Below are 144179 nucleotides of genomic sequence, written 5' to 3'. Positions count from 1 at the left end.
GTGATCGCTCACCTTGAGCCAGATGTCCTGGAATGCTAAGTCAAGTGGGCCTTAGGAAACATCACTACAAACAAAGCTAGTGGAGGTGATGGAATTCCAGTTGAACTATTTCAAATCCTAAAAGAGGATGCTGTGAAAGTCCTGCAGTCAATATGCCAGCAAATTTTGGAAAACTCAGCAGTGGCCACAGGACAGGAAAAGGTCCATTTTCATTCCAATCCCAAAGAAAGGCAATGCCAAAGGATGCTCAAACTACTGCACAATTGCACTCATCAAACATAGTAGTAAAGTAATGCTCAAAATTCTCCAAGCCAGACTTCAACAGTACATGAACTGTGAAGTTCCAGATGTTCAAGCTGGATTTAGAAAAGGCAGAGGAACCAGAGATCAAATTGCCAACATCCGTTGGATTGTCGAAAAAGCAAGAGAGTTCCAGAAAAACATCTACTTCTGCTTTATTGACTATGCCAAAGCCTTTGACTGTGTGGATCCCAACAAACTGTAAAATACTTAAAGAGATGGGAATTCCAGACCACCTGATGTGCCTCTTGAGAATGCTGAATGTAGGTCAGGAAGCGACAGTTAGAACTGGACATGGAACAACACACTGTTGCCAAACTGGGAAAGGAGTACATCCAGGCTGTATATTGTCATCCTGCCTGTTTAATCTATATGCAGAGTACATCATGAGAAATGCTGGGCTGGATGAAGCACAAACTGGAATCAAGATTGTTGGGAGGAATATCAATAACGTAATTATGCAGATGACACCAACCTTATGGCAGAAAGTGAAGACGAACTAAAGAGCCTCTTGATGAAAGTGAAAGAGGAGAGTGAAAACGTTGCCTTAAAACTCAACATTCAGAAAACTAAGATCATGGCATCTGGTCCCATCACTTCTTGGCAAATAGATAGGGAAACAGGGGAAACAGTGGCTGACTTTACTTTTCTGGGCTCCAAAATCACTGCAGATAGTGGCTGCAGCCATGAAATTAAAAGATGCTTACTCCTTGGAAGGAAAGCTATGACCAACCTAGACAGCATATTAAAAAGCAGAGACATTACTTTGCCAACAAAGGTTCATCTAGTAAAGGCTATGGTTTTTCCAGTAGTTATGCATGGATGTGAGAGTTGGACCATAAAGAAAACTGAGTGCCAAAGAATTGATGCTTTTGACCTGTGGTGTTGGAGAAGACTCTTGAGAGTCCCTTGGGCTACAAGGAGATCCAACCAGTCCATCCTAAAGGAGATCAGTCCTGGGTGTTCATTGGAAGGACTGATGCTGAAGCTGAAACTCCAATACTTTGGCCACCTGATGCAAAGAACTGACTCATTTTGAAAAGACCCTGATTCTGGGAAAGATTGAGGGCAGGAGGAGAAGGGGACGACAGAGGATGAGATGGTTGGATGGCATCACCGATCAATGGACAAGAGTTTGGGTAAACTCTGGGAGTTGGTGATGGACAGGGAGGCCTGATGTGCTGCTGTCCATGGGATCGCAAAGAATCAGACATGACTGAGCGACTGAACTGACTGAATTGAAGGGAACATCATGCAAAGATGGGCACAATAAAGGACAGAAATGGTGTGGACCTATCAGAAGCAGACATTATTAAGAAGAGGTGGCAAGAATACACTGTAGAACTATACAAAAAAGATCTTCATTACCCAGATAACCACGATAGTGTCATCATGAACCAGACGTGGAACACCCTGCTGCTGCTGCTGCTGCTAAGTCTCTTCAGTCATGTCCAACTCTGTGCAACCCCGTAGATGGCAGCCCACCAGGCTCCCCCGTTCCTCAGATTCTCCAGGCAAGAACACTGGAGTGGGTTGCCATTTCCTTCTCCAGTGCATGAAAGTGAAAAGTGAAAGTGAAGTCGCTCAGTCGTGTCTGACTCTTAGCGACCCCATGGACTGCAGCCCACCAGGCTCCTCCGTCCATAGGATTTTCCAGGCAAGAGCACTGGAGTGGGGTGCCATTGCCTCCTCCGTGGAACACCCTACTGGCTCCCAGTTGGGAAAGGAGTACGTCAAGGCTGTATATTGTCACCTTGCTTATTTAACTTATATGCATAGTACTTCATGCGAAATGCCAAACTGGATGAAGTGTAGGCTGTAATCAAGATTGCCAGGAGAAGTATCATTAATCTCGGATATGCACATGACCCCACCCTATGGCAGAAAGCAAAGAGGAACTAGAGTGTCTTGATAAAGTAAAAGACAGTGAAAAGGTGGCTTAAAATGTAACATTCAAAAACTAAGATCGTGGCATCTGGTCCTGTCACTTCATGGCAAGTAGATGGGGAAACGATGGAAACAGTGACAGACTTTATTTTCTTGAGCTCCAGAATCGCTCCAGATGGTGCCTGCAGCCATGAAATTAAAATATGCTTGCTCCTTGGAAGAAAAGCTATGACACACCTAGACAGCATATTGAAAAGCAGAGACATTACTTTGCTAGTAAATTTCTGTCTAATCAAAGCTATAAATTTTCCAGTAGTCATGTATAGATGTGAGAGTTGGACTATAAAGAAAGCTGAGTGCTGATGAATTGATTCTTTTGACCTGTGGTGTTGAAGACTCTTGAGAGTCTCTTGGACATCAAGGAGATCAAACCAATCAATCCTAAAGGAAATCAGTCCTGAATATTCTTTGGAAGGACTGATACTGAAGCTGAGGCTCCAATACTTTGGCCACCTGGTGTGAATAGCTGAGTCATTTGAAAAGACCCTGATGATGGGAAAGGTTGAAGGCAGGAAGAGAAGGGAATGACAGAGGATGAGAATATTGGATGGCATCATTGACTCAATGCACATGACTTTGAGCAAGCTCTGGGTGTTGGTGATGGATAGGGAAGCCTGGTGTGCTGCAGTCCATGAGGTCCAAGAGTCAGACATGACTGAGAGACTGAACTGTACTGTATTTGAAAGTACAGTGGTAAAAAAAATGGCATCTTCTTTACCCTAATGGAGCTTATACCTTGGCAGGAAAATATCATTAAACAAATAATCACTCCTGGAAAGCAAGCTTGAAGAAGAAAATTTAATATCTGAGGTTCCTGAATTTTGTAACATTCCAGTAATAATCATGGAGGCTCAGACGGTAAAGCGTCTGCCTACAATATGGAAGACCTGGGTTCGATCCATGGGTTGGGAAGATCTCCTGGCAAAGGAAATGGCAACCCACTCCAGTATTCTTACCTGGAAAATCCCATGGACAGAGGAGCCTCTTAGGCTGCAATCTATGGGGTCCCAAAGAGTCGGACATGACTGAGCGACTTCACTTTCTCAGATTCTCATCCATATCAGCACTGATAAATCAACATTGAATTCCACAGTAACACAACATTGTAAGCCATTATACTCCAGTTAAAAAAATAAATCCCACAAGTCTAATACATTGACTAGGTAAAAGTGAAGCAAACTTTCCTAGTGAAAGTGAAAGTTGCTCAGTCATGTCCAGCTCTTTAAGACCCCATGGACTATACAGTCCATGGAATTCTCCAGGCCAGAATATTGGAATGGGTAGCTGTTCTCTTCTGCAGGGTATCCTCCCACCCCAGGGATAGACCCCAGTCTCCTGCATTGCAGGTGGATTCTTTACCAGCTGAGCTATATCAGACTGAGAAATCAAACATTAAATTCCACACTAACACAATATTGGGAGCTAATTATAGTCCAACTAAAAAATAAATAAATCCCACAAGTCTAATACATTGATTAAGTAAAAGTGAAGCAAACTTTCCTAGTGAAAGTGAAAGTTACTCTGTCGTGTCCAACTCTTTAAGACCCCGTGGACTATACAGTTAAATAAAAGGAACTGGGGTCACAATGATATTCTCCTGCCAAGGTATAAGCTCCATTAGGGTAAAGAAGATGCCATTTTTTTTCACTGCTGACTTTCAATGCTGATATATTACAGTTCAGTCACTCAGTCATATCTGACTCTTTGCAACCCCATGTTAAATAAAAGGAAGTGCATGCTATCACCATGTGACTCTGTTTAATAGATGCAGAAATAAGATAACATAGAAAGATCTACAAACAGTATTTAAACCTAAAGCTCATAGAAGAAAAAGTAAAACATAGGAAAGAAATCAGACTGAAATATTTTTAGCTTTTTCAATGACCGCCAAATTCCAGTTGAACTAATATTACGAGTGGATAGTAGGTAAGACTGAGGGATCAGTGGTCATGTATGGATGTGAGAGTTGGACTGTGAAGAAAGCTGAGTGCCAAAAAATTGATGCTTTTGAATTGTGGTGTTGGAGAAGACTCTTGAGAGTCCCTTGGACTGCAAGGAGAACAGTCCTGGGTATTCATTGGAAGGACTGATGCTGAAGCTGAAACTCCAATACTTTGGCCACCTCATGCGAAGAGCTGACTCATTGGAAAAGACCCTGATGCTGGGAGGGATTGGGGGCAGGAGGAGAAGGGGACGACAGAGGATGAGATGGCTGGATGGCATCACTGACTCAATGGACATGAGTTTGAGTAAACTCCAGGAGTTGGTGATGGACAGGGAGGCCTGGCGTGCTGTGATTCATGGGGTTGCAAAGAGTCAGACACGACTGAACGACTGAACTAAACTGAATTGAACTGAGGGATCAAAGAATCCTTAGTCTGTGACTTCTTCACCATCTGTCATACCCATGGTTTACTTTCCAGAAGCCATAATTTGGGGCTTTGTCCCTGGATGTCAGGCCCCTATTCCTAGCTAGGAAATGATTCAATTTGTTTGTTCCAATATCACCTCAAATGAATACTTTAAAAAACTAACTCCTCACTCTGTAGTCCAAGGCAGATTCTTTTTCTTTTTAATTTTTTTTTTCACTGACCTATAGTTGATTTACAATGTTGTGTTAGTTTCAGGTATACAGCAAAGTGATTCAGTCATATGTGTGTGTGTGTATCTATATAATATAATACATGGAATATATATATTCTTTTTCAGATTCTTTTCCATTATAGGTTATTACACGATATTGAATGTATTTCCCCATGCTATGCAACAGATCCCATTGTTTATCTCATATATAGTGGTGTGTATCTGTTAGTCTGAATCTCATATTTTATCCCTCCCTCCTCCTCCTGCTTTGGTCACAGTAACTTTGTTTTCTACATCTGTCTGGTTGTTTTTTTTTTTTTTAAATAAGTTCATTTGTATACTTTTTAAAGATTTCACATATAAGTGATATCTTATTATATTGATCTGATATTTATCTTTCACTATCTGACTTGCTTCTTTTAGTATGATAACTCTAAGTACATCAATGTGGCTATAAGTGGTATTATTTCATTACTTTTTATTTTAACATAATGACTGCATAGTATTCCTTTGTATACATGAACCACACCTTCTTTATTCATTCATCTGTCAGTGGACATTTAGCTTGCGTCTATGTTTGGGCTACTGTGACTAGTACTGCTGTGAACATAGAGGTGCATATGTCTTTTTGAATTATAGTTTTTTCCAGATGGATGTTCAAAAGTGGGATTGCTAGATCATATGATCGATCTATTTTTAGTTTTTTAAAGAGTCTCCATATTGTTCTCTATAGTGACTCATCAGTTTGTATCCCCACCAACAGTGTAAGTGTGTTGTTGTTTTTTCCACTCCATCTCCAGAGTTTTTAATGATGGCCATTCTGTCTGGTGTGTGGTGTAGAGTTTTTAACAATGACCATTCTGACTGATGTGAGGTGATAGTTCATTGTAGTTCCTATCAATTTGTATTTTTCTAATGATGAGCAGTGTTGAGCATCTTTTTATGTGCCTGTTGGCCATCTATATGTCGTCTTTGGAGAAATGTCTATTTATGTCTTCTGCCCATATTTTGATTTAGTTTTTGGGTTTTTTAAATTATTATTAAGCTGTATGAACAGTGTGTATTTTAGAAATTAATCCATTGTCAGTTGCATCATTTGCAAATATTTTCCTCCATTCTGCAGGTTGTCTTTTCATTTTGTTTATGTGTTCTTTGCTCTGCAAAAACTTTTAAGTTTAATTAGGTCCCACTTGTTTATTTTTGCTTTTAATTCTGTAAATCTAGAAGAAGGGTCCAAGAAAATATTGCTAAGGTTTATGTCAAAGAGTGTTCTGCCTATGTTTTCCTCTATGAGTTTTATAGTATCCAGTCTTACATTTAGGTCTATTAGGTTTATTTTTGTACATGATGTTACAGAATGTTCTAATTTCATAATTTTACACATGGCTGTCCACTTTTCCCACTTAATGAAGCTTTTGTCTTTTTCCATTGTACATTCTTGCCTCCTTTGTTAAAGATTAATTGACCATATGTGTGTGGCCAAAGCAGATTCTTACTACCTTTAGGGATGTAAAAATCCTTCATAGGATTTAACCTAAGATTCCATGTTCTCCAGTAGAAAGGAAAGACTCAGTTTCCTCTGTCTAAACCATAGAACTGTCACAATCTAGCCCATTCTCTACTCAGTTATAACACCACTGCAATACTTGGCTGCCTTTCTTTAGATCCCCAGAGGTTTTCCTCCCATCAGAGAAAAGGCACCATACAAGTGATCAGTCTCACTCTGGGCTGTAAAGTCTTTCCCTTCTCAAGTGTTTTATGGAAGCCACAGGACAGCATTGTGCAGACTTGCATATCTGCCTAGGAAAATTTTGTATGGACAAAAACAGAGTTTATGTAAGTAAACTCACTTTTTCAACTTATAGGTTAAAAAAAGAAAATTATGTAACTGTTTTATATTTATTGTTTTAAAACATAAGTAATGTACTCTATAGTCTATCTACTATATACTACATTCTACAATATGTTGTTGTTGTTCAGTTACCAAGTCATGTCTGACTCTCTGTGACCCCATGAGCGGCAGCACGCCAGGCTTCCCTGTCCTTCACCATCTCCCTGAGTTTGCTCAAATTCATGTAAATTGACTCAGTAATGCCATCCAGCTGTCTTATGCTCTGTCGCCCCCTCTCTTCTTGCCTTCAGTCTTTCCCAGCATCAGGGTCTTTTCAGTGAGTTGGCTCTTTGCATCAGGTGGCCAAAGTATTGAAGTTTCAGCTTTAGCATCAGTCCTCACAATGAACATTTAGGGTTGATCTCCTTTAGGATTGACTGGTTTGATCTCCTTGCTGTCCAAGGGACTCTCAAGAGTCCTCCAGCACCACAGTTCAAAAGCATCAATTCTTTGGCGCTCAGCCTTTTTTATTGTCCAGCTCTCACATCCATACATGACTACTGGAAAAACCATAATTTTGACTTTACGGACCTTTGTTGGCAAAGGGATGTCTCTGATTTTTAATATGCTGTCTAGGCTTGGTCATAGCTTTTCTTTCAAGGAGCAAGTGTCTTTTAATTTTATTTCGTGTCTGTAATCACTGTCTGCAGTGATTTTGGAGTCCCCCCCCCCCCCGCAAAAATAACCTGTCACTGTTTCCACTTTCTTCCCATCTGTTTGCCATGAAGTGATGGGACCAGATGCCATGATCTTAGTTTTTGAATGTTGAGTTTTAAGCAAGCTTTTTCACTCTTCTTTTTCACCTTCATCAAGAAGTTCTTTAGTTCTTCACTTTCTGCCATTAAAGTGGTATCATCTACATATCTGAGGTTGTTGATATATTTGCTGGCAATCTTGATCCCAGCTTGTGATTCATTCAGCTTAGTATTTCACATGATGTACTCTGCATATAAATTAAATAAACAGGGTGACAATATACAGCCTTGACATACTCCTTTCCCAGTTTTGAACAAGTCTGTTGTTCCATGTCCAGTTCTGACTATTGCTTCCTGTTCTGCATGCAGGTTTCTCAGAAGGCAGGTAATATGGTCTGGTATTCCCATCTCTTTTTTAGAATATTCCAGAGTTTGTTGTGATCCACACAGTCAAAGGCTTTAGCATAGTCAATGAAGCAGATTTTTTTTTGGAATTCCCATGTTTGTTCTATGATCCAACTTATGTTAGTAATTTGATCTTTGGATCCCCTGCCTTTTCTAAATCCAATCTGGAAGTTCTCAGTTCATGTACTGGTGAAGCCTAGCTTGGAGAATTTTGAGCATGTGAAATGAGTGCAATTGTGCATAGTTTGAACATTCTTTGGTATTGCCTTTCTTTGGGATTGGAATGGGAACTGACCTTTTCCAGTCCTGTGGCCACTGCTGAGTTTTCCAGATTTGCTGGCATATTGAGTACAGCACTTTCACAGAATCATCTTTTAGAATTTGAAATAGTTCAACTGGAATTCCATCATCTCTTCTAGCTTTGTGCATAGTGATGCTTCCTAAGGCCCACTTGACTTCACGCTCCAGAATGTCTGGCTCTAGGTGAGTGACCACACCATCGTGGTTACCTGGGTCATTAAGTAGAAAGGAAAGTTTTGTATGTGTTTGTTGTTGTTGTTGTTGTTTTAGTTTGTTAAGAACTTTTTGTACAGTCCTGTGTATTCTTGCCACCTCTTCTTAATCTCTTCTGCTTCTATTAGCTCCTTCCCATTTCTGTCTTTATTGTGCCCAACTGCCAAGTGGAAGTCACTCTGTCGTGTCTGACTCTTTGACACCCCATGGACTATATGGACTATACAGTCCTGAAATTCTCCAGGACAGAATACTAGGATGGGTAGCCTTTCCCTTCTCCAGGGAATCTTCCCAACCCAGGGATTGGACCCAGGTCTCCCACATTGCATCGGATTCTTTACCAACTGAGTCACAAAGGAACCCCTTATTGTCCCCATCTTTGCATGAAATGTCCCCTTCGTGTCTCTTAATTTCCTTGAAGAGATCTCTAGTCTTTCCCATCCTATTGTTTTTCTCTATTTCTTTGCATTGTTCACTTAAGAAGACTTTCTTATCTCCCCTCGCTCTAGTTTGGAACATTGCATTCAGTTGGGTATGTCTTTCCCTTTCTCCTTTGTCTTTTGCTTCTCTTCTCAGCTATTTGTCAGGCCTCCTCAGACAACCACTTCACCTTCTTGCATTTCTTTTTCTTGGGGATGGTTTTGTTCATCACCTCTTGTACAGTGTTACAAACCTCTGTCCATAGTTCTTCAGGGACTCTATCAGATCTAATCCCTTGAATCTATTCATCACCTCCACTGTATAATCATAAGGGGTTTGATGCTGGGAAAGATTGAAGGTGGGAGGAGAAAGGGACAACAGAGGATGAGATGGTTGGATGGCATCACTGACTCAATGGACATGAATTTGAGTAAGCTCTGGGACTTGGTGATGGACAGGGAAGCCTGATGTGCTGTAGTCCATGGGGTCACAAAGAGTCTGACATGACTGAGTGACTGAACTGAACTGATACCTGAATGGCCTAGTGGTTTTCCCTACTTTCATCAATTTGAGCCTGAATTTTGCAATAAGAAGCTGATGGTCTGAGCCACAGTCAGCTCAAGGCCTTGTTTTTGCTGACTGAATAGAGCTTCTGCAGCTTGGGCAGCAAAGAGTATAATTGATCTGATTTCAGTATGACCATCTGGTAATGTCTATGTGTAGAGTCATCTCTTCTGTTGTTGGAAGAAGATGTTTGTTATGACCAGTGCTTTCTCTTGGCAAAACTCTATTAACCTTTTCCTGCTCCGTTGTGTACTCCAAGGCCAAACTTACCTGTTACTCCAGGTATGTCTTGCCCTTGCATTCCAGTCCCCTGTGGGAACTTTTGCATTCCAGTCTCTGTGATGAAAAGGACATCATTTTTTGGTATTAGTACTAGAAGGTCTTGTAGGTCTTCATAGAACCGTTCAGCTTCAGCTTCTTTGGCATTAGTGGTTGGGGCATAGACTTGGATTACTGTGGTGTTGAATGGTTTGCCTTTGAAACAAACGGATATCATTCTGTGGTTTTTGAGACTGCACCCATTTCTTCTAAAGGATTCTTGCCCACAGTAGTAGATATAATGGTCATCTGAATTACATTCACCCATTCCCATCCATTTTAGTTCACTGTTTCCTAAAATGTTGATGTTCACTCTTGCCATCTCCTATTTGATCACATCCAATTTACCTTGATTCATGGACCTAACATTCCAGGTTCTTATGCAATATTGTTCTTTACAGCATCGGACTTTACTTTCACCACCTGATCCATCCACACCTGGGTGTCCTTTCTGCTTTGGCTCAGCCTCTTCATTGCTTCTGGAGCTATCTTTACTCTCTTCCCCAGTAGCATGTTGGACACCTACTGACCTGGGAGACTCATCTTTCAGTGTCCTATCTTTTTGCCTTTTCATACTCTTCATGGGGTTCTCAAGGCAAGAACACTGAAGTGGTTTGCCTTTCCCTTCTCTAGTGGACCACGTTTCGTCAGGACCTGACTACCAGGGACATGCCCTTCAGCTGTTTCACTGAGGTGGAATACATGGCCCAGTGCCCTGTTTCTCCCACTGCAGGTCCTCTTGAGTCTGTAATGCTTCACCAGCCACCAGGTGTTAGTCAATGTGCGGCCCAGGGTCCAGGGCAAAGGCCCTGCTGGTATTGTTGGCTGAAGCCGATTGATGTTGGAGGATGCCCAGGAACAGAGGGTTCCCTGGCCTGACCATTGCTGCTGGCTTCCCTGGGGCTGATCCGCCACCCAGGAGCCTACAATATGTAGACTTTGTCTTATTGCTGTTTTCAGATAGGTCAATTACTTATTATTATAGGGTCAACCCCCATGTACTCAGCATTCCAGTCATGAGCTAGAATGGCCATCAACCTTTAAGTCTCCCATGTGTTACTGCCTGAATGTGTCTGCCCCTGCCCCCCTCGCCAGCTCCAAATTCATATGTTGAAGCCTATCCTTAGTGTGATGGTGTTAGGAAGTAGAACTGTTGGGGGGTGATTAGGTCATGAAGGCACAGCCCTCATGAATGGAATTAGAGGCCTGATGAAACAGAGTCTAAAGAACACACCCTTACCCCTTCCACCATGAGAGGACACAGCAAGAAGACAGTAGCCTGTGGACCTGGAAGTGGGCTCTTACCTGACACCAAATCTTCTGTGCCTTAACCTTGGACTTCCCCGTTTCTAGAACTGTGAGAATATAAATTCCTATTGTGTAAGCCACCCAATCTCTGCTATAGACAGTTTCTTAACAATTTTTTGACTTTATGGTGATGTGAAAGCAATACACATTTAGTAGAAGCTTTACTTTGAACTTTTATATTTTCCTGAGCTAGTGATAAGTAGTATAGTATTCTCTTGTGATGCTGGGCATGAGCTACATTGCCTATTCAGCCAGCCAGCCAATCACCAGGGTAAACAGCCCACATGCTGACAACCATTTTGTACCTACACAACCATTCTGTTTTTCACTTTTCCAGTATTCAGTAAAATACATAAGATATTCAGTGCTGTTGTTTAGTCACTAAGTCATGTCTGACTCTGCAATCCCATGGAGTGTAGCCCAGCAGGCCTCTATGTCCATGGGATTTCCCAGGCAAGAATACTAGAGTAGGTTGTCATTTCCTTCTCAAAGGGATCTTCCCGACCCAGGGATCGAACCTGCGTCTCTTGCATTGGCATGTGGATTCTTAATTTCTGAGCCACCAGGAGAAGGATATTCAATACCTTATTATAAAATAAGCTTTGTGTTATATGACTTTCCCCAACTGTTAGCTAATATAAGTATTCTGAGCACATTTAAGGTAGGTGAGGCTGGTAGATAAGGTATATTTTCAGTGTATGACATTTCCAATTTATGATGGGTTTATCAGGATGTAACCCCATCCTAAGTGAAGGGAGATCTGTATTTTGTTATGGCAGCCTGGGCATACTAATATACAAGCTCACTGTGTGACTAAGACTGTCCCCCACCCCTTTAGTTCTTACTGGAATTTTATTAATTCTGAAGTATACTGTTTTTATATTTAGTAATCAGCTCTTTACAAAGTCTGTCTCTTTGACTAGCCTACGAATTCCTTAATGCCATGCATGCTTCCCTTTGCCTCATTGTATTCCCTCTCCCCACAAAATGCATCGCTTGACCTCTAGTGACCTTTCTATCTGTGTTGTTAGAAAAGTCACACAAATATTTACAGCATAGCTGGAAAGCGTTTAACCACTCTTTGCTAAAAATACATTGTGCTTTGGAAACATGAATTTATGGGGCATCACTGTGTGACTATTTGCAGACTTGCTATTAGACAGTTCTTTACCAAATCAACTATTTATCTCTGCACACTGTATTCAGCTGAGTACTCTCTGTGGAGACACAGCCATGAGAAAGTTCTCACATCTCTACTTCCTGAGAGTCCAGCACATAGCCTCATATTTCTCAGGCTTTGTTAGGGACTTCACCATTTATATATATATATTAAATCTCTTCCCCAACATGAACTGTAAGATACCTTCCTTTGCAGATGCCCACATGTGACTGAATTCTGTTTAAATGGTGATACCTAACAAACTTAAAAAACTTTGGTGCTCAGTCGTCTCCGACTCTGCGACCCCATGGACTGTAGCCTACCAGGCTCCTCTGTCCATGGTGTTTTCCAGGCAAGAGTACTGGAGTGGGGTGCCATTTCCTGTTATGTTATTCCTAGCATGTTCTGATTCATTTATAGTGTTAAGGATTCTCACTCTATCTTTCTCCAAATCTGGATTTTCCACTTTTGATTGGTGTAGCTAAAGGTAATGTAATAGTAATGGTCAGAGGCACACTTTGATCCGTGTTTATTTAAAAAAATTTTTTTAAATGGAATGCTGAGAGCAGATTCTTTTTTCACCATTGTGTGTATAATTTTTCTAGCTTTCAACTTGAGTAGAAATAGAGGAAATATTTCTGTATGACTTATAGTTTAGGGAAAGGACCATAGATACGAGAATATCTATGTATTCTACCACAGAGATAAGCCTGACAATTTTTCTGCTGAGAATCTTTTATTGAAGAATCAAGTTCCATATACTTGTCCCCATAGCCATCCTAGAGAAACTGGTTCGCTGCCAAAGGAAACTTGGTGCCCTCGAACATCAGGGAGACTCAGAGCATGGTCCATATTTTACAAAATAAAGTGTGCCACGGCTCATCCTACAAGAGAAATCATACTTTTAAAAGGGGGCTTTGGAAATCTCAAATTGAAAGTTGCATCATCTTAGATCAAGCCAGCCAGATGAATATGAAACATGAAACTGAGCAGTTAATTACCAAGCTTCAGCATGGTGAAAAAAAGGGAATTCAATGTACCAGTAAAAGCCAGTGTTAGGAGCCAAACACTGTAAGTTTCTCTTTTATCTGCCACTGAATAATATGATGATGATGATCAAGTGTCTCTTTCCCTAACTTCAATTCTTATTCTTAAGCATGTTCTTTTTCTCTCATTTTCTCTCTGTTTCCTTCTTTTTGTAAAAGACTATGATTTTCAGCCAGCCATCTCTTAGGCTTCATAGCAGCATCTGGCTTATGTAGCTAAGACGGTTTCTGGTTCTGTGTAAGGGGCTCTTTCTACAAATAAAATACTGAATGAACACTTACACAACAGCATTGCAAAATGAACACCTGTTGCCGTATACTGTCCCATCAGATCCACAGTGAGGCATGTATTCCATGGTGCATATTTCTGAATATGTGGTGCACTCAACCTCCCTCTGTTCAAAAAAAAAAAAAAATCAAAACATTAAATCCTAGAAAAGAAACTTTTTTAAAGCCTTGAGGGGATCATTAGTTCAGAATCCCACATGGAGAAAGGTGTATTTTCTGCAGTTTACATAACCTGACCCAACAGTAGTGAGAATACCATCACAGCAGGGGATTGTTCAGCCCAAGTTCAAGGCTGCCCTCTCGTTCTTCAGTGTAGCTGATGAACAGAACCCATCCTGTGGATCCTATCTGGTTCTTAATTGCTGAACTGTGCTGGCATCCACTTAATTCAGGCCCTCACTGCATCTTGCTATCACAGTTACTACCTGCCAGTTTATCATGCTAACCCTAGGCTTACCTGATGTTCCACATTGATGTGAATTTTTTTTTTTTTTTTGAGAAACCAAATCTGATCTTGTTCAAATATTCAACGGACTCTGTCAACAGAAAGCCCCCTCATGACCCATGCCTATCTTTCTAGCCTCATCTACCCTGCCTTTTTTCCCGGCTGAATTAAGGATTGCATTCCCAGAGTTGCCGCCTCTGTACAGCCCTGTGCCTTTGCTTCTTGTATTTATCTTACTTTGCATTTCCTTACCCACTTGATCCATCAGACCGACTCCTCCTCCTCATTTAAGTGTCTGGTTACTTTTGTAAAGGTTCTGTGGCGACATTTCTTTCCCTCACTAGTCACAATGGGTTAGGTGCCCCTTCTTAAAATGAGAGCTTCTCTGAACTGTCTTTACTACCACAACCTCATGTTTGCATTCCTCTTATATCACATTTCAAGCTCTATTAAAATGATTGACTTTCCACTCACATAGCTCTTTGCCCCTAAATTATCTCTACATTTGTGTTCTTGAATTTTTTCATGCTTCCCCTCCTCTTTTTTCTTAATTGGAGTATGATTGCTTTACAGTATTGTGTTGGCCTCTGCTTGTTTAAATAACTGTTTTTTTTTAACTGTTTTTTTTAAACCGTTACGAGAGTGTTCTTAAGTCCCTAATGTTCTCTTCTTAACCTGCTAATTAGTTGCAGCATTAGAAAATAACCACATGTATGTCAGTCTGCCTCAGTTAAGGAGTATGAATAAAGTTTCTGGAGTCTTCCTCTGGGTAAATAAATTATATTTCAGATTTTCTGTTTAGGCTGACCAAGTGTGTTATCTGTGACTACTCATCGTCATAGATAATTTCTAGAATAAATATCTTAAAATAGTTGTTCTCGATGAAAGGGAGGAATTGTTGAAACATTTTATATTAAGGATATGTAAAATTTTTGTGTATACTTACACATTCATTATTATGAAGTTTCCTGAGTTGAGATCCTTTCTTTCTGAAAAAGAAGATTTTACTGAATGGGTAATTCAGTAATTTGATATTTCTTAATCTACAGAGTAAAACATGGTCATATGTCATTCTCCATTGTCTGACCTGAACTAACTAGTTCTGGTTAATATTCTTCCCTAGTTAGTTAATATTTGCCATTAATATCTTTGATAAATGATCATTTTGAATGATCACAAGTAAATGATCATTTGTTTAATCAAAGAAGTTAAAATATAAAAAAATTAGATCAACACTAAAAGGAGAGTAGATTGGGCATTTTTAAAATAGTCCATGAATACTCAGATGGAAATCAAAGGTATAATAAAGTGTGTGGATATTTTTGCAGTTTTAAAAGAAAATATTCACATATCCATAACTGGCACTTATAGTCTGTGTAATTTTGCTATAGTCATTTCTCCTTTCTGAGTATTAGATTTCTTCCTTCTAAAAAGATATGAGATAATATAATCAATCCCATCTCAGTGTTTAGTATCTGGTATTGTATATTCTGAGGGGTTTTATTTGAATAACACTTGCTATTATATTTGACTATGAATTTTCAGAAAGGCTAGAAAAGGAGGAGGAAAACGATTAAAAGGAAGAAGAGCTCATTTCTTTGAGTATTCACTCTGTGTTAGCTGCTTAGTTAAGATTTGATGTGTTTTCTCACAATGAATCCTAAACACTATTATTAATTTCTGCTTTACTGAACACAGAAGTACACAGCAGAATGGGTATTTGCCTAATGTCACAGATCTACCAAGTATATCCTGGATTCTAATCCAGATGTCTGACACAAAAGTCCATGATTTTAACTGCTAGTAGGAAAGCAGTGAGTTCAAGTCACTGGAGTGGCTGGTAACAATCATTATTATAAAATCTCCTAGAAGATGTTGTTTATAGTGAGGACTTAATATTTAATGTGTGGGGATGGTGGTGGTGAGGATTCCAACTAATTCCAACTATCTGTTTATACTTCCATTCTCTTCCCTAGACTTTTCCAGACAATCAGAGAAGCAACATGATTTTCCTCTGGGGTGTGAAGGGTAGATCAAAGTGTTATAATAGTGTCCATGGCTTACAGCCCAAATAGCAACAGCTCTCTTCTGAGTTTCCATTAACTGATAAGAAATATATAACACAAGAGATTTATGAAAGTTTGACCAAGAACATGTTTCCTGCCTGAGACCCAGGTTTCCTTAAATGTAATATGGCAATAAAAATGTCTATATGTGATAGCTAATGCTGGAGGGATATTGTGTAATATAGTATACATGAGAATTTTGCTGGATAACAAAGAAATATACACAATATATATTCCTAATATAGCTAGTTTGTTTTTTTTTAAACAAAGCAATGTCTACAGAGTAGTAGAGGAACATGACAAAAAGTAAGATGTCAAACCATGTTTTCAAAAGCCAAGCAGATTTTGGCCAATGTTACTTTTGTGATTGTAAAGCAAAACAAAACTGGGCTCCAAATTGAGTATTATACTTACCTATTTAGGAAACAAAACATGCATTCATTCCCGTAAGTTTTCAGATCCATGCCACATATTGGTGCCCATTCCTTTGTGCACGCAATCCCATCACTTGTTATGTTGTATTTGGTGCAGTCCACCTGTAATTGGAACAAAAATAATACTCTGCATTCTGTTCCTTCAATTCTGCCATCATTCTTGTATCTAGATATATCTTATATCTAAGAGAAGAGAGTAGGAAGATTCCTAACCTCTTCAGCTTTTCAGCAAACATGTCTAGAAGACCTTTTATGGACCAGGTGCTATGCTGCAAAAATAAATCAGATCTAGAACAGTCTTTAAATGAGAATTAGCAGTTTAAGCAGGAAATATTAGTCTCTCTCTCTCTTTTTTTTTTTAAGGTTGTAATGAGAGTCCAGTATAATAATGAATGTGAAAAATACTTTCAACCTAGATGTCCATCAACAGATGAATGGATAAGAAAGCTGTGGTACATATACACAGTGGAATATTACTCAGCCATTAAAAAGAACACATTTGAATCAGTTCTAATGAGGTGGATGAAACTGGAGCCTATTATACAGAGTGAAGTAAGCCAGAAAGAAAAACACCAATACAGTATACTAACACATATATATGGAATTTAGAAAGATAGTAATGATAACCCTATGTGCAAGACAGAAAAAGAGACACAGATGTATAAAACAGTCTTTGGGATTCTGTAGGAGAAGGCGAGGGTGGGATGATCTGAGAGAATAGCATTGAAACATGTATCTTATCATATGTGAAGCAGATCACCAGTCCAGGTTTAATGCATGAGACAGGGTGCTCAGGGCTGGTGCACTGGGATGACCCAGAGGGATGGGATGGGGAGGGAGGTGGGAAGGGGGTTCAGGATGGGGAACACATGTATACCCATGGCTGATTCATGTCAATGTATGGCAAAAGCCACTACAATATTGTAAAGTAATTAGCCTCCAACTAAAATAAATAAATTTAAAGAAAAAATAATAAAAAAATTTTTTAAAAGTAAAATAAAATACTACCTAAAGGTAAGAGCTTCCTTTATCTCCTGTTCTCCTTTTGCACAGAGATTCCTTTAAAGAAACACCACCAGAAAAGTAGAGTAGAAACAGTTTTTACCTCCCACGGAATTATTTCAGCCCACTGTGAGTCAATTTAGGTACCTTCACTACTCATTTACACATTCACCCTGATTTCATTTTTACAAAGAGCATGCCAAAAAGGTACTCACCTCTATCCCTATTTCTCGATCACCAGAAGTGACTAGGATGAGATGCATTTTGAGAGAAGGAATTAGAGAAATAGTAAATTATACAGTTAGAAATGCAAAGCTGAATTCATTGTTCACAGTAACTAAAACCCATTTCCCAACTTCTCTTGCCCAGACCAGACCAAAAAGAGGTCACTTCTTTACTCAGGGCCAGCTAAGCGTGAAGTCAGAGAAATATGATCCTGACCCCCTGCCTCCACCAAAAAAAGAGATGAGATTGGGGGCAGGAATCTCTGATCACTGGAGAAGGAACTGTAGAGGAATCCAGGAGATCCTGTGGGCATGCCCAGGAAGAGTTGGACTTATGGTCTCAGAGTTACATAGGTGGTTTCTAAAAGGGCAATCAGAAACCTGAGAGATCTGATGAGGAACTGAGCAGGAAGTTCTCAGTCCTTTTCTTCTCAGCCTCTCCTCGTCTTCCTGAAGGTCTGATTTACCCCTACTCTGTTGATCAGACCAATCTAAATAGATGCCTTCTAAATTTTCTTTTGACTTTAACATTGTATGGGGTTCCCTTGTGGCTCAGCTGGTAAAGAATCCGCCTGCAATGCGGAAGACCTGGGTTTGATCCCTGGGTTGGGAAGATCCCCTGGAGAAGGGAAAGGCTACCCACTCCAGTATTTCACTTTCACTTAATATTCTATAATTACTGAAGGCCAGATATATTGCAGTTAACATAAGAGCATGAGTATTGAAAAGGAATCCTAACTCACCAGATGGAGTGGCAGCCCATGTCATGGCTGCCAGAGCAAGGATGGCAAAAGTAGTGATGCAGTTCATAGTGATGATGAATGAGGATATTTGAGAGCCGTTGCCCTGAGTCAAGAAGTTCAGAGAGAAACAGACAAAAAGCAGTCTGACAGATGCATGTATATATATACTCAGAGCAGGGTCCAACCCTCATTAAAATTGCAATGACTAATGGCTGTTAATCCAAGCAAGGTTGTTTCTTTTCATTTTTCAAAGAAAGCTTCCTTATTATCTTGAGTAACAGACAGTTGAAATAGTTACATCCTGGTACCAACTACCAGATATTTTCCATAATAATCCTTTGATCTCTCAGCAGGTATAATGGCATGGCTATATTTGAGGACAAATAAAGTCATAGGTGAAGTGAATAGCAAACAGACTTTTAAATGGCATGTAAAATGTTTTTAAGGTTATTGTGAAGCAAGAATGTTGAAATAGTTCAGAGAAGCGATGAGGACATTTCTTTAAAATGTACTGTAGTAGACACCATTAACAGCACCATAAACCTTGCTCTTCTAGAGTATGAACACACTTTACAGCATTCTGTGAAGGCTTGTTAAATGATTAACCTTATGAAATGTGGAGGCGAGTATTATTGCTATTTTGCAGATAAAACAACAAAATCAGAAAGATTAAGTATATTCTTTTTAGTCACATTCTTAATAGGAGCGCTGGTCCCTTCCAATTCTAGGACTATACTTCAAAAAAACAAAAACAAAAAACTAGGATATACTACTTCGGTCACTAAAGTGGATATTTATAATAAAAACCCATACTTCGACATGTTATCTCATGCCTTTTAAGATCATATCATGATATTGTGTGTAACCCATTCTCCTGCACCCATACCTATAAATATTCTGTTTATCTACATGACCAGTATTTTTTCAATAATACAGGCCCAGTGATTTTCAATTATTTAGCATTTTCACCTCCATTATCTCTTGTGGTCTTCACATCAGCTCTCCAGAAAACAGAGTTAATATAAAGGAAAAATAAATTCACAAAGGACAGATTCAGAGATTGGAGGAGATAAGCAAATTCCCCAAAATAGATAGCTATTGTGATCTTCACTGAAACCAGATCTTCCAGTTTCAGATCTTACTATCTTCCAGTAATGACTGTATTTGTTTCTAATTATTTAAGATATGTTTCTCTCATTCATACTTTTCATTTTCCAATACCACCTCTTTTCTCTCTGAATTCTACAGTTTTAGTTTATTGTAAAAATTTGAATACTTACATTTCACATATATTTCAAGGCTTTATCAACATTTGAAATATGTATACCACAATGAAGTGCAATCCAGAAGGTTTTCTGAATGGAGTAAATGGTCATCTTTCCAGGTTATAGTGAAACATCTGTTTAGAGGTACCATGTTCTAAGTAGGTAACAGAAATGAGAACAATGACTCACAGGATATGAGAACTGGTGAGTCCCAGAACAAACATCTGGATCTGTGGTCTTCAGGCTTTCTGTTGTTGTTGTTTAGTTGCTAAGTTGTGTCCGAGTCTTTGTGACCCATGGACTGCAGCACACCAGTCTTCCCAGTCCTTCATATCTCCCAGAGTTTGCTCAAGCTCATGTGCATTGAGGCAGTGATACCCTCCAGCCATCTCATCCTCTATCACCCCCTTCTCCTCCTGCCCTCCATCTTTTTCAGCCTCAGAGTCTTTTCCAGTGAGTTGGCTCTTTGCATCAAGTGGCCAAAATATTGGCATTTCAGCTTCAGCATCAGCCCTTCCAATGAATATTCAGAACTGATTTCCTTTGGGATTGACTGGTTTGATCTCCTTGCTGTCCTAGGGACTGTCAAGAGTCTTTTCCATTACCACAATTCAAAAGTGTCAATTCTTTGGCACTCAGTCTTCTTTATGGTCCAATTCTCACATCTATACATGACTACTGGAAAAACCATAGCTTCAACTGTATGGACCTTTGTTGGCAAAGTGATGTCTCTGCTTTTTAATACACTGTCTAGGTTTGTCATTTTTGTTATTGTTGTCAGATTTAAAAAGGGAACTTTTTCCACACTCAAATGTACTTTTATGAGGCAAATGATAAATAAGCAGATTTTTTTTTAAAAAAGGTAACTTAAATGGAAGATATATAAGGCCCAAGAGTATTAACATTTCTACCATGTACTTCAAGTTTCCATGGAAATCAATTTGGAAAAGAAAAAAAGGAAGTGAGGCCCTGAGAGGAAGAGTACCATGATGAGGCCATTGAGTGGATCAGATCTCCTGATTTGAGTACAGGATTCTTCCTGCTACTCCATATCTTCTCGTGAGCACACAGCTCTAAGTCAACATGTCTGGCCTGACTTACTTTCCCAAGTAAGGTGAGGGAAGATTTGCTACCTGGGTCCTAGACTCAGCTCTCTACTGTTTACTGGGGAGTGCCTTCTGAGAATCCTGTAGGATCTTCCAGGTCAACTTGTTCCCCCAAAACCTTGCTGCTTAATCTCATTTTTAGGCTTCTCTCCAGTTTCACTGTGCTAATAGCTGTCAATAGTAACCCAATCCAGGAAAATTTAGGAGTCTTCATATCCTGTATAATTTTCACACCATCTAATCTCTCAACAATTAGGTTTTAATTTGTGTGTGTGCTTTCCTCTCCATGAAGTTTTTTTTTTTTAACTTTGTTTCATTGATTCATTCCTTTAAATCCAGAGTTTAAGAAGAATGACTTATCTACCTCCCCTGTTCTTCTCTTTCTAGAAATCCTCATAGGAAAAATGAATCTGCTCAACAAACTAATAAGATTCCATTTCTCTTTCTTCCTTTATCTACTCAGTAACTAAGGATTTAAAAATAGTATGTAGAATTACATTAAACTCAACATCATCATAATACATTGCCCATATCAAAAAACCCATCAGTAAATCCACAACTATTTCTATTGCCAGTTCCTTAACAAGCACAAGGTTTTCATTTTAAAACTGCTGGGTTGGCTGTGATTTTGGGGTATCCAGGCCTTGGTGCAGACATGCACTGAATGTGGATTCCTAGCAACCCCCAACATGGTTCCACAGAGTAGGTGTCAGTCTTGATCAGTAAATGTAGATATGCCATACTATCTATCTTTTTCTCTAAATAAAATTACAGGATCCTGAGCTGTTCATTCTGCTTGGATTCTCATTCATTATTGGAGTTTGTGAGGATCTGAAATGCGTAAGCAGTGCCTGGGAAATGAGAGCAGGCCCTTTAACTCTGGACAGGCATGGTTGCCACCTGCATCTCAGCCATGCATGCCAGCCTTAAATGGCCCCCTTCATTCAGCCAGCTCCCTGCTCCATGCCACACAGGAGACAGGGTGATTTTTGACTGAGATTGAGAAACGCCTGAGTCTAGGGTTCAGCAGATACTTTGTACAGGCATGCACTCAACAGTCTCTTCAGGAAGTGGCCAGCAGCGGTCTCGGTCAGTGTTAGAACTCAGTCCTTTTGATTTCTCTTGAAAATTTAATTTCTTCTGTTTTTGCATTCTTTTCTAAAGTACTCAAGCCGCTAATGTTACCACCCAAATCTCGACTCTCTCTGCCCTCTGGTGCCAAATAAATAACACAAAGTCCGGAGGAAGTAGAAAGGCCCTTTTGATCCTCAGCCAGCCAAGCCGAGAGAGAGCGCAGCAGGCTTCTGCCTCAAGAACCGTGGTTCTCCCCCAATCCTACCCCCACCTCCCCACAGGGGGAATCTGAGGGGACCCTATAGATGGGGCTCCAAGTCTGGGGTAAGTGATAAAGAACAAAGTAGGGAGTCTTGCATGCGCATCCTACTGGGCCTACTTTCTGAAATGCAGGAAGCTATAAGGTCTGCTTGTATTCATTAATTTCATTACATTCATTGGAGCGACTGAACTGCCTGACAAGGTCTGCAAAAGGAGTGCCAGGAAGGAAAGCCCCAGGTACAGGATGTAATTTGCATACAGTTAAGGGGTGGTAGGTGTGGGATGTAATTTACATAGTGTCAGGTTCAGTCAGTCAGTTCAGTCGCTCAGTCATGTCCGACTCTTTGTGACCCCATGAATCGCAGCACGCCAGGCCTCCCTGTCCATCACCAACTCCCGGAGTTTACTCAAACTCATGCCCATTGAGTCGGTGATGCCATCCAACCATCTCATCCTCTGTCGTCCCCTTCTCCTCCTGCCCCCAATCCCTCCCAGCATCAGGGTCTTTTCCAATGGGTTAGCTCTTCACATGAGGTGGCCAAAGTATTGGAGTTTCAGCTTCAGCATCAGTCCTTCCAATGAACACCCAGGACTTATCTCCTTCAAGATGGACTGGTTGGATCTCCTTGCAGTCCAAGGGACTCCCAAGAGTCTTCTCCAACACCACAGTTCAAAAGCATCAATTCTTTGGCACTCAGCTTTCTTCACAGTCCAACTCTCACATCCATACATGACCACTGGCAAAACCATAGCCTCGACTAGATGGACCTTTGTTGGCAAAGTAATGTCTCTGCTTTTTAATATGCTGTCTAGGTTGGTCATAGCTTTCCTTCCAAGGAGTAAGCATCTTTTAATTTCATGGCAGCAGTCACCATCTGCAGTGATTTTGGAGCCCCCAAAAATAAAGTCTGACACTATTTCCATTGTCTCCCCATCTATTTCCTATGAGGTAATGGGACCAGATGCCATGATCTTAGTTTTCTGAATGTTAAGCTTTAAGCCAACTTTTTCACTCTCCTCTTTCACTTTCATCAAGAGGCTGTTTAGTTCCTCTTCACTTTCTGCGTAAGGGTGGTGTCATCTGCATATCTGAGGTTATTGATATTTCTCCCAGCAATCTTGATTCCAGCTTGTGCTTCTTCCAGCCCATAGTTTCTCATGATGTACTCTGCTTATAAGTTAAATAAGTAGAGTGACAATATACAGGCTTAACATACTCCTTTTCCTATTTGGAACCAGTCTGTTGTTCCATGTCCAGTTCTAACTATTGCTTCAGGTTAGTAACAGTTAAAGTAAAACTTAAAAAAAAATTTTCTTTCGATAGGGCAGTCAAGAAAAAAGCATTCTTAGTGAAATTTTCATACTTTGTGTTGGCATTTCCTACTGTGCTTATAATATCTTGTCTTTGTTATATAATATCAATTTTTCAATATTTTTACCTCATCCTATGATTTTTCTTCAAGGTTGATAATGAATATTTAGTGAGAATACACAGTGAAAACAAAGCAGCATTTTACTAAATAATTTTTTTCTTTTAAATAAAATAACTAAAATAAAAAAAAAAAACTAGGTGTTATTAACTCTTTCATGCCCATTTATTTTTCTTCTTTAGTCTGTTCTTTGTTCCCCTTACTTTCCTTGTTCTCAGGAGAGGAAAAACTCTATTTCTATTTTTGCTGCAACACTAGGAGTAATATTTTACCTATTTTATGTTTTGCCCAGTTTATTTTCAAACACCCTCTAAGGCAAAAATTCATATCATTTTTTGCAAGCTTTGTGCTAGATGGTGAAGGAAAGATAAAAAAAAGTAGTTAATAGCTTTTAACTACTGCTTGAGTTGTTGATGCTATTACTATTTCTTGTTTGACATACTGACATTAAAATGACTGTATCAAGATTCCATTCTTCTTTAGAGTCTTATCTTGTGCTTCTAAGTAAGTGCTAATATGGGGGGGAAAGAGCTCTACCGGAAATTCTTCAGTGGGCAATTATAACTGGAGGTTATCTAAGTGCCTACACATCTTCTGAGCGCCTGGCACAGCGTCTGGGCAGAGCTGGATGTGGCATTTCCTGCTTGATTCATCAATGGCTGTCTTGTGAACAGAGGCTGGGTCCTAAACAAATATCCTTTGTAAGCACAATTGTCAACGGCTCATTTTACAGACTTGTGCAATGGAGTTTTGGCAACTTTTCTCACTCAAAATTTTAGGAGCAAAAAAAATCAAGATGAGAATATACTGGCTGGCAGTTTTGTTTCATTACTATTCCCAGGCCTTCTTTTGTGTTAAGTCATTAGAATTTACTTTTCATTGTTAATTCTGTTACTCTTTGCCAACAAATCTGCATGTGTACTTTCTCCTGCCACATACCCCATAGATTTGGAATTGAAGTATTCCACAAATGAACAGAAGTGACATTTCTGTAGGTAATGAACAGTTTTCTAGGATCACTGGATATAAACGCCACCCTTTTTTCTGAAAACATAATCAGATGGATAGTTGCATGAAAAGTGTAGAACTGTGGTTCATGAGGCCAGAGGGAGTGATGTAAGGGACATGAAATTAAAAACCATTTACTTGAATTTATATCTCATTTACTGCCATCTGGGTAAGCTCAGAAAATCACTTCCTCTCTTTTGGCTTTAGGATTCCTATATATTAAACATGCTGGATAAATCATGGGTAGTTTTATTCTAGCTCTGTCAATCTAGGAGTTTATCAACCTGAAATAAAATAATTGAGATTTTCTTTATTACTATGTATCATATATTTAGCTGATTAAGAGCAGTTAATTAGTTGAAAGTAAGGTTAATTATAACAATATACCTCATAGCTTACTTTTTTTTCTGGGCTCCTACTGCTTTTGCATTCCTCTTTAGCTACAGCCTTTTCTAATATTTCTGAGAAATACCTCCTGAATCTAGCCTTTGTCTGGGGCGGAGATACATTTTATAAGTTCATATTTTCATTTAACTAGCTTGTTTCCAACCATCATTGTCAGCAGTTTTTGAAAAGAAAAATCCTTGTAGGCTTTATATCATTGACAGTAACTAAGAGGCCTGTTCTAAATTTCCTTTTAAAGCTCTAAACGAGTATAGCTTTACCCAACAACTTTAATAAGTAATAGCTCCAAGTTAAGTATTACAGTATGTATGAACTAGAAAGAAAAGCAAGAATATTAAACCATCTCTTCTTCTCTTAAAGCAGTCACAGTCTAGTGAGAGAGACAGACTTGGAAATAAGCACCTAGGAAACAGAGACAGCTGGTAATCTGGGTGTAGGGAGAAGAGGTTATGGGGCCATAAGAGAGGAATAATTAATTCACATTCAGAGGGGAAAGAAGTTGTGGAAGGTTTCTAGAAAAAAAGCCACAGCTTTAATGAGGTGAGAATAAATTTATCCTAGAGTTTGAAGGAAAGAACCTTATGAGATGGAAGGAAAAAATGGGACAAGGACAAGAGGTGAATAAAGAGGATGTGTTAGGAGGAGAGGACATATATAAATAAATTCCAGGAAATTATTCAAGGGTAGAAGGAAAAGAGGATAATATAAGAGCTGAGACTAAAGAGGTAGACAGAGGCCTTGCATGTCAGGGGGAGTTTAGGGGCTAGAGAAACCACTTAAAGTTTTTATGCATAATACTACCAAATTTGGATTTCAGATCAATACTCTGCAGGGAAATCATGTATAAAGTTGTTACAGTCAGTCATAAAAGGATGATGGCTTAAACCAAAGAGTTAATAAATTTAGTGACAACTGAATAGAGGAAAAAAGGGAGTGGGGAAGACAATGCCTTGGTTCCAGGTTTGTCTTGTTTTACTGTGTTTTAGTGCACCCTGGTTGCTTAGTAGAAATTTTCCAAAAAATAAAAAAAATTTTTAAACTGGGGAATTAAGCAGATCTGTATTTCAAAGAGGTCATTGGAAGATTTTTTAAAAAAAGACAGGGCTGAAAATGATGGCGACAAGCATGTCTGTTAGGCCATTGAAAAAGTCCACTGAAAAGATAGAATGTCTAAGATCCATTAAAGAAAAGAGGTTAAAAAGTAAACCGTCTTTAGGCTTGAAAGATATTTACAAGGACTGTAATAGGACAGAGTGTATAGAATAGCCTGGAGGAAGACAGCACATCATCCCTCAAAATAATCCACAAGGAACTACCATCGTGTGAAAAGTCCCTCAAGGATGACTAGTGTTTTATTATATTTTTTTCCCTATGACTGATTTTCAGATGACCAAGTCTTTCTCTCTGTTCTGCCTTCATGCTTGAAGAGTGACTTATGGTCACATATTATTTATATTGAACTTTAATTACAATATTGGAAAGAAAAAGGTATTTCTGTGCCAGGATGGTATCAGGGAAAGAATAAGATGTCTTGTTATGCTCTTTACTATGAGGGAAACAAGTATTATCCATTACTGGTAAAGGTCACAGGGAGTGTTTTTGAGGGGACATTCTCTTCATTTACCATAATCTGTGCTATATATGAGCCTGGCCTTGATCAAAGCCAGCCAGCAAGGCCACAAAGAGTGTTGGATTGGGGTACAAATGTGAGTCTGACTATGTGCTTGTCTCAGTTTTAGGTACATGTTAAATGTTTAAATGTCAACATTTGTTACTTTTTATTATTATTTTGATAGGATAAGAAGTGTGGTTTAAATGTATACATTTAAATGTATAGAAAGGAGCAAAGAGAAGACAACTACTAATAACTTACAAAGAAAGACAAGAGATTCTTTTTAAAAAAAAAACAGAAATGTAGTTAATTTACAGTATCGTGTTAGTTTTGGGTATATAGCAAAGTGGTTTAGTTATCTATCTATATATATAGTTTTTTTTCAGGTTATTTTTCATTATAAGTTACTGTAAGGCATTGAATATAGTGCCCTGAGCTACAGTAAATCCTTGTTGCTGGTTTTTTTTTATTTTATGTAAAGTGTGTGTGTGTGTCTGTGTGTTCAGTTGCTCAGTCGTGTCTGACTCTTTGAGGTAGACTGTAACCAGACTCCTCTTGTCCATGGAATTTTTTAGGCAAGAATACTGGAGTGGGTTGCCATTTTCCTCCTCCAGGGGATCTTCCCAACCCAGGGACTGAAACCCTGTTTCTTTTTTTTTTTTTTTTTAATTTTTTTTTCATTTATTTTTATTAGTTGGAGGCTAATTACTTTACAATATTGTAGTGGTTTTTGTCATACATTGACATGAATCAGCCATGGATTTACATGTGTTCCCCATCCCGATCCCCCCTCCCACCTCCCTCTCCACCCGATCCCTCTGGGTCTTCCCAGTGCACCAGGCCCGATCACTTGTCTCATGCATCCAACCCGGGCTGGTGATCTGTTTCACCCTTGATAATATACATGTTTCGATGCTGTTCTCTTGAAACATCCCACCCTCGCCTTCTCCCACAGAGTCCAAAATTCTGTTCTATACATCTATGTCTCTTTTTCTGTTTTGCATATAGGGTTATCGCTACCATCTTTCAAATTCCATATTATATGCGTTAGTATGCTGTATTGGTCTTTATCTTTCTAGCTTACTTCACTCTGTATAATGGGCTCCAGTTTCATCCATCTCATTAGAACTGATTCAAATGAATTCTTTTTAATGGCTGAGTAATATTCCATGGTGTATATGTACCACAGCTTCCTCATCCATTCGTCTGCTGATGGGCATCTAGGTTGCTTCCATGTCCTGGCTATGATAAACAGTGCTGTGATGAACATTGGGGTGCACGTGTCTCTTTCAGATCTGGTTTCCTCAGTGTGTGTGCCCAGAAGTGATATTGCTGGGTCATATGGCAGTTCTAATTCCAGTTTTTTAAGAAATCTCCACACTGTTCTCCATAGTGGCTGTACTAGTTTGCATTCCCACCAACAGTGTAAGAGGGTTCCCTTTTCTCCACACCCTCTCCACCATTTATTGCTTGTAGACTTTTGGATAGCAGCCATTCTGACTGGCGTGTAATGGTACCTCATTGTGGTTTTGATTTGCATTTCTCTGATAATGAGTGATGTTGAGCATCTTTTCTTGTGTTTGTTGGCCATCCGTATGTCTTCCTTGGAGAAATGTGTGTTTAGTTCTTTGGCCCATTTTTTGATTGGGTCATTTATTTTTCTGGAATTGAGCTGCAGGAGTTGCTTGTATATTTTTGAGATTAATCCTTTGTCTGTTGCTTCGCGTTTGCTATTATTTTCTCCCAATCTGAGGGCTGTCTTTTCACCTTGCTAACAGTTTCCTTTGTTGTGCAAAAGCTTTTAAGTTTAATTAGGTCCTGTTTGTTTATTTTTGCTTTTATTTCCAATATTCTTGGAGGTGGGTCATAGAGGATCCTGCTATGATTTATGTTGGAAAGGGTTTTGCCTATGTTCTCCTCTAGGAGTTTGATAGTTTCTGGTCTTAGATTTAGATCTTTAATCCATTTTGAGTTTATTTTTGTGTATGGTGTTAGAAAGTGTTCTAGTTTCATTCTTTTACAAGTGGTTGACCAGTTTTCCCAGCACCACTTGTTAAAGAGGAAACCCTCTTTCTTGCATCTCCTGCATTGGCAGGCAGATTCTTTACCACTGTGCCACCTGAGAAAGCCTTTATGTACAGTAGTCTATATCTGTTAATCTTGTATTCCTCATTTATCCCTCCACCCCTTCCTTTCACCTTTGGTAATTATAATTTTATTTTCTATGTCTGTGAGTCTGTTTCTGTTTTGTATGTAGATTTACTTACATTCTTTTTTAGACCTCACATATAAGTGATATCATATAATACTTCTTTTTGTCTGACTTTACTTAGTATGATATTCTCTAGGTCCATTCATGTTGCTGAAAATGGCAGTATTTCATTCTTTTTGTGGCTGAGTAATACTCGTGTGTGTGTGTGTGTGTGTGTGTGTGAGCCACGTCTTAAACCAATCATCTATTGATGTATACTTAGGTTGCTTCTATGTCTTGGCAATTGTAAATAGTGCAGCTGTGAACATTGGGGGTGCATGTATCTTTTGAATTAGCATTTTTGTCTTTTCTGGCCATGTACCAAGGAGTGAAATTGCTGAATCATATGGTAGTTCTATTTTTAGTGTTTAAGGAACCTGCATACTCTTCTCCATAGTGGTTGAGCCAGTTTACATCCCCACCAACAGTGTACAGGTGTTCCCTTTTCTCCATATCCTTGCCAACATTTTTTATTTGTATGCTTTTTGATATAGCCATTCTGGTCAGTGTGAAGTGATAATTCATCCTGATTTTGATTTGCATTTCCCTAGTAAGCTCCAGGAGTTGGTGATGGACAGGGAGGCCTAGCGTGCTGAGATTCACAGGGTCGCAAAGAGTCGGACATGACTGCGGAACTGAACTGAACTGAATGATTAGTGATGTTGAACATCTTTCCTTGTGCCTGTTGACCATCTGTGTGTCTTCTTTGAAAAAATGTCTGCTTAGATCTTCTACCCATCTTTTGATTGGGTTTGTTTTTTTAATGAGATGTTTGTATATTTTGGAAATTCCTTGTCAGTGACAATGTATCTAAATATATTCTCTTGTTCCCTAGGTGGTCTTTTTATTTTGTTGATACTACCTTCGCTGTGCAAAAATGTTTTAAACTTGGTTAGGTTCCATTTGTTTATTTTTTCTTTCTTTTCCTTGGGAGACTGATATAAGAAAATATTTCTATGGTTTATGTCAGAAAATGTTTTGCCTATGTTCTCCTCTAGGAACTTTATGGTGTTATATTTGTGTCTTTAAACCATTGTGAGTTTATTTTTGTGTATGTGTGAGGGAGCCTGCTAATGTCATTGATTTACGTGTAGCTAAAGGGACAGATTCTTAACCATTACTGAGCTACAGCCCACAGGTCAAACTTGGCCCACCACCTGTTTTTGTAAATACAGTTTTATTGGAACACAGCTGTGCATATGACCTTACATAATGTAAATTCATATATTTCAACAACAGCAGCATTGAGTGGCTGTGACAGAGATTGTATGTCTCACAAGACCTACCTGGCACTTCAGTGGAAAAGTTTGTTGGCCTGTACTCTACACAAGTGCTCTCTGTACTTCTTTGTGAAGCCTTGAGAGAGAGAGAGGGAACTTCAGGTGAGTTCCTTACAGGAAATATAAGGAGTCTGACAGTGGTAGTTTCTGAAAACCCACATTCTGCAAATGAAATCTGAAATATCAGTTACAGAGAAGTGCGTCAGTCTGTGGTAGTGGGAGGAGGAGATAATAGAAATAGTTCGGCTTTCTTTAGTTCCATTTCAGGATCATTTGTCACTTCCTGGTTTAGAATTATAGGGCTGGTTTGGGAAACCTCAGTGAGATGGGTCTGGTTTTCATTTACCTCCCATATGGATATCAAGATATAATTCAAGAAGCAACCCAGAAATTAGTTTACTTAATACTTAAGGTAGCTATTTTCTTGTGACCATTTGGACACAGGCGACATTTTATGTTTGCCTCCAGGTTGTGTCTCCAAAATAAACAGCTTTCACACATTCACATCCTTAACCCCAATTCCTGAGCCTCCTTGGTCCCCATTCCATTCCTGACCTCTGTATCCCCGCTTCACCCTTGACTTTCACTGGGTCCTTAGGTGTTTCTCCATTCCTGTGTCTCATCCAGTTCCAGACTACCCTATCCTTCACTTCACAGCATCTCTGAGCCACACTCTTTCCCTGATGCTCAATATGGTTGTCAAAGGTTGCTTAAGTCTTGAGTATGCAATAATATAGTCTTTTGTGCATGTAACCTTATGACCATAATCACAATAATGATCAAAGCAGTACAAGGAATTTGCTATTTTTATCTTAATAAAATATTCATAGTGATATAATAAAGTAACTGTTTCTCAAACAATTGTATATCTTGGTCAGGAAAATAATGTTTCTGGATTTCCCAGAAATAACCAGGAAAGAGATACAATCTCATATGTTCTAGAATCTTGAAACCCATTCTGTATGTCCTGGAATTACCAAAGAAAATAGCAGTGTTGTTTTCTCCCTTTTTCCCCCCTAAAATGGCTCTGTGTTTTCATGCTTGATAAATGATATGTAAGCTGCCTTTCTTTTTTCTTAAATGATATCATAGGAAAAAAAAAAAACCTAGGGAATGATTTATCTTCACTTTAGTTAAAAAGGACAAAGATCACAAAATTTTGCTATAATTGGCTTAGTGGCAATTTATCTAAAAGAAAAAGGACAGCATAATAAATACAGAATTAACTTTCCAAATCCAGGTAAGCCAATGATTCCTGGCACAGCTCTAGAGCTAAGAACAGTTTGAAGCACAGTGGGTTCCCCATAGCTTCCTCCATCTGAGCCACCAGGGAAGCCCAAGTCTTTGCATCAGGAAGATCCCCTGGAGAAGGGAATGGCAACCCACTCCAATATTTTTGCCTGGAGAATCCGATGGATGGAGGAGCCTGGCAGGCTACAGTTCATGGGGTTGCATAGAGTCAGACACGACTGAGTGACACACACTTTTACTTTCCTCCATCTGTGTTCAGCTGTGTTCCTCCTTCTGATGCTGTGTGTTCAGCATCAGCACAGAATCTGCACATGAGCAATAACTAGGTACAAGCTGTAGCAAGAGTCTGAGCTTGACAGTGTTTCAGCACTGAGGCAGGAGCTTACACATTGTTCTGTCCCACTCCTGTCTAGTGCTTACTTTCTCTAGTGGTTTTCTTATGTGTAATAGGTCACTAGTAGCTTCTGGCTACATGTAGCTCTTGAGCACTTGAAATGTGTCTGATCCAAATTGCAATGTGCTGTAAGTCTAAAACACATACCAATATCAAAGACTTAGTAACAAAAAGTTTATATTGGTTATGATTATAATATTATGTATGTATTTTAAATGATAATAGTTTTGATATATTGGGCTACATATTCCTAAAATTTATTTTACCCATTTCTTTTGTAGCTACTAGAAAATTTGACATTTTCTACTACATAACTACGATTATACTTCTACTAGTCAGTGCTACTCAGACTTGCATACATTGGGTACTCTTGTTGCATGGTCTTCCCCCAGACTACATATGGGTTCAAGGCCCTGATACAGGAAATTATCGAGGTAACATGATTACTATGAGAGATTACTAATTTGTGTCATTGGATGAGACCTAAGTAACTGAGATAGTTATGCTCTCCATGGAAATACAGAAGCTAGATAGAGGAGCTGGTAAGGTAACAGTGAAGGTGAGGTTGAGTCATAGCTGGTTGTTTGACTTTGGATAGCTGTTGGCTGCCTAGGAGCCCTTACCTCCTCACCTCTCTTCTAGACATTTCTTCCAAACTCTGAGAGCAACTAGAACTTGAGAAAAAGATTAAAGAAAAAAAGGGTATAGTTAATTTTCTTAAAAAAAAAAAAATCCTATTATCCAGACTGTGACAAAAAAAATCCCAGAAATGGCATTCTGCTGGGTTTACTTTTATTGAACAAGCAGTTGAACAGACAGCATTGTGATCAGGAGGCTTCCACAGCACAAACTGGTTAAGATGTCTCTGTGCCCTTAGATCACAGAATCTAGGAGGAAAGAGATGGAATAGACTGAAAGTCAGTGAGTCCATTCTCCCAACAGTTCTATATTGCTTTCTATAGTAAATAAGATGAGCTCTGAAGAATTCTTTGTATATACAGATGGTGACGGTAGGTAATTCAGAACTGGGGTATACTTTTCCCTCATGGCTTTTATCAACTTTTGCATCATTTGACCTAGACAAGAAGATGAAGAGGTTAGATGTTAGAAACTCAAAGACATTGTAGAAATGCTGGCTATACATTTATGATTGTAACATAGTCAAAGAAATCCGTTGATTCCTGCATTCTGCCAAGAATACAGGATTTCAAATCACTTTGACATTTTATTTAATTGATTCAATGAGTATTTATGGAGTATCTAATACATTTTACCTATTGAGGTGGATGCAAAACTGACCTCTGCTCTTGATTTGTGACCCTCATGATAATGAAAGAAGGAAGGTGTCATTCATATCTTTTCAAAAAGGAAGAAATTGAGCTTCAGAGAAGTTCACTGACTTGCCAAGGTCTTATATTTGATCAGGACTTAAGTCTAATTCCTCTAACAATTAATGCTTTACTATTATAGTTTTAGGCCATAAGCATTTAATTAGCTGTCTTTGTGCCTGACTCATCTATGTATATTCTTAAAATCAACATTTAAAACATTAAGTCAACATTTAGAGTTTTTAAAACGGTAACTGCATCTTGTTTGCTGGTACTACCTGGAACACTAGCAGCATTATTATTACAAACTCAAACCTCTGTTTTAGTTCTCACATTGAACCCATAAGGGTTCCTTTGATTTGACTTGGCAACTTATGGTCTTGTTGAATCCTTGAAAGTCTTTGTCATGGAATTAAGAATAGTCATTTCTTAACCTCAAAATAGTATTGATATTTTTCTTAATATAGGAATTTCCTTCCAGTGTAGGTAATCTTTATTTAGTTCAGATAATGCCTTTTCTAGAGCCCTTGGTTTTCAGAATGTCCTGACAACTAAAGGATGGTGGCAGAGCACAAGAAATGAAATCAGGTCTACAGCGGACCCAGAACTTAATTCTAATGAACTTGTAAATGGCAGGATTTCTCCCAGGCTGATTTTCTTTAAAATGGGAAAGATAACGATCCCTGCTCTAAATACAGATCTACCACGAGGATGCAAAAGGAAAGAGCACAGGGAACTCTCTAAACAGTTATATAAATCTTAGAAGTTACCATATAATGAAAAGTACTTCTTAGAATAGGAAGTAAAAGTTGGGTTTTCAGTCTATTTTTCCAGGAAAGTTGTGACTGTCAGGTCTTTCATTCATTCTTGGGGTTCTAGACTCTCTCAGAGAATCATCTACTCATGAACTAGGTTCAGGCAATAAGTTTCAGCCTCTAGGATTTACACCCATAATAGTTATCAGAGCAATGCTGGGCCATGACCCACCCATACCACTTTGGCATATCCAGGATCACGTAACAATCATACAGCCGGAACTGAATAAATGCCCAGGACACCTCTTGCTCTAAAGATTTGTTCCATCAGATAAAACCATAAGTAATATCCATTATATAACTCTAGTGGAAAGAAAACAGCCTCAAATGAAAGGAAGGAACTTACAAAATGTTTTGTTCTTATCTCTGGCAAGATACTTCATTATTTGAATAAAAACATCTTAGTATTATTTTATGGCAAATTCCTCATAAAGTAGTTTTCATCAAGTTGTCTACATGAGATTATAGCAAGGCATGGTCTAAGGTGTGGTCTGTAGGACATGCATAAAGATTATTTTTACCTTCCTGTTTTGAGATATACGTGACCAGATGTGTTTGTAAGGTGGGGAGATAGTATATTCTGGCAATAAAATGAGAAGCAAACCACTAACAGTTTATATGTAGTAAGATAGCAAACATCATATAGGGACTAGGGCAAAAGTTTAAAACCTCTCTTTATACATGTGTAAAGACCCAGAGTAGATAAATGATTTTTTAACCCAGAAGAAGAAACAGCAAAGGTCTCCTCATTTCATTTCAGTCCCCTGCCTTCCAGCTGCCAGTGTAAAAGCAGAAACACCTAGCTTATAGCTCTTTTGTTTTTCCACTTTCCCATATCAGTGCTTACTGAGTAGTTCTTTTGAATATGGTCTCATCTAGTGTTGCTTGAGATCCTCAAATGTGGTAGAATCATTTTTAATTCCATTATTGCAAAAGCGTTATTGCCAAATGCTTAAAAGTATTTACTAAAAATTTTCAGTAACTCGGTGAGAACTTTGGTTTACGTTATTTATGTGATTTGCCAAAGGTCTCATACATGAAAAACACCAAAACTCTGAATTTATACTTATCTGGTAACAAAATTTTTCTCTTATTTGAAACTTCCTAATATTTTTACCCAAGTCAAATGTCCTCTTGCTTGAGGAGATTACTCAAATGCCATCACCAGGGACAATGTTAAACTCAATACAGTAGTTATCTTTACCCCCGAGGTATACATTCCAAGACCCCCAGTGGATGCCTGAGACCATAGATATATTCATTGTAAACTGAATCTCATGTATATTGTTTTTTCCTTCACCTACACACCTATGATAGAGTTTAATTTATAAGTTAGGCATAGTAAGAGATTAACAACAATAAATCTAAAACAGGACATTATGTCAATGTAGTCCCCCCCTCTAAATATCTTATTTCATTGTACCCACCCCTTTTGTGATGATACAATATAATGCTTGTGTAATTGAGATGATATGAAAGAGGGAGGTTTTGTGACATAGCATTAGGCTATCATTGACTTTCTGAATACATCAGCCAGAGGATCATCTGCTTCAAGCGATCCTGTATCATCAAACTGTGATGGTGTGCATGGCTGGATGTCAGAAGCTGATATCCATGGTCAGGAATCTTTGATAGCAAAAGGTTTTTTTGAGGAAAACTTTTGAAAGGATATTGTAGTTAGAAGTTATTGCTCTTTCTAATTCAAAGTGTTGCTGCAAAAGTTGCAATCCTTTGGTGATCATATGGGTAGCTTTAATGCTGGCTTCCATTCAAGGATTATACTCCATAATTTTGCCTTAATATTTGTGCAGCTTGAAACAGTGGCAAATTTTGCTAATGTTTACAATGCTGGTTCTGCTTCAGTTTCCCCTCTGTCTTCCTCTCCTTCTGTTGATGACTCAGTAAGTTCTTCTAGGTCCTCATTCTTGGATACTTATCAATGGCCTTCAATATGTTCTTCCACTTCATCAAGCACGTCAGAATATTCTTCTCATTAACTTGTCTTGTCCTGTGAATGAATTTCCTAACTTCTCCATCAATCCCCAGGAAGCCTTTAAAATCATTCACAACTTCACTCCATTAATTTTTTCAGCAAGCATTTAAACTTTCTGGTTCTAATTTATCCATTGTAGCTTTGAGGAATGTTTCCTACTGTGTCAGCAGTAGTGAATGATTTCCAGGGTTTTTTGTCCAAGTGAGGGTCTGTATCAATTGCTGATCAAATGTAATTAAACACCAGGCAGGTGTATGTGACTTTGACACATTGAACGATGCTCTGATCAAGGGGCTGAAGCAATGAGATTGTATTTAGAGGCAAAAATACAACCTCAATGTTTTTATTTTCATAGCAGATAGATTCAGGATGTCCAGGTGCATTGTCTTTTATTAGCAGTACTTTAAATTCCAACCCTTCCTCTTCCAAGTATTGTTTCACTTCTGGGATGGAGCATTGGTGGTACTATTCCATAAATAAGATGACTGTCCCCCATGCTCTCTGATTTTGTTACCAGAACATAGGCAGTTAATATTTGTTCTGCAGAGCAGGTGGGTTATTTGCTCTTCACACTTTGCCTGGCTTAATCCCCTATGGCATTACTACATAGTAGCAGAGTTAGTCTGTCCTCCCCTGCTTTTCTGACTTGATGCCTCCTTTGTGCTTCTGCAAATGCAGGTTCTATTGCATATCTTCTTTCAGAGGAGCCTGGTCTCATTGTAATTCAAGACGTGCTTTGAATGATAGTCTTCCTCTTTAATCAACCTTTCAACTCTGCTAGAAATGTGGCAGCAGCTTCTTCATGGCAGATGTATCCACTCCACTCATTTTATATTTTTCAGTCCAGACCTATTCCTGACTCTGTGTAACCATACTTTACTTATAGTAAATGGCTTGGCTAATTTCAGGAGATTCCTTGCTGAAGTCTCATTGTATAGTCTTAATGCTTTTTGGCCAAGCACCTTGTCACCAGTCAGAACTCATTTGCTGTTCATGTCTTCCATCCAGCAAATATAATGCCTTTTCCATCTTAACTAAGCACTTATCACATAATGTGTCTTTAACCTTTGCCATTTGAGATGGAGCAGCAAAACTAAAGTAAATTTCTTTCTCCTTCTTCACAATTTCATGGATAGAAGATTCATTTTTACAAAAGACCTGAGCAACCTCAGCACATGATTTTTTTTCTTTCCTTATTAAGTTGAGAACTTCCACTTTGCACATAAAGGAAATTTTGGCTTCTCTTTGGCATATATGAATTGCCAGTGTCACTACCCTTGCACTCTAAGGGGCATTATTTAGCAAAATAAGGGTCTCTGGAACAAAAGATGGTGATATCACAAGAGTTGATCTGATAACCTAGATAGCTACTAAGTGACAACGATGTGACAGGGATGTGCTAGACAAAGGATGATTTACCTCCTGGGTGAGATGGAGCAGGACGGTGCAGAATTTCATCATGCTACTCAGAAGCGCAAATGATTTAAAACTTATGAATTATTTATTTTTTGAGTTTCCCATTTAGTATTTGTGAACTTTGGGTAACTAAAACCACAGAAAACAAAACCTCGAATAAGGTGAGATTACTGTAACATATGTCAAAACATCCTTCAGTTCAGTCGCTTAGTCATGTCCAACTCTTCGTGACCCCATGGACTGCAGCACGCCAGGCTCCCCTGTCCATCACCAACTCCTGGAGCTTGCTCAAACTCATTTCCATTGAGTCGGTGGTGCCATCCAACCATCTCATCCTCTGTCATCCTCTTCTCCTTCTGCCTTCAATCTTTCCCAGCATCAGAGTCTTTTCAAATGAGTCAGTTCTTCACATCAGGTGGCCAAAGTATTGGAGTTTCAGCTTTAGCATCAGTCCTTCCAATGAATATTCAGGACTGATTTCCTTTACGATGGACTGGTTGGATCTCCTTGCAATCCAAGTGACTCTCAAGCATCTTCTCCAACACCACAGTTCGAAAGTATCAATTCTTCTGCGCTCAGTTTTCTTTATGGTCCAAATCTGACATGTATACATGACTACTGGAAAAACCATAGCTTTGACTAGATGGACCTTTGTTGGAAAAGTAATGTCTCTACTTTTAAATATACTATCTAGGTTGGTCATAGCTTTTCTTCCAAGGAGCAAGCGTCTTTTAATTTCATGACTGCAGTCACCATCTGCAGTGATTTTGGAGCCCAAGAAAATAAAGTTTGTCACTGTTTCCATCGTTTCCTCACCTATTTGCCATGAAGTGATGGGACCAGATGTCATGATCTTAATTTTCTGAATGTTGAGTTTCAAACCAGCTTTTTCACTTTACTCTTTCAATTTCATCAAGAGGCTCTTCAGTTCCTCCTGGCTTTCTGCCGTAGGGGTGGAGTCATCTGCATATCTGAGGTTATTGATATTTCTCCCAGCAATCTTGATTCCAGAAACATCCTTATAGGGACTTAAATGAAAAGGTCAATTTTTCATGTTGGAGAACAGTTTAATGCAAAGTAGAAAGATAGAAGCTTTGTCTGCTTCTACCCCTGTCTGACCTCTCTTGGCCTCTGTATCATAGATTACAGAAAATAAAAGCTACTCTAAAGAAGTGTTGGTGACATTATGTACATTGCTCATAAACAGTCTGTTATTAACCCCAGTAAACTGTAAACATTTAGATGTGTTAACTACTATATTTTTATTCCCACACATTTCAGTAATTAATTATCTTCACAATGAAGATAATTCTGGGGTTACCTGACCTACTATCATTTCCCTGGCCAGAGAAACATCCGTCACTGAATACAAGGGAACAGCAGCCGAACCACCTGGTTCTAAGACTGAGATTCTGAACGCCAGAGTACTTACGCCAAGAGGTGTTGTTTCTTTGACGCTATTCTCCTCACACCTTCCTTTACTGCGTATGTATATATTTGTTTGGCGTATTCTAAAACAGAATAGGAAGTTTCAAAGCTGGGAAAACTCACAGTTATAATGAAAACAAAACAAAACACAACCAAGCATCAATATGAATGACATTTGGGCATCAAATCAGAACTGAAATCAGGGGTAGGAACTGGTATCCGTTTTCTAGCAGGCGTCATTCAGATTTATTCTCCCTCTTCTGATTTAGCTCCAGATTTATGCCCCAGGCCTGAATCTGTTTCATTATATTTCATTCTCCTATATGCTATATATTCATGGAATTGTTGAATGTTAGAAATAAACATCTAACACAAAAGCCATTATTTTATAGATAATAAAACTGGATCCCAGAGAGGAGTTTGACTTTATTTGATATCTATAATGTGACTTGGGGGTTATAAAATAGGATACATTTTACAAAATAAGTTTTACATAAACATATATAAATTATGTATATATGTTGTAAAACAGAACTATATGGTCATTGTGAATTTTATTCTTGGAAAGACTCTTAAGATATATAAATTTTAATGCCTTTCTCATAAGAAATATTATATAGCAAACATCTACTTGTTTGCTTTGATGATAGGAGACTAACTGTCTATCAGGATACTTCATCTGGTCTTTGAACATTGCAAGAGTTGAAATTTCTTCCCTCTAGCTTCTTCTAAGACCTCAGAAACCAGTAATGTTCAATCTTGCCTGTGACAGCCTAAATCTTCTCTTTGTAACATGTACTCTCAGTTCTTTAGCTAAACAATCCATCTTGAGGCATCCTTTATCAGTATTTTTATCATGGGCGTTTCTGTAATTTCTAAAGTTTCTTTGATTAGAGTATAACTTATTATAGGTTTAAACAGTTAATGGAATGCTTGCAGAGCATTGGTTGGACAATTTAGGGCCTGGCATTTACAGTAAAGAGAAATTGAAGGATTTCTGGGAGGAAATAAGACACATATAGTAACATTCATGAATGGTTTTACTCATTCCTTAAATGTTTAAGACATTTAAGAATTAAGATTCCTTAGTTATTAAAACTGTGTAATATCCATGGATGGACTTGAAGAGATTTATGTGCCCACAGATATTATGCATACAGATTTTTAATGTTTCATCATTTTTTTCTTTTATAGAAAGAGGTAACATTCTCCATATTATTAAGGGAATCTTTGATCCCCTTTTGTTTACCTTTGATATAACAGTAGTGTAGTAGACAGAAAAGCAAACTGTATTTAAACCCAAATCAACAAGGTTACAATCTGGTCCATTCTACTTCCAAAGCGTTGTCATTTTAAACAGATTACCTGAACTCTCTGAGCCTCAGATTAACCTTCTATACAATGAAAATAATACCACTCTATAGTAAGTAGTGAGGATTCAGTGAAACTGAGAACGTTAAAGTGTCTTACTTACAGATATAACACATAAAGCACTCATATTCAAATTTTAGTCCACATATATGAACTGTAGAATGTTTTTTTCTTTCATGAGTTAGCTGATTTTAAAGAAATAAATGTAAATTCAAATATCTTTCCAGAATTGAAAAGGAGGATATCTGGCCCATCTTCATATTTTGGGCCTTGTTTTTAGTGTTCTAAGAAGGACGGGATGAACATACAGGGACTGAATGTTCCTGAGGTGGGATGTGGTAGAAAAGGCAAGATTTGCCACCATGCCCTTATTTAAAGCTGGTGAAATGAAGGCTGGAAACAGGTGGAGAATGGAGGGAAATCTGTGACTAGAAGCTAAACATAAGTTACTAGAGCTTAGAGCCTGGGCTGACTCTGTACAGCAATGATTCTCAACTTTTTTCTCTTTACACAAAGTATAGATGATGTTCACACTCCCATGAGTGAACATGGGCTTAGAGAGATTTTCTCTAATTATGTTGTAACCTCACCACTTTTTCCTTTATCTTCTACTCAGTAAAGTATATGAACAATTTTATTAAAGGGATACCCATAGATATTCTGTTTTATGCATGAACAAGATCATTCACAACATCTGAATTTTAGACTTCTATGATTAGTTGCAGAACCTTGCATTCATGTCAATACTCTACTGTGGGTCAACACTATCATCAAGAACCTCTACACTAGAAGATGGACTTGGTGGACTTGTGTACTTACAGATTTTCATGGCAGAGCATGCAGGGATTGTTGTATGTCTGGCCGTCATCACCACAGACAGGCTGTAAATTCTTTGGACAAAGGTAACCCATCCTGGGTAATATTCGGTAGTGTTTGCACATCTCAGAATTCTGAACAAACAAAACATAGTAGACTTGCTCAATGGCACTTAAGAGATATGGACTTGGTGAAAACCTCTTGCTTTCCTCAATCATGTGTGACTAGATAGTTAGTAAAGGAACTGTAACATAGGTTATACAAACTCATATATTCATTTCACATCACTGTTAGGTAACCTCCTGGGTTTAGCTCCATTTTTACTAAGGAAGTAGCCAAACCAAGATACAAGGAAGAACAAAGCAATTAGAAAGCAGAAATCCTACAAGATAGTGCTGTGCTTTGGAGAAGGCGATTGCACCCCACTCCAGTACTCTTGCCTGGAAAACCCCATGGACGGAGGAGCCTGGTGGGCTGCCATCTAAGGGGTCGCACAGAGTCGGACACGACTGAAGCGACTTAGCAGCAGCAGCAGTGCTGTGCTTAGTTGCTCAATCATGTCTGAGTCTTTGGGACTTCCTGGACTGTAGCTTGCCAGGCTCTTCTGTCCATGGGGATTCTCCAGGCAAGAATATTGGAGTGGGTTGCCATGCCCTCCTCCAGGGGACCTTCCCAACCCAGGGGTAGAACCCAGGTCTCCAGGTTTCCCACATTGCAGGTGGATTCTTTACCAGCCGAGCTACCTAGGCACAGATAAACTGAGGTATGCCCATAGGGAGAAAACGCCCATGCATAAAATAATACTTTTTTTTTTTGTCCTTTTAAATGAAGACATTGGTTATATACAATCTAGAAAGGAAACACTCAAAATAAATGCTAGGTAATCACATGGATTTTTGAGTTCCAGCTCTGCCACTAACTAAAGAAGTGATTTACCTGACTTCTTTGAGCCTTAGTTTCTCATCTGAAAAACATGAATAGTAAATGCCTCATATTGTTGTTTTAGGGAATCAAATCAGATAATGTACTTATATGTATACATAATACAGTGTTTGGCACATACTGAGTGCTCAGTATATGATAGTTGTTAGTTTCCTAAGGTAAAAAAATATATAAATTTTTCATGTAGAAAAAGGAACATATTTGTTCTTAGTAGTTTTTTAGAAGTGTGAGTTTCACAATGATGATGATGATAATAAATTTATTCATCTTAAAAGAAGCAGGAAAAAGGAAAAAACACAGAAATTTTAAAAATAGGATTATGGAAGACAAATTCAGTGGTGTCAATAATTACATTAAGTATTAGTAGGACTAACTACTCCAGATAAAGAACAGAGACTCTTAGTCTGGGGAAACAAAATGACTCAACTTATAATATTTAAAAGAAGTATACTTTATATCTTTCTATTTCAACTAATAGGGTGAACATAAAAGGACGGAAAATAGATATGTGCAAACACTCATCACACAAAAGGTGATAAATCTATATTAATATCACACAAAATAGAATTTAGGACAAGAACTAATGGCAGAGATAAAGAAAAGAAGAGGATTTCTAATTATAAAATAATAGATTCCATAATTAACAATCTCAAACATTTATGTACCTACAGTATAGTCTCAAGATAATCAGGCAAAAATTAACTGAAAGGAGAAAAAGGCAAATTTATCAAACTTTATGTTTATATTTAACATACTTCTTTTTGTAATAATACATATTTTGATATTTGTGTCTGTGGTATTTGAAAAATAATATAATAAGCTTGACCTCAGTGATATTTGTAGATCTCTATAGCCAACAATTGCAGACTACACATTCTTCTTAAGTAGACATGAAATTGTTGCCCAAATAGACCACATTCTGGGCCTTTAAGCCAGTATTGATAAATTCAAAAATTGAAGTCATAAAATGCAAGTTTTAGGGTCACAGTGAAATAATATTAGTAATATATATGCTAGTTATGAAACTCCTAGGTATTTAGAAGTTATGCAACACACTTCTAAATAAAAAAAATCTTAAAATCAATTTAAACCTCCATCTCAAGAAGCTAGCAAATAATAGGCAAAATAAGCTCAAAGAATATAGAAGAAAATGAATAAATTTATGAAATAGAAAACAGAAGGACAAATGGTTGTTTGAAAAGATTGATAAACTGATAAACTATTTGCAAAATTGACAAAAGTCAAGAAACACACATTACCAATATTAAAAAGTGGTGCCTTATATATAGATATTAAAAAGATAATGTGAAAATGTTATGAATAACAACTGTATGTCAATAAATTTGACAACTTAAGAAATTCCTTGAAAACTACTTTCTGAAACAGACACTGAGTAGATCATTTACTAGTAGTATATCTGTTGATACTCATTTCAGAGGTGTAAAGAAGTACTTGCTGATTTGTGTTCTAAAATAATTCAAACATCTAAATGTTGGGGTCCTTTAATGGACCGGAAGCTGGTGGTACGGAGTCGACGATAAAAAAGTGAAAGAGAGAGAGAGAGAGAGAAAAAAAAGCCCCGGGGACCTAAGCGCTGATGGAGCAAAGGTGCTTTAATGATTTCTCTATGAGTATATATAGGCTGTGGTACAAGAAACTTCTTTCGGGAATGATAGAGATCAGAAAACCAAACGTACAGCAACCATTACCAAGGGAACAAGGGGTGATGTTAGTCACAAGGTCAGGAGACAATCCATATCTCAAGAAAGGGGAACGAGACTAAGCAGTTTTGTCCTAAAGAGAATGTTTGCTAAAGGAGACCCAAGCCTGCCTCACACAATGAGCTCAGTCCCTGGGAGCAGCGTGCTGTTCCGCTTGAAGAGGGGCAAAGGGCTCATGGGAGACAGCACGTAGGAGTCCTCCCGTCAGACATTCCCTGACATCTAAAAGGACTGCTTTAGCTTGAGGTGAGTTCCATATCAATAGAGATACTCAGGGAGAGTTTAAACAAGCACCTTCTCTAAGTCACTGGCAAAGGTAGAACTGAACCAAGTATATCCTTAATAGTTTTCAGGTATCTGCCATCCAAGGTTGAAAACTACCAAAATAAAGGGTGATAAAGAAGCAAAAAGCAGAATTATGCCTCTCTTTTCTTACATAGTACATCAACTCTGAATAAATTATCCACCTTCAAAATAGACCTAGGATTCAGCTACCTTTTATGACCTCCACTCCTAGCACCATAAACCAGCCTCTCTGGTTACTGCTGTGGCTAACTAGCTGTCCAGCTTTTGCTCTTGCCTTCCTGCAATGTATCTTCAATACAGCAGGCGCAATATCCTTTTAAAACATAGATCATGTTACTCCTCTTTTCAAAACCTTCATTCAGACTAATAGACAACATCCTTAAAATGGTCTACACAGCCTTACATGACAGGGCCTCCTGTTACTTTAGTGACGTCTTCCTGTATAACTCACTGAGGTCATTCTGTCAGCTGTTCTGGGCTCCTTGCTGTCCTGTAAGCCCCGTCTCAGGGCTTTGCCGTTCCTCTTCCTGGAATGTTCCTCCCTCACTTACATGTATGGAATTCATCTCCCTAGGAGGTGCAAATGGCACCTTCTCAGGGAGCTCTTTTCTGTACAAGATACTTAAAATTGTATCTCAGCATTTACTATGTCATTTTTCTACTGACTCACATCATCTGTGATCTATGTTTTTTCAATATAAACTCCCTAAGTGGAGAGAGTTTTGTCTGTTTTGTTTACGGCTGCTGTTCTCATAAGGCTTCTCTGGTGGCTCAGTGGTGAAGAATCCGCCTGCCAGTGCAGGAGCCTCAGGTTCAATCCCTGGGTCAGGAAGATCCCCTGGAGAAGGAAATGGCTACCCCCTCTAGTATTCTTGCCTGGGAAATCCCACAGACAGAAGAGCCTGGTGGGCTACAGTCCATGGGTTGCAAAAGAGTCGGACACAACTTTGTGACTACACCACCAGCACCACCATTTAATCATACACATAGTAATGCTTGAAAAATAGCAAGTGCTCAATAATTATTTGTAGCATGCATAAATGATGGCTAAATGACAAGCTGAATAAAGAATGTTGTTCTCTTCTGCAAGAGAAAGCTCAGCTCAAAACCAGGTTACACAGGAATAAGCATGATAGGATTTCTGGTCTGCTGGTGATACATTATTTCTTGACCTAGGTGTCAATATCACAGATGTGATCACTGTAATATTTAGTTGTATATTTATGATAGGTACACTTTTCCTTTATGAGTATGATACTGCAAAGAAATGTAAAATAACAGATTTTATTATAATAGTCAAGATACATACACACAAACACACATAGAAACAATAGGATATTATTCAGACATGAGAAAGAAGAAAATTCTTCCTTTAACGACAACTTGGAAGAACCCTAAGGATGCTATGCTAAGTTAAATAAGACAGACAAAGAAAGACAAATACTGTACAATAAAGCCAATCACAGAGACAGAGAATAGAATGGTGATTACTAGGGGATTGGAGAAAATGAGACATTGGTCAAAGGGTATAAATTTTTAGCTACAATTTATGGCGCTCTAATATATGGTGTGGTGATTATAGGGAATCAGTTCAGTTCAGTGGCTCAGTCATTTCCAACTCTTTGTGACCTTATGGACTGCAGCACACAGGGCCTTGCTGTCCATCACCAACTCCCGGAATCCACCAAAACTCATGGCCGTTGAGTCGGTGAGCCATCCAACCATCTCATCCATCCTCTGTTGTCCCCTTCTCCTCCTGCCTTCAATCTTTCCCAGCATCAGGGTCTTTTCAAATGAGTCAGCTCTTCGCATCAGGTGGCCAAAGTATTGCAGTTTCAGCTTCAATATCAGTCCTTCCAACGAACATTCAGGACTGATTTCCTTTAGGATGGACCGGTTGGATCTCCTTGTAGTCCAAGGAACTCTCAAGAGTCTTCTCCAACACCACAGTTTAAAAGCATTAATTCTTCAGCACTCACCCTTCTTTATAGTCCAACTCTCACATTCACACATGAACTGGAAAAACGATAGCCTTGACTAGATGGACCTTTGTTGGCAAAGTCACGTCTCTGCTTTTTAATATGCTGTTTAGGTTGGTCATAACTTTTCTTCCAAGGAGTAAGCATCTTTTTATTTCATGGGCGCAGTCACCATCTGCAGTGATTTTGGAGCCCCCCAAAATAAAGTCAGCCACTGTTTCTCCCTCTATTTGCCATGAAGTGATGGGACTGGATACCATGATCTTAGTTTTCTTAATGTTGAGCTTTAAGCCAACTTTTTCACTCTCCTCTTTCACTTTCATCAAGAGGCTCTTTAGTTCATCACTTTCTGCCATAAGGGTGCTGGTCATCTGCATATATGAGGTTATTGATATTTCTCCCAGCAATCTTGATTCCAGCTTGTGTTTTATCCAGTCCAGCATTTATCATGATGTACTCTGCATACAGCTTTGATGTCCTTGTTTTCCTATTTGGAGCCAGTCTGTTTTTCCATGTCCAGTTCTAACTGTTGCTTCCTAACCTGCATACAGATTTCTCAAGAGGCAGGTCAGGTGGTGTAGTATTCTCATCTCTTTCAGAATTTTCCACAGTTTATTGTGATCCACACAAAGGCTTGCCATAGTCAATAAAGCAGAAGTAGATGTTTTTCTGAACTCTCTTGCTTTTTTGATGAACCAGCAGATGTTGGCAATTTGATCTCTGGTTCCTCTGCCTTTGCTAAAACCAGTTTGAACATCTGGAAGTTCACGGTTCACGTATTGCCGAAGCCTGGCTTGGAGAATTTTGAGCATTACTTTGATAGCATGTGTGATGACTGCAATTGTGCAGTAGTTTGAACATTCTTTGGCATTGCCTTTCTTAGGGATTGAAATGAAAATGGACATTTTCCAGTCCTGTGGCCACTGCTGAGCTTTCCAAATTTGCTGGCATATTGAATGCAGCACTTTCACAGCATCATCTTTTAGGATTTGAAATAGCTCAACTGGAATTCCATTACCTCCACTAGCTTTGTTCATAGTGATGCTTCCTAAGGCCCTCTTGACTTCACATTCCAGAATGTCTGGCTCTAGGTGAGTGATCACACCATCATGATTATCTGGGTCATGAAGATCTTTTTTGTACAGTTCTTCTGTGTATTCTTGTCACCTCTTCTTAATGTCTTCTGCTTCTGTTAGATCCATACCATTTCTGTCCTTTATTGAGCCCTTCTTTGCCTGAAATATTCCCTTGGTATCTCTAATTTTTTTGAAGAGATCGCTAGTCTTTCCCATTCTGTTGTTCTCTGTTGCTTTGCACTGATCACTGAGGAAGGCTTTCTCATCTCTCCTTGCTATTCTTTGGAATTCTGCATTCAAATGGGTATATCTTTTCTTTTCTCCTTTGCTTTTTGCTTCTCTTCTTTTCACAGCTATCTGTAAGGCCTCCTCAGACAGCCATTTTGCTTTTTTGCATTTCTTTTTTTGGAGGGGATGATCTTGCTCCCTGTCTCCTGTACAATGTCATGAACCTCTGTCCATAGTTCATCAGGCACTCTATCAGATCTAGTCCCTTAAATCTATTTCTCACTTCCACTTTATAATTGTTAGGGATTTGATTTAGGTCATACCTGAATGGTCCAGTGGTTTTCCCTACTTTCTTCAATTTAAGTTTGAATTTGGCAATAAGGAGTTCATGATCTGAGCCACAGTCAGCTCCTGGTCTTGTTTTTGCTGACTGTACAGAGCTTCTCCATCTTTGGCTGCAAAGAATATAATCAATCTGATTTCAGTGTTGACCATCTGGTGATGTCCATGTGTAGAGTCTTCTCTTGTGTTTTTGGGAGAGGGTGTTTGCTATGACCAGTGCCTTCTCTTGGTAGAACTCTTATTAACATTTTCCCTGCTTCATTCTGTACTACATGGCGAAATTTGCCTGTTACTCCAGGTGTTTCTTGACTTCCTACTTTTTCATTCCAGTCCCCTACAATGAAAAGGACATCTTTTTTTGGTGTTAATTTTAGAAGGTCATTTAGGTCTTCATAGAACCGTTAAACTTCAGCTTCTTCAGCATTACTGGTTGGGGCATAGACTTGGATTACTGTGATATTGACGGGTTTGCCTTGGAAATGAACAGGAAAACTATAGGGAATAGTAATGTGTAATATACTCAGAGTTGGTGAATAGACTTTAAATATTCTCCCCACAAAAAAGAAATGGTAATTATGTGAGGTGATGGAGATGTTAGCTAACACTATAGTGGTAATCATTTTACAGTCTAAGTCTATCAAATCAATATGTTGTACACAAGTTTACATAATGTTACATATCAACACACATACACTAAGGGCTTGGCAATGGCTCAGCAGGTAAAGAATCTCCCTACAATGCAGGAGATGTGGGTTTGATCCCTGGGTTGGGAAGATCCCCTGAAGAAGGAAATGACAACCCACTCTAGTGTTCTTGCCTGAAAAATCCCATGGACAGAGGAGCCTGGCAGACTATAGTCTGAAGGGTCACAAAGAGTCAGACACAACTGAGCAATTAAGCACACACCCAGACACACACACACACCACAATAAAGCTGGGGGGAAAGGAGCAGATTTTGTGGCTAGTACTTCTCCATGCTTAGGGATCCCTAGTCTGATTTACTAGAAATATGTAATTAGTATTTTGCTAGTGTAACTCATCTGTTATTATACTTGATTTGGGGAAATAATTAGATAAAATTCATGTTAGATACCTTTCTTTCTTCTTTTTGGGTCATCAGACTAGGTGCTAAAGTCTCCTTTCTAGGGACCAATTTGAGATTGCCCGTTGTGAATGAATATACTTCATGCTCTTATATCTTCTTTCTACTCCTGACCTTGACAAAGCTCTAAAAAAGCAATCCCAAATAGGGTCAATGTAAATATGTCATTTTACACTTCTTTTAAATATATAAAATGTATAAATATGTTCAGTGTCAATTTCCAGGTTATTGGGAAAAGGACTAGGTTTGGAGGGGGAATAGGAAGGGGTTGGGTAAGGAGCCTTTCTGGTCTGCTGAAATTATAGGGTTGAGACTCCTAACTACTTATTTGACTGCATGTGCCAGAAGTTACATGCACTGTACACCCACTTTTTAAAATTTCAAAATAAATTCATTTAGAGCAAGACTACTAATCTCAAAGAGCACAGCATAATGCACCACTGAGTAATCTGGAGACTTTTACTAAGCATGAACTCCATGGATTCCTTGAAAGGACTTGAGGCTGTACTGAATCAGTCTTTCCCAGGCCTTTACACAAAATGAGGTTTATGGAGGGCAAGTGGCAACAGCACTGCCCCCACATCCCCAAAATAAGTGAATTAAGTTAATAAGTAACTTTTTAGAAACAGCAGTTCTTACCAGAGAAGAAATGGAAGGCTCTGAGCTGTCTTCCTCTTCAGAAGATCTAAAGTGGGATGGTTTTTCTTCAAGTCTTATCCTTTCTAAAGCTTCTTTTTCACTAGAAAAGAAGACAAAAGTAAATTTACATCCACAAAGACTGGCTCCTGTAATGCCTAGTTGGAAGTTAAACATTTCTAATAAAATATGATGGAACCACAGAACATTGAATGAGAAAGTGTCCAGGAAGACATGTTAAGAAAAGTACACAGCTGGGAGGTGGCTTGGCAATCTCTTCACTTAACAGATGTGTGACCGTGGACAAGTTGTTCAGAGTATTCCTTTCTCCAGGGGATTTTCCTGACCCAGGGATCAAACCTGGGTCTCCTACATTGCAGGTGGAGTCGTTACCATCTGAGCCACCAGGGGAGTCCCATAAAAAGATGATAGTTTTGGTAATTCCTTCCTCAAGGGATGTACTATGAGGAGCTAATATATACATATATATATAATATATACATATATATATAATATATATAACTGTTGTGTTCATAGTGCTTTTTTCAGAACCATCATCATCCATCATGTCCATAGGTCCCCAAATATAGTTGTTCATCAGAATAAACTAGAAACCCTTTCTAAAAAACAAATTCCTTAGCCTTGGAGACTCTAACTTATTTTGAAGTACTAATGTGTGTGTGTGTGTGTGTGTGTGTGTGTGTGTGTAAGACCTCTCTTAAGTGTGATCTAGTTGTAGAACAGATTTGGAATAATTTCTTGTAACTATGATACTGAGGGTTGGAAAACATTTTTTTTAAGTGACATAGCTAGTAAATATCATGATTAGAACTTCCATCTGGATTTCCTGTCTTCAAGTCCAAGTGTTCTTTCTCCTGTCCCGGGTGTTGTCAACTTAAAAGCGTTTTTGCATCTAAAGACTTGGTTTAAAGCCTGCACGGATTCATAAGCACATGAGTATTTAATCAACAAAATGCAGTCCCCTCACTAGCTGAGGGGGTACAGGATCCTGTTACTCACAAGATATGTCTGCACATGTAGCACTTGTTTTTGTATAACTTTCCATCAGTACCAAGAACAGGGTCATTCTCTCTCGTGCACATGAGCTCGTCATTCCTCACATGCTGCCGAAAGTTACTGCACTCATCCTAGAAAATACGAAAAGGGAAGTGGGCGTGGCTTTTTCCCTTTGTGACTTAGTTACTTTCTTAAACTTGGTTTTAGGAATTCCTCTCTTGGCTCTGGTCTCAGACTCACTGCACTTATCCTGGCAATGGAGGCCAAGGAACGCCCAGACTCTCTAAACTTCCCATCCTCTGCTTCATTCCGAACCTCTCTGCACTGGTCCTGGAAATATAGGGAAACATAAAACAATACTTGAAAGACCTCCTTGTCTTGCTCGCCCTTTCCATCGATCTTGCCTTTCCTCTACTTTTCACAGGAGATACACTCTTGACCAGAGGACAATCCCACAGTTGTCTAACTCTATGAATGTCATTATCACTGGTAAAAGACTGATTGAAGATGTCTCTTTGTGATCTTGAAAAGCAAATAGAAAAGGCAGCATCATGCACGTGCACTGTTGATTCACTGATGCTCAGAAGACCCTCTGGAGAAAATGGGAAAGGCATCGAGGAGAGACGCTAAAAGAGAGACTTTGAGACTAGTTTATTTTACATAAATTGTTAAAAATCAGGGTCAACAAGTAACATGAAGCCTCATTTCACATTTAAAGTGTCAGACATAAGCATGCAGTTGAGGTGGTAAAGAATTTTACCCACTATTTTTCAGTCCACAATTCTCCCAAACAGGAGAGACCAAAGCGCAATAATTGATACACACTGCAGGAGAATTCTCTATAAAATTGAGAAAAAACATTAAACTTCAAAGCCAGGAGATAAATCTTATTATAACCCAACATGACAATATTGGCAAAATCAATTTTCTTTGAAGCAGAAGATTAGCAACTTTATTATCCAAAAAGTGAAGGCGAAGACAAGAATCTGAGGATGAAAAGTAAAATAGTTATCTTCATATCTTAAAAAATAACCTTTGCATCATTTGAGGGCTTGGCTCTTGATCTTTCTTCTTCATTCTTTTTTCTTTCATTAGCTTCTCGCTCACTGAAAAATGAAAGGGATAGAGTAGTTTTTCCAAAGTTGTTATTGAATTGTTTAACCAAATATTTCTTTAATTCTAAACATTAGAATATCTAACACGGTTTTCTAGTATCTAAAAAATACTTAAGATACTTTTTAAACAAATAAGTTCTAATCACTGGGGTTTTCATTATATATTTGTGACACTGCTGTCAACTTTCATAAACCTAGGTTCTATACTATTATCTAGAGTGATATACATCTGAAGGGTCATTACATTTTTTCCTAATAGGATTATTTATGACTGTCAGGTAGACAGTTGCTTCATTTCTTTTTATTTTCTTACTGAATTACAATAAAACTCTCCTATATGCATTGTTCTTTATATTGCTATTATGCTTTAAAGTTTATAAACATTTGAAAAATATTTTCTCCTTGAATCCCTACCAAAACTCTATTGTGTAGTTATTATTCTCTTTATATACAGGGGGAACTGAGGCTCTGCCGAGTGAACGGGTCTGCCCCATGTCACTTATCTGAGATGCTTCCTCTTTGAAGGTCAGTGATGTTGGCGTGATACAACAGGGTCCTCGCCTATCCCAGCTGCTCGTGGTATGACTATGCTTTTCATAATACTCAAAATAGAAATTTCTTATGGAAGTGCTTTGGAAACTTATTGTCCTTTTCTAAACTGAGGAGCTATTAGTATATATTTTTAATGTGTGATGCCAAACACCATAAGTTTTAAATCAAAAGGAACTGATTTCTGGGAAGCAGATACAGCATATCAAACTGATTCATAAACCTCTCTACTCACAAGATGCTCTGACACATAGCACACTTGTTGGCATGCATCTTGCCATATGGGCCTCGAACAGGGTTGTTTTCTTTGGTGCAAATAAGCTTTCCATCTCTCACCATGTTCCGGAATTCATGACACTGATCCTGCCAATAAGAACAACAACAAAAAAAGAGATCATCTGATCTTTAAAACAGAAAATATGATTGGTTGGTTATGTGTAAACTCATAACTCTTAAGGAAAATAAAAATCTAGAGAAAATAAAATTTTAGAGATGAAATGTATTTTAAAGCAGCAGTTCCCAACCTCTTTGGCACCAGGAAAGAGTTTGTGGAAGATGATTTTTCCATGGACTGGGGCTCAGGGGATGGTTTTGGGATGATTCAAGCACATTACATCTATTGTGCACTTTATTTCTATTATTATTACATTAGCTCCACCTCAGATCATCAGGCATTAGATCCCAGGAGCTGGGGATCCATTTTACAGGCACTATGTTCAGTATCTGCTTAAGAAGTCTGAATCCTCTCCACAGCATCCGTTTCAAAAACTTATTGGCCCCAGTGGAATTTCACTACCACCTAAGGCAGCCTGTGCCATTTTTATATAGTTTCATGGGGTTGAACCCCAAACCTGTTGCACTGCACCTCAACTCATTACTTCACACGTTAAAAAGCCCTGGAATGAAAGACATCCTTTGGCAAGGCGGCGTATAAACACCTAAAGTTTTAGCTTTGTTCCTCAAGAACAACATTTTTTAAAATTGTTTCATCAAATCTGTATTATATTCTTAGCATTTTGTTGTGTGTGGTAATGGATTTCTTTTGGTTGTCATTAAAAAAATCTATAAGATAAGCACACATTATCCCCATTTTACAGATGAGAGGAAAAAAGTTCACAGATATTAAGTAATTAAAATCAGTGTTGGAACAGAGGTCAGAAACCTATTAATAACTAGGCTATAGATTCCTTGCCTTCTTTGCCTTTACATGGTAGAAGATAAGACTCCTGGTACATCTCTAAGAACATGGAGCTAGCTGCCTTTTTTACTCATTGAAAACTAAGAACCTTAAAAAGCAGGCAATGGAACTGGGCCCACAGGGTTTGACTCCTGTTGAAATTTTTGAACATCCATAGAAGTTTGTCTTAAACTTTTTTTTAAGCCCAAAGAGCTACAGTATATGGGAAGATTATCTTTAAAAATACTACCAATAACCTAGGTTGGAGTTACCTTTCTTTAAATTGTGGTACTATGAACAACTCCAGACCTACTTTTCTCTGTTTAGTAGCATTTTAACTATTCTCTGGAATTGAATACCTAATCAACATATGAAATGTCTCATAGCCATCATTTTTAAATGTGCTAGAATTTTTTTTCCTCTTCCAGGTACCTAAAATGCCACATACATCTGTGTCTATGATAGCACCCATGTGAGTATATTGCAGCCTTTGCTCTTTGGGTGAAAATCTCTAGCTCTTCTATTTGTTATCTGTGAGTAGTTAACTTCTCTGAGTTTTTTCCTCAACTGTAAAATTGGAACACCACCACCTACTGCATTGATTGTGGGCAGATATGATGGGCACAGATTTAAATCTGTGGGCAGATTTAAATATGATGGTGCATGTACTTTGTAAAGCTTATTTTGGTTTGCATTTGTAGATAAGACTGCAGCTTTCTTTTTGCCACAGGCACAAAAAATATCTGGGTATTTTCTGTACGTACACATAGTTTTTTCCCTTGTTTGAAATTCCTGAAATAGATATTTTTAAACTTGAAAGCAATTGACCAATCTAGAATAGATGTCCAGTAGAGATCATTTGAAGTTGTACAATAAACTATTTTCTCAAAGCCATTGATCTACCAACATATGGGTAACAGATATTCCCAATATATTTTTCAAAAATGACCACTACTACTACTGTTTCATTTTGTTTAGTCAGTATAAAACTAATGAAAAGTTTCCTCTTTAATGGGAAAACTTCCCTGGGGAAATTTCACTTTTTACTTTTCCAGTCCATAGATGGATTGGAAGAGGTTGCCATGTGTCATAGTCTAAGTGCTGGTGTTTTAAAGCACTGAACCTTATTTTTAAAACCCCAAACTGAACACAAGATGGCACTAGAGTACCAAGTCAAGAATTTACCATCTGGAGCGCCAAGCTTTTGCTCCTTTACTTGTTTGTAAATTTGGCATCTATTTGCATAATTGTTTTTAAACTTCGGGGGGGGAGATCAAGTTGATAATAACAATAATTTGACAATTGCCATTGTTCCTGTAATGTGTGGTAACTGCGACAGAGTTGCTCTTAGGACAATTAAGTTCCATGCTATTTCTTGAATATCTGATCATGTCTTTCTTGTTTATCATCATGTTCACAACATCTGGGGCAGAGTATGTATTCCATAACATGCATTCTGTTTATTTGTTGAATAAACTAAGCTTGCAACCTCTTATCCAAATTAAAGTATAGCATGCTCAGGTGGCACTAATGGTGAAGAATCCACCTGCCAATTCAGGAGATGCAAAGAGATGTGGGTTTGATTCCTGAGTTGGGAAGATCCATCCCCTGGAGAAGAAAATGGCAAACCACTCCACTATTTTTGCCTGGGAAATCCCATAGACAGAGGAGCCTGGAGGGCTGCAGTCCATGAGGTTGCAAAGAGTCAGATGTGACAGCAATTGAGCACAAGATATGTCTAACGTATGTTACCTGTTTTTCATTGTCCTTTCCGGTTGTGTTTCTCAAGTATTCCTTCTCTTCCTTTTTTTTTTCAGCTGCTTCCCTTTCCCTTGAAGAGAAAAATGAGAAGAAACATTTCAACCAAAATGAACAAACACCTCAGATATGCTCTTAAAAAAAAAAATGTTGTCTTGAACGAATGAGTGATTATTTACTTTAAGACTCAACAATTAAAAGCTAATTTTTGAAACATACTCACAGCTTTTCCTTACACATAGCACATTTGTTACCATGTGTCTTGCCATCTGGACCACGTACAGGGTCACTTTCTCGGGTACAAATAAGCTTTCCATTCTTCATTTGACTTCTAAACTCATCACATACATCCTGAAAAGAAGGAAAAATTATATTGGGAATGGTTATTTTCACATAGTATTTGACTGATCTTGAAAATTTTGAAGATTTTGACTCAGGAGTTGGGCAGCCACCTAATCTTGCTGTGGGAGGCTCTTTACTGGACCACAGACGTGTCCAAGTGGTAATTTCTGAAGATGAATTCCATCATCAACCTTAATTCCTGCTTGCCATGTAAGGCTTCATATTCCAGAAATGATCACTTGGATACCTCTGTGGTCTAGTGTAGAGCCTCCCCACAGCAAGGTTAGGTGGCTTTATAACCAGGTTACTTTAGAATGGGAAGATTATCCTGGATTATCTGGGTGGGCCCAGTGTAATCAAAAAGATTCTTATGAGTGAAACAGGAAGGCAGGAAAACCAGAGTCAGAATGATACAACATTTTAAAAAAAAATCTACTGGCCCCTGCTGGTTTTAAAGATGACCACAAACCAAGGAATGCAGGCGCTTCTAGAAGTTTAAAAAAAAAAAAGGCAAAGATAAAGATCTTCCCCAAAACCTCCACCAAGGAAAGCAGACTTTCTCTGACACCTTGGCTTTAACATAGTAAGACCTGTTTAGGACTTCTGAACTCCAGAAATGTATGATGCTGAATCAAGGTTGTTTTCAGCTACTGTTGGTAATAATTTGTTATAGCAGCCAAACCTCATTTTCCCCATCTATAAAATGAGATTGGGAAAATCTTAGTTGACCAGGCTATTGAGATAATTAAATAAACTACTCTCTATAAAAGTGTTTTATAAAGTGTTAGGCTGGAAGATTTCCATTTGGTGTTAAATTTCCACATTGAACAAGTTATCAGTGATATTCACATTCATGATGATTTCTGAGCTTCTAAGCACAAGATCTTGACTGGCAACCCTGGCATGCTCTTTCCACATTTTTGATAGTCAAGTAATGACTTACAGAAAGACCATTCTTGCCAAAACCTAGTTAATAATTCACCTTTCCTGATGCTGAATCAGTCCCATTTGATCTGTAGACAGATTGCTTGTCTTTTCCCTCTGCTTCTCTTTGCCTAAAAAAGAAAAGAGTTCAGTAGTCATGTTGTTAACACATACCCAGGTTTGGAAGAGGCCTGAGAGTTTATGTATCCTAATCCACCTTCTTCACAGAGAATCTCTCTGCATCTCTCAGAGATGGACAGTCACCTTGGGTATTAAGAAGCTCCCCATTACAAGATAGCTATTCTAGCGAGATCAACTGAGTTAATCTCAAAGTCTCCTTTATATATGTCCAAATTAATCTCCCTGCAGCTTTCATCCTTACTTCACATCCTCAGGAAAGCATGGAACAAGCCTGCTAAATCCATTATCTCTTCCTGACATTAATCCTTTAGATATTTTTTTTTTTTTTGCTGTTTAGATAATTCTATTTTTTTTTCCATTTATTTTTATTAGTTGGAGGCTAATTACTTTACAGCATTACAGTAGTTTTTGTCATACATTGAAATGAATTAGCCATGGATTTACATGTATTCCCCATCCCAGTCCCCCCTCCCACCTCCCTCTCCACCCGATCCCGCTGGGTCTTCCCAGTGCACCAGGCCCAAGCACTTGTCTCATGCACCCAACCTGGGCTGGTGATCTGTTTCACCCTAGATAATATACATGTTTCAATGCTGTTCTCTTGAAACATCCCACCCTCGCCTTCTCCCAGAGTCCACAAGTCTGTTCTATACATCTGAGTCTCTTTTTCTGTTTTGCATATAGGGTTATCATTACCATCTTTCTAAATTCCATATATATGTGTTAGTATACTGTAATGGTCTTTATCTTTCTGGCTTACTTCGCTCTGTATAATGGGCTCCGGTTTCATCCATCTCATTAGAACTGATTCAAATGAATTCTTTTTAATGACTGAGTAATATTCCATGGTGTATATGTACCACAGCTTCCTCAAAATTGACAAACCAATAGCAAGACTCATTAAGAAACAAAGGGAGAAGAACCAAATTAACAAAATTAGAAATGAAAATGGAGAGATCACAACAGACAACACTGAAATACAAAGGATCATAAGAGACTACTACCAGCAGCTCTATGCCAATAAAATGGACAACTTGGAAGAAATGGACAAGTTCTTAGAGAAGTATAACTTTCCAAAACTGAACCAGGAAGAAATAGAAGATCTTAACAAAATGATCACAAGCAAGGAAATCGAAACTGTAATCAGAAATCTTCCAGCAAACAAAAGCCCAGGACCAGATGGCTTCACAGCTGAATTCTACCAAAAATTTAGAGAAGAGCTAACACTATCTTACTCAAACTCTTCCAGAAAATTGCAGAAGAAGGTAAACTTCCAAACTCATACTATGAGGCCACCATCACCCTAATTCCAAAACCAGACAAAGATGCCACAAAAAAAGAAAACTACAGGCCAATATCACTGATGAACATAGATGCAAAAATCCTTAACAAAATTCTAGTAAACAGAATCCAACAACATATTAAAAAAAATCATACATCATGACCAAGTGGGCTTTATCCCAGGAATGCAAGGATTCTTTAATATCTGCAAATCAATCAATGTAATACACCACATTAACAAATTGAAAGATAAAAACCATATGATTATCTCAATAGATGCAGAAAAAGCCTTTGACAAAATTCAACATCCATTTATGATTAAAACTCTCCAGAAAGCAGGAATAGAAGGAACATACCTCAACATAATATAAGCTATATATGACAAACTCACAGCAAGCATCACCCTCAATGGTGAAAAATTGAAAGCATTTCCTCTGAAATCAGGAACAAGACAAGGGTGCCCACTCTCACCACTACTATTCAACATAGTTTTGGAAGTGTTGGCCACAGCGATCAGGGCAGAAAAAGAAGTAAAAGGAATCCAGATAGGAAAAGAAGAAGTGAAACTCTCTCTATTTGCAGATGACATGGTCCTCTACATAGAAAACCCTAAAGACTCTACCAGAAAATTACTAGAGCTAATCAGTGAATACAGTAATGTTGCAGGATATAAAATTAGCACACAGAAATCTCTTGCATTCCTATACACTAACAATGAGAAAACAGAAAGAGAAATTAAGGAAACAATACCATTCACCATTGCAACAAAAAGAATAAAATACTTAGGAGTATATCTACCTAAAGAAACAAAAGACCTATACATAGAAAACTATAAAACACTGATGAAAGAAATCAAAGAGGACACAAACAGATGGAGAAATATACCGTGTTCATGGATTGGAAGAATCAATATTGTCAAAATGGCTATACTACCCAAAGCAATCTATAGATTTAATGCAATCCCTATCAAACTACCAATGGTATTTTTCACAGAACTAGAACAAATAATTTCACAATTTGTATGGAAATACAAAAAACCTCAAATAGCCAAAGTAATCCTGAGAAAGAAGAATGGAACTGGAGGAATCAATCTGCCTGACTTCAGACTATACTACAAAGCCACAGTCATCAAGACAGTATGGTACTGGCACAAAGACAGAAATATAGATCAATGGAACAGAATAGAAAGCCCAGAGATAAATCCACAAACCTATGGTCACCTTATCTTTGACAAAGGAGGCAAGGATATACAATGGAAAAAAGACAACCTCTTTAACAAGTGGTGCTGGGAAAACTGGTCAACCACCTGTAAAAGAATGAAACTAGAACACTTTCCTTTAGATATTTAAAAACAAGCTTCAGATCTCCAAGTCCAGCTTCCTCAGTTCTTTTACCTTTTTGTCATAAGTTGTAGTTTTAATTCCTTACCAATTCACCATTCTTGTTCCTTGATTTGTAGGTCAGTCTAAGCTTCCCTGGTGGCTCAGATGGTAAAGAATCTACCTGCAGTGCAGGAGACCCAGGTTTGATCCCTGGGTTGGCAAGATCTCCTGGAGAAGGAAATGGCAATCCACTCCAGTATTCTTGCCTGAAGAATTCCATGAGCAGAGGAGCCTAGTAGGCTACAGTCCATGGGGTCACAAAGAGTTGGACATGACTGAGTGACGAGCACTAATATTTCAATTTATCTAGGTTACCGTTGGATCTCAAGATAGAAGACAAGTGATATAGGAAGAACCTTAGGATTATGGGTTTGGGGGTTTTTCTTTAATCTTTTACCTTTCTGATAAAATATTTATGCTAGTGGTTCCTAATTTTTCATGTACATTAAGAATCACCTGTGAGATTTTAAAAATCAGATTTACTGACAGGGTCTACACTGAGATTCAGTTATCTGACTTTTAATAACCCAGGTGATTCTGATCCAAGATCCAAATCATACAGAACTCTGGTACATGTATATCTCTCTCAAAGTTTCATTTGGCTTTATGCTTAAAAGGAATGTATATGAATATATATAACATGAGTATGTGTGTGTGTGTATTTTAGGGAGCTCCCTTTTCATATATAAGAAATAGGTTTTTATATGACTCAGGGAACTCAAACTGGGGCTCAATTTGAGTTTCATTTCTTTCAAACAACCTAGAGGGGAGGGAGGTGGGAGGAATATTCAAATGAAAGGGGACATGGGTAAACCTATGGCTGATTGATGTTGATGTTTGGTAGAAACCTATAAAATACTGTAAAGCAATTATCCTTCAATTAAAAATAAAAATAGGGAAGTGGTAGTCACTGTATCCTGAAGATTCAAACAAATATAAAGTCATGAAACCTTAACAAAATGCTAGGAAAAAGAGACCACCTGTAATGATTCAGTCTGGTGGAATTCAATTTACAGTCACGGATCTGATCAAAAATCTCCAGTGGCTTACAGTTCACAGAATTGTGACACAAAATAGAGTAGGAATCAGCCACTGGTCAGCTGCCCTTTCTTGGGCTCATTGTTCCTTAGGGGATGCTAGAGAAGGAGATAATATTTGAGAATTAACAGAAAGGGTAGTTTTCATGAAAGAAACTACAGGCAAATGAGAAACAGCCATTAATTCAGGAGGAATATGTGGCTATCTTTAGACAAGCAGGTTGAGAAAAGTACTTACAATATCTCTTTACACATGGTACACTTGTTGTTGTATGATTTGCCGTCTGCATCACGGACAGGATCACTCTCGCGAGTGCAGCTGAGTTTTCCATCTTTCATTTTTTCCCGATACTCAGCACATTGGTCCTGAAAAGGGAAAAGAGAGCAGGCCTCCTGGATGACTTGGTCTCTTGTATGTTTATTAAGTTTGTTAAATAATCTGAGTCAGAAGTTCTTATCTATCTCCTCTTATACAGCATGTAACACCTAGGATTGCTGTCAACAGAAGAGGGGCTGGAATCATCCATATTCTAAGAGGTCAGCTCTCATGGGTAATGTTGCTTTTAAGGTTTTACACATGGAAATTATAAAGCTGGCTGGGATTTAATCGCATAGATCAAGGGTCAGCAGACTATAGCCTACAACACTAATCTGTCCTGCTGTCCTTATATAGGAAGTTTTATATATAAAACTTAAAACACACCTTCACTCCTTCATTTAAGTATTATTTATGGCTGATTTCCCCTAGACGTGGCAGAGTTGAATAATTGTAACAGAAACTGTGTAACCCGCAATGCTTAAAATATTTGCTATCTGGCCTTTTACAGAAAAGAAAAAAAAAAAATGCTGACCTCTAATGTAGATAGGAGAGAGAAAGAAGTGCTAAGAGAAGGCATAAAATCATGTAAAATGCCGAAGAAGTCAGGCTTGAATAAATTACAGACAAGATAGACAAAGGGTCTTAACAAGTCTATACTTGAGAGTAAGAACTCAACCTCCTACAGGAGAAAATATGCACAAACAGAAAAGCCAAAATTTTTCAAAGGCAAACACTGGGCCTATGTCAGATCTGGAGGCAGAGAGAGAGTCTTGACATCCCCAGGCCATATGACTAGAGATAAGATGGCTGTGACAAGGTCATACAGCTAAAGACAAGGTGTCTGTGATCTTAGTAGTTGTGTTCACGTGCCTGAGGAGTGGGCTTGTATGCAACATTGTCATAATGACTTTTAAAATGTCTCAGGAAATGTGCCAACACTTGCCTAAGTTACTGTATCCCTATAAGAGTACTGCTAAGTAAGAGAAAATATAGAGTTGAGTGAGATGAAGTGATTTATTCGATGCTTTGCAAGTCCAGGTGGCAAAGGTAGGATCATACCCCAGACTATCTGACTCAAAAACCTATGCTCTTTCACCATATTATCCTGTCTTGGAACAATAGCAAATATACCTCCAAAAAGTGGCTCCAGTCAGAAAGAGAACATAAAGAAAGGAACTGAAGAGCACAGGATGTGGAACATCATTACATTTATGCCACTTACTCTCGTCGGATCATGTATTGGCTTCAAAGCTAGATGATAGAAAGAGTCAGAAGGCTGGGATCAGGACATCATGTTAATTATTTTCAAGTGCAGAGAAGTCAGAGTGAGCCCTAGAGAAACTAAAAATTGCTTGGGTATTATTCTGCAATCATAAGGGAAAGTCCCCTGTCCTTCCAAGGAAGCTCTCCAGCTCAGCACTGTGTACGCTCATAGCCCTTGACCACAGGCTCTGCCCTGGCCCCAGTACCACTGAGTGGAGCCCACTCTGGTTGTGGAACTCAGAGGCGGCTCTCACCTTTGCTTTCCCTTGTCCACCACCACTGGAGCCATGGCCCGCAGCATTCCGCTGATCTTCCTCCTCTTTTCTCTTTCTTTCTTCATCTTCTTTCTGGCTGAAAATTAGAAGGTGGGAGGTAGGGAATAATAGATTACAGAGAGTGGAATGCATTTCTATGAGTTTCTCATCCTATGACCCAGTTAGATTTTTATAGAATTCACCAGCATTTATTGAACATCTGTTACATTGCAGGCCCTCTTCTTTGAAAATAGAAAAATGCATTATGTTGCATCCTTTTGCCTGGAAGACTCTTATTGCAGTAGGAAAAAACCAACATTTATGGAACCACAAGCAAGACTTGGTGAGCAATTAATTAGCATTTTGTAAATGCTCATGTGAATCTCCAGAGGGATTTCTCTCAAATACCTCATATCAAAGAGGTCCCAATGTAAGTATCTCCTCTACCGAATGTGTTCTTTCTTCTTCAGAAAGAACAAGACGCTGAGCCATCCCTAACTGTTCCCTCTTCTTTAGCTCACATAGCTGTTTACATTGGTTTCACTTTCCTGTGTCTCCCATGTTGATGTACTCACCTTCTGTTCTAGCTCTGTGCTCTAGTTACCTCTTGCTGGATCACTGTAATTCCCTACTACCACCAACAGCATTCTGAATTTTGGTACCTTGCTTTTCTTTTTACTGCTAACATGAATCTTCCAAAAAAAAAAAAAAAAAAAAAAAAACCACATTTATGCCACTTACTTTCCTAGCTGAAAAATTTTAGCAGCTTGCCACTATATATAGAATTGACTTCAAAATCCATGATCTGGCATTCAAAGCTGGTGAAGTGGATAAGTTCTAACTAACATGACTTGCTCTTTTACGTACATACTACACCTTCCCTAATTTTAGATTTTACCTATGCTGTTCCCTGTTTTATCCTCATTCCTTCCTGTACTGTTCACATATTATCCAAAGTACCAGATCCAGTTTTATCCCTCCATAAAACTTTCTATTAACTCTCCCTTTCCTGAACTACCATAACACATTGCATACATCATTTTTCATTTAGCAATTACTCCTTTGTATTATATTAATTTATTCCCATGTCTAATCCTTACTGAACTATATAATTTCTGGTAATACTATTTCATTCATCTTTCTATAACCGTCATACACTTAAACATTCTAGATGTTCATCAAATGACTGTTAAATGACAAATATTTCAGATGTACTTCCAAACCTTGTGTAAACAACTATCTTTAATTTCCTAAAAAATGTGATCTTTTAAAAAATGTAGGTAGAGGAGTTAGATTGATAGTAAGATCTGTGCGTTCTTTCCGATGGGGATTACAAAATAATCCAAAGAAGGGATCCACCTGACAGCAAAGGACTTAGAATTTTATCAAGAAAGATGGTGTGATCCGCTGTGAGGCAGCGCCCCAGAGCTAATGGAGAGTGTAGTGTAAAAGCTTGGTCATCTGTTTCTAGAATTGTGAATCTGAGCCTCTGTAAAGAAAGAGTCGCCCTAAAATGATTTGCACATGATCATTTGTTGCTTTTACAATACATGTGAGGAAAGGACCAACACTATATATTATCCTCCCTGCTCTGCCACCCACAGCATGGACTTCATCTGCATACTCACAAGACTGCTTTGCACATGGCGCACTTGTTGCCGTGGGTCTTGCCATCTGGGCCACGCACAGGGTCATTTTCTCGAGTGCAGAAAAGATTTCCATTTTGAAGAAGGCTCCGAAATTCACTGCATGCATCCTAAAAGGAGGAGAAAAGGCAAGAGCTTGGATATTTTCTTGAAAATAACTCTGCTGGATCCCTACTAAGTGCTTCCTGGGGGAAAAAAAGGAAAATGAAAATGACCTATGAATGTTTCTTTCTGGCAGTTGTTTTGTTCAATTCCTACAAAGACCACAGGACTTAAAAAGAGTACTTGTTTTTTTTCCCTTGAGATTTAGCTTTCAAGTCCAGACTGAACCTGGCAGTCACACATAAGCAAGAATCTCTTAATAAACTGGGTTCTCAGAGGATTGGATACAGTTCTTAATCAAGACTTTATCTCTATTATATTATAATGCAATAAGAACACTGTATATAGCATAGAATTTGAAAGAATTAAGGTTTAGGTAGAACTTGGAAGTTCACTTGATAATCCCCTTTATGTCATACCAGCCAATAAGTTGTGTAATTTGCACTGGAACACCTGTAGTGATAAGGAGTTCATTAGTGTTAGTCGCTCAGTCGTGCCCGACTGTTTGAGACCCCATGGACTGCAGCCCACCAGGCTCCTCTGTCCATGAGATTTTCCAGGCAAGGATACTGGAGTGAGTTGCCATTTCCTTCTCCAGGGGATCATCCCAACCCAGGGTTCGAACCTGGGTCTTCTGCACTGCAGGCAGATTCTTTATCAACTGAGCTACAAATTCCAGAATTTCTATTAGATCATTCCCAGAAATTAGTCATGTGCTACTTAGGAGGATCTTGAAAAGGAACTCTAATAATTCCTTTAGGATCCTTATTCATAGGGTTTTATTTTTCTAAGATGTCATTGCAAATAGGATGAGTATGTTCCTTCAAACCAGTAGGCAAAGTCAACATATCTTACTTCACTCAGAAAAACAGAGAATATTTTTTTTCTTCCACACAGACTCCTTCAAGTATCTGGAGAAAGTCCTCTTGTCCTTCTCCCATAGCAAAGCACCCCCCCAATACTTCAATCATTCTGTTCCAGTCTTTTTCAGTCATTTGCATCATTTCTCATTCTGATTTCTTTCCCTTTCCTAAAGAATTTAACATGATATTCCAGGTGTGTCCAGACAAAGCCAGTGTGTTGATGGCTATTTAATATTGTTGGTTAGAATTCTAATCTGTTTCCCAGAGACCTTGGGTAAGGAGGGGTCTTGCCCTGTCTGTGCCTCAACAGCCTCTTCTATAAAATGAAAATAATATTTATTCCACACAGTTAAAATAATAATTGCCAATATGAAGTATTCAGTACATGTGCTGAATTGTTATGACAATAATGTGAGATAGTATATTTCTACACATATCTAAAATGACTGACATCTCAGAAGTACTCAGTAAATTTATGAGGAATTGAGATAGAATAAGCAAATACTTAAGATCATATATAATTAATTACTGATGGCAAGTAAGACTATATTTTTTTCTGTATCTTTTAGTTCAAGTCAAAACTCAGTGGAGACAAGAGTGAGCTTTTCCTAGCTCTGCTGCAAGGTTCACGACCAGGTTCCCTAACTGGTCATATTTAGCAAAAGAATATGAGAGGATAGTTTATTTGTAGTAGCTAATGTGAAATCAGAAATCATCTGATGCTCAAGACTAGTCTCCTGTTGATGTTGAAAAGGAAAGCATATGAGCTAATATTTTAAAAATTCAGATTCTCAATTGTGGGAAATACAGTTGTAAAACAAACAAATCATTCAGAATTCCAAGTGATATTTCATTAGAGATTAGTTTTAACATCAATAGTTTTTGATGGGGGCAAGGAAGTGACTACAACCTGGAAAAATCTACCTGGAGTCAGTCCTTTTGGAACCAAGAAAATATTATTTGGGAATGTTGCTCTAATTTTTACCCAAATGCTGGCCCCAGAAATAATGAAAGCAAGGGACACTTCTGGTTTGACCAGATGTGTTCATCTAAAGCTCCATGTTGTGTAGAAGTAATGCTAGGATTTGGTGTCATGAAGTCCAAGTTTGAATTCTGTTGTTCCCATTTTTCAAGATTCTGATACAATACTCTCATTACCTTTGTACGCAAGTTCTTCCTCTGGATTTTAAATCTTCATTTAAAAATAGGGCAAAGGAGTAAATTAGAAGTTTGTAGACTATGGCCTGTGAGCAAAACCTGGCCCACCACCTTTTTGTATAAATAAAAAGTTACTGGAAATTTTTGTTTATGCAAAATAAATGCCCATGTATTTGCATATTATCCATGGCTGCTTTAGAGCTACAGTAGTAGAGTTGAGTAGTCGTGACAGAGACCAAATAGTCGCAACCTAAAATATCTACTGTCTTACTCTTTAAGAAAATTTTATCAACCCCTGGACTAACTGAACCTTGAGTTCTCGCACATAGGCCTTCAGTGATCCCATGAGTTATTTTTAAAGAGAAACTACAAAGCTTCATTGTGGTATGAAGCTTCCAGGATAACCACCTTTTCAGCTTCTCTCTTAGCTTTTCTGGATTTAGCTGCTGCTTTTTCTTTTGCTTCTTGCTGGCTGTAAGAGAAAGGCAGGGGGATCAATCCATTCCTAGTACCCAGTACGTATTATCCTAAAGGGGATCTCTCTAGATAGATATATTCCATTACTTCTACACCTCTTATTTTTAGTGTTACCTAAAGACACAGGTGTTGTGGTCAACCAGTAAATGAATTTTCACTGCTCTACTTCTTTTGGAAAACAAAGATGTGGTCCTTCTTCCAGGAAGCAATGAGGATGCTTAAAAAATTGATGAGACGATAGGGTACTTTCAATGTGTTAGCACCCAATGATTACATCTTTGGATTATTCATGATAGTATGTACGCAGAACGAAAATGGCCAATCCGTGTAGGCCATTAACTCTGGGGGAATTTCCCCCTAGTACACGGTCCCCCCTTAATAGCAATTCAGGTACCTTTCGGAACACTGAGAACATTACAAAGAAATGCACTATAGACAGCTTTGTAATCGTAAATCCCCAAACTCAGTGAAAAGGTCGCCTTCACTGTCTGCCTCAGAGAGGAAGCCTTCAACATGCTCTCTCTCGCCCACCACAGGCCTGTCCTCTCTGGCGCTTAGGAGGAGCAGTGACCGCAGCCTACTCACAAGAAGGCCTCACACATGGAGCAAGTGTTGCCGTGGATTTTCCCGTCAGGGCCCTCAATGGGGTCGTTCTCTCTGGTGCATGGAAGTTGTCCATTCCTCATGTAGTTACGATATTCACTGCACAGCTCCTGCCAAATGAGGGAGGAGCTAAGCATCAGGTAATGAAATACTGAATGCTTCCTCCATGTTACCCCTTTGAAAACTAGGATGCCCCAAACATAATGGATGCATCAAGATGGTGACACAGAAGGTCGATACTGGACAAGACACTTTTCAGATGCTGAGTTTGCACATTATTTGGAATATAAGATTACTGTCACTTATCTCATTTGAAAACCTTCAACTTAATTCAAATATTCTTCTGGGCTAGGCACTGATGCATGAGACAAGTGCTCGGACCTGGTGCACTGGGAAGACCCAGAGGGATCGGGTGGAGAGGGAGGTGGGAGGGGGGACCGGGATGGGGAATACATGTAAATCCATGGCTAATTCATTTCAATGTATGACAAAAACCACTGCAATGTTGTAAAGTACTTAGCCTCCAACTAATAAAAATAAATGAAAAAAAAAAGATTCACATGCCAACAGCTGTGATATACTGAATACATAAAAATAAAATAAAATAAAAACAGTAATTTATTGTCCCTTTCATAAAGCAGTTTGTGATTGGCAGAATATTAATTAGCTCCTGACCCGAAATCTCTGTCCAAGTCTTGATATCCAGGACCTGTGAATATGTTACAGAGCAAAGGGGACTTTGCAGATGTGAATAAGTTAAGGACCTAGAGATGGAGATATTATCATGGATTATCTTAGTGTGCCCAATGAAATCACAAGCATCAAACCTTAAAACTGGACGAGTTAAGACTGCACAGTGAGAGGGAGCTGTACTTACAGGAGAACAACTAGAAATGCAGTGTTTAAGGATGATGGGAAAAGTCCAAGACCCAAAGCACATGAAAGGCCTCTAGAAGCTAGAAAAAGCAGAGAGACAGGCCCTCCTGTGGATTCCAGAAAGGAACACAGCCCTGCCAACCCTGTGATTTAGCCACTTGGGTCCATGTCAGAGTTATAACCTAAACAATCATAAAATCATAAGTTTGTAATGTTTTATATCAGTACATTTCTGGTAATTTTTTCAGAGAAACCATAAAAAAACTAGTACATGGGGTCTGTCTCTCCCTTGCCCAGAGAGAATGGGGTGTTCATGCGGCTCTAAGGATCTGAAACAGTTACCTCTACTGCTTCTCTCTTAACTTTCTCAGTCTCTGCTTTCTCCTTTTCTTCCTTGCCAGCATTTTTCTTCTCTTCTTCAAGTCTGCTGCAATTAAAAAAAAAAAAAAAAAAGATGATACAAACTAGATTCAGTTTTCCATTCTCTTTGGTAATATATTTTAAGAAGGAATGAGAGTTTTCCAGACCAAAAATCAGATTCAGTCTTCAGTACAAATTTATCCGATCAAGAGGTGCTAATACTTTGCCCAGTAATGCAGATAACTTCAGCAGTTAACAATTGCCCTTAAAAATACAAAACTGATATTTTTTTTATCAGTATGTGACCCTTGGGTGGACTTTTTTCTACCAGTCAGTGACTTCAATCAATGATCTGAAAAAGAGCAACAATTGCCTTGATTTTTCAAAATTGCTATCTAAATAATTACAATGATGAGACTAAGGAGTGATACAATCTGATGATGGACCCATAATCAAAATAAACCATGTCTCACTATAAGATTAAATTAAATTTATTAATTTATTTAATAAATTTAATTTAATAATTTAAATATTATTTTAATGGATTAATATCCAATTTTGAATTCAAGTTTTAGAGTATAATAATGATTCAAGTCCAAGAAGATTTGACAGCTGATATTTTGAGGGAAATCATAAGCCTAAGATTTTGGCATTCTAGCTATTTTCTACTGACATGTACCATTATCAGAACTGGAAAAATCCTTAGCATATATTACATCTAGTATAGTCATTAATACAGCACTAGCATATCAACCATGTGAGAGGAGAGCCCTGATTTCTTGAATCTCAGGCACTGTTTAATCTACTGGCTACCTCTATTAATCTCTCCTCTAAGGAACTATGTGAATATACTTATATTAGACCAAAACAGTGAAAGTTAAGGGGCAATAACTCTGCACCTCTTTAAACAGATATACTATTTAAGTATTTTTTTCAGCATTTGTTTTAGTGTGGGGCTCACTAGAGGACTGAGACTCTAAGGAGTAGAATCAGAGGTGATAATGATTGCACTTCTATCTTGTCCCACACAGTGGAGCTCTGGCCCCACTCAGGAAAACAGTGACCCAGAGGAACATGGATGTTGCTTAAAAAGAAGACAGTTCAGTAAACATCTATTATGTGGCCCTAAGTCTTAAGGCTTTCAATCTTTACAATTTCATATGGTAATAATGCATATGGTAATGCCCCTGAAAAGATAAATGTAATCCATTCTATTCCATTTCTTGTTCAGGCTATTTTAGAAGTGTTTTCACACTGATCACAGAGACCTCTGTTCAGCTCGTTTTCCCTTAGCCAGTATCTGAATACACTCAAGAGTCATAAAATGTCAGGGATGGGAGAAGAACCAAAGAGATAACCCCACCCAGATCATCCAATTTCTGCTTTTTGTTATGAATGAGGATTGTCAAGTGTTAAAAACAGTTAATCTCACCCAGATCAATCATCAAACTTCTGGTCTCTTTTTGTTACAAATTATGATTGTCAGGTGTCAAAATATATTTGCATTAAATTAAGACTCTTCCTATGCCTCAGATAGACGAAGAGAGAGAGCTGAATAGAGAAAAACATTGTCACTGTGATTCAGTATTACTTAATGTCTTTTCCACATGCTTTTAGAATTGTCTAGCATCCAAGTAATAGTCTATATTCTACACATTTATGGAGAAACTGAGACTCAGGGCTGATAAATCATGAAGAGATTGAAGGGGAGAGAAGAGCTTGGACACTCACAACAGGCTTGCACACAGGGCACACTTGTTCCCATGCATTTTGCCATCCGGGCCACGGACAGGGTCATTCTCCCTGGTGCATATGAGCATTCCGTTCCTCACCTGGTTCTGAAACTCACTGCAGAGTTCCTGGAAAAGGAAGAAAATATGCTCTCAGAGAATGGTTTTCTACTCTCTCTACACTTCTGTCTGTTTTGAAGAATAACTAATGCAGAGTAAGAAGAAAAAAGAAAAGTGATTACATGTAGCAGTAAATCAAAAGCATTTAAAAAGTTTCTTTCGTGGACTCAAAATTGTGCTGACTCTATAGTGGATCTGAAAATGTTTAACATCAGCATCCTCTTGAGGGTGCTTACAATAGAGGTGCAGAGGAAGGCTGATAAAATTGGTGGAGACCAATATAAAATATATATGTTTATGATGTGTCACACATCACAGTCTATAAAAGGTGCTGCTGCTGCTGCTAAGTCGCTTCAGTCGTGTCCGACTCTGTGCGACCCCATAGACGGCAGCCCACCAGGCTCCCCACTCCCTGGGATTCTCCAGGCAAGAACATTGGAGTGGGTTGCCATTTCCTTCTCCAATGCATGAAAGTGAAAAGTTAAAGTGAAGTCGCTCAGTTGTGTCCGACCCTTCGCGACCCCATGGACTGCAGCCTACCAGGCTCCTCTGTCCATGGGATTTTCCAGGCAAGAGCACTGGAGTGGGGTGCCATTGCCTTCTCCACTATAAAAGCTAGGAACACCAAAGGGGAGGAGACTCAACAGGCCTAGAAGGGGAGTATTCCTAGGAAAACTTAGAATATTATTGGGCCTTCATGAGAAAGAAGGAAATCCTGCCATTTACAATTTGGGTAAAATGAGTGTATTCTCTCTGACATAAATCACAGCAAGATCTTCTAGACCCATGGAAATAAAAGCAAAAATAAACAAATGGGACCTAATGAAACTTAAAAGCTTTTGCACAATGAAGGAAACTATAAGTGAGGTGAAAAGACAGTATTCAGAATGGGAGAAAATAATAGCAAATGAAGCAACTGACAAAGAATTAATCTCAAAAAATATACAAGCAGCTCATGCAGCTCAATACCAGAAAAATAAACGACCCAATCTAAAAATGGGCCAAAGAACTAAACAGACATTTCTCCAAAGACAACATGCAGATGGCTAGCCAACATATGAAAAGATGCTCAACATCACTCATTATCAGAGAAATGCAAATCAAAACCACAATGTGGTACCATCTCATGCCAGTCAGAATGGCTGCTATCAAAAACTCTAGAAACAATAAATGCTGGAGAGGGTGTGGAGAAAGGGAACCCTCTTACACTGAGGGATTACACTTAGTGGGAATGCAAACTAGTATAGCCACTATGGAGAACAGTGTGGAGATTCCTTAAAAAATGAAATAAAACTGCCATATGACCCAGAAATCCCACTGCTGGGCATACACACTGAGGAAACTAGAATTTAAAGAGACACATGTACCCCAATGTTCATTGCAGCACTGTTTATAATAGCCAGGACATGGAAGCAACCTAGATGGCCATCAGCAGATGAATGGATAAGAAACTTGTGGTACATATACACAGTGGAATATTACTCAGCTATTAAAAAGAACACATTTGAACCAGGTCTAATGAGGTGGGTGAAACTGGAGCCTATTACACAGAGTGAAGTAAGTCAGAAAGAAAAACACCAACACAGTATATGAACGCATATATATGGAATTTAGAAAGACGGTAACAATGACCCTATACGTGAGACAGTAAAAGTGACATAGATATAAAGAACAGACTTTGGACTCTGTGGGAGAAGGCAAGGGTGGGATGATTTGAGAGAATAGCATTGAAACATGTATATTATCATATGTGAAATAGATCGCCAGTCCAGGTCCAATGCATGAGACAAGTGCTCAGGGCTGGTGCACTGGGAAGACCCAGGGGGATGGGATGGGGAGGGAGGTTGGGGGGGGGGTTCAGGATGGGGGACACATGTTTACCCATGGCAGATTCATGTCACTGAATGGTAAAAACCACCACAATATTGTAAAGTAATTAGCCTCCAATTAAAATAAATAAAATTTTTAAAAAATTTAAAAAAACTCCCACAATGCAGGAGACATGGGTTCGATCTCTTGTTCTGGGAAGATCCCACATGCCACAGAGCAACTAAGCCTGTATGTCACAGCTATGGAGCCTGTGCCCTAGAGCTTGGGAGCCATAACTACTGAGCCCATATGCTGCAACTGCTGAAGCCCATGTGCCCTAAAGCCTCTGCTCTGCAACGAGAAGCCACCAGAAGCCTGTGCACCACAACGAGAAAAGTCCGAGCAGCAATGAAGACCCAGCACAGCCCCCAAAATTTAAAAACAAAATTTTTAAAAAAATGAGTTATGAAGCTGAAATAATATAAATTTAGTAGGCATTATAGTGTATAGCAGTAAGACTATGTGACAGAGTATTGTTGGCCTTGACCTATTGGCCTTGATCTCTCTCTCCTTTAATCTCCTTAACTGTCAATTCATTACTATATCAATAAACATCATATGTTAGATTGTTAAATGTCATATCATAGAGTAAAAACAACTTGAGTGTATTATGCTAAGTAAAATAAATCAGAGAAAGACAAATACTGTATGGTATCACTTATCTGTAGAATCCCCAAAAGCCAAAATTCACAGAAATAGAAAGCAGATGGTGGCTACAGGTGTGTTTGTGTGTGTGTATGTGTGAGCGAGAGAGAAGATAGTCAGAAGTACAAACTTGCAGATATAAGATGAATACATTCTAGTTCATGGTGATTATAGTTAAGAATACTGTATTATATACTTAAAAGTTCCTAAAAGATTCCATATTCTCCATACAGAAAACAGTTGCAATTATGTGACATGATGGAACTTTTGCTAATACTATGGTGACAAACATTTTTCAATTTATAAGTGTCCAGCGTATACACCTTCAATTTACCCAATGTTATAATCCAATTGTATCTCAATAAAGTTGGACATTTTTAAATTAAAATAATGTGCCCCCAAAACAAACATTATGACCCTTCTTTTGTCTTTAAAAGGCTGAAAAAGAAAAGACATTCCTAAGCTAAGAAATACATATCTGAAATAAAGATATGTGGAGAGAAAAATATAGGTACAATACCTAGAGAAACTGACAACTTTCTGGGAGTTTCTTGATAAAGTACAGAGATGGGAGATGCATATTTGAAACAGAAGAATAACAGTGGCAATGGAGAGAAGGAAGATTGTGTTAAGACAATTCAAAAAACCTAGGAAGATTTAGAAACTCTTCAGACATTATGGATAAAACACTTTCAGTTCTGAATTACTAACAAAAAGATGGTTCCAAGTAACAAAAAATTATTAAGAAAATGAGGCAGTTTAGAGGCAAACTTTTAGGCTGTGTCAACTATTCCCCCCCCCAAAAGAAAACACAATTATTAGAGTTATATTTTGGCAGCTGTTGTTAGGAAATAGAATAAATAAAGGTAAACCTTGTGTAAGACTATGTGAGAGTAGACAGAGTTTGCTCTGCTACTTGTAAAATTATAAAATAATGTGAAGTTGATGTAAAATAGTCAAAGGATTACTGAATAATCATAATTGAAGGTGGGAATACTGGTATTCCTCCATAGCTGGATGATGACAAACATAAAATATGATAATATATGTGCACTTTGTTTTGTAAATTAAACTCATGTGAATAATAGGGCTCTTGTATCCTGTCTTTGAAATAAATAAGAGGGAGAACAATTAGAGATGCAGTGTTGTCATCTTTGAAGATGATGGAAAAAATCCAGGAATCAAGGAACAACAACAGCCTCCAGAAGCTAGAAAAAGCAAAGAACAGGACCTTTCATAGAGATTCCAGGAAGGAAGCCAGCCCTATTACTTAGCCCCTTGCGATCCATGCCAGATTATAACCTAAATAATCATAAGATTATACATTTGTGCTGTTTTAAGCTACCAAGTTTGTGGTAATTTGTCAGAGAAACCATAAAAAAAACTAGAATGCTGGTTTTAGTTTCTTTGGATAAAATATGTAGATGCATCTGTATGTTACAATTTTAAAATGGTATAGTTGAGAAATAATAGAGCTACTACATCTATGGAATAAATGGGGAAAATCTTTAAGGAATAGAAAATACTTAATCTGAGTCATGAGAAATGGTCAGAATTTTGACAGCTGGTGGAGATGAACACTCATGACCGAGTAGGAAGAAAGCCACATAGAAGGTAGAATTCATTGTATGTACAATACTAAGGACCTAATATGTGTAGGGCTTTGCTGTTATTCTTGGGTAGGTTTCTGGGGACTCCATAAACATAATATACATAATGATAACTATATTATTATTTTATAAACGAGATGAAAATGCATAGGTGTTAACTGTGTGACCTTACTGGTAGGAGATGCAGCCAGTATTGAACCCTGACAGTCTGAGTCCAGAGCCCAGGGCTCTGACCACACTCTTCTTGAGTTCACAGGCTGGAAAGCCAGGAATCAATGCTTGGCATGTCCACGAAGCGACCAGGTGACCAGCATGGCACTGGATAGAAGAGCAGGAAACTGGGTCTGAGAGCTGACAGAGGTCAGATTCCTTATAACATTGTCGGTCACTAGAAGGACATCGGTTCTTACTCTGAGTGAGATGAGAAGCCACTGGGTGGCATAAATAACCTGCCTTACATTTATAAATAATTAGTCTTTCTTCAAAGTAGGAACCAAAGATGAGAGCAGAAAAAACAGTCAGAAATGAGATCTTCCAAGGGAGATAAAGGAAAGGAGTGCTGAAGACTGGAAGCATAGCCTTCAGAAATATCACACATGGAGGTTGGGGCAACATCCAAAGAGCGTCATAGGCTTCAGAGCCAGAACATGTGGTTCAATTGTTAGCTCCCAAGTTACTGTGTGTGTGTGTGTGTGTGTGTGCACATGTGTGTGTGTGCATGTATGTATGTATACACACACATATATAGTCACTAAATACATATTTCCTAACTTGTTATCTAAGCCTCCAGTTCCTTTTTTTAAAAAAATACAAATAATCTATACCTTATATGGTTACTACAAAGATCAGTTATAAAATTGCTATACAACATGTCATACAGTAGCCACTACATAATTAATAGCCATGACCATCATCATTGTTGTCATCATCACGTGAAATGTTGTAGAATGTAAACTTGAGGCTTAAAGATGCTTTTAAGTAATTTTCTCAAGATCTTACAGAGAATTAACTGGGATTTTGTTTTAAACTAAACATTCTAATACAAAACAATGTGGAGAAAACTCTAAACTCTACTTCTGTTGGTTTGCATTCAGACATATCTTTCCCGTGATTACTATAATTCACATGGTCAGTGGAGGAAAGTGCATTTATCTTCTTAAATGCACAAGCACTAGATCAGATATGAGATAGATAAGCTGAGTAAAGAAGAAGGGATCTTCTTAAGTATGGGGATCCAAATATAGCTCCTCAGTTTGCAGAGTCACTGAGGACAGCAGAAGCAGGAGCCTTGCCCAGAGAGAATGGAATATTTATGTGGCTCTGATGGCGTGAAACAATTACCTGTACTGCTTCTCTCTTAACTTTCACAAACCTAGCTTTATCCTTTTCTTCCTTGCCATTATTTTTCTTCTCTTCTTCAAGTTTGCTGCAATAAAATACAGAAGATACAAGCTAAATGCAATTTCTCATTCTCTTCAGTAATATATTTTAAAAAGGAGTAAGAATATTCCAGACCAAATGTCAGATTTAGTCTTCAGTACAAATTTATCCAATCAAGATGTACTAATACTTTGCCCAATAATGCAGATAAATTCAGTAGTTTAAAATCATCCTTAAAAAAAATAAACCTAGTACACTTTTTTATCAGTATGTGAACCTTGGGTAGTATTTTTTTTGGTGAGTCAGTGACTTCAATCAATGATCCGGAAAAAAGTCACAGTTGCCTTGATTTTCTTTTTAATTTTTAATTTAAAAAAATGTTTAAATTGCTTTTTATATCTAAATAATTACCATATTAATGATGAGAGCAAGGGGTGATACCATAGCAGATGAGGGGCTCATAATGGCAATGAACCATATTTTAATATAGAATTTAAAATTTTAATATTTTCATGGAATTAATATTCAAATTGAAATTCAAGTTTTAGAGTATAATAATGATTCAAGTCCAAGAAGATTCAACAACTAACATTTTGAGGTCAATCGTGAGCCTAAAATTCTGACATTCTTGTTATTTTCTACTGACATATCAGAGCTGGAAAAATCCTTAGCATTTATCGCATCTAATATCATCATCTAATACAGCACTAGCAAATCAAGCAGATAAGAGGAGAACCCAGATTTCTTGACTCTCAGGCACTTTTTATTGACTCCCCCTGTTAATCTCTCCTCTAAGGAACTATGCGAATATACTTAGACCAAGACATGTGAAAGTTAAGGGGCAGTAACTCTGCACTTCTTTAAAAAAATATTATTTAAATATTTTTCAGCATTTTAGTGTGAGGCTCACTAGAGGACTGAGAATCTAAAGAGGAGGTGAAGCAGAGGTGGTAATAATCCACCTCTGTATTGTCCTACACAGTGGAGCTCTGGCTCCACTCAGAAAAACAGTGGCCCAGACAGAAGACCTGGACATGGCTAAAGAAGGAGACTTTTAGAAAACATCCATCATGGGGCCTGCCTCTTATAGATTTCACTCTCTTACAGTAAGCCACTTATCAAAGTATTTGTTTCACCTGCACATGGTAATGCCCCTGAAAAGATAAATGCAATTCATTCTCTTCCATTTCTTGTTTAGGCTATTTTAGAAGTGTTTACAAACTGACCCCAGAGGCTTCTGTTCAGCTGGTTTTTTCCTTAACCAGTATCTGAGTATACTCACAGAATCATCAAATGTCAGGGGTGGGGGACCAAACAGTTAATCTCACCCAGATCATCAAACTTCTGGTTTCTTTTTGTTACAAATGATGATTGTCAGGTGTTAAAAACATATTTGCACTAAATTAAGACTCTTCCCATGTCTAGCTAGAAGATAGAAAGAGAGCTGAATAGAGAGTAACACTGTCATTGTGTGATCCAGTGTTAACGTCTTTTCCATGTGCTTTTGAAATTGTCTAGCATTCAAGTCACGGTCTATATTCTACACATTTATGGAGAAACTGAGACTCAGGGCTGATAAATCATGAAGAGATTGAAGGGGAGAGAAGAGCTTGGACACTCACAACAGGCTTGCACACAGGGCACACTTGTTCCCATGCATTTTGCCATCCGGGCCACGGACAGGGTCATTCTCCCTGGTGCATATGAGCATTCCGTTCCTCACCTGGTTCCGAAACTCACTGCAGAGTTCCTGGAAAATGAAGAAAAGAAACTCTCAGAGTGGTTTTCTACCCTCCCTACACTTCTGTCTGTTATGAAGAAGAAATAATGCAGAGTTAAGGGGAAAAAAAGTGATTACATGTAGCAGTAAATCAGTAAGCATTTAAAATCTCTATCGTGGACTCAGAATTGTACTGACTGTATAGTGGATCTGAAAATGTTTAACGTCAGCATTCTCTTGAGGGTGCTTACAGTAGAGGTGCAGAGGAAGGCTGATAAAATTGGCGGAGACCAAAATAAAATATATATGTTTATGACGTGTCACACATCACAGTCTATAAAAGCTAGCAAAGATCAAAGAGGAGGAAATTCAGCAGGTCTAAAAGAGGAGCCTTGCTGGAAAAACAGAATATTACTAGGTCTTCATAAAAAAGAAGGAAATCCTTCCATTTACAACAGTTTGGACAAAGCTTGAGTGTATTATGCTAAGTAAAATAAGTCAGAGAAAAACAAATACTGTATAATACCACTTATCTGTGGAATCCCCCAAAACCAAATTCACAGAAACTGAATTAGATGGTGTTTACTGTGTGTGTGAGAGAGAGAGAGAGAAAGTAATCAAAGGATACAATCTTGCAGTTATAAGTTCTAGTTCATGGTGATTATAGTTAACAATGCTGTATTATATATGTAAAAGTTCCTAAGAGACTAAACGTTCTCCACACAAAAAACAAATGTAATTATGTGGCATGATGGAGTTGTTCACCAAGGCTTTGGTGGCAAGCATTTTCCAATTTATAAGGTACCAAATCAACAAGCTATACACCTTCAACTTACCCAATGTTGTAATTCAGTTATATCTCAATAAACCTGGACATTTTTAAATGAATGTGCCCCCCCCCAAAGAATATAGAGTCTCCATTTGTCTTTAAAAGGCTGAGAAAGAAGAGAAAAAACATTTTCAAGCTAAGAAATAATGACATATCTGAAATAAAGATCTGGGGAGAACAAATAGGAAAGTATGATGCCTGGAGAAACTAACTGACATCTTTCTGAGAGTTACTTGATAGATAGAGTCCAGGGTTGGAGGATGCATATTTGAAACAGGAGAATAACAGTGGGAGTGGAGAGGAGGAGGAATGTGTTAAGATTAATAAAAAAACTTATAGGATTTTAGAAACTGATTAGACATTCTGGATAAAACAAATTTTCAATTCTGAATTACTAATATTAATAAAAAGATCATTGCAGGTAACAGAGTTATTGAGAAAGTTAGTCAGTATAAAGAAAAACTTTTAATTTCTGTTGACTCCCCTCCCCCCTGAAATTTTTAGGCTTATACTTTTGCAACTCTTGTTAGGAAATAGAATAAAAATAAACTTTCTATAAGACTATTTGAACTGTGATGGTGGAGAAGACTCTTGATTGTCCCTAGGACAACAAGGAGATAGAAACAACCAGTCAATCCTATAGGAAATCAACCCTGAATATCCATTGAAAGGACTGATGCTGAGGCTGAAACCCCAATACTTTAGCCATCTGATGCAAAGAACTGACTCATTTGAAAAGACCCTGATGCTGGGAAAGATTGAAGGTAGGAGGAGAAGGGGACGACAGAGGATGAGATGGTTGGATGACATCACTGACTCAGTGGACATGAGCTTGAGTAAACTCCGGGAGTTTTTTATGGACAGGGAGGCCTGGCGTGCTGCAGTCCATGAGGTCACAAAGAGATGGACACGACAGAGAGACTGAATGGAACTGAAATTATATATAGAGAGAGTTCCCTGTGCTATACAGTAGGTTCCTGGTCAGTTCAGTCACTCGGCCGTGTCCGACTCTTTGTGACCCCATGAACCGCACCACGCCAGGTCATGGTGGAGAGGTCTGATGGAATGTGGTCCACTGGAGAAGGGAATGGCAGACCACTTCAGTATTCTTGCCTTGAGAACCCCATGAACAGCATGAAAAGGCAAAAAGATAGGACACTGAAAGATGAACTCCCCAGGTCGGTAGGTGCCCAACATGCTACTAGAAATCAGTGGAGAAATAACTCCAGAAAGAATGAAGGGATGGAGCCAAAGCAAAAACACTACCCAGTTGCAAATGGGACTGGTGATGGAAGTAGGGTTCAGTGCTGTAAAGAGCAATATTGCATATGAATCTGGAATGTTAGGTCCATGAATCACGGCAAATTGGAAGTGGTCAAACAGGAGAAGACAGGAGTGAACATTGACATTCTAGGAATCAGTGAACTAAGATGGACTGGAATGGGTGAATTTAACTCAGATGACCATTACATCTACTACTGTGGGCAGGAATCCCTTAGAAGAAATGGAGTAGCCATCACAGTCAACAAGAGAGTCTGAAATGGATACAATCTCAAAAACAACAGAATGATCTCTGTTCGTTTCCAAGGCAAACCATTCAATATCACGGTAATCCAAGTCTATGCCCCAACCAGTAACACTGAAGAAGCTGAACAGTTCTATGAAGACTTAAAAGACCTTCTAGAACTAACACCCAAAACAGATGTCCTTTTCATTACAGGGGACTGGAATGCAAAAGTAGGAAGTCAAGAAACACCTGGAGTAACAGGCAAATTTGGCCTTGGAGTACAGAATGAAGCAGGGCAAAGGCTAATAGAGTTCTGCCAAGGGAACGCACTGGTCATAGCAAATAACCTCTTCCAACAACACCAGAAGACTCTACACATGGACATCACCAGATAGTTGACACTGAAATCACATTGATTATATTCTTTGCACCAAAGATGGAGAAGCTCTATACAGTCAGCAAAAGCAAGACCAGGAGCGGACTGTGGCTTGGATCATAAACTCCTTATTGTCAAATTCAGACTTAAATTGAAGGAAGTAGGGAAAACCACTGGACCATTCAGGTATGACCTAAACCAAATCCCTTATGACTATACAGTGGAAGTGAGAAATAGATTTAAGGGACTAGATCCAATAGACAGAGTGCCTGATGAACTATGGATTGAGGTTCATGACATTGTACAGGAGACAAGGATCAAGACCATCCCCAAGAAAAAAGAATGCAAAAAAGCAAAATGGCTGTCTGAGGAGCCCTTACAAATAGCTGTGAAATGAAGGGAAGTGAAAAGCAAAGGAGAAAAGGAAAGGTATACCCATTTGAATGCAGAGATCCAAAGAATAGCAAGGAGAGATAAGTAAGACTTCCTCAGCAAAGGAGAAAAGGTTCCTGTTAGTTATCTATTTTATTTATAAAAGAAAAGAAATGAAGTCGCTCAGTCATGTCCGACTCTTTGCAACCCCATGGATTATAGCCCTCCAGGCTCCTCCATCCATGGAATTTTCTAGGCAAGAGTATTGGAGTGGGTTACCATTTCCTTCTCCAGGGGATCTTCCTGACCCCAGGATTGAACCCGGGTCTCCCACACTGCAGGTAGATGCTTTACCATCTGAGCCACCAGGGAATCCCAGTTTTTATATACAGTAATGTGTATATGTCACTCCCAATCTCTCAGTTTACCACCCTACCCCCCAACTTTGCCTCTTGGTAACTTTAAATTTGTTTTCTACATCTGTGACTCTATTTCTGGTTTTTAAATAGGTTTCTTTGTACCAGTTTTTTAGATTCCACATATAGGCAATATCATATGGTATTTGTCTTTCTGTGTCCCATAAAAATTAAACAGGGGAGCATTTATTCTAATGAGATACCTAGAGTGTTATTGTAGAGAAATCATGTCAGGGTATAAGATAAGAATTTGTGAGAAAATTACCTTTGTATCTTCTCTTTTAGCCTTTCCTCTTGCTCTGTCTTCTTGCCGACTGTAAGAAACAGGAAAAAAGAGAAAAGAAACGAATCTTAATATGGTAGATTCTTAACACTCACAGCTTAATCATTCATTGCTTTCATTATTCTCAAGCAACTCCAATGATCCAGTTATAGTAGGTGTCATTTTATTGGGTAATAATAATAATGATTTATTTCATCTCAAGAGAATGGATTCAAGAAATAATCACTTAATTAACAAAGAAACCTATTTAGCTTCTCAGCAAATAACTTGCAATAGGACTTTCTTACTTGCTGATTCTCTTGCATTTGCAAAAGGTGCAAAACTCTTCATGCAAGTCAAGGTGTTAGTGGCTCAGTCATGTCCAACTCTTTGCTACTCAATGAACTGTAGCCCACTGGGCATCTCTGTCCATGGAATTCTCCAGGCAGTAATGCTGGAGTGGGTTGCCATTCTCTTCTCCAGGTGGTTTTCCAGACCCAGGGATTGAACCTGGGTCTTCTGCATTGCAGGCAGATTCTTTACTGTCTGAGCAACCCCCTCCAAAAAAAACTCTTCATAAAGTGGTAATATTTAGCTTCTGGGAGGAGTATAGCATGGTGATTAAGAAGAAAGACTCTGCAGCAAAATTGAACAAGAAACACAGAAAGTGTCAACCTGGCTGTGTCTCTGTCATCTTTAAGTGCAGGAGACAGAGTGGAAGGATAGGAGAAGTAATAAGACTACTTCTCTCATAGGACTGTTGTGAGCATTACATGAGTTGGTACATGCAAAGCAATCAGAATAAGTATCTGATACATAATAAAGGGATTGATAAAAGTGATCAGTATCATCAGCATTGTCAGCATTATTGAAAATTAACTCTCCAAGAACAGGCATATGTTTAAATGAGAGTAACAGCTCTTAACCACTTTGGAAAAGTAACAGTGTTGCAAATTGAGTTTGATATGCTCAGTCTAGAGCAAAATTTGATCTATAATGCAGGTAATTTAATCATGTTATAGAGACAAAAATAATTTTTATTTGTTACAATAAGCATAAATTCTCATTAATCAAATTAAAACTTAAAAAGTTGAGAACTCTTTGTATATGCTATTAAAGTGTGCAAGAAAGGACTATGGAGTAAAGTATGATTCTTAAGAAAGGAAATAGCCTTTGCTAACATATCCTTAAAATATGAGATAATAAAACTTTAATTGAATAAAGAATTTTACATTTATGGAGCTAACTGAAATAGCTCCAAAATTGTGGGGTTTCTTATACTTCGTTATTTGAAAACTGATCCAAACTTTACTATGAGTCTAAGTTGTCTGTAAGATTTAACATATTTTCCTTTCATAATGAAAAGTTAGAGGAAACAGCAGAGATGACCACTAGGTGGCAGTCTTGCGTATCTCTGAAAGATTAATATCAAGAAAAATAGACTGAAATAAGCCTAAATACATGTAAATGTTACTACCAAAAGTTGATAATGGCTTTGCTAAATAATTATACCCTGTATACACCCTACAATGAGAAATCTTATCATTGTCTTCATTTTCCCTGTGCCAAAATTTATATCATCCTTATCTTTTCTGGGCCTTAATTTTTTTTCATCTATAACTTGTGATAAAACCAAACCTATTACATACAGTTGTTGTGAAGATTAAATGATATTGGGCAGCAAAGCCCTTAACAAGTATATGCCGATTATATGCTTTTGGAAACCAACAATAAATGTTGGTTATGATAATTATATGGTCATTGTCATGATTTCCATGTAACAGATTTTTTTAATGCTCCCATGGCTTGCTCACACTATGGACAAATCTCCTGGGTTATATTGCTCTCAGCTAGGGAAGATGGAATGACTGAGTCCTTTCAGAGATTCTAGGCATATAGAAAACAGAGTATCCCTTGGGACAAAGAGCAAAAGACTTAAGGAATATCATTGTCTTCAGTTTAAGAGGACATACCACGTTGTCTATTGAAAATAGAGTCATGCTGTAGTCCCCTATAAATGGGGTATTGAACTCCTGCACAATAAAATCATCATTCCTGAAGCAGCCTTTCTCTAACTATTGCAGAGTTCATCTTCATGTTGTATCCAAATCTGTCTCCCTGTATCACTCATCAGTTTTAATCCTGTTGCTTGAGATCACACAGAATGAGTAGAAAGAAAAATAGTGAACCAAAACAAAAAATTCCTAAAATCTGCTATATACCATAATGATATCAATATACGTAATCTCATGTATTTCCTCTTTCAGTTAATGATCCTTCAGAAAACTAAAAGCATTTAGTGTGGTTTTCACAGAGTCATCTCTTCTCTGAAAAAAAGATCTATCTGAAATGTCCTGAAATGATTCTGCATTCTTTGTGTTACAGAAGTTATCATCTGAAAATTCTCCATTTGGTTTTTAGATTTGGATTTTTTTTTGTTTCAGTTTTTCAGTTCATTTAAATGTGACACAGCAAAGAAGGCTAACTATGCCTAAGAGGAAAATGTGTTATTCATAATTATTTGAAAACTTTCCTTAGCAGTCCCTTGTCCCCACTGCCCAGAAGCCCTGGGCTCTACTCACAAGAAGGCCTCACACATGGAGCAGGTGTTGCCATGCATCTTCCCATCTGGGCCCTGGATGGGGTCGTTCTCTCGAGTACAGAGAAGCTGTCCATTCTTCCTGGATTTGCGGTATTCGCTGCACAGCTCCTGTGAAATCAAAGAGAGAAGTTTGAGCTGTTGAACACAAGTTGGATCAGATCACAAAAAATCCTGAAGTTTAGACTTTTTTTCTCAAATTGGGTTCAGCAGTTGGTAAATTTTAGGATAACTTTGAGGACACAAGCAATTTTAAATGATGGAAGTTATAGGCCCTCAACCTAGAAATAGTTATCCATGCACATGTGTGCATGCACACATATAAACAAATACACAAACACAAACTGTATTTGTGTTTCATACGGTTTTAGAGAATTTATGGGTGCCCTGATTGCCACCTATGGATTCCAGGTCCATATGCCTCTGACTTGTTGCATATGCCTCTTACCTCAAAGGAAGGTGTAGTCTCAGTTTGTCGTTTATTTCTTGATTCAGCTTCCTTCTTTTCTTTTTTTTCTTCTGCTTGACTAAAAGAGAGTCATTTAAAGAGAAATGAGTAAGAATTCTAGAATATCCAGATTGAAGTAATCTAAAGTACTCAAAATATTTGATTATTACAGTTGATATATATTATGAACTATGTATGAACTGTTGGGCATATTGGTGTGTTTGCTAGTGATCTGTCACATGATTTCAGATGATTTCATATCCCACTCCACAAGGGTGTGATCCTTGTTTCAGATCATTTACACTCCCATGGGAACTCAACCAGCGAGTGATATGCAGGCATCATTCTTGGATTATTACAACATTGTGCTAAAATGAGTCACACACACACACACACACATACAGATGCCATTGACAAGAAACAGACACAATTTAAGAAACAGAATAAAGCTCCGAGAGAGAGAGATGAAGCAGGAAGGACCGAACCCTCCCTCGTCTTCCCAGCAGCAGCTCTACTCACAAGAAGGCCTCACACATGGAGCAGGTGTTGCCATGCATCTTTCCATCTGGGCCCTGGACAGGATCGTTCTCTCTGGTGCACGGGAGTTTCCCATTTCTCACAAACTGGCGGTATTCACTGCACACCTCCTGCCAAAATAGAGAAGGTAATCTAGAAATACATTTCATTCCCATTCAAATCAGAAGTTCAAAGCATCTCCGTTGGTAGAAACTAATCTTTTGAGTCCAGGACATTAGTTGTGTTTCTCTCAAATATAAAATTCAATTCAAGGAGCAAAACTCATGATTTGCTAAGAGATGGAAACAAACAAGACATCAGAGGATGCATAATAAAAGAAGGAGGCAAGTAAACTCTACTACACATAGGATAAAATAAGTGCAAACATACAGGTCCAAGAAAATCTGAGAACTCAAATGTTGGGACCATGAAATCTGATTGTGGAAATCAGGGAAGATGTTTTCTGGGAATTAGAATAATTTGAGTGAGACTTTGAAGAGTAAGTAGGATTTTCCTGGTTAAGAAATAAATTGAGAAACACACATTTTAGATTGCTAAAATAAGTTGAAGAGCACATGTTGGAAACTATATGGCATATATAGCAGCACATGAATTTCTGAATGACAGTAAGGAGCCAGATAAGAGAGCTAAGGAGATTAAAATGCATCCTTTAGTTGATAATGAGTTATTTGTGCATTTTAAGAAGAGAAGTAGTATGATCTGGTTCATATTCTGAAACTTTAGTCCAACTGTGTTAGGGAGAATGGCTGGATAAGAAAAAAAATTAGAAAGGGAGGATTAGACTTTTATCATTTAAACAAGCTACAATAACTTACATAGGGCCATGAAAATGAATATTGTTGCATTTCAAAGGTAAAAACCATGTTTTTTCCAGTTGTGTAAGGTATTTTTATCCCAACTCAGATGTGAAATTTCAAAAATTCACCTGTAGAAAATACACACCAAGTGTCTTTGAAAACTGAGTAGCAAAAGCTAGCCCAGTCTGTACATGATGAAAGTAGAAATAGCACTCTTTCATTTTATTCCAGACTGCAAATAAGTCCTTTTCTTTGTACAGAGTTAGTCTCTGAAGCAGCAAGAATTGATCAGTGTCCCATAGCATGCATCTCAATGTCATCTCCAGATTGAAGGGCTAAGATTTTCTGGGGATTTTTGCAGGGTAGTATGCCAGCATTTAGGCTCTCTGAAGTGTGTTCAAATTACAGTCTACTCACTGCATATGAGGGTGCTTTTCCAGATTCTCTTTTACTTCTTGCTCTTGCTTCAGCCTTTTTCTTTTCTTCTGCTTCTGCTTGGCTGAATGAGAGGGCAAAAAAAGGACAGATCTATAGAACCAAACCCAGGCAATGGTTTCTCCATGTTCCTGCACCGCTAATCTGTCCTCTTTCCTTAGGAATGAGCAACTTGCCCCCTTTATCACTACATATTAATGAGAAAAGCACAACAGCCTCCATTATGGTAAAGTACCATATCTTCATCATAGTTTCTGCTTAACATTGAAATAAAGATAGCAATACTTGTGTATCTGGGAGACTTGCTTTCTGAAAGTTACCTTTCTTGACCATGCTCAGAAAAGGGACATCATCAGCATTCATCAAGGAGATACCAAAACTAGTAGCTTGGTGACATTATACCTGGGGGCTAAAAGTGGCCTTAACAAAGCACACTGGTCCCCTTGTTTCACAGATACAAGGTGAAGTAGTGAGGGCTTTGCTTATAATATCAGGATATGACCACAACTAACCAAGTGCTTTCATTCCAAGTCTATGTTCAATCTACTACCTCATGTATACCCTAGCTTTTATTAATTCACTTTATATGTACTGCCTACTCATGACTGTGTTTTCTATAAGGAAATGTAGGATGGATAGAAAAAGATTAATAATTGCCATACCTTGATAAGCCAAATGAGCCTCAGTTTGTTTTGTATAGTGGAATTGTATGATATGTACAGTTAACTGATGGTATTTCAACCATACATGGTTGTCAGTCAAAACAAAAGGCCAAACTAAATGTAGTGAACTACTTAATCTGAACTCAATCAAATAAACTGAGCCCAATCCCAGACTTTGAAACCAAATTCAATTATAACTTACTGAGAAATGTCACGTTATAAAAAGCAACATGTACTGTTATTTTATGAGTTCATGGATGTTTCATGGACAACTTCAATAATCAATTTCTGCAGTTTAAGTGTTAATTTGGGGAAGACAATGCCTATAAACGTATACAACAGGTTCACAATATGAAGCTTCAGCAGTAGGAGAATTTGATGTTTGTGTAAATCAGGATGTTCCACTGCTAAGGAATACACATTGGGGGAAACAGACATCTTGGCATAAATAGCTCTAGATACTTACTCCTGCCTCTATTATTAACATTCTCTGTGAAACTTCTTCAGCTCCCTCCCCAGAACAGGCTAGCTCTATTAAATTACTATAGCATCCTTTCACTCCTCAACATTCTAAAAGTCTGTACTCACTAGAAGGCTTGGCACATGGAACAAAGGTTGCCATGCATTTTCCCATCTGGCCCACGAATAGGGTCGTTTTCTCTGGTACAAAAGAGTACTCCATTCTGGGCACGATCCCGATACTCACTGCACAGTTTCTGAATAATGAAGATCAGACAGTTTAGAGATGGTTCTTCATTTATACATGTATGATATTCTTTATCAAAGATGTTGGCAAAGAGGAGTTAGGGATAAAAAATAAAACTTTTAGGATTTAGAATTTTCCAAAAATTTTGTGATATTTCTCCTTAAAAGATTCATTCACTTAATTATTTAACAAACGTATTAAGTTAGAGGGATTAAATATGAATGTGATTTGGCCCTTTCATGTTGAATGAAGAGGATAAGGGATTACAATATAAAAAGCTAAGGGATATGACACATGTCTAAATTAAGTGTGCACCAGCATATAGGAAAGAATGATTCAAGGAAGTTCCCAGAAGAATTTATACATGAGTTGTATCTTTAGAATGTGCCTAGGAAAACAATGTGGCAAAAAATGTACTACAGGAGGAATTATGATATGCAAAGACAGAGGTGTAAAAGAACAGGTTGTTTTGAGATAATCTATCACAGCCATGAGTACAGTGGCCCAAGAATTATCAGGACACAAAGAGGAAAGTTTGGGAACTGGTCAAAAGGAGAATTTGAAGATAAGTCAGAATCAGACCACTAAACTTTGAAAAGACTTCTGCACTTTATTCATAGGAAACAGGAAAACAATATTTATAGCAGAGAAAAATCTAATCAGATTTTTGTTTTAAAAAGATTATCCAGTCAGATGTGTGGAGGGTTTAAGTGACTAAAAACTGAAGTTAGGGAAACTATAGAAGACAAGGGAGGGAGGGAGGGAGAGGGAAGGAAGGAAAGGAGGAAGGAAGGAAGGGAGAAGAAGGAAGAAATTGAAAATGGAACATAAAAGAATAGCTGGGGTGCATTTGATAGCTAAGATTAAAAGGACTTTGTAACATAGAATTGAAGGGAGAAAGTCATTGAAACTGAGGCCTTAACAATAAGAGTTACATGAAGACAGAAGGTGGACTAAGGGAGTGAGCTATTTTAAATAGAGTTTCTTCATGGAGTGAAATGGTCCTACTTTAAACATTAGATTTCCATAATGCCATTGGTTCGTGTTTCCTACTCTGAAAACAATATGGAAGATGAATCTTGAGGATTGAGGAAGATGCTGGCTAGAAGTATAGAGACCAGGCAGGATGCCTATGCATCATTGCAAAGGAAAGCTGGTAGGTTTCTGAGCTAAGATGGTGAGTGAGTGAATGAAAATCGCTCGGTTGTGTCCAACTCTTTGCAACCCCATGGGCTATATACAGTCCATGGAATTCTCTAGGCCAGAATCCCAGAGCAAGTAGCCATTCCATTCTAGAATAAAGGACACACACACACACCCCCTATAAAAGTCATAACTAAGTTGATCAAACTAATCCTTACCTCAGTATCTCTTTTAACTTTTTCATCAGGCTTTCTCAAGTTTTCATCTGCTTTATTTTTTTCTTCTGAAAATTGCCGTTTGCTGGAGACAGAAATGAAAATAAGGGAATGAATATAGATGCTTTGAATCTTCAAGCAGCAAAACAGTCATTTAGATGCAGGTAGAAACAAACAACTAAGTGTTCCTGAGTTTTAGAACAAATATTTTCAAATCACCCTACAGCCCTTGATTAAATTGAAATCTTTACTATTTTCCCAAAGAACCCCTTTCATTTTGCCTTCAAGTTTGCTGTTTGCCATTTCTTCCCATTGTAGCTATCTTTTTTTTTTTTTTTTTTGTCATCTTCTCTCTTAAATCTCCTCCAGCTTAAATTCTACCTTCTTTAAGAAGACATCCCATACCTCAGAGTGGAAATGAGTTATACATCTTTTACTGTGTTTTCATATTGGATATTCTGCTCTTATAGGATAGTCTTCATTCTCTCTGGCAGAGAGTGTGTGTGCATGTGCATATGCATCCATGCATTGCTGTTAGCCTTAAGCTTCTTGAGAGCAGGGATCTTTGTCCATACATTCATCCATTATTTATTCAACCTTTGGTTAGTAATTATATTTTGGCAAGCATTAGATAGCACCCTGGGCATATAGGATAGTAGTTTGTGATATGAGCACATACTCTATCTTTTTAGAATTTACAGACCAGTAGAGCAGAGTCAATAGATAGTACTAGAAATAATTATACAAGTATAAACTATTATGATTGTTATGAAATTATTAAATGTTATAAAGATTGAATTTAATTAGTGATTTTAAGAGATCTTATCCGAGGAAGTATAATTTTGATATGCAATACACAGAAGAGACATTAGCTGACCAACAGGAGAACTAGCAGTCCAGAGGAAAGAGCTTATAGAGTTCAAGGATCTGCAAGGAAGTATGATGAGGACTTTCCTGAGCCATCTTTATATATGTCCTAATTTATGTGTTGTGGGATTTGCTCTTTTCCCAGAGTCAGATGTCCAAGATGAAAAGATAGAGTTAATCTAGTTCACATATGAACATGAATTTTTTGTGGGCATCCCATCTATTCTGCCACAGTGGGGTAATGTATGTATGTGTGCGCTCAGTTGCTTAGTTGTGTCCAACTCTTTTGTGACCCTAAGGACTGTATAGTCCTCCAGGCTCCTCTGTCCATGGAATTTCCCAGGCAAGATTACTGGAGCAGATTGCCATTTCCTACTGCACGGGATCTTCCTGACCCAGGGAACAAATCCACATCTCTTGTGTCTCCTGCATTGGAAGGCAGAGTCTTTACCACTGCACCACCTGAGAAGCCCTAATGTGGTAATTACTGAAGGAAAATAATCAGTCCTGGTGCCTACTTTTCACTCTCCATCTGTACATGGGGTTGCAAAGAGTGGGACAGACTGAGCACACACACACTCTGACTAGCTCACAAGAAGGCTTAGAAAGGTTATGGGAAGAAATGTTAAAAGTATTTTGTGATCCAGTCATCTTACTGGAAACTAGAATCCACTTGTATTAAAAAAAGAAATATTAGAGCTTGCTTGTTAGGTGGCATTATGATTTGTAGAGGACATAACATTGGTCAGAAATTCTCAACAGCAAATCTTCCCATAAACACTGTTCTTATCCATCATTTTAGTCAATCTTCACTTCACCTCTCGATTCACTCCAAAGAAACCACATCTATACTTACAAAATTTCAGCACACAGGGCACATTTGTTGCCATGTATCCTGCCATCAGGGCCACGGACAGGGTCACTTTCCCGTGTACAGAAAAGTCTTCCATTCTTCACTTGGTTTTCAAATTCCTTGCAAAGATCCTTTAAAAAAGACAAGTAATTACATTTAGCACTTTTCTACCCTTTAACCTAGAAAAATGTACATCATGTATTTATAGTCAAAGAATGTTATATCCAGAAGGTGTTCATAAACACAAAGAATATATTAAGGAGAGTTAATGAGAAAATAAAAATTATATTGTCAAATTACTTGGTACTTGTATCTACTATGCGGTACATATACTAAAAGGTAAAAGAGCCTAGGAAAGAATATTCTAGAAGGAACTTTCTAAGATCAGATAGTTACTGTTAACTTTCAAATCTGTAAAAAAAAAAAAATAAGTAAAAGATCTGTCATGGGGTTCCAAAAAAAATGAGAACATAAAACACAGTAGCCAAGGCAAAAGAAATGTTGCCAATAAGCAGAATATAGAATCTGTGAGATAAGATATTTAAGAGCTACTTAATAGGAACAAGTCAAGAACAATCTGCATAATCTGCAAGGGAAAAGGAATAAGATGGTACCCAACAGCATTATTCTTACTCTGTTTTTCACTCTGTGGATCATTTTAATTTGCTCTTCCTCCTTTATCAGTGTTCATTTCTAACACTGCAGGTGGAAACCTCAGAGAGTGAAACTAATTCTCTTCACTTTTCACTTAGAATTGTGGGCCATCAAGACTAATCTTTATCTTTTGTTGTTGTTCAGTTGCTCAGTCGTGTCCGACTCTTTGTGACCCCATGGACTATAGCACTCCAGGATTCCCTGTCCTTCACCATCTCCTGGAGTTTGCTCAAGATCATGTCCATTGAGTCAGTGATGAAAACCAACCATCTCATCCTCTGTCATCCCTTCTCCTCCCGCCTTCAATCTTTGCCAGCATCAGGGTCTTTTCCAATGAGTCGGCTCTTCCCATCAGGTGGCCAAAGTATTGGAGCTTCAGCTTCAGCATCAGTCCTTCCAATGAATATTTACAGTTGATTTTCTTTAGGATTGACTGGTTTGATCTCCTTGCAGTCCAAGGGACTCTCAAGAGTCTTCAGCACCACAGTTCGAAGGCATCAGTTCTTTGACACTCAGTCTTTTTTATCATCCACCTCTCACATCCATACATGACTACTGGAGAAACCATAGCTTTGACTAGACAGACCTTTGCTGGCAAAGTAATATCTCTGCTTTTTAATATTCTATCTAGGTTTGTAATAGCTTTTCTTCCAAGGAGCAAGCATCTTTTAATTTCATGGCTGCAGTCACAGTCTGCAGTGATTTTGGAGACCAAGGAAATAAAGTCTGTCACTGTTTCCATTGTTTCCCCATCTATTTGCCATGAAGTAATGGGAGGAGATGCTATGATCTTTGTTTTTTGAATGTTGAGTTTAAAGCCAGCTTTTTCACTTTCCTCTTTCACTTTCATCAAGAGGTTCTTCAGTTCTTCTTCGCTTTCTGCCAGAAGGGTGGTGTTATCTGCATATCTGAGGTTACTGATATTTCTCCTGGCAATCTTGATTCCAGCTTGTGCTCCATCCAGCCTGGCATTTCATATGGTATATAAGTTAAATAATCAGGGTGACAACATACAGCCTTCACCATACTAAGGGATTACTGGTCCCATTTTGGAACCAGTCTGTTATTCCATGTTCAGTCCTAACTGCTGCTTCTTAATCTGCATACAGATTTCTCAGGAGGAAGGTAAGGTAGTCTGGTACTCTCATCTCTTTAAGGATTTTCCCCAGTTTGTTGTGATCCACACAGTCAAAGGCTTTAGTGTAGTTAATGAAGCAGAAGTAGGTTTTCTTCTGGAATTCTCTTGCTTTTTCTATGATCCAGCAGATATTGACAATTTTGATCTCTGGTTTGATCTCTGGTTTCTCTGCCTATTCTAAATCCAGCTTGTATATCTGAAATTCCCACTTCACATACTGTTGAAGCCTAGCTTGAAGGATTTTGAGCAGTCCTTTGCTAGCATGTGATATAAGTGCAATTGTGGGGTAGTTTGAATATTCTTTGGCATTGTCTTTCTTTGGGAATGAAAACTGACCTTTTCCAGTTCTGTGGCCACTGGTGAGTTTTCCAAATTTGCTGGGATACTGAGTGCAGCACTTTCACAGCAACATTTTTTATGGTTTGAAATAGCTCAACTGGAATTCCATCACCTCTACTATCTTTGTAGTGATGTTTCTAAGGTCCACTTGACTTCACACTTCAGGATGTCTGACTCTAGGGGAGTGATCACACTATCATGGTTATCTGGGTTATTAAGATCTTTTTTGTATAGATCTTCTGTATATTCGTCTACTTATTCTTAATTTCTTCTGCTTCCATTAGGTCAATATCATTTCTGTCCTTTACTGTGCCTTTCTTTGCATGAAATGTTCCCTTGGTATCTCTAATTTTCTTGAAGAGCTCTCTAGTCTTTCCTATTCTATTGTTTTTCTATTCTGTTTTTTCTATTCTTCTGTTTTTCTATTGTCTTTCCTATTCTATTTCTTTGCATTGTTCACTTAAAAAGGCTTTCTTATCTTTCCTTGCTATTCTCTGGAACTCTGCATTCAGATGGGTATATCTTTCCTTTTCTCCTTTGCCCTTTGCTTCTCTCCTTTTCTCAGCTATTTTTAAGGCCTCCTCAGACAGCCATTTTGCCTTTTGCATTTTTTTTTCTTAGGGGTGGTTTTGATCACCACCTATACAATGCTATGAACCTCTGTCCATAGCTCTTCAGGCACACTGCCAATCAAATCTAATCCCTTGAATATATTTGTCACTTCCACTGTATAATTGTAAGGGATTTGATTTAGGTCATATCTGAATGGCCTAATTGCTTTCCTTAGTTTCTTCAATTTAAGTCTGAATTTGGCAATAAGGGGTCCATGATCTGAGCCACAGTCAACTCCTGGTCTTGTTTTTGCTGATCGTTTAGAGCTACTCTATCTTTGGTTACAAAAAATATAATCAATCTGACTTAGGTATTGACCAGCTGGTGATGTTACAATGCAGAATCGTCTCTTGTGTTGCTGGAAGAGGGTGTTTGGTATTACCAGAGTGTTGTCTTGGCAAAACTCTGTTAGACTTTGTCCTGCATTAGTTTGTACTCCAAGGCCAAACTTTCCTGTTATTCCAGGTATCTCTTGACTTCCTTTGCTTTCCAATCCCCTATGATGAAAAGGACATCTTTTTTTGGTATTAGTTCTAGAAGGTCTTGTAGGTCTTCATAGAACTGTTCAACTTAAGCTTCTTCAGCATTACTGGTTGGGGTATATACTTGGATTACTGGGATATTGAATGATTTGCCTTGGAAATGAACTGAGATCATTCTGTGGTTTCTGAGATTGTACCCAAGTACTGCATTTCGGACTGTTGTTGACTAAGAGGGCTATTCTATATCTTCTAAGGGATTCTTTTCCACAGTAGTAGATATATCTATTTAGAAAACCCAAGAAGGTTGTGACTTAATCCCAAAATTCTGAGGAAGTCTATATCCACAAATTTCCTGATTGATGCTTTCAGTATTTTAAAGTTTCTCTCTGTGTTTTCAAAATTCTATTAGATGAGGGCCATATATGTATACACATAAATATATATACATATATATACCAAAATAGTTTTATTTAATTATATATATTATAAATATATAAAAACTTTAAAATATATATTTATTCCAAAACATTACTTATATACATCATTATTCATATATATATATATGCCCCTGCTGGGAGCCGTTATGGGGGGTCCTGCCCATGACGAGGTCATGAAGAAAATACCGGGCAGGCAAGGCTGTCCGGGACCCCATCCATGACGATGTCACGAGGAAAATACCTGACAGGCAAGGCCGTCTAGGATAAGGGACCCTCCAGGTTGGCCTCGGCCTCTATCCCACCTTATATCCTCCCCCTTTTTTCTGCTGCTGTTCTTATTTGCCCTGCTGCAGATTCTTGTGTCGCCTGCCGAGAGCTCTCCTGCTCCTCTTTCCCTGAATAAAGACCAACTTAAAAGCTAATTAATAAATCTCCTGGACGCTGGTACCCTATGAAGCGGCCAGGGATGCAGGAAATGCTTCAATTCAAACCCTTTTGCTGGCATTCTGGCTTGTTTGATAAGTGTGTGCTCTCATTGCACAAAATGCTCATGATTGTTCTAAACATCCTAAGTACAGTACGCTAACAAAAGAAACTATTAAGCATAGGCCCCTTCGTGGGGTGAGAAAAGCTCCACAAATATTATAGCCACAAATGTGCCTAATAGAAAATAGTTTAGATAGAGATTAGCTGGCGACTTCTTGCAGGTAATTAACTTTTAGACTAAGAGCCTGTTTTGTGCCATATCTGCTGTTTTTGCAATCCTTTGCATTTCTGTTCTGTGAAAATGTAATCCTATCTAGTTCCCTTGGAGATGACACCTAATAGAAAGAAAATAGATTAACCACAAAAAAGACAGGGTCGGCTACTGAAGTTGCTTGAAGTTGCTTAAAATTGCACCAGGTGCAAACCATAAATTGTCAACAGGCTTGAAAGCCAAAAGATATTATACATAGAGATTATCCATAAAAAAGGCCCTAATAGGCACAGAGCCCTTTGGGGGGTGAGGAAGCCCTATTAGAAAATACAAAAAATATTGTTTTAAAAGTGGTTATTAGATCAATGTTTGATTGATGTTAATGTGCTGAGGTTGTGCAGTGGAAACAATTGTTAATATAGTTAAAAGATATAGTAAAATAGGAGTTTAGCCCTAGTGTAAAAACAATAAGATAATTGTTAATTTTAACCAAGAGTGCTAAACAGGGGCTGCCTCACCAGAGCCACAGAGTCTTTGTGTGTTAAACTTTTTAGATAAACTTAGCTGAGAACTTCTGCAAAAAGACTGTCTTTTATGTTAACAGGATTGTATTTCTACTATGTTACAACCTGCTGTACCATGAGACTGCCACTTTTCTGTTTTCTGCTAAGCTCAAGGCCAGAAGATAATGTACAAAAAATCTATGGAAAAGACTCTCATAAACAAAAATATACAGAGCACACCTGGTTTCGTGACAGACAAGCTGATGTAACGTTAAACTAAGTCTGTATGCTTATCTGCCCCTTAGAAATGTACCAACTTAGGGTATAAAGGCTACAGTGAAAAATAAAGCGACTGCCAGACTCTGATGCATATTCCTGGTCTGGTCTCTTTCTTTCTCTCTTTCTCTCTCTCTCTCTCCCTAGCAGACTTGGCCCTATCAAGGCCAGTCCTACATGTCTCTCTCTCACTGACGCCATTCATCCTGAGGGTTCCCCTGGATCCTGGATCCTGCTGGGCCTGGACCCTGGCATGCCCCCATCAAATAGAATTTTATATATATATATATGGGCTTCCCTGGTGGCTCAGATGACAAGGAATTCACCTGCAATTCGGGAGGCCTGGGTTCGATCCCTGGTTGGGAAGATCCCCTGAAATAGGGCATAGCAACCCACTCCTGTATTTTTGCCTGGGAAACCCCCATGGACAGAGGAGCCTGGCAGACTACAGTCCATGGGGTCACAAAGAGTCGGACATGACTGAGTGATTAAGCACAGCACAGCATATATATATATATATATATATATATATATATTTACACACACACATATATGATTATTCTATGTTTGGCAATCTATTTCAATAAGCATATTTTATGATAGCATATGTTACTATAATACAATCCATAAAAAGTGCTTCTCCTGGCCTTTTTCAACTGTATGACCCTCATCTTGCCATTTCAGCTAATAACAACACGAGCCTAAAGAGTATGGTTTATTCATTGCAGCATCATTTACAATAGCCAAGACATAGAATAACCCAAGTGTTCATTAGTAGATGAATGGATTTAAAAAATGGATATATACATAGGTACAATGTATGTGTGTATATGCATATATATGTATATGTCTGTCTGTATGTATATGTATGGAATATTATTCAATGATGGAAAAGAATAAAATCTTGCCATTTATGACACTATGGATGAAATAAGTCAGAGAAAGTCAGTTACTATATGACTTCCCTTACATGTGGACTCTGAAACAAAACAAAACAACAACAAAGGAACAAACAAAGCAAAACAGACTCATAGACACAGAGAACAAACAGCGGCTGCTAGGGGTGGGACGCGGGTGAAATAGGCAAAGGGGATTAAGAGGTACAGACTTATAAAATAAGCAAGCCATGGAGATTTAGAATACAGCATAGGAAATATAGTCAATAACATTCTAAGAACTTTGTATGGTGACACATGGTAATTAGACTTATGGTGACCATTTTGAAGTATATATATTATATAATATGTATTATATGTAATATATGTATTATATAATATATAGTATATATTTGACAATTATATATATCAAATCACTATGATGCATACCTGAAACTAATGTGATACTATATGTTAATTATACTTCAATTAAAAACCTTATTTAAGAAAAGAATGTGATTTGGAGTCAGAAGTGAAATTAAATTATGGCTCTGACTCACTAGGAAACCGCAGCAAAGTCCTATCACCTTTGAGACTTCAGTCTCACTACCAACACAAAGGAGGTTTTCAGAACAGCTGCTCTTTAGGACCTTTCCTAGATCTAGTATTCTCTAATTTAAAATAATAACTCATATTTCACCAGGATACTTTAAAAGAGAATCTAATGAGAAGATACTTGTTTTTGGAGGAGTAATGGGTATGCTCTCAACTTCCTGATTTTAACAATCTAGGAATACAGACACAGAAGACTGTCACCTGATAATCATAGTATGGCAATAAAATTAATGCTTAATGGTTCCCATAAAAGAAACAATGATAATTTCAGTTTATAAGTTATGATTCATCCAAGGAGATTCTAAAGAAGTACTGTGTGATCATCCCACTGACAGGTTAATCATGGGGTAAATACTGAGCCATCACTCTAATGCAGTCCCATTCAACAAAATCACATCTAATGACCCCATCAAAACAATGTCCCCAGCCATTGAGAGTAAAAGAAGGAAAAGTAGCTGAGACAGGATGAAAGACAAAGGAAAAGAAACTGTCTGTTGATGAAGTAATAAAATGTTGATTTCAGAAGATGACCCAAAGTGTTAAACTGAAATTTAACAACCACCACAAAAGAAGTGTTTTTGAAATCTCAGTGAGTGTTGAAGAAAGTATTGATAATTTTGAAGATTCTGTGTTTCTTAAACTTTGAGTGCCCTATTTAGGGTGGGACCTTTGATTCATTGAATTGCATTATGAAGTGGAAATTCAGCTCTTAGCTACCAAGAATTGGACCTGCGTGTCCCTTTAGGAAAACACAGGCCCTGCAATCCACAAAAATAGTATCCTTATATTAGTACAAAAGAGCGCAGGACACAGAATCGGAATCCAACATGAGGGTATGATTGAAATCATTTATCCAGCCTCCATATTTTACTAATAAGGAAATTGAGACATGGACAGAAGAGATGAGTAGCCCAGTTTCACACACTCAGAGCAGGACTAAAACTCAAGTGTTCTCACTTTTCAGCAAAAGACTTCGCTGTTGTTGTTTAGTCACTCAGTCATGTCTGACTCTTTGCGACTCCATGGACTGTAGCCCACCAGGCCCCTCTGTCCATGGGAATTCTCCAGGCAAGAATACTGGAGTGGGTGGGCACTTCCTTCTCCAGGGGACCTTCCCAACCCAGGGACTGAACTCACTTCTTCTGCACTGGCAGGTGGCTTCGTTACCACTGAGCCACCAGGGAAACCTTATTACCAAAATAACTACCATCATTTTCATTGACAGTAAGGTTTAATAACCTTGGTGATTTAAGAAATCCAGGCTACATTACATATGATGAGTATTCAATTAACAAAAGAAATAATTTTTTATACTAGATTGAAAAGCTAAATCATCAAATAATTTGAAAAAACCTTAATTTTAAAGGTATTTTAAAAACCACAATATCAGTATTTGAAGTTTTTAATTAGAAGCATGACCTTTATAAATGCAGGCCTCTCTGAACATAACAACCATAATGGAAAAATGAATAACTAACTTGTGTTAGTAGGATTATGCTTAAAATACACCAGTGAATATACTGTTTAAAAGACTCTGGAATTGTTTTAAAGTTATTTCTGTCAAATTTATATTATGTTGCTTTTTAAACTAACCTAGTCAAAGCCAAAGAGAAGACTGGTGAAAACAAAATAGTATTTAATTTGCATAAATTTTGTATTTTTTTTTTAAGCAAGGAGAGAAATTGCACGTTTTGAGCTTTAGGTGGGAAAAGCTATTTTAATGTTGAATATAATGATTAATATACTAGGAAGATTACTCTAGGAGTAGCATTGTAGGAATTCAACTTGAGGAACTTTAAGGAATAAAGCTCAATATAATAATGGACAGTGACATTACTGAATTACCTTAAAGGTTCAAGTATAAGTTGTTAATATTTATGTCCACAGGAACTAAATTATGTTGATGAGAAATTTACCTTTTCAGCACTACGTCGAATTTTAGTTTCATTTTCTCTCTTGGCATTTTCTTCAGCTTCTTTTAAGCTGTCAAGAAAATAGTTGATTAATTTATGACTGTATCAGATTTTTCAGTGTCCAGTTCTGTGCTAAGCAGTTCTACATCCTATGCTCTAGCTTGCTAAACCCATCCACTTACATGTGACAAACTTTCCCCTGTTTTGAGTGTTTGAGCCAGAGATAAGGGTGGGTGTGAAACTGACTCACTGACAGTAAATTAGAAGCTTTGTTCTGTAACACTGGATGAGCATGACTAATTGACTGACAAACATAAGATTGTCAGGAAAACTTGCTTTAACAGGCAGAACCAAGAGCTTTAAAACAACACTGTGACAAGGGTGAAACCAAACTAAGCATCTCAAGTACATGTTGTCAAACACACCCTTATGTATAGCTTTTTATACCTTGTAAAGTATTTGTTTGTCTTCATGTAGAAGCACCCTTGTCACTAAAAAGTTACATTGAACAAAGCTTGGAAATCCTTTCGGAACTATTGTATAGTTGCAGTCTCATCTTAGAAATAGGCATGACTATCTTAGTTCTATGGAGCAAGAAACCAACCAGGAGTCAAGGAGGTCAAATTCTTTTTTAGGTAGGGAATGAAAACAAACACAAAATCACAGAATTAGGGCAGGTTTGAGCACTAAAAGTGCATGCCTTGTAGATAAGAAAGTGGAAATGAGGTTGATTTCCTTTCTGGAAACCTGAGAGGACATGCCCTTGAAATCCATAATGTGCTGTGCTTAGTCGTTCAGTCATGTCCAACTCTTTGCAACTCCATGGACTGTAGCCCATCAGGCTAATCTGTCCATGGGGATTCTCCAGGCAAGAATACTGGAGTGGCTTGCCATGCCCTCCTCCAGGGGCTCTTCCCAACCCAGGGATTGAACCCAGGTTTCCTGCATTACAGGAGGATTCTTTACAGTCTGAGCCAGCAGGGATACACAAGAATACTGGAGTGGATAGCCCATCCCTTCCCCAGGGGATCTTCTTGGCCCAGGAATTGAACCTGGGTCTCCTGCATTGCAGGCGGATTCTTTACCAGCTGAGCTACCAGGGAAGGTCTGAATTCCACAGTAGCATACTGTAATCTTCAAAGACAGGTGCATAGTTCTTTAATCTGTTGAATCTTTCTCTGTCCTGATTTTAAAGATCCAACGATGTAAACAGAGCACCCTAAGGCTTTCTAACACACAGATTAGGGAGTCCGCGCTTTGTTCAATAGCCAGAATATTAAAGACTAACTGTACCTTATTCACATCTGGGAATCAGTGCTCAGGGTAGCATCAGGCACTGAGAGAAAGATTAACCCAAGAGTTCTTTCCTTTCATAAAGCCCACCCCACCTTTTATACAACGAATACATTTAGGCACACGAACATAATTATTTTCGACTGCCATTTTCAGTAAGAGTATCTACACATGCCTGAATAAAGCAGTGCATGTCAAATGACTTATTTAAGTTATTCCAGAAGAGAGCACCTTTTAAATTTTGAAATATTGTGCCTTAAACAACACTATGCAGTTGTCATTATAATTAAACAAATTAGCAGTCTTGAATTAGATAACTAGTACAACCACTTTATCCACTCCTTTTAAGAAACATTATCATATAATATGAATTAAAAAGAGAAGACACTGTGGGAGCAGGGACCATTTCACCCTATAAAGACCAAGGATAACATGCTTCAGGAAAAGGACTTTCTTGCTCCGTGGGGGTGGTTCTCAGAACAGCAACCAAGTGCATCCTCAACAGACTCACCTGCTAGCCTGCGAGGGGGTGAGGATACTTACAAAAGCTCAGCACACATTGCGCACTTATTGCCATGTGTCCTTCCATCAGGACCAAGAACTGGGTCATTTTCCCTTGTGCATCCAAGTCTTCCATCCCTCACATAAGGCCGAAAATCACTACATATATCCTGAAGAACAGAGAAAGGAACTTGACATTTACCATCCTGATGGTCATGCTTACTATACTATCTTCAGAAATTTTATAGAGCCCAGTGGCCCTCTGCCCAGGACAGACTAGCTACCTGGAGCAGTGCCAGTGTGTAAAAGCAGGTCATTAAGTGCTGTGTAATTCACACGGTTAACCATAGAGCTCATTTACTTGTTTATTCATTTGTTAGTAAATGTGGATAAACTGTGATGTGCTAGAACCAAGGTAGAACACAGTCCTTGCCCTGAACTCGTTCACAATCCACTGGGTGACACAAAGAAACTTTTAAAATACAGGGTGCTACAGAGAACTGTATTGAGTATCCTATGATAAACCATAATGGAAAAGAATATTAAAAAGGATGTGTGTGTGTGTGTGTGTGTGTGTGTGTGTCTGAATCACTTAGGTTTACAGAAGAAACTGATACAACATTGTAAATCAACTGTACTTCAATTTTAAAAACAACAAAAATATAGTTTAAATAAATCTGAAGAAAAAAAAATACGTGTTAAATGTATCAGTGGAGGTAACCTCAGGTGCTGTGCTTGCATATTGGAAAGTCACCAGACTTTGACTTGGGAAAATCATCCAACTATCACAAATCAAGTGTGATGTGTGTGAGACACTCACTCACTTCCCCTGTTATCACAGGCTCACAGAATTTTAGCATCAAAAGAAGGTATGTGGTCCAATTCTCATTGTAGATATGGAAACACTGGTAAAGTGTGGTTGAGTAATCTGCTTGAGATCTTGACTGTCAGGACAGGGGTTTCTACTCGGGTTCAGTAACTGAAGCAGATCCCCTTGTACAACACATGTAGCTTTTTTTTTCCCCCTCCTTCCCTCCTTTTCTTTTTTCTTTTAGAAAAGCAGAAATAGAGATGAGAGGTCTAACTACCGAAGTAATCCACTCCAGTTTCAGAAACTATCAGTTGCTTTTCATCTAAATGAGCAGTATTCCATTTCAGGTGCAGCAACATCTCTTCCCAACACCTCCATCAAAGAAGGAAGGAGAGAGCATCTTCTTTCTTTTCAAAGTCAGTCCCCCAGTGTTTCCCCCCAGTCTGACATTTGTCCTCACCTGTTCTGGCTTACTGTTCTCACATTCTCCTTCACTTTTTATGCCAACTTGAGCTCTGGTTTCACTGGAATTCAAAGTTAGTAGACACAGCAGTTTAATATCATGGAACTTCTCAGCATATGCAGTTTCTTTTCATTGTATTTTGATCCTCCTTTGCTTTTGAAAATAGGTGTCACATTGCATTCTTTACTTACTCTTTCTAATGAAATCCCATTTCTATAAATTACAGTCAAAGAAATTTGGAGAGCATTTTGGAGGTAAGATTCAGACTTGTAAATGCTATTTCCAGATTTTTTTTTTTCTGTTGCCAGAGAGGATCCATATCAGAAGTATAGGTAAGAAGTAAATCTTGTAACTAGGTATTAGATACCACCTAAGGAATTTTGTTGTTGATGATGATGTTATTTTAAATAATCAAGTTCAAGTGTATAGTATCCAGCATACTATTCTACCACTCTTTATTGGAGTTATGATAATGTTTTGTTTTTCATGGAAAATATGTAAGGCCCTAATTAATATTGTTCTGTCTAACAGAGCATTAAAAGCATGCCTGAGAACATAGTAGCACAAATATAAGATACATTTTCTACTCTAAAAAGATCTGTAGTATCTACATACCAATAAAAATATAATAAAAATAAAATTAAAAAAAAAACTAAGTAGTTAAAACTGAGGGAAAAAATTACACCAAAAGGTATCAGCTGAAGGAAAATATAAAAATTGAATTCCAGTGACATTACAGAATTTCCTAGCAGACAGAACTAAGAAGGAAATGTAGTGAGCAAGATGATTCTCACTGTATAATTAAAAAGTTATATACCAGAAATAAGAGGCTTAAATAAGCTCTCCACACAAAACATGGTAAGATTCCCCACATAAAACAAGGTCAGAACTAATACACAGCATGGTCATAGTGGTGTTACAAATGCACTCCTAATAACAATTTGTATGTTCTTTCTGTGCCCTATTTTTGCTGTCTGTTTCTTTTTGTTGACCCTTGGGGAAAGCTGAAGATACACTTTTAGAGTGTATTTTTGAAAATGCCATCATGTGAGAGATCAGAGTGACTTAATTCAGTTGTACTTGGTAAAGATATTTATTATAAGGAGGGACAAAGCTTGTAGACTTCAAGACTGAATATTTATCAGCATTTCTAATTAGCCTTCTCAAACACTGGTGGTTGTATTTGCTAAAACTGAAGAGCAGCCAATTCAAGACGGAGATCATAAGCCAGAACCTGCAAAGCAGGTATGCCGTCTTGTTGGCTGAAGACAACTGGTAACCAAACCTAGCACCAAGGGTGGAGAAAGAATTGAACAAGGACAAAATGTAGGGCAGAGAGATGCTTTAGCTATATATGGTGAACAATGAGTAGATGGGACGGAGTTAAGCATTAAGCCCCATTATGCCAATGTTATAAATTACTGAGATTTAGTAAATAAGTATCTTTTGATGATTAAATAATTCTCTACGAAAAAAGAGATATACCTAAATAGATAGGTAGAAAGAAAACAGATAGATAGATGTGTATATGTATGAAGCAAAGTGAAGTGCAAGTTTCTCAGTCATGTCCAACTCTTTGTGACCCCATGGACAGTCCATGGAATTCTCCAGGCCAGAATACTGGAGTGGGTAGCCTTTCCCTTCTCCAGGGGATCTTCCCAACCCAGGGGTTGAACCCAGGTCTCCCACATTGCAGGCAGATTCTTTATCAGCTGAGCTACCAGGGAAGTCCAAGAATACTAGAGTGGGTAGCTATCCCTTCTCCAGCAGATCTTCCCAACCCAGGAATTGAACCAGGGTCTCCTGCATTGCCCGTGGATTCTTTGCCAACTGAGCTATTAGGGAAGCCCGTGTATATGTATATATAAATATATATTTGTGTGTGTATGTGTATACAGATATAGATATATCAGATATCTGTCCACTTCACAGAAAGTGTTAACCATCTGATAAACTGCACACAAGTGTGCTTTGTAAAATATAGTGTTGTATTACATACAGATTTTTTCTCTTAAGAATAGTAAAAGAAGTGATCCTAATAATTTATAGATGACTAACTCCCATAAAATGAATTGTTACCTTAAAGATGTACAAAAAATGTGTCATAATTATACAGGGAACATGCTTCAGGGAGAAAACCTTCGGAGAATACTCACGCATTCATAGCACACAGCGCACATCTGTTACTGTATGTTTTCCCATCTGTGCCACAGACAGCTGTACCACCAAGGGTACAGATAAAATTCCCAGCCCTTTCTCCTTGCTTGAAATCATCACAATTCAACTGCAAGAGACATAATCAAGGAACAGCAAAATGTAAGAGAGAAGATATTCCTCAGATACATAAATAGATTAATATTGTAAGCCCACAACAGTATAATACAGTGGAGAACGAAAATATAATAAGGAGGTTTCAGTGAGCTAACAAAATCATGAATAATTAAACATGGTCCAAGAACAGAGATATAGCCTAATTTCAAAAGAAATTATTTCAGTAAGATTTCAGACACCTGCTATCTGGGTGAGGTGGGCCAAGTCACCTCTCTGATATTTAGCAAACTGTCAAAGCCTGCCTGCCTTCTCTACAGAGTAGTCATAGGGTCCAGTAGACAGTGGATATGAAAGCTCTCTGTAAACTATAAGCTCCAATAAAGTTTTTATAGTAGTATAGATTAGAGTAATGATCAAGAGCCAGATTGCTGGGTTCATAATTGTAAATCTGCCACTTACTAGTTGTGTGATTTGGGACAGTTATTAACCACTCTGCTATAGTGTCCTCATTTGTAAAATGCATATATTACCAGATTCTCGGGATTATAAAGATATTTAAATGTATTGACACACATACAGCTCTTAGAACAGTACCAAACATATCCTGGCCATTCATTATTGTTGTTGCTGTTGTTATTTTAAATTATTTCTGTACTGATAAGCCAACAAAGCTAAGCACCTTTTAGGGATGATGAGAGAAATTCCAAAATCTCTGCTCTAATAATATGACGTATACAAAGTGACAAACCTGTTTGGTGAGGAAAACAACCACGCTAGGTAACAACTGAAGACTAGTGTTCAGATCTCAGATTGCTACCCACTCACTTCACCTCTTTGAACTTTACTTCCCTATTCTGAAAAATGGGAATTCATACCCGATCCACATTACAGTCTTGTGGTGGGAAAGAAAGAAACAGTTGTGAAACATTATTTGGCAACTCATTATTGTGACATAAGCTAGCTAAAGAAGACACAGAGTTAACTGGTATTTAATCTCTATCTAAAACCAAAGAATATGATATCACATTTATCAAAAAAATTGTCATTATTGTCATAACAAAATGTTTTAATTATAGATTTGAAAACTTAGAATATGGTCCTACGGCCTAGTATGCCACACAATACCAAAGATAAAAGTAGCACGGACACAAATGTAAAATACATTTGTGAACCAGAAGATTACACTGAGGAACTCTCCTAGAAGACAATTAAAAAGAAAAATGAACTTAAACTAGGAAAGAAAATCTTTAAAACATAGCCCACTCTTCATGTCCTATGTTTAGGAAAAAGTTAAAAATAGAGAGAAAACAGGATGAGCCATGGCCATATGTGCTATGTTATTCATTTGGTTGTTCATTTATTCCTCAAAACCCATTATATATTTACTAGACTCTAGGTATTCCACTAGACTATGACCCTAGCGTAGCAAAAAATAGAATACATACTCCAAGGGATTTACATTCTAATGGGACAAGATAGACAGTAAACACAACAACTTTAAATTATAAGTGTTATGAAATATAGCATCCAGATGGTGGCTATTTTAAATATAGTGTCAAGACAGATCTTCCTGCAAAGGTAACATTTACTGTGAGATGAGATTAATGAGGAGGAGCCAGGCATTAAAGATCCGTGGGAAGAACATCCCTGGCATGGAGAACTGCAAAGGACTGGGGATAGGAATGAGATTCTCCTGCTTAAGGAGCAGAGAGAAGAGAAGTGTTGCTGGAGCATAAGGAAAAAGCAGGAGCATGAAGAAAAGCTGTTGATTTTCTCTCACAAATTATTTCTGGAGAAACTGCAGAAGCAAGGGGATAAGGATCCAAGCAATTAACTTGGGGCTGTCCCTCCTCTGCCCCTTCACCAGTGAACTCAACAGCAGCTACTAAGTCACAGGTGTTGGCAGGGTGACGGGCAGATGAAAAGCCCAGCTGGGAGGTGGTGAGAACAGGTGCAAGCATTTACCACTCCACCTCCACCTCCTCCTCCAAACTCCAAGGGCTGGTGGGTCACAGCCCACAGAGAACACCTCTTCCTGATGCTGACAATTTCTGAGAGCTTACAGATGGATTCCTGACCTGGTCAAGAGGCAGCAAACTAGAGTCAGCAACACTGGTTCTAGAACCTTCAGCTCTGGCACTTAGCCCTTGTCCTCTCCCGACACTCACCAGGAGAGGCAGAGGCTGAAGCTTGGCCTTGAATATTTCCTAGCTCACTTTAGCAGAAAATAATTACTAAAAAAAAAAATTAAAGTTGAAAAATGCTCAAATAGGATAAGAAAACTAAGAAGAGAGCAGGCAGAAGCAACAATAATACTACTTAACATATAGAATTCAGTCCAAAATGCATTATAGGTAACAAAGAAGGACATTACATAAGGGAAGAAAATAACAAGAAAGCATAATAATCATGAGCATATATTCAATAATGTAGGCTCTAAATATGTCAAACAATAAGCAATAGAATGTAATCATTACATAAATCAATAACTGATATTAGAGGTTTTAACACACACTTCTCAGAAACTGACATATCAAAGGAAAAAATTAAGATGCTTAAGTTATTAGAGTTTAATAGAAAACTACATCCAAAAAACAGAAAACAAACAATTTTTTCAGAACATATAAAACATGTATAAAAGCAGAATATTTATCAGGCCACAAAGTTTTATGAAATTCCAGAGGATCACTATTAAATGGCCTATGTGGTTTGAACATAATTCAATAACATTAAAGGTTAATTTTAAATGTAAAAATTATCACATATTTGAAAATCAAATAATGTATTAATAAATAGCTTTGGGAGTAAGGAAAATTAAGAAATGATTGGCAAAGAATGACACATGAAAACACTTCAGGAGCAAATCTGAGGTAGATGATCACTGATACCTTCAAATACCCTTGTCATGAAACTTAAAAAATGAAAATTTAAAGATCAAAGTACTGCTCAATTCATTGTAAAATGAGCAGCAGAGCAGACATAAATAGGAATGAATGACATAAAGAAGAGAAACTACAGAGGAAATTAATATAAAAGCTAATGTTGGGCTTCTCTGGTGGCTCAGTAGTAAACTCCTGAAGCACCTAGGACCTGTGTTCCATAAGAGAAGCCACACGCTGCAACTAAAGGGTAAGCCCCCGTTCAGTGCAACTAGAGAAAAGTCCACAGAGCAATGAAGACCCAGCGTAGCCAAAAGTGAATCAATCCTTTTTTAAGAATCTAAGGTTATAGTTTCTAGTACAACTGATGAAAGAGAAGATAACAGTTTAAGGATAGCAACTTAGCACCCATGCACAATAATATTAGAAATAATTGTATCAACTTTGAGAAATACCGTTGAAGCATACTGTGAGTGTCTGTATGGATATCAAAATGGAGACATGGCTATAAAAATCATATAAAATATCTACACTGGGGTAATAAGCAGGAGGAAAGTTGAACAGATGAATAATATTAACTGATATATTAGTCTGAGATATTCTCTCCCCAAAATGCCCCAGTTCAAATAGCTTTAAAATCCATTTTTCTAAAACTTTGAATTCAAGGAGTATGTACTAGAGGCACAGTTGCTTTTTTTTCTTAGCATATAACAATTTCAGCCTTTTGATTGGGATATCAAAACCATTTCACTTAATATAATTGTTCATAGGATAGTATCTATATATGCTATGTTTCTATTTGTTTTCAATGCACTCTTGTTCTTTTTTACTTCTTTATTCTTCTACTACTGCTTTATTTTGGGTTAAATATTACTAGTGTGTCTTTTATTCTTGTGTTGATTTTATGTATTTATTATACATGTCATTTCTTTTGTTTAATTTATTTTTAATTGCAGGTATACTTGTCACTTCTGATTGGTTGCTCTGGTGATTATAATAAGCATCCTAACTGATCACAATTTACTACCAATTAATACTTAATTTTAGTAAAATATAGAAACTTTGCCCTAATTGTAGCTCTATTTTCTCTATCCCTTTCTATACTATAACTATCATATATGTTATATAATATTTATACACCCAATAAAACAGCATTATAATCATTGCTGTATATAATATCTTCAAAAGAAGCTAGGTGAAAATAAGCAACATATATTTATAGAGTATGCCATATTTACCATTTCTAGCACTTTTTCTTTGTATAATTCCAGGTTATCATCTGGTGGTCATTTCTTTAAACTAAAGAACTATATTATTACTTGTAAGATCTGTAGGCAACAAATTCTCTCAGATTTCATTGATATGGGAATATCTTTATTTTGCCTTAATTTTACAGGATAATTTTTGTGGATATAGAATATTGGTTAACATTTTTTTTTCTTTCAGCACTTTGAGCATCTCATTCCATTGCCTTCTGAACCTCATTATTTTAAGTGACAAGCCAGTCATCAATTATAACTTGTATATATAATGCATCATTTTTTCTTCTGCTGCTTTTAAAATTCTCTCTTGATCTCAGCATTTTCATCATGAGGAGCCTAGGTGGTGGTGGAGGTATTGTTTAGTCATAAGTCATGTCTGAGTCTTTTGTGACCCCATGGGCTGTAGCCTGCCAGGCTCCTCTGTCCATGGAATTTTCCGGCCAAGAACACTGAATTGAGTTGCATTTCCTTCTCCAGGGGATCTTCCCAACCCGGGGATGGAACTCAAATCTCCTGTATAGGCAGGCAGATTATTTACCACTCAGCCACCAGGGAAGCCTGAGCTTAGCTGTAAATCTCCTTTATCCTATTTAGAATTTGTTGAAACCCTTGACTATAAAAATTAATTTTTTCATCCAGTTTGATACATGAAAGTGAAAGTCACTCAGTCATGTCCAACTCTTTGCAACCCCATGGACTACACAGTCCATGGAATTCTCCAGGCCAGAATACTGGAGTGGGTAGCCTTTCCCTTCTCCAGGGGATCTTCCCAACCCAGGGATTCAACCCAGGTCTCCCACATTGTAGGTGGATTCTTCATCAGCTGAGCCACAAGGGAAACCCAAGAATACTGGAGTGGGTAGCCTATCCCTTTTCCAGGGGATCTACCCTACCCAGGAATTAAAATGGGGTCTCCTGCATTGCAGGCAGATTCTTTATCAACTGAGCTGTCAGGGAAGCCCAGTAATTTGATACAATTTAAGCCATTTTTTCTTCAAATAGCTTTTCTATCCAGTCTCCCTCTTTTATTTCTGACATCCCTGTTTCACATGTATTGATATACTTGTCTCAAGGATTCTGTGACTCTGTACATTTTTGGTCAATATTTTTTTCCTTCTGTACTACTTCTGTTAAACTTTATTAATCTATCTACAAGTTTCCTAATTTTTTAACATTTGCTTTTATTTACTTATTTGGCTGTGCCCAGTCCCAGCTGGAGCACACAGGATCTTCAATCTTCATTGCAGCATGAAGGATCTTTAGTTGTGGTACGCGGACTCCTACTTTCAGCATGAGGATTCTTGGTCGCAGCAAACAGACGCTCAGCCACAGCAGGTGGGATGTAGCTCCCAGACCAGGGATTGAACCAGGGCCCCCGGCACTGGGAGCACAGATTCCCAGCCACTGGACCACCAGAGAAGTCTCCTACTAATTCTTTTTTAATGCAGTCTCAGAGCTGCTTCTCCCTAGATCTGTGTAATTTAACGGCAGGCCAGTGATTGGACACAGTTTATGTACAAACTTCTCAAAGCCAGTAAAGTTTTCATCCTCCACAGAAGGACCTATGTATGTATGGGAGAATATTAAAAACTCAGGCTATTTTTATATCTTCCTCAGCAATTTGCTTTTCTTGGGGATATTCTTGTGTCTTATAAGTGCTTGCACATAGCTTCATGATCGGCCAGGACTTTGTGGATTGTTTAGCCCCTTTTTGCCTCCTGCCCTTTATGAAGACTTAGCCAGAAATATGCTTACTGCTACAACCCTAAGGTCATTCTCCTTACTGGACTAACCAAAAATATCTCTGGATATGACAGTTGCCCATAACTCCAAATTAAATAAACCCCTTTCAACATTGGTGATGCAGTTACTGATCCACATACTCTTCTCTTCTTTGGTAGACCCTTCGTATCAACCAAGCCACGGGGATGAGATGTGATTATCATCAAGCAAGAGGACCATAGACTCCCATCATTCTTACCCAAAGTTCAACAGTTTTTCAAGCATAACTGATTCTCAGATTAACATAGGCTGCTGGTCAATTTCTAGAGTGCTAAAGTGGTTATTTTATTCAATTTTGTGTAGCATTATTGTTGTTCCTTGGGGAGGGAATTTGCTGAACTCCTGATTCAATAGTTTGAAGTGCCACCCCTCAGGGTAATTTTACACTGTTTCTCAACCACATGAGAATAATTAGAATGGAAAAGTAGAGACTCATTTCACTTATAAAAATAGCTTAAAATTTTCTAAATATCAACAATGCAAATTCAATAGTGTACTAAAAATGCAATGTGATTAGTATGATTTACTCTGAGAAAATAATGATTTGATATTAGTGTGGTTATCCAGAAATATATTATATTAATTGAATGAGAAAAATTGTAAAATTATTTCAATAGTTGCCAAGAAGGCATGTGATAATGATTAAAACATATTCAGAAGAATAAAAACAGAAAGGAACTTCTAAATTTACTAAAGTTTACAGAAAAAAATACCTATAGTAAACATTATATATAATGGAGAAACTTTATAGATATACGGCATTTAAGATAGGCTGAGAAATGGCAGTTTGAAGTTCATTATTACTGCTACTGTTGAACTACTATATGAACTCTATAGATTGTTGCCAATGATATAAGGAAAGAAAAAGAAATAAAGAAGTGACAAAATTGAAAAGGAAGTTGTAGAACTTCTATTATTTGCAGATGATGTGATCAACTTCCAAGAAAAAGAGAATTAACATGTAAAAAATAATAATTAACAAGGTATCATAAAGGTTTTTAATATAAGATCAACTTATAGAAATCAATAGAATTTGTCTATGCCAACAATAATCAGGTATAAATACCATAAATAACAAAAATACCACTCAAATGAGCAGGAAAATTGCCAATTTCCTAGGTCTTAGCAAAAACATAAAAATACGTATGAAGAATATTTTATGGATCTCATAAGATATACAAAAACTACACGAATTAATGATTTGATATACTACACCTTTGGTGTGGCCAAGTTACTATTGTAAAAAGCCAATTTTATGCAAATTAATTTATAAATTCTCTGTAACCTGAAACATATTCAGTTTCCAAACTCATTTGATTTTTTTATAAACTTAGTAAATTTTTTTATTTCAAATATTTATGTGGAAAATATACTACCTGTGCATAGGTAAGTCAACTTTGAAAAAGTGAGAAAGGGGAATTGCCTTATTAGTTATTAAAGAAATGAACTAATATGAACAAAAAAGGAACTTAGAAACACATACATGTAACCCTACTTAATATACTAGAAAGCTGGAAACCTAAATCAATGAGAAATACTGAATGAATGAACTGATCAATTAAAAAACAAAAGTTTCTACATAGACCAAAGATGTTAGTGATTAGAAATTATGGAAGTTCAGAAAACTTGGGTGGAAGGAATGGAAATCATGAAAAGGAGTCAAATTGAAATATTGGTTGGAGGCAAAACCAACAAGTCTTGTTGATGGAATGGATATCAGAATTATAAGGTTAAAGAATGACAGATACACTAATGAAGAATAGATTGATAATGCAAGAGAGAGGATGTCTGTAGGAGAAACTTTCTTGAACAGGTAGAGCATCTTATTCTGAGAGTAAGAGTCAGGGTTAATTTTTGATGGGAGAAATCTAAGTAGAGAGAGTAGATTGTTTTCTTTTATAGTAAGGAGCAAAATAACAACAATAAAATTGTATAGTTGCATTAGTCTATTCACAGACATGTAAAAATCTAGACAGAAACTACTTTAAGGTACACAGCCAAATATTAACTGCCTTAATTTATAAGTAAATAATTTCCTAGATAGCAAAATCTGTAACCATAACAACTTTATTGAGAGGTCAAAATTATAATTCAGGCATAAAATGATAACAGAGAAATATAATGTCTCAATATTCTAGAATTTTCTTAAAAATCTTATTTTAAAATTCAGTAAATGTATGTCTATATATGAAAACATATCACTAGTAATGTTTTAAAACAATTAAAAATGATATATGCGTGTGTGTGTGTGGTGTATTTGGGGGATTTTTGTCACTTACTTGTATTTTGTATTTTTTTAAACACCACTGATACATAGGCTTTTCATGAAGAAAAAAGAGGAGGGGGAAGAGGAGTAGAATGGATTTTACATTGTAAGCCTCTCTCTAAATGTGACAAAGAAAGGCAGATTTGAAGAATACAAGTAAACTTTTCTGACCCTCACAGATTTGGGGAGCAAAAAAGCAGCACCCTTTTCCTCAGAGTTTATAATTATTCATCAGTTACATGGTGACTGTGTTATTGTTTTAAAAGTGAGACCGTTTGAGCCCAGGCAAAGACTTTGGTTGACTAGGTCTACTGTGGAAGCTGAGGTGCTGAGACAGTCCTGAGTAACACTGACAAGGAAGATGTTAGCTTGGTTAGACCAGGGATATTAAGGTAATTTGGGTGTGCCTTCCTTGACTGATCATTTTAGTTATGTGTCAGAGGCACGAGAGGAGGAAGAGAAAGAAGATATTGGAGAAGAAGCTACATGGAAGACCTGGAATAATATGACTGCTTGTCAGAACACCTTGTGATAGCCCCAGCTTCATCAATACCTTATTGTGAGATGTTGTAGGCCAGTCAGAGATTTTGCCCAATCAGGGCTTAGAATTTTTGTTTTTTTATACAAATAAAAATTTTTATATAATTAAAAAATTATGTATAAAGGGAAGTGGTTGTGTGCTGGATTGCATCTGTATAGCTTTTTTCATTTTATTTAATTTAAAAAAATTTTTTACCACAGAACCATTTTCTCCAACAAATATTAGCCTGAATCCCAATTTGCAAAATAGATATAAAGAAGCCAGTCTACTTGAATTACAGGAAATCTCCAAGTATTAGAAAATACGTTCAGAGAAAAAGAGAAAGGAAATGAGTCACATGCTGCTAACACATGTTAAACACTGTAGCTGACCTTTTAAATTTAGATTCTCATTTGATCCATGTTCCATATCAAAAGTGAATAAACTGAGACCCAGAGATACATAAATTGTCCAAATTCTGAGACTTGAACTTAGTTCTATAGTCCCATGAAGGTGTTGTTGGAACCAAGACAGGATAGTAGGAATAAGAAATGACTCTGCAAGGCAGTCATCACACTGGTTTACTCCACCTCTTAGCATCTGTTAGTGCCTGGAATGTCTTCAGACAGTTGGTCATGGGTTGGGCCTATGGACAAGCTGTACCAGATATTTAGCCCACCCCTGGACTAAGCCCTGTTCCCTCCCTTCTAAGTAGCTGGCTTCACAACAGGCGATGACCTAGTAATTAGGAAATAAACAGATCTGAATAGAGTTGAATGTGATCTCCAAAGCAAATATGACAAGTTGACTCAAAATAGTCTCACCTTTCCTGGGGCAGTAGCCCTGGAGAATCTTGTTAAAAGCCTGGACCTTTTCTGGGATTTTGCTTCTTTTTCCCTGGAAGATAACAAAGAATAGAATAGCTCAGACATGCTTACCCAATTTTTAGGACTAATATCATATGTGGTAAACTGAATGAATTTTGGCTATTCTCAGCCCAGTCTAGCTTGTCAGAAATGGAAGTATATCCAGAAATGACCACAGGTACCACAAACTTCTCCTCAGTACTGAAATATATCCATCTTAAATGTATTCCTATTGAAGGCAACAATCTCTATTGTTAACTGCACAACACACTACCCACCTTAAATACTGCCAACATCCAGGTGGTCACCAGCTCCAAAATCCATTTGTACTATTTTAAGAATGCTCTCTTTGAAAGACTATATTCACATCAACCCAAAATCTACCCACTTGTCTTGGTCTTAGGTTCCAGCCTCTTAAGGACCCACAGAACAAACTGAGCAATTTAAAGAAAACCTTAATACCTCATACAGTCTCCTTTCCAGGTTAAGAAACCAAATTTATCTCAATATAATTTGCATAAGTGATATAATAATTGACTGAGTGACTTCAAAGTGATAAATAACCTGCCTCGTATATCTAAAGGCATTGTATTTTTATTTTTCAATAAATTTAGTCTACTCATAGTTTCAGTCTCCTATCAAAACATCCTATGTTAACAAGTAGAAAACTCTTTAGTAAGTAATACATCTACTGGTTTACATTCAGCTTTCAAAAGACTAAGGATTCTTCAGCTTGCCCTGCGAGTCTCTCCTCCCTAAATTTTGCCCTGCCTTCCTTCATCTTCCAAAGTGTCTCCATTAGAAGCATATATGATAAGAGCTTTGTTATCCCAATGTTAATAACTATGTCCAATAAAATCCCTTGACACATTACCAGTTATAACATAATTATCTTCAATGGGTTAGCTTAGTGTTGTTTTGGTACCAGAGTTGAAGTTTTGACGGTTAGAAACTGAGAATGAATTCCCTGCTCAAAAGTAAATTAAGTTTCTTTGATTTGAGGATTTTCCTTTTCCAACCCACTTTTTTTTGGGTGTCACTGGAGAGAAGGAAATCAAGTTAGGAAGCATTGCAAAGATGTCAGTAAACTTCCAGGATATTAATTCTGAGTTGCAGGCAGTTGGAAGCTGCAGTTGATTCTAGAGTCCTTTCATGCTAGCATAACCCTAGACGTCTGAAGCCCTACCGGCAGCTCCCAGAGCCAGGCTATATCCTGCTTCTCCTGCGTGGCTCCCACATCACTCTCAGGGGTGCAGCAGTGTCAGGTCTTAACAGGCCCAAGAATCCTTTTCTCCCAGGGTCAGAAAACTCAACTTGGAACTACATCCTCAAAAGACTATTAAGTACTACCTAAAGTATTGATATGGAGCCCTCTGAGATATTTTGGAACACCATGAGTGATTATTAAAATCTTTCTGTGTGGGTGGCATTTATCCAACTTTACTTGACAAAAAGTATCATCTGTTGAGCATTATTATTTATCCACTTAGATTCAGAAAAATATATGTGACAGAAAATAAAGATAATATATTGAGTTCACAGAATAGTGATAATTCAAAACACTTGAAAGAAAGATAAACTTTACTCACAATATCATTTTGCACATAGCACATTTGTTGACAAACACTATTCCATCAGGACTTTGAGAAGGTTTTTTATCTTGGGAACAGAACAGTTTTCCATTTTTCATCAATGCTCGAAATTCACTGCATGTTTCCTTAGGAAAATATGAAAAAAGTGTTTACAGAAACCTCATCACAGCAAGTTTTACCTTCTAAGAACAGTGTTATTTCATAACCACTACCCTCTTTGTATGGAAGACATTCACTCAACTTGATACAGATAATACAAATAAAAGTAATGAATCTGGATTGTCTGTTGGAAGTTGAAAATTCACCTAAAAGCATTCATCTAAAACCATTAGCAAAATGGAAAGAACAAAGGACTTGGAGTCAAAAAACCTGAGCCTATATGACAGGGTTCTCATTTATAAGTCCCATAGTCATGGCAAATGATATTCTCAAAGGCCCACTTATAAGTATACATGCTTCATAAGTTTTGTGTGGATTAAATATTGTAAGCATGTAAATCCCTCAAAGAGGGCCTGATACTTTGTAGATATTCAATAATTAGGTTCTCTACCTCACCGCTTCTTCCTGCTTTGTATAGTTATTGTTATTGCCATGCTTATTATTGGAATATGCTAATCTCATACATATAAAAATGTCTAATATCATAGTTCAATAATAATTGTCATTGAAAGGCATATGTAAAGGTTGCTGAGAAGGTTAATTCAGTATATTTAATGAAGGCCTGCTGTATGACACTCAGGTTTTTTCTAGGAGCTTAGTATCAATGGTACATTTGAACTACCTAGTAAAGCCCTGATTTAAAATATTACATTACCTACTAGTTTAGGAAATTCACTGGTCTATATTTTGTTTTGTTTTGACTTTGAAAAAAGGTTTCAATATCCTTGTAACAGAAAAAATAAGTAATTAAATCAAGACTTTGATCCAATGCTGACAAATGCACCTCTTCCAAAGGATTGATTATAGAATTCTATTCAACCTCCCATATCTTTATAGTAACTAGTCAGTCAGTCAGTCAACAAACACTTACTATGAGGATACTATGCTCTTCTAGGTGTCATGGATATAGCAGTAAATAAAGCAGAAGGATCCTTGGCCTGAATGGTGTTTACCATCTGATGGATAATGATGTACCTAACCCAGCACCCTACACTTGGGAGGCAGGTGATAGCACTTGCTGAATGAAGAATGATTAATGGTGAAGAAGAATACATAATTTCAGAGGCCAGCCCCGGGAAATTTTGCTAAGGGTAACATACTAACAAATCTCTAAGATTATCATCACCAACCAGTGATTTTATCTGGGTAGCACAACAACAATTTATGGCAGCAGACTGACAACTAGGTCTCTTGAGATCCACGTCTGGTCTCTGATTCTGTAGTATTTTATGCTGATATTGCAAGTTACTGCTTAACTAGCCGGATATAACTGAACCTATAAAGTCCAGGTAAAAATCCTGTCATGGGATAAGAGAAAAGCCTGGTGTCTTTGTAATAGAAATATATTTCTGTGAGGCAGGTCTTAAAGAACATACTAAACACAAAAATTCATGAAGAATGAAGCTTTAAATAGTTTCTATTAGTCAACTGAAAAAAAAAACACTATCAACCAAAATAATTCCTGAATTGGATTTCTCCAATATCACAATTAGACAAATTCTTAAATCTGAGAAAAACCCACTTCCTGTTTTGTTTTGTTTTTTTTTTTACACAAATGGACAGCAGAGTCCCAGAAAATAGGTTTAGAAATTTGTTCACAATTTGTAATCAGTAAAGATGGAACTCAGTGCTATTTTTCTGAGTTATGAGGTTATCCAGTGTATTCTCTTGGGCAAGAGGAAAAGCCCATAAAAATTGAAAGAAACAGTTGCATTTTTCTCTGGGAAAAGTGAAATAACTTCCCAATGACCATGATAGAGAGGGTTGAAACAGGAACAGGTCTGGACCATAAAGGGTCCTGAGGTGGTGAGATGACTTCTCTGCAACTGTTTACTCATGATGTAATTTCCAGTCTTTGGCTCATTTTTACTTTGTCTGTTGCTGTTTTCTCCACTTATCTCAGAAGAACTGGAGCCCTGTAGGGCCAAGCTCTTTCTGTTTTCTTTCACTGGCTGTGATATCTGTCTCATTGTCTTCCATTGTCCCTCCCCAGGCATCAAGATAAACCCCCAGGAGCTGGCATCATCCCTGCTCTATGTTAAAGCACCAACAAGGCTGACGTGGCTTCTGGGATGACAAATGTAAGCATTTGATAAAGATCCTTGTAGATCACTCTGGTGCTTTTCTGTGCTGCTCTGGCTCATGTTTGTAACATTCAACATGTTTTTATGGTACTAGAAAGACCTCGAGCTACCGAACTCAGAAAATAAAAAAATTCAGCATTGTAAGGAAGACAAAATCAATAGTTTTCATTTCTGACAAAATATTCAGACTATGATCTGAATTATTTCCAGATAAATAATCACTTTTCATATTCTTTTTGCTTTTGTCAACATAAGAGGTAGCTAAATTTCTGTTTTTAAAATGCTTTTCAGTGAAATAAGAATTTAACACTATGAGAAATATCCATGCAAAATTTGAAGTATGCACTGGAAACTACCACCCATTATAAGAGACTCTGAAAAAAGAAACATATTTCTTCATGAACAGTGAGATTTACACAATACCCTTCTTTTTAAGTATAAAATATCCAAACAAGCATGCTCTTTGATTCTCAAAAATCCAGTCTTTTTTCCTACCCTATCATCCCACTCTACTTATGCAATGGAAGTTTCTGAACCTCTTTAATCAGCAAACTTCAATAAATAATAGAGACTATAATGGAATTCTCTAGAATATTCCTGTAAGAAGTTTCTCTTTTTAAAAAAAGTTAACAATAAAACACAGCAAGAGTATTTTAATCATGTTTATGAGTTTTGGTGTAGAGAACAATCTTTGTACTATTTTATTCTTTTAATGTTCATCTTTAAGAGACATTGTAAATATCTGCTACATAACCAGAAATATTTCAAATCTGAAATAATGGCACAGTTGTGCACGTGAGTGTGTATGTGTGTGTGTATAATTGACTCTCTCAATGTGGCTTTCAAATATATTAAAAAACACTTAATTTCTATAGAAATTAAACACAGATGCTTCTGCTCAGTCTGCCGTGAGTTGCAACTATCTTCATGATTTGCTTCTTCTGCATCTTATGCTATCCTTGTTCTAAGGCTATCTTCTCAGAGGAAACTTACCTGACCGACTATCTCTATTGAGAAGAACTGATACCATTTCCATCCAGAGAAATTCCTATCTTCTATCCTTCTAGTGCTAATCATTACTTAATGTACTGTATATTTTTCTAAGTTATTTATTAACTTGTCTTTTTCTTCCCTTACAATGTAAGCTCCATGATGGCAGGATTCATTTTTGTTTTTATATTCCCAGCACCTCAAACAGGATCTGACATACAAAAGATGCTCAGTAAATATGTACTGAATGAACTATATACACTGAATATATACAAGATATAGACAACTCCTTTTTGCATAGTGATCACAAGAAAACCTATTTTAGCTTCCTATGTGTGTCATGACTTTTTCAGCTGTTAAGCTGAACAAGAGTAATTCACTAATGTGTTCGTTTGTGGAATTGTAAAGCATTCATTTAGTGTGATAGACCACCTCTTGCCAACCTCTGTTATCATTAATGCATCAACGTATGTGTGTGTGTGTGATTTATGCCTTGATTCATAAAGACCTGTTTCTGTGTTTTTAACAAAGCTATTAGTGCCCATCAGTATAATATGTCTGTATTATTAATATGAAGGTGTTGGTCACAGAACATTTTTCTTCAGGGATCTTGGAATGAATTCAATGAACAGAAAAAGCAGGACTAACCTGATTTACATCTTCACTGGCAGCATCTGGGACAAAAATATAGAAACTAAAGTTAAGGGAATGTACAACATTTGATAAGTAAAATGAACAATCCACTGAGTGTAGTATCTTGCTTACTTTAACAACAATATATTTTAAAACCACAAATTGATTTGAACACATTAAAAAGCACCATGGCAAATAAAGTGAGGGCATTACACCAACAGTATATATAATAACAAAGATCTCTCACTCATAAAGTGCCAATTTCTTAAAAAAATAATATTCATATACTTTCTGACCCCCTCAAAATATCTAACTTCTTAAAAAATCCTTTCAGAATGAAGTATTGTAGGCTTCTTTTAAAATTATAACACACATATCCAATATAGCAATCACAGTTTTAAGGAATAATGTAACATAAAATTTATATCCTATATATATATAATTAAATTTTCTGGATTCTGATAATACTGTCTCCTCATCACAGCCACACAATTTAGAGATCTGGTAAATATTATGATTAATTAAAATCACAGACTAATATGCTATCTCATTAACAGACTTTTTTTGGTACAAAGACACTCATTTTAGGAAAGTGGGTATCGTTTGTGTATAACAGTCTCCTCATTCTCCATCTCTGAAGTTTCCTTTTAAAATATGTAAACACTTCATAGCAAGTTAAGTCTAGGTAATCTGTGTTCCCTTCAAATTCAGATAGCAAAAGCAAAAACCTATCTCCTGGCACCCAAGAAGTCCCTTACCATGTAGAAGAAATATTTTCAATTCATTTAGGATTTGAAAACACAAAAATAAAATTTGCTAGAAAGCATACTGGTTTAAAACCAGATGATTGAATTTGATTTTTTAATGCTTTATTTATAAGTAGAGTAATAAAGTATACATATTAAGTACATCTAAGTTTTAAATATCTGTTGTATACATAATTCATATAATTTTGTTTCATACATTTAATATTCTAAATATGTATAATATATATATATAATTCATAACACTGTGAACTTATATGTTTGGTAAGGGGAATATGGAAGACTCTATTAGCTTTTCAGAATTAATGTTGAATTAATGGAAGAATTTCTGATGAATAAAAATTCAGATTATCTCAAAATACATGTCCTTTTTAAAGATACCCAAGTTATAAAGTTGCATATGTAATTCTTCAAAACTCTAAGTCTGGCAAGATAGTTCAGGGTTTTGTATAAACATGCATGTACACACACACACACACACACACACCGAGGAGGGAGGGAAGGAGAGAATTCCCTGCCTAGAGCTTTGGAATATGTGGCAAGGGGCTTGGATTACAGGCAAATTGCTCACCTTGTATGAGACAAACAGCCAGGGTCAGAAGCATTGGCACTGTGGTTATCTTCATGTTGATGATGATGTAAGTTGGTTACCAGTCTGCTCCTTGCATTGCTCACCAGCTGGTGCTCTAAGACTGAAGCCGTGGAGATGCAGCTCACTTTTATAATATCACTATGGGTGACACCCACAACAGCCAACACTGCAAAACCAGTTGTTCAAGGTCATGCTAAACTTAATATACCACATCAATTTAGTTTCCATCTTTTAGGATTCTGTCAAGGTGGCAGATTTGCACAGAAGCTATTTCTAAAGTAGTTCTAATGTGTTCTCAAGATAACTGCCCTAGAAGGCAAGAGATTATGTCCAAAACTCAAAGTTTAATGCTCCAGAGTCCAATATGAGAACTGAATTTCTCACCAACACTAGACACATTTCCTCATACACAAACGTGTTTCTAATTCAGCTCCCTTCATAAGTGAGAAGGGAGGGGAAAATAAGGCAGATGAGTTGTCCTACAAGTCAGGTAAAGATTTAAAGACATCTGGAGAAAGCTGCTCAGAGCAAGAGCACCTAGGGTTCCTTTTGCTTCCATCTGCATCTGTCCTAGAGTGTTTCAATTCAGTGTCATGGACTCATATATAAGTTATAAAATGACCGTAAGGGATAACTATCAAAATTCAAACACTGAAGACATGGGGAAACAGAAGAAGCTATGAGTTTCCCAAAAGCACACCACTGAGATGGAAGAGAAGACCACAATTTCAACATTTTTTTCAACTCCATCTGCTGCTTCACCACTATACATTAGTAAAGGCAGAAAGATGTGAAATCGAAACTTGTGCGTAGCTACTCACATTCTCCACACACACACACACACAAAAAGCTTGCACACAGCTACTTTTTACAGTTTTTCAATCTGAAAGACATTTTAAATCTGCAAGCCTTATCTGTAGTCTAGCCAAACATCATAATCATAAACATTAGAGATGCAGGGTTTAACTTTCCACAGTCTTTCACTTTCCAAATTACTGTTAGGAAATTTTCACTTAAATCAGTTTTAGATTAAGTTTACTCCTGTAATACTTCATTATTTAGTTTCCCAAGAAGTAAAGAAGAAACAAAATATTTAAAAGTATAGATAACTTTTCCAGAGAAAGTATCTTCTCTTTAGTTCCTTCTTCCATTCTACAAGTAATGCCTTTTGTCTACTGGTTTATTTTATTCCATTCAATAAAGCACCTGGAGAATTATGCAAAGGTGACTGAAATCAAAGCCAAATGGTTGGATTATGGTATTCTATACATTTCCAAATCTATAGAAAGGAAATTTTGGATTCAATGGGATCAAAGCCCTTTTAAAGATTGTTCCAGAAAACTGATCTAAGGCTAGTCAATGCTGAGGTCATGTCAATATTCTGAATATACCATCAAAGCCAGACTATTTCCTTTTCTTTCTTTCATGAAATAATTTCTTTCTTATAAAATATAATCATTGGTCTCAAAGTCTGTGCTGTATTTCTGTATTTCTTTCCAAAATTTAGTAAAATTAGTGACCATAGGAAGCAAGTTCAGATTGCATTGCTATTACAGGTTAGAAAATTGACATCTGTCATAGCTTAATGGAAAGAGATGGGACAGGGAATCAGAAAATTTTTCTGTTTCTGTCTTTGCAACTATACAGTGTAATGAAAATGAACATGGCTTTGGCTCATAGTAAACCTGGGTTCAAATCTTGATCATGAGTTACCAGCCATGTTGTCTTGGACAAATCACTTATTTTCTTTCAGCCTGTTTCCCAATATGTAAAGCAGGGATAGTAAAACTATACTGTACAATTGTTATAGGAGAGGTAAATCGTGTGTGCATGTATGTGTGTAAAATGTTCAGGAAAATTCCAAATATATGTGATAAGCTTTATACTTGATAGCTGGTCTTGCATTTTCATCCCATTATAATGATGTGGCTTCCTAGGTAATTTCTAAGACTCCAAGAAAAGTCAAAATCTCTTAGACGTGGTCCACAATGACAGATTTAAGTTTGCTCAGCATAGATATAACAATCCCAAAACATTCTGAAGCAAAATCAAAAGTCAAGATACAAGCTCTCTTTTAAATCCTATCATTGTGTTCTAAACCATGATACCTAAAACAAATCAAAGTATTAGCCATTTAAATTTGCTGAAGCTGTTGCTAGATTTTGGTCATCATTGATTCCTGTAAAATCTTCTGTATAATGACATGCCAATACTAATTTTTTAATCTTCCATTTGCTCTGGTAGAACATATGAAATGTGTCCTAACCATATACTCTTACTGATGGTGTGTGCGTGGGTGTGTGGTCAGTCATGTCCAACTCTTTGCAACCCCTTGCACTGTAGCCTTTCAGGCTCCTTTGTCCATGGAATTTCCAGAATAGTGGAGTGGGTTGCCATTTCCTTCTCCACGGCATCTTCCTGACCCAGGGATTGAATCCATGTCTACTGCACTGGCAGGCAGATTCTTTACCACTGAGCCACCAGGGAAGCCCATTATTGATGGTAGGAAAGTTTAATGCCTTACAATTGAATTGGTGACTGTGTAATATGCAATGATGAAAATAAAATCTAGCCCAAATGGACAGTCTTCCCAGGAGTGGAAGTGGTGAGAGGGTGTAACAAAAGAACCAAAAGATGATTGTGTCTCTGAAGTATCCCAGCTATGAGGAAGGATTGAAGGAGTTAGCCTCCTTCTTACTGGAAAAGAGTTCCTCACTGACACCCAGAACCTGATGAAATGATGTATAAGAGGATTGAAACTGATAATCTCTTCCAGGAGAATAAAATAGCCAAGAGAAGATTCAGTGAACACTGCAATACCAAAAGCACATGTCAACTGACTCTTGTCATCAGAGCTACTTCTCCATTTCATTTTAGAAATGTAAATCCAGAGGTGATTGATCACACACTCTGTTAATCACTTCTTACTTCGAAAACTGTAGACTTGAAATTCTAATGAAAGGAACTGAGGTTTTAGAGAGCAGGGTTAATAGAGTACTTTTGTTTTAGGTTGTCAGAATACTTTTCCTAAATTCTAAAATTTTTTTCCAGCTCTTTTAGTTTTTCATCAAATATGCACAACCCTTTTCCTTCTCATTAAAAAGGAATGGAGTTAGTTTGCAAAAAGTATAGACTTCACAATTCAACACAGGTATCAAGTGACCCAGAATCTGAATTCTCATCAAGGATATTGACACAGTGGGAAGAGATGAGAAAACTATGAAGAAAACAAGACTTTGCAGATCAGCAGTGTTACTAAAGACAAAGGTTACTTCTGAAATCCAAAGTTAGCAGATCACTGTTCAGATGTTCTTTTTCTCTATGCTGAGATTTCCTTGATGATCATAACAGTTTAATAAATAACTATAGTCCCTTACAGTTAAATCACCTTCTACATCTTCCCAAACAGTCTGTTTTCCATAAGCTCTATTGATTTGTTCATTCAATGCTGTGAGGCAGCAGAGCAGGTGTCATAGTCCTTTCCTTACCTGCCGAAAATGGGGCCCTTCATAAACCTCAGAGTAGGAGCTCGCCTCAGCGGTAGTCCCAGCCTTGCCACTTTCTTATTTTTTACACCCTACATTGCCAGCGCATAGACTTTCAGGCAGTTCAAGAGAATCTGGATGTTATAGTGCTTTAAACTAGGTACAACGTCCTGTTGCTAATGTAGTCCTTTCTATTTATTGCCTGCTCTCACATATTCATATATACACACAACCATAAACCCATAATAAAAAAATGAAGCATGCTATGACCATGATTGACAAAGTATATAACCTAATAGTCCTTAGAAGATGAATTAATTTTTTATTCTCTTAATTTTTGTTTCCTTTCCTAAGATTCTCATATTTTTCCTGACTAACAAGTCTGTGTTCTCCTTTTCTGAAGACACTAACTGGAAAACAGCCTTTACCCCCCTCCCTTCTATTTTTCAAAGTCCTATTAATAGGTATTGAAACCAATTGTGTTTTCTCCCCCAGAGTTCTGAAGAGCTCTGTCACCACAGTCCTTTATGTTTCAGTGCAGAGAAGAATTCAGTGTGAGCAAAGTGATAGATAAGAAGTGACTGTTTAAGGAATAGGACTCTTGTGAAGTTTACAAGTGGGAAAGTGAGAAATGCCATGCTTTGAGAACTTATGCAGCTACAGTTTTATAATCAAAGGAAAAGTGGGGAGAGGGAGAAGACCTTCTTTGTCTTTCTTAAGTAGATGTCAAGCTTCCATCATCAGCTCCTCCTCCCGGTTGAGCACGGGAGTTTTCTTGTCCCTACATGGTCAACTAGGTCCACAAATTATTGCTTTTTATGTGTGCAGAGAGCAATGTCCTAGAGATCATTAACTTACTGAGCTCACTTGGGCACAATGGGGATCTGATGTCACCACTGTTTTGTTGTTTTGTGGTCTGTCTCGTGCTTCTTGCATGGTTTTATTGCTAAGTAAACCTGCTTTCTTGAGTAATCCTTTAACTTATAGGGGTCTCCCATATTTTTTTCTACTTACAATCCCTTATAATGAATAATGAAGTCACCCAGTCATGTCCGACTCTTTGAGACCCCATGGACTGTATTCTACCAGGCTCCTTTGTCCGTGGGATTTTCCAGGCAAGGGTACTAGAGTGGGTTGCCATTTCCTTCTCCAGGGGATCTTACTAACCCAGGGAATGAATCTGGGTCTCCCACATTGCAGGCAGATGCTTTACTATCTGAGCCACTAGGAAAGCCTACAATCCCTTAGTGGGATTATCTATTTAATCACCTCTTTGTACCTTCACTCCGTCTATGAGAATTTCTTTCTGTTTGTATAGAAGGCTAAAAGACTATAGAGATAAGCATATCATTTTTTCTAAGAACAAGATGAGATGGGCGCTGTTTGATCACTAAGCATACAGACCTTACTATTTATAGATATAATTGTTGCTTTTGTTAGATTAGGATTAAGAAAACAGAATGATTCAATACCTAACATTTGACCGTATTAAATTTCACGTATTGGGGTAATATTTGGTTCTTAAATACAATATCCAGCTTCTCCTACAGTTGATACTACTGGAACCCCTGTTCCATGACACTATACTATCCATTACCTGGGTATTCTGTATGTTCTGAAGTCTCCTAGGATTTATTCTGACTGTAGAAAGCAGGTTTCTGGAACTAGAGTCCCTTGGGGGAAAATTATAATGACTTAATTATGAAGTAGCTAGTGTACTGAATTTTGGTAAAAGAGTAATGCACATTTTATACTGAAATATTTTATGTGCATATTTACAATAATAAAATTATCAGATTTGTAAATAAAATTAGGGAAATATCTTTATTTTTATTCAATTGTTTAGAAAGAAACAAAATTTGCTATCATTTATGGTACATCATGACGTGTACCATAATGTACATCATTACATAAAGTACATACATAAAGTACATCGTTACGGTGTACTTACTAAGTGACAGGGACAACAATAAAGAGTAAGTATCATTTTGTTCTGTGTTTACAGGTTAAAAAACAGAGGTTTCAGTTCAGTTCAGTCACTCGGTTGTGTCCAACTCTTTGCGACCCCATGAACTGCAGCATGCCAGGCCTCCCTGTTCATCACCAACTCCCAGAGTCCAGCCAAACCTATGTCCATTGAGTCAGTGATGCCAACCAACCATCTCATCCTCTGTCGTCCCCTGCCCTCAATCTTTCCCAGCATCAGAATCTTTTCAAATGAGTCAGCTCTTCCCATCAGGTGGCCGAAGTATTGGAGTTTCAGCTTTATCATCAGTCCCTCCAATGAATATTCAGGACTGATTTTTTTTAGGATGGACTGGTTGGATGTCCTTGCAGTTCAAAGGACTCTCAAGAGTCTTCTCCAACACCACAGTTCAAAAGCATCAATTCTTCACCGCTCAGCTTTCTTTATAGTCCAACTCTCACACCCATACATGACCACTGGAAAAACCATAGCCTTGACTAGACCGACCTTTGTTGACAAAGTAATGTCTCTGCTTTTCAATATGCTGCCTAGGTTGATCATAACTTTCCTTCCAAGGAGTAAGTGTCTTTTAATTTCATGGCTGCAATCACTATCTACAGTGATTTTGGAGCACAGAAAATAAAGTCAGCCACTGTTTCCACTGTTTCCCCAACTATTTACCATGAAGTGATGGGACCAGATGTCATCACCTTAGTTTTCTGAATGTTGAGCTTTAAGCCAACATTTTCACTCTCCTCTTTTACTTTCATCAAGAGGCTCTTTAGTTCTTCTTCACTTTCTGCCATAAGGGTGGTGTCATCTGCATACCTGAGGTTATTGATATTTTTCCTGGCAATCTTGATTCCAGCTTGTGCTTCCTGCAGCCCAGCATTTCTCATGATGTACTCTGCATGTAAGTTAAATAAGCAGGGTGACAATATAGAGCCTTGACGTACTCCTTTTCCTATTTGGAACCAGTCTGTTGTTCCATGTCCAGTTCTAACTGTTGCTTTCTGACCTGCATACAGGTTTCTCAAGAGGCAGGTCAGGTGGTCTGGTATGCCCATCTCTTTCAGAATTTTCCATAGTTTATTGTGATCCACACAAAGTCTTTGGCATGGTCAATAAAGCAGAAGTAGATGTTTTTCTGGAACTCTCTTGCTTTTTTGATGATTCTTCAGATGTTGGCAATTTGATCTCTGGTTCCTCTGCCCTTTCTAAAACCAGCTTGAACATCTGGAAGTTTACAGTTCACGTATTGCTGAAGTCTGGCTTGGAGACTTTTGAGCATAGTAAAGTATACTAGCATGTGAGATGAGTGCAATTGTGCAGTAGTCTGAGCATTCTTTGGCATTGCCTTTCTTTGGGATTGGAATGAAAATGGACCTTTTCCAGTCCTGTGGCCACTGCTGAGTTTTCTAAATTTGTTGGCATATTGAGTGCAGCACTTTCATAACATCATCTTTCAGGATTTGAAATAACTCAACTGGAATTTCATCACCTCCACTAGCTTTGTTTGTAGTGACGCTTCCTAAGGCCCAATTGACTTTACATTCCAGGATGTCTGGCTCTAGGTGAGAGAGCACACCATCGTGATTATCTGGGTCGTGAAGATCTTTTTTGTACAGTTCTTCTGTGTATTCTTGCCACCTCTTCTTAGTATCTTCTGCTTCTGTTAGGTCCCTACCATTTCTGTCCTTTATTGAGTCCATTTTTGCATGAAATGTTCCCTTGGTATCTCTAATTTTCTTGAAGAGATCTCTAATCTTTCCTATTCTATTGTTTTCCATTATTTCTTTGCATTGATTGCTGAGGAAGGCTTTCTTATCTCTCCTTGCTATTCTTTGGAACTCTGCATTTAAATGGGTATATCTTCCCTTTTCTCCTTTGCTTTTTGCTTCTCTTCTTTTCACAGCTATTTGTAAGGCCTCCTCAGACAGCCATTTTGCTTTTTTGCATTTCTTTTTCTTGGGGATGGTTTTGATTCTTGTCTCCTGTACAATGTCATGAACCTCAATCCATAGTTCATCAGGCACTCTGTCTATCAGATCTAGTCCCTTAAATCTATTTCTCACTTCCACTGTATAGTCATAAGGGATTTGATTTAGGTCATATCTGAATGGTCTAGTGGTTTTCCCCACTTTCTTCAATTTCAGCCTGAATTTGGCAACAAGGAGTTCATGATCTGAGCCACAGTCAGCTCCCTGTCTTGTTTTTGCTGACTGTATAGAGCTTCTCCATCTTTGGCTGCAAAAAATACAATCAATCTGATTTCAGTGTCAACCATCTGGTGATGTGAGGTTTGGTGAGACTCTATTACTTTTCCAAAGTCATATAGCCTGTAAGCAGTGGTTTTTGCAAATTGCTAACAGTCAGTACAAATAGAGGCAGTTAAATCCAGAGCCCAAACTCCAAACTGCCACACCTTGTAGTGACAATACTATCTATACCTACAACTAATTTATTTCAGACACTCCTTGCAATAGACTGAACCGTGTCCCTTAAAAATTTATATTTTTAAATCTTAATCAACCCCTAGTATCTCAGAAAATGACTGTATTTAAGAAAAAGAACCTTTAAAAGGTGATCAAGTTAAAATGAGGCCATTAGGGTTGAGCCCTAACCGAATTGATTGGTGCCCTTATAAGAAGAAATTTGGATACAGCGGCTCGAGGGATGCCTTTGCACTGCGACTTACACCAGACCACATGGTTTGTATGTGGTCAAGATGTAGCTCATGTCCAAGTTTTAAGACTTAAAATTTTGTTCTAAAAGCAGCAAGTTAAATAGCACCAACCACTGTGTCATATCACAATTCTGATTCATTAGACAGAAAAAAGGATTAATAAATTAGAGAATTGTCAAGTATGGGACTAAATTACCAAAATGTGGTTTTAAAAAGTTTTAAATGTAAGTCCAAAGTTAGGTGGTATGGTCACAGAATTCCCTTGCATGCCTATACACTAACAATGAGAAAACAGAAAGAGAAATTAAGGAAACAATACCATTCACCATTGCAACAAAAAGAATAAAATACTTAGGAGTATATCTACCTAAAGAAACAAAAGACCTATACATAGAAAACTATAAAACACTGATGAAAGAAATCAAAGAGGACACAAATAGATGGAGAAATATACCGTGTTCATGGATTGGAAGAATCAATACTGTGAAAATGAGTATACTACCCAAAGCAATCTATAGATTCAATGCAATCCCTATCAGGCTACCAATGGTATTCTGCACAGAACTAGAACAAATAATTTCACAATTTGTATGGAAATACAAAAAACCTCGAATAGCCAAAGCAATCTTGAGAAAGAAGAATGGAACTGGAGGAATCAACCTGCCTGACTTCAGGCTCTACTACAAAGCCACAGTCATCAAGACAGTATGGTACTGGCACAAAGACAGAAATATAGATCAATGGAACAGAATAGAAAGCCCAGAGATAAATCCACGAACCTATGGTCACCTTATCTTCGACAAAGGAGGCAACAATATACAATGGAAAGAAGACAACCTCTTTAACAAGTGGTGCTGGGAAAACTGGTCAACCACTTGTAAAAGAATGAAACTAGAACACTTTCTAATGCCATACACAAAAATAAACTCAAAATGGATTAAAGATCTAAATGTAAGACCAGAAACTATAAAACTCCTAGAGGAAAACATAGGCAAAACACTCTCCAACATAAATCACAGCAAGATCCCCTATGACCCACCTCCCAGAATATTGGAAATAAAAGCAAAAATAAACAAATGGGACCTAATGAAACTTAAAAGCTTTTGCACAACAAAGGAAACTATAAGCAAGGTGAAAAGAGAGCCTTCAGAATGGGAGAAAATAATAGCAAATGAAGAAACAAAGGATTAATCTGAAAAATATACAAGCAACTCCTGCAGCTCAATTCCAGAAAAAATAAATGACCCAATCAAAAAATGGGCCAAAGAACTAAACACACATTTCTCCAAAGAAGACATACAGATGGCCAACAAACACATGAAAAGATGCTCAACGTCACTCATCATCAGAGAAATGCAAATCAAAACCGCAATGAGGTACCATTACACACCAGTCAGAATGGCTGCTATCCAAAAGCCTACAAGAAATAAATGGTGGAGAGGGTGTGGAGAAAAGGGAACCCTCTTACACTGTTGGTGGGAATGCAAACTAGTACAGCCACTATGGAGAACAGTGTGGAGATTCCTTAAAAAACTGGAAATAGAACTGTCATATGACCCAGCAATCCCACTTCTGGGCATACACACCAAGGAAACCAGGTCTGAAAGAGACATGTCCACCCCAATGTTCATTGCAGCACTGTTTATAATAGCCAGGACATGGAAGCAACCTAGATGCCCATCAGTAGACGAATGGATAAGGAAGCTGTGGTACATATCCACCATGGAATATTACTCAGCCATTAAAAAGAATACATTTGAATCAGTTCTAATGAGATGGAAAAAACTGGAGCCCATTATACAGAGTGAAGTAAGCCAGAAAGATAAACACCAATACAGGATACTAACGCATATATATGGTATTTAGAAAGATGGTAACGATAACCCTATATGCAAGACAGAAAAAGAGACACACAGATGTATAGAACAGACTTTTGGACTCTATGGGAGAAGGCGAGGGTGGGATGTTCCGAGAGAACAGCATCAAAACATGTATATTATCAAGTGTGAAACAGATCGCCAGTCTAGGTTGGATGCATGAGACAAGTACTCGGGGCTGGTGCACTGGCATGACCCAGAGGGATGGGTTGGGGAGGGAGGTGGGAGGAGGGTTTAGGATGGGGAACACATGTAAATCCATGGCTGATTCATGTCAATTATGGCAAAAACCACTACAATATTGTAAAGTAATTAGTCTCCAACTAATAAAAATAAATGAGAAAAAAAAAAAACCACCAAAGTTAGGTGTTATGGTATTCTAATAGATTCCATAATATTGCCCACATGAATACAACACAAATTCACTAAATGCCTACATTTATTTGATATCATGTGAGATCCCAGTGTTATACTTGTGAATAAAAGATGTTGTCTCTAATCACTAAGAAAATTTAGTCTAATTGAAGAAGTAGAAAATAATCATACAAATCATTGTTCACTTGAATCTGTGAAAATCTTTTTAAAAAGATGTCCATCGAGTCAAACTAGCATAAAATAAGATACCTGACGTCTAGAAGGGGGTTCCCTGATGATAATCTCAATTCTAAAAAAATAAGCTGAAGTTTAAAAAGTGTATAGACTTCATCCATATGAAAAATTCAGTAAATCAAAATGGATCATTCATTGAAGAAAATAAACTTGTGGTTATTGGAGAGTGAGGGGCAAGGAGGGATAAATTGGGAGACTGAGATTGGTATAAACACACTACTACATGTTAAATAGATAAGTCATAAGGACTGACTGGATAGAATAGAGAACTCTACTCAATACTCTGTAATGGTCTATATGAAAAAAGAACCTTAACAACGAGTGGTTATGTGTATATGTATAAATGATTCACTTTGCTGTACACTTGAAATTAACATAACATTGTAAATCAACTATACTCCAATATTTTCTATTTTAAATAATGAATCACTCCTTAAGTAATTAAGAAAACCAAAATTTTGCTTTAGAAAATTCTTTTATCTGAATTTTTAGCTTCCACTATATTACTAACAAATACTAAAAGTGTTAGTTAACTAACAGTATTTTGGGGGCAGTAGTTGAATCTAAAAGTGAAAGTAGAAATTATTTTGCATTTAGTGGGGTTTTGTTTCTTTTGAGCGACACCTCCCGCAAGACGTTGATGCATTGCATCACCAAGTCTTTACTATAAAACACCTCTACTTAAGAAAGTATTTTCCAGAAAGTAATTTTAATATTTCTGAGCAAGAAGTTGTATGTAGTGAACATTTTTCTACATAAACAGCCTTGGAAAAATGCATTAATCAGCTTTAGCCTACAGTGTAAGATAAGATTATTTTTCTTTCACTTCTAGACAGAAAATACGACTTATGCTTCTGAGAAGTATTATAATAGTGTGTAGGAAATTATTTGTGAACTGTATGCACTTACTAGCATTAATAAAGGCATTTACATTATTGTACTTACAGAGCAATTTTGTATAAGGTTTTATAATATAATAATAATGTTTATAGAACAATACAGTACAATAAGGATGTTGCCAGGTGACTCAGTGGTAAAGAATCTACCTGCCAAGTAGGAAATGTAGGTTCGATGCCTGTTATCAGAAAGTTCCCATGGAGGAGGAAATGGCAACCCACTCTGGTATTCTTGCCTGGGAAATCCCATGGACAGAGGAGCCTGGCATGCTACAGCCCACGGGGTCACAAAGAGTCAGACATGACTCAGAGACTAAACGACAACAACAATAGTACAACACCAATTTGTACACAATATGTATACATAGAAATATTTATATACTGTCTATATTTTATATACCTGATCCTCACATTAACTCTTTCAGATAAGCAGATAATGTCTTATTTCCATTCATAGTCAGTAAAACTGAAAATCAGTCCAGTTGAATGATTTTCCTCATGTCTATTAGCAATAAATGGAATCAGTGTCAGAAATTCAAGTCTCCTAATATCCATATATATATACACACATATACATGTATATATATACATCCTGATATATATTTTTTATACTCTCCTATGAGGTCTAAACACCAATTCAGTGAGATTAGGATAAGAAAGAAGAAAACATGACAAGAGTACAAAAGAGAGGCAGGTATTCAGAAAGAAAATAAATAAAGAGAACAGAAGGACAGCAGGTACACTGAAAGAGAGAAATCATTAAATTTGAGGCAGTCTTGGTAAGGAAGGCAAATATTAACATGCAAAATGCTTTCCAAATTACAACTTTTAAATTTTTTTTTTTTTTTAATGTGGACCATTTTGAAGGTCTTCATTGTTACAACATTGCTTCTATTTTATGTTTCTGGGTTGTTGTGGTTTTTTTTTTTGCCACTCGGCATGTGGGATCTTAACTCTCTGACCAGGGATTGAACATGCACCCTCTACATTGAAAGGTGAAGTCCTAACCACTGGACCACCAGAGAAGTCCCACAAATTAAAAATTTTAATACATATTCTCATTTGGGCCTCAAGATCAACTTTTGAGTGGGCTGGACATACATTATTGTTAACATTCTCATTTTAGTGAAACTTAGAGATATAGTAACTTTCTCAAAGATACAAACAGTAAGTGGTGAAAACTAGAGTTCAACAGAAGTCTGCTCAATCAAGATTCCATTGTCTTTTCCCTATGCCCTCAGGCTTTTCTAACACTGTGAAAATATTTGAAGGTACAGCTTTCATAATTTCATTAGAAAGGAAATGATGAGAAGGCAAATAAGTAAACTAAAATACCTATTTTATTCTCTGAAAAGAGAAGCAAAAAAATTAATATGTATGATAAGAGATGCATAATAAGTCACTCAGTCATATCCAACTCTTTGTGACCCTATGGACCAGGCTCACCAGGCTCTTTTGTTCATGGGATTCTCCAGGCAAGAATACTGGAGTGGGTTGCCATTTCCTCTTCCAGGGAATCTTCCCAACCCACAGATCAAACCTGTGTCGCTTACATCTCCTGCATTGGCAAGCGGGTTCTTTACCACTAGCACCACCTGGGAAGCTCATGCTAAAGGATACACTAGAGTTTCCGTTTGTTTATTTTGTTTTAATGGTAAGATTTCTGTTTCTGGCCAAGATACAGGAACAAGGAAAGGAGATTTCCTCCCCCTGAAACATTTTTTTTTAATTAGGATAAAAACTACATTAAACAATAGTTTTCTGATACTGGACATTAGATAATGCAGGTCATGATCCCTGGGAGTGAGAATAAAACCCCAGTTAGATCTACATTGCCACAGTTTACTGTCTATAGTTTCTAGGCTGTTGCATAGAGACAGAAAACACAGGTAGAGCACAACGGTCTCCCTGAGATGAGGATACAAAGCTGAAAGGCGGGGAGACCAAGAGAACCAAAATTTACCATGCTCCTCTTGGCATGGTACCAAGAGGAGAGAACTTCAAGGAGAGATTTGTAGCAAATTATCCACTCAGAGTCTTCAACTGAGTGATAAAAAATAATTCTACACGAGAAAACTACTCAAAGCTGGAGGAAAAAATCACCCTAAGAAGTAGAGGGAATAATATTTGAGTTTAAACAAGAGAGGAGATGGCTTGTGTTCCCACCAATAAAATGGGGAGGGGGGGAATCTGTCATTTGGTTAGAAATCTGAGAATGGTATTTCTCTAGTAGGGGGACAAAATAATCCACAAAAGCCTGCTCTGGTTCCACCTAACAAAGCTTAAGAGCAAGGCTAGAAATTATCTAAGTATTTTCAAGCAACTCTACTGTGTTCCAGAACAAACTTCAAGGACATTTAGAGGAAAGAAAAATATGCATCACTTAACAAAGTAAACATAAAATGACTAGCATACAATCCAAAATTACCACAGACAAACCAAGAAACTGGAAATAGAGTTCACGTTAAGAAGGAAAAATCAATCCAAAGAATTGACTGGACTCATGATTCCAGCAAAGTAATAGGAACTGGAGATACACCTCTGCCTGTAGTAAGTAAACAAATAAAAACAAACACATAAAATACATGAAACAATGGTTTTCAAGATACTGAACAGTAGTCTCTTGAAATGGAGACAAGTGACCCATAGTGAACAGATAGTAAACAAACAAGGTGAACCTTAAAAATGCCCCAGCTTACTATCCTTAGAAAATTTACAGGTCACAGAGAATGGAGGAGAGACTCAGGTACAGCCAGGCAGAACCTGTGTTAAGGAGACAGCTGAGATTCCAGGAAGGTAAAGTCAGTTGGAATTTATGAAAACAGAATACTGGAGATGAGAGAGCTGATCAGTGGAAACCTTAGAAATACGAATAACCCTTAAGGCTTTCAGAGTACTGATCACCAAACATATACAAGGAACTACTTAAGAGCAGAGAAAGGTCCATCTGAAATGATTAAAGAGAACAGTACCCTATGTCTATACAGGATCAGGACTGTACCTGTTCCTATCAACCACACTGGAAAAATCTCAAAATTCATAAGGCAACTCAACCCTGTTGGACAGAATACTCAAAAGGGCTGTGTCACAGTAGTAGCTGATAATTAGCTCTAGTGTGAATATTTCTCCCCTCTTATCTAACAAATGGTAATAGCAAGGCCCAAAAGAATTCACAGTTTTCAATGAACAGAACTGTATCTGAGAACAAAATTTAAAATTATTTATAGAAATAAAAAATCATTCACTACTAAATAATATAAAACAATGTCTGGTATTCAATAAAAATTACCAAGCATGCTGAAGAATCAAGAAAATAGTGAGGAGAAAAATCAGTCAATTAAAACTAACTCAAAACTGTCACAGATGTTGTTATTATCAGACAAGGACAACAAAACAGTTATAACCATGCTCCATATGTTTGAAAATATAAAGAAGAGACATGGAAGATACAAATTACAAAAAATAAAAATTGGACCTTGGAGTACAAAATTTAAAATATACTACATATGATTAATGGTAAATTGGATGTCATCAAAAAAGATTAATTAATATAAAGACATATGATATCAATGATACAAAGTAAAACACAGATGAAAAAGATAAGAGCATCAGTGGTCTGTGGGACAACTAGTATAAGAAGACTGATATAAATGTAATTGGAGTTCTCAAAAGTTGGCCTGGGAAAGCAGAAAAATACTTGAAGTAATAATGGCCTCAAATTTTCCACACTATAAACCAACAGGTCAAGAATCTCAATGAACTCGAAACATAAGAAATAGAAAGAACCCATACCAAGGCATATCATTATGAAGTTGCTCAAAAACAGCGAGGAAGTCTTTATAGCAACTACAGGGCCAGAGGGTGGGTGTAGAAAGGTTCTGTTATATATAGAATAATAAAGACTAGGAGAATGACAGTTTTTCTCTTTGGAAATAGCACAAGTAAAAACACAGTGAAGCAATATCTTTAAAGATCTTTAAAGCATGAAAGAAAATACTGTCAATCTAGGACTCTGTGCCCAATAAAAACATCTTTTAAAAATAATGGTGAAATAAAGACTTTTTCACGTATATAAAAGTTGAAAGAATTCATCCCTTACTGCATACTTTTACTAGAAGAAATGTTAAAGGTAGATTTTCAGGCAAGAGAAAAATACATATCACATGAAAATATGGATCTACACAAAGGAAAGAATATCATTAGAAAGAGGAACTACATGGGGAAATATATAAGAATTTTTCTTATTATTTACAACTCTTTTAAAAACAACTGCTTTAATAATAAAAAACTAAAGATCTATAGATGATAATAAATCAACAAAGGAGATGCAATGAAATCATAAAATACTTGATTTATCCAAGAGCAGAAAAAAGGATAAAGGTAGTAAGAAAACAGATGGGACCAATAGGAAACATAAAGATGGCAGACTCAATAATCTATATTTAAATCTATATATTTTATGAAAATATATATTAAATGTAAATATGTTTTGTAGAAAATTTCAAGGAGATCAATCAAACCAGTCAATCCTAAAGGAAATCAACTCTGAATATTCATGGGAAAGACTGTTGCTGAAGCTCCAATACTATGGCCACCTGATGCAAAGAGCTGACTCATTGGAAGAGACCCAGATGCTGGGGTGGATTGACGGCAGGAGGAGAAGAGGGTGGCAGAGGATGAGATGGTTAGATAGCATCACCAACTCAATAGACATGAATTTGAACAAACTCTGGGAGGTAGTGAAAGACAAGAAAGCCTGGTGTGCTGCAGACCATGGAGTTGCAAAGAGCAGGAGATGACTTAGTGACTGAACAACAAAAAGTGTATTAGACATAAAATATGTGTGTTATATGTAAGCATGTAAATTGAAAGACAGATTGTCAAATTAGATGAAAAAGGAAAATCCAACTATTTGCTGCTTTCAAGAAACGCACTTTAAATATAAAGATAGAAATAGGTTAAAAGTAAAAAGATGATTAATATTAATCAAAAGAAAGCTTGATTGGCTATATGAATATCAGAAAATGTAGATTTCAGAGCAAAGAATATTACCAGGGATAAGGAGAATAATATTAATCAAAAGAAAGCTTGATTGGCTATATGAATATCAGAAAATGTAGATTTCAGAGCAAAGAATATTACCAGGGATAAGGAGAATCATTTCATGATGACAAAGAGATCACTTTACCAAGATGACTCTCTTGCCACTCTAAATGTTTGTACCTAAGAAAGGAGACCTAGACTTATGAAAATTACATGAGAGAATATTTCTTATTGTTTCATTAGATGAAAACTATTCATATGTTTATAAATCACAGTATCTATTTATAACTCACTTTAAGCCAGAATTGTTACCCACTGGCATTTTGAATACTTAAGAAAGTCTTGAAATTTCTTAGGATCAAGTAGGAAAAAAAAAAGTTTTACTCCCTGTAATCCAAGAGAGTAAAGCTAGAATCTGACTGAAGTTAGAGGCTGTTATGACTCCACTGAAAGGGGAAGCTCTCTAGCAATGAAATCTGTCCAGAAATGAAGCAGGTGGTTGTCTTAGAGAGATTGTCTTTTATTACCTCCAGAGATGGCAGAAAAACCACAACTAACACTTAGGAGATCACATGCACAGGCTGCTACTATTTGAGTGTGGGTAGAATAAGTGGATTTTAAACTGTAAAATTTGAATGCTATATAGAAACCTATGTGGAAATTAAGTAGAAACAATGAAGTTGGTATAGGATTAAGAAAGCGTTCAACATAGAGATTTGAAATTAAGCATTTTTCTCTTGGATCATTATATATAAGGATACTAATGCCAACCAAAAATTTAGATCAATATCAATTTGTAGGCATCATGTTGAATTTTATTAATTGAAAGTTTGAAAATCATAGTTGCTGGAAGTAACTATGGACTCTAGCATTAAGGAGTCTAGCACCCTGGTAAAGGAAGCCAATACTTGCCTCAGAAATGATTCAATAGAACATAAAATATTAACATGTCATAAAAGTAGTACAAGTGAAGTGTCCAGGAAAGATATATTATTTCTATCTGGAAGACAGCAGTGGGCCTTGAGGGTTAAGAATATTTGAACATGTGGGGATGGTAATGTAACTGATTTTTCAGCAGAATGACACCCACAAAATTCCAGGAGCAAAATAACATGGGGTCTCTATGAAAGAATATGTAGTACTCCTTTTGACTGTGTTGATATATGAGAAAGGAAAGAGCAGAAAGTAATTTTAGAAGAGTGGGATGCCAGAATGACTAAAATAAACAATCGTGACCATAGAATGCTGGCAAGTATTTGGAGAAACCAGATCTCTCAGATGTTTCTGGTAGGAATGTAAAATGGTGCAGTCGCTCTGGAAAGTAAGTTGGCAGCTACTTACAAAACTAAACATATACTAATTATACTACCCAGCAATTGCACTCCTGGGCAACTATCCCAGAAAAATGAAAACTTATATCCACACAAAAACCTGCACATAATTATCCACAGAAGCTTTATTTATATCTCCAAATTGGAAACAACTACAACCTCCCACAATAGGTGAATGGTTAACCAAACTTTGGGGTCCCCTGGTGGCTCAGTGATAAAGAATTTGCCTGCCAATGCAGGAGATGCAAATTTGATGCCTGGGCTGGTTGAAAAGATCCCTTGGAGGAGGAAATGGCAACCCACCCCAGTATTCGTGCCTGGGAAATCCCATGGACAGAAGAGCCTGGTGGGGTATAGTCCGTGGGGTTGCAACAAGTTGGACACAACTAAAGCGACTGAGCATCTAAACAAATTTTAGTACACTGAGCCATGGAATCCTATTCAGCAATAAAAAGGAATCAGTTAAGTATACATGTAACCACTTGGATGGATTTCAAGGGCATTATTCTAAGTGAAGAAAGGCTATCTCCAAAATGCATATACTATAGGTCAATTTATATAACATTCAAAATTACAGACATGGAAAACAACTTGTCAGAGGTTAAGGATGGCTATTGGAGAGGGAATGGAGGGTATGGATGTGACTCTACTGAAGTAGCATGAGGGAAATCTTTGTGGTGATGGAAAATCCTATATCCTGATTGATGACAAAACTATGCATTCAATAAAATAACATGGAATCACTCACATACATTTCATCAAAATCAAATGCCTAGTTTTGATTTTATACTATAATTATGTAAGATTTCATTATGGGGGAAACTAGGTAAAGAATATACAGGACTTCTTCATATGGTACTATCTTAGCAAAATTCCAAAAAACGGTTTTAAAACATGTGGATTATAAAATCCTACTTTTTTTTCCTATAAAGCTAACCATATACTTATCATCAGACTCAGAAATCTCACTTTTAAGTATTTATTCAAATTAACATATATGTTCATAAAAAACTTATAAAAGAATATTTATAGCAATTTTGTTCATAATCACTGAGAAACAGACATGATCCAAATGTATGTCAGTTGGTGAATGGATTTAAAAAAAAACTATTCTACATCCTTACAGTGGATTTTTATTCAAGAATTAAGAGAAATGAACTACTATGCCTGCTCCACCATGGATGAACATTAAGAACATTATTCTAAGTGAAAGGAACCAGATACAAAATTCCATTCATATGACAGCTTTAAAGTGACAAAATTACAAGGGCAGAAATCAGATAAGCGGGTTCCAGGGGCCATGAACCAAAGGACAGTATACAGAATTGACCACAAAAGTGCACATGAAAATACTCTGTGGTGAAGTGTGTTACACAAGTGACTGTTAATCATAACTTATGTAACTATACACCCCAAATTTTGAATTTTGCCTTTATAAATTTCACTTCAATAAACTCAACTTTAGCAAAAAATTTGACATTCAATATCATACTATTTCAAAAACATTTATATATTTATATATCAAGGAAGGTAGAATAGGATTTACATGACAGTCCTAACATTTGTTATCTCTGGGGGAATTACCTATGATTTTTCATATTTCTCTTTTATTTTTCTTATCTGGTAAGTTTTTTGCACCAAGTAGGTATTATCTTTAAGAACAAAAATGCTATTTTTAAAAATTAGTTAAGCATTTTTAGGGCAGGATAGGACACAAAGTCATCCAGCTCTCTCATTTAGTTTATAGATGAAGGTACGAGGGCTAAGACAAACAGAATGATTTTTCCTAATTACTTAAAGGGTTTACCAGGTGGCTCAGTAGTAAAGACTCTGCCTGCCAATGCAGGGGATGAATGAGATACAGGTTCAATCCCTGGGTCAGGAAGGTCCCTGGAGAAAGAAATGGCAACCCAGTCCATTCTTCTTGCCTGGAGAATCCTAAGGACAGAGGAGCCTGGTGGACTACAGTCCTTGGGGTCAAAAAGCACCATTTGCTAAGACAAACAGAATGATTTTTCCTAATTATTTAAATTTAAAACCACACATCCACAGTATCTTGATCTCCTAAGTTGTATGATCCAACTGCAAATGTCATAATTTATTTTGATAGAGGGGGCAATTTTAATCCTTCCAGACTTCTGCTACTTAATGCCAAAGCAAAGTGTTTCAGGACTCCTGACCCATCTCCTGCAGGTGGATCCCAGTACTGTCTGGACAGAGAAGATTAGTTCTCTAACCTGCACCACAGAGGAGTAGTTTTTGGAAATGTGTAACTTGCTAGCATATTAATCTCAGCAAACATGATAAGAGAATCATTCACTTTACAGAATTGTTGAGCAAATTGACATGATTGTGTGAAAAGGTTAAAACAGCTATCATTATTGGTAGCAGTTCAAGTTATACATGCTGAAGCCTACTTGAGGGTCAATGGAGATATAACTTAGAAATGTTGGCTTTGGAGCAATGCTATCTGAATTGAAAAACTGGCTTTTTGGCTGTGTGACCAGGGACACCTTTCCTAAACTCTCTGTCTCAATTTCTTCACCACTAACCTGAGAAGTGTACATGATAGCCATGAGGATTACATGAGGTATTTCATGTAAAGTCTTTAGATGGTACCTGGAGTATGGAGAGTGCCCAGTGTTATCTGTTGTTAGAAAGGTCCTCTTGTTAGGCTGCTGACCATATTGAATTAGAGACCACAACTGGGAAATCCACTTCTGGGTCTTTTAAAGTGTTGAAATATTTTGTAGGAAGTGCTAAAAACCAGTGCTTAATTTTAGGTGCACACCTAATAGACTCCAGGGGAGGGGAGTTATTTCCTTCTTGGTACCCCTTGCTTTGGACAACTTATTGTACTCCAGCTGGTATAGTTTTGTAAGGAACTGGGTCACTCTTAATGAACAATAGCCACACATGGCTGGATGGACTGACAGGTCATCTGAGTCATCCAGAAGTGACACCTTTTCAAATAGTTCAGAAAATCAAACAGCTCACTCTAAGCCCGTAAGTTTTCAAACTCTTCACCTCTTGAAAAGAGAGGAAGTGGCTTACTATCCAGCAGGGAATGAGACTGGAGGGAATGCCTTTTCTTTCTGTTACCAGTCTCTTATGCCTTTAGCTTATTTGCAAGTTCATGAATAAAGTCAAAATAGTGTTTGATGTGGAATTAGGAAGCCTTTTAATTCCAGTCCCCACTTTTACCCAGAGACAGATTAAATTCCTAAATTACTAATGAGGTGAGGCACACTGGGAAATGAAAAAAGGGGGCAAAAAGAAGGTAGACCAATTAAACTGTACTAATGAAGTGTATCAACCAATATAATAAAAATATTGCTTCACAGAGGATATTCAAGATGGTGAAAATACTCTGTATAATCCTATAATGGTGGAAACACAGCATTATACATTTATACCTTTGTCCAAACCCACAGAATGTACACTATCAAGAGTGAGCCCTAATACATGTATATATATGGCTGAGTCCTTTTGCTGTCCACCTGAAACTATATTCCAATATAAAATTTGAAGTTTTTTTAAAAAAATAGATACAAAAGTGAACCCTAATGAAGATATAATTAAACAACATAAAAGGAAGGAATTTCTGAGCTATAAGGTGTTAAGAAGCAATCAGTCACTCTTCTTGGTGAAGACTGGTATTGTGTGCCTCAGCTCCTGTCTTTATCAGGTATTATATATTCACCTACCAGTCTAGCTCATCACATCTCAAAATCTCAAACAAGTATGTGAGGTTTGGAAAAAAAGAGAGGGAAGCTCTGACACAATTTTTTTCTTTTTGCCTTTAGATGAATGACTATATGCAATTTTTAAATTAAAGTTAGTCCTTAAAAAATACAATTTGTTGTCATCAGGGCGAGGTTGCATTGTAAGATGCCACTGCTGTGAGGGTGGCTGACTGCGGCACCAGGCCAAATCCATTGTGGGTGTGGAGACATCCAGAATAATAAAGTATCGCTCCACCCTGTGTCACCTAATTAACTGGTGTGCTCTGAAAACAACTCTTGGGAGTCAGAATAATCTCTCATCTTAGACTTGTGATGCAATGGGAAAATGGCAGCCTACTTAGGGCGGAAATGCAGAGCATCCTCTGACGTTGGTTTTCTGGGAACGGAGGCAAGTGGAGAGAAATGGGTGCTGTAATTCCCATGGAAGTTCATTCTTGATTCCTTGCCCATTTGGCCTAGGCTTCTGAGCTCAGCAGAAGGTGCTTGCATAACCCAAACAGCTTAGCCCCAGGCCTCTTCTCCAGGGATGGAAAAAATGAATATCATCTTAGGGCCAAATAAATGCCTTTGTCAGAGCTCACTTGTTCTTTTCATTTCTCATGGAAGTAAACAGCAAGAGTAAATATTAGGTGAATCCTGTCACCAAAGGAAAAAATACTGAAAACCTTTCAGGCCAGGCCCTAACAAGAAAACACACAGCCCTCTTGAGTCTCCAGTCTTTGTGAGAGTTCAATACCCAAAAAACCAGGTGTATTGATATATAAATTTATGAATAGTAACAAATATGTCATAGTCTTTGAGCAGGAATGGGTCATAGTATATTCTAGTGTATTAAAATATCTTCATTTTATCAGTAAGACCTGACAGGAGAAGCCATAGATTCAAGGACAAATAGCTAGAGACTAGGAGAGCTAGAACCTCATTTCACTTCTCCTGTTTCCTAGCTTCATGTACTTTTTCCCAATCACAACTTTTTCACTCACTCATTCACTGTCTGATTTGAGGATTGACTCTTTATTCAACACCCTGTATGCCAGGGAATAAACTCAGACTCATAATGGGATTTGACTGCTCATTTACATTTTTAATAGTTTTAACTTATTTTAAGTAGAGGCAGTTTTGCCCCCCAGGAGACACTTAGCAATGTATGCAGATGCTTTTGTTTATCACAATTAGGGATATTCTATGACCTCTAGCAGAAAGTGGCTGGGAATGCTGTTAAACATTCTGAAAGGCACAACTCTCCCCACCCAAACAAAGAATTATCCAATCTAAAATGCCAATAGAGATGTTCAGAGACTCTACTCTAGAACTATTAACCAGAACTAACTACAAAGCTTCATTGATTATCTTGGTGATTATATAGTTGATTCCAGAACAAGGAATTTGGCTATATTCCACAGGGAGTATAATATACTGATAGAAAAGTGATACTTATTTTTGAATGTTTTACAGGATTGGCCAATTTCTTATTTCTGATTTTAAAAATAAAATCCTCCCCTGAGTGCAGAATATATGAACAAATCTTAAATCCATCAATAACACATTTTGAGAGAAAGGACCATTTAAAAAAAAATGTAGCATACTGGACATTTTACTTAGGTCTTCTGTTTCCTCCACGCTTTCCAATCATTACTTTTTCATAAGCATCTCCAGAGCTGAACTTCTTGTAGATCTAATGTCAAGATCCTTTCCTTCCAAGGATCTTTTTTGAGTGACTTTTCACCTTTGATGAAACTTCACCAAGTTACCTAGAGATTCACAGCTGGTCACATACAAAGGTTTATTTGTATTTCTGATCCTTTTCACTGTTAAAACCATGGTTTACCTTAAATTTGCATTCCAAAGGATGCTTTCCTCACTTCCATTCTTCCTGTTTCTTCGGAATTTTCCTAAGTGTCTTCTGTTCTTACTTTGGAGATGACAACATTTCTGTCTTTGCTGTATGTAGTTCAATGTTTAAACAACAGAATTTATTCAAATATAATCTTGAATATAACTATGCAAGTGAAAAAGTGAAAATATTAGTCACTCAGTTGTGTCTGACTCATTGCAACCCCATGGACTGTAGTCTGCCTGACTCCTCTGTCCGTGGAATTCTCCAGGCAAGAATATTGGAGTGGGTTGCTAGTCCCTTCTCCAAGGAATCTTCTGAATCCAGGGATTCAACCTGGGTCTCCTGCAGGTAAACTGCAGGTAAATTCTTTACTGTCTGAGCCAACAGAGAAGCCTGAATATAACCATAACATACATAATAAATAAAAGTGTTTTGTTTCCAAACAGAGATGGGAGGACTAGTATGCTTCAACTAGCCTCCCCCTACATTACAAGTACAGTTGTTC

At 37.6% G+C, this 144179-nt stretch overlaps 2 protein-coding genes and 1 long non-coding RNA gene across 6 annotated transcripts; 1 reads left to right on the top strand and 2 right to left on the bottom strand.

The window, feature by feature from the left end:
• Positions 1 to 12820: 12820 nt before the first annotated feature.
• On the bottom strand, positions 12821 to 18527 carry LOC110135891 (double-headed protease inhibitor, submandibular gland-like). Its single transcript, XM_020891240.2, has 6 exons — positions 18352 to 18527; positions 17600 to 17631; positions 16363 to 16484; positions 14829 to 14871; positions 13432 to 13544; positions 12821 to 12987 (listed from the first exon to the last, which is right to left on the bottom strand). The coding sequence occupies exons 1-6, from the start codon at positions 18416 to 18418 to the stop codon at positions 12930 to 12932; spliced, it is 435 nt and encodes a 144-aa protein (XP_020746899.1). The 5' UTR covers positions 18419 to 18527; the 3' UTR covers positions 12821 to 12929.
• A 13936-nt stretch (positions 18528 to 32463) lies between these two features.
• SPINK5 (serine peptidase inhibitor Kazal type 5) lies at positions 32464 to 120356 on the bottom strand. Of its 4 annotated transcripts, none has more exons than XM_020891235.2 (36): positions 120178 to 120356; positions 118858 to 118883; positions 114974 to 115101; positions 113343 to 113415; positions 103695 to 103822; positions 101536 to 101599; positions 100307 to 100434; positions 98474 to 98540; positions 89933 to 90060; positions 88213 to 88294; positions 86734 to 86861; positions 85466 to 85547; positions 84234 to 84361; positions 83715 to 83793; positions 83250 to 83377; positions 80671 to 80719; positions 76808 to 76935; positions 75147 to 75231; positions 69563 to 69690; positions 67814 to 67898; positions 66578 to 66705; positions 65924 to 65987; positions 63375 to 63502; positions 61747 to 61843; positions 60149 to 60276; positions 56128 to 56200; positions 55027 to 55154; positions 54798 to 54876; positions 52104 to 52231; positions 51238 to 51310; positions 50445 to 50534; positions 50208 to 50335; positions 49191 to 49290; positions 40859 to 40989; positions 38673 to 38751; positions 32464 to 32764 (listed from the first exon to the last, which is right to left on the bottom strand). In XM_020891235.2, exons 1-36 carry the CDS (start codon positions 120230 to 120232, stop codon positions 32756 to 32758), a joined length of 3462 nt encoding a protein of 1153 aa, XP_020746894.2. In that variant the 5' UTR covers positions 120233 to 120356; the 3' UTR covers positions 32464 to 32755. The 4 variants fall into 4 exon arrangements, with proteins under 4 accessions (XP_020746894.2, XP_070321706.1, XP_020746895.2 ...); XM_070465605.1 differs by having other exon boundaries at positions 32464 to 32575; XM_020891236.2 differs by having other exon boundaries at positions 67814 to 67895.
• Positions 51769 to 55019, top strand: LOC139034418 (uncharacterized). The gene is made up of 3 exons (XR_011486895.1): positions 51769 to 51844; positions 53474 to 53517; positions 54863 to 55019. It is a non-coding gene; the product is annotated as an uncharacterized lncRNA (long non-coding RNA).
• Positions 120357 to 144179: the final 23823 nt, after the last annotated feature.

This window comes from Odocoileus virginianus, chromosome 3 (genome assembly GCF_023699985.2).
Source record: "Odocoileus virginianus isolate 20LAN1187 ecotype Illinois chromosome 3, Ovbor_1.2, whole genome shotgun sequence".
Taxonomy (NCBI): Eukaryota; Metazoa; Chordata; class Mammalia; order Artiodactyla; family Cervidae; genus Odocoileus; species Odocoileus virginianus.
The sequence above is the reverse complement of the archived record's forward strand: the minus strand, read 5'-3'. Positions and strand labels throughout refer to the sequence as shown.

Bases quoted from the DNA above. Each gene is read 5' to 3' on its own strand.
- SPINK5 (XM_020891235.2), bottom strand. From the start codon at position 120,232: ATGAAGATAACCACAGTGCCAATGCTTCTGACCCTGGCTGTTTGTCTC. The intron at 55,155-56,127 runs GTGAATTATTAA...CCTTCTTTTCAG, and splicing joins CTGATTCAGCATCAGGAAAG to GATGTATGTGATGAGTTTAG. The intron at 49,291-50,207 runs GTGAGTAACAGG...CTTCTTTTCTAG, and splicing joins TACATGTGCAGACATATCTT to TGAAAAAGAAGCTTTAGAAA.
- LOC110135891 (XM_020891240.2), bottom strand. From the start codon at position 18,418: ATGAACTGCATCACTACTTTTGCCATCCTTGCTCTGGCAGCCATGACA. The intron at 14,872-16,362 runs GTAAGTATAATA...CTTCTTTTTCAG, and splicing joins ATGTTTTGTTTCCTAAATAG to AAAGAAAGGATCTCAACTCA. The intron at 13,545-14,828 runs GTAAGTATACAC...TTTTTTGAACAG, and splicing joins AACTTCATAATAATGAATGT to AGGGAGGTTGAGTGCACCAC.